The sequence below is a fragment of the Tenebrio molitor genome, chromosome 7 (genome assembly GCF_963966145.1).
Source record: "Tenebrio molitor chromosome 7, icTenMoli1.1, whole genome shotgun sequence".
Lineage (NCBI taxonomy): Eukaryota > Metazoa > Arthropoda > Insecta > Coleoptera > Tenebrionidae > Tenebrio > Tenebrio molitor.
The window spans coordinates 20,641,389-20,763,851 of NC_091052.1; the positions used below are offsets into that span (position 1 = coordinate 20,641,389).

A 122,463-nucleotide genomic window follows, 5' to 3' on the forward strand; every position below is an offset into this window, starting at 1 on the left:
ACACATGCTCTTTTTAAGTAGGGAGTTGACTATTGAGGCTGCAATGTAGTGAAGAATATTTTCATTTGCTAGAGAAGAATTATGTTCAGTGTAGGTGGAGGAACAAGTAGGGAGTGTAAGTGATGATGTTGAAGGTGCATTCAAATTTGGACGTTGTTTTTTTAAAAAATTAACTAAGAATTCATCACTGTCACTGCAATAATTTGTTGATTTGATTTCAGAAAGAAATTGTGAAATGGATGTACAAAGCTTTGTTAGCGTCATAACATTTCTGAAAATAAACATTACAGTGTTAAGCAATTCAAATTTTTTGTACAGTTACGAAAACATCAACTTTAGTGACCAAAAACGTTATTAAAAGTGACCACTTTTAAGACAGTTGGAGAAAAATATGACATACCCTTTCTTTAATCTGCATTTCATCAACACTGATAATGCAATCTCTTTCGTGTTGATTTTTCATAGACGCAATTTTGGCCATGGGTGGTTCAACTTAAGAATTTAAAAGACCAAATGTGATTTGTAAATTAGAAATTTTCTTGTTAAGGGTACTATAACCGGGAATTGGATATCCAGTAGAATGTAAAAATTGATAACCATTTCTATCCAACGCAAAACGAAATTTTAAACTTTTAATTATTGTTTTCTCGTCCCAAATATGTTTTTTTTTTTCAAAATGAAGTCCATTTGATTTTGAGAAAATGGCCCAGATAGTTTTTCATTAATAATATTTATGTATTAATTTTTTTCTTGTAACTGTAAATTTTCAATTTTTGCTTCCAAATTATCCTCTTGGAAATCAATTTGTAATGGAAATTTTAAGTCAAAATTTGCAGGTATCATCTGCAGCAAAATTAATTTATGGTATTTTGTGCATATAGGTAGGTACATAGTTGATCCTTTCGCAACTTACCTGTACTGTTTTTTCCCTTAAATTGATTTTATTGGGAACAGCAGTATTTCTTAAAACTTTGTCATTATTTGCCTTTAAATTAACTTGCTCATTGTTAAAATGTTTCAAGAGTGAAAATAAAATATAAATTTTATGTTAACTATTTAGATTTGCTTGCATTTACTTCACAAAGTCTGTGGCAACTAGGCTGCCAATTCAATGGTTTCCCAATATTTTGGATCCACAATTGCCTGACGCATCGTTTGGGAACCGAAACATTTTAATACCTCTTTCTGATCTGGCAGAACAATAAGGTGCCGTGCAACCAACCATTTAAAGAAATTTTTCTGTTTTGAATTTGGCGCTTGACCGAACTGACAGATATTTGAAGCTTGATAGTAAACAGTTGATGCTGCCAACAGAAAATGTAACTCTCAAAAACTCCCCTAGGAACCAGGATCGAGCCTACTTTCCCTTATATACCACTCTAGCATTATCGAGTCAAAAGTTGGGTTATAAGGTTTGTGTTCTGTGACTCTAGTCGGAGTCACGGGTCGGAGCACAGAACACAAACCTTCGGGTCGGAGTGACACTGCAGTCGTGCTGCAGTCACGTGATATTCCCCACACTCTTCCTTCGCCCATAATTTATGAACGCGCTCCTAAAATTCGTCTAACAGCGAAATTGACAACTGTCATTCATTTGTAAACAAAACGTAACCTATAAATGCGAATTAAAAGTATTTAAATTTTCGAAAAGTGATTCAAAACGATGGAGGAAATTTATCCTCCTGAAAGTTACGGTGCTTCAAATCGCTTCCCTTTGAAAGAATACTTTGATGAATTCGGTAGAGTTTTTGTAACTGATACTCCAATTTCTGCTCAAACTGACGACGACATCAATGAAACAGAATATTTACTTGAAATTAAGGAACTAATGGGAGTAGAAATGTCTTTTAATGATATAAAGCATTTGTCAGATTCATGCAGGTTGTAATATACATACATAGTTTTCTGTGAAGAAATATTTATTGGCATGTTTTTTAATTTTTAGTATAGATCTTTTAACATGTGAAGGAGAAAACACAAAAGTTTTTCCCATTGAAATACCTGAAAATATTAATTCCAGTTCAAAATTACCGTCCACTTATGTGACAAGTGATGAAAACAATTTAGCAGTAAATAAATGTCGCCAAGAATTAGAAATGCAAAAAAATCCCATGCAGTTATGTTTAGGCAACAAAAGAAGTTATCATAAAAGAATCGAGGTAATTTTCTGCTTCTATATTATAAATAGTTTTAACCCTAATTGTACAGTTTCCGATACCTGCCACACCACCAGACCTTGAACCAGGCTCAGATTTCTTAATTTCAATATTAATTCACAAACCAATTGCATTTAAATTTTTCAATGCAAAAAATGCTTCTGAAAAACTGAGATTCAACCATGAAATTGTAGCTTTAGGCCAAAACACTTTAGCTGAATTACGAGACACCATCATCTGTTCATCTGATTTTGGGTTGTGCAAAGAAGTTGAAAGTACATCTGATGATCTGAGGGAGTTGGCAGATGCCAGGGTAAAAGTTGTTCACATTTTTAATAAATACTAAATGTAATTTTAACAGAGCAAATATCCATCTGGTTTTATTTTTATTGACAATGTATTTTACAATGATTTTCGTGATCCCAATGCAATCGATTATTCTACTCCAATAATGAAATGGGCAAAAGAAAAGAAAGTAAAACACCTGTCCAGCAAAGATATACAAAATGTAAGTCAGATGTTTTTTTGATATCTATAAACTATTTTTTTTTGTGATAGGTACAAATTTCTAGTTTAATGCCAAGATTTGGATATCCATATCTGTACATGCATCAAGGTGATTGTGAGCACTTATTTGTTTTTGCTGATGCTAGATTATTGGACTCACGTGATTGTCTACATTCTCAATGTTATCCACATGTGTTGAAACTGAATCGCAGCGCTAACAGAATGTGTTTTTTGTGTACGGTTTCTTTCGCAAAGTGGATATGTGTAGGTAGTGATAGGTTGCCACAACACAAAGTATTTTTGTGTACTGACTGTTGCAACGCATACAATTATTTAGATGGTAAAAAAATGGGAAATTTTAAATTATACCCCTACTACGAAAAGCATGTTATGTTATAAATTCTTACAATAAAATGCAACTGTTTGTGTTACTTTTACTTCTTTTAAAATTTGCGCCAATAATAACATGGCGTCTGTTCGCTTGCAAAGCAGAGCAGCATTGATGATTCCAACACTTATAAGTCATTATAAAATGCAATGTTCTCTGTGATATAATGAAATTTGAATAAATTTTACATATTTCGTGTACGTAAATCTCTTTAAATTTGGTACTTCCAGAAGTGACATCTGATATTGTAGTGATATCGACTCTTAGAACCACAGAACAGGCAGAACACCTCTTAGAACCGAATAGTGTAAGGAACACACTATTTACAGGAGGTTTTAAAAAAGTGTGGGAAGTTCTCCAAGTTTGCCAAACTCTATCAAAAATGAGTTTTTTGCAAATAATTTACGAAGATGAATCGTCCGATGAAAAATCAAACCTAACCTCTATGCTCTTAGACGAGTCCGCTGGTAAATTAACAACAAACATTTAAATTGATATTTTATAAATCACTTTAAGTTATTGGAACAGGTGAAATGGATGCGGGATTAAACATACATTCTATCAGTGAAAGTAATAGTTTGGGAGAAACTGATAATAATAAAAATATTAGCACTCCGAAGTATGAGGATGCTTTGGCTACAAACAATAACATTATGGGAATCGAATGGAGTAATCGAGAAACAAATTATTTGTTGAAAAAGTATAACAAATATATTCTGGCGACAGGACCAAGGAAAAAATTTCGGACAAAGCGGGAATTATTTCAACGAATCGCACACGATATGAAAAATGATTTGAAAATAAATAGATCAGGGTGTCAGTGTGAAAACAGATATAAAACCGTTTTAAGAAAGTGGAGAAAACAATCTGAGAAAGAATTTCACCCAAAGAAACAGGCTGTTAATCCCATTAATATACCTTCAACTTCCACAAATAATTTTTTTTCACACAAACCAGAAGAATCAGAAGATATTACCAACCTGGAAGAACCAAATTCAGAACACAGAAAAAAAGATCTTGTTGATGTTCTGTGGGAGATTTTCAAGCGAAAAGAAGAAAGTAGGGAAAGAAGACACAGAGAAAAAATGAAGCTTATAAAGGATCTCATTGACTTGTATCGTTAGATTTTGTTATGCAAACAATTTCAACACAAATGTTCGCTCAATAAATAATTTATCTGTGATATATTTTTTTAACCAAAGGAGTAGAATACTTCATTTTAATTTCTAATTTATTGCATTGTTAAGTCTGTTCTTCTAATGAATGCGCCGATGTCATTCGGCGGCAATCGTAGCAAAAATAAATTGTGTTGATTTATTGCGGTGTAAATAATCTTTTAATACCCCAGTTTGAATTCAAATTGCCGCCGTCGAAACAAACGCAAGAGGAACTGTTTGGTTCTTTTGTTGTTCACTGTTGGTAGATTTGGATTGCGTACGGTTGGTACAAAAAAAAAAGAGACGTGTTACCACCATATATATATTACTACTATACAGGATGAATCAAAACGACCGCACCAACTACCGGGTGATCAAGAAGGACTGTTTAAGTTGGCAGTACAATTAAGAAAATTTTTTAATTCGGTTATTTATAACACTGCAACCGGATATGTTTTGTTGGTTTATTTGACAAATATCTGATGTAGGTATAGCATTAACAACGACAAGCCATCAACAACCGAAAGTTACTCCTGTTATACGATTTAAAATACAATTCAGTGTTACCAACTTAAACAGTCCTATTTGATCACCCCGTACTTGTAATCGTATCAAGTAGAGTGAGAGGAACGTGAAAAAAATAATACAAATGTTCTCTTGATGCTCTTTTGTTTTTTTTTTTATTTTTCCAAATTTTGATTTTTTTGTTGACATATACAAGCACATGATTAATTGACTAAGATTTACATATTCAAAAATTGTGTAACAAAAATTTTTGGTTTTTAAAAAAGCAAATGGACCAAAAGAAAAATAATTTAATTTTTCATTAATGAAAAGAAAACCAAATTTGAAAATAACTTACTAAATAATCCTAAGGCATTTTATGGACATCTGCGTAAACATCTTTCCTCCAGAGTCAGTGTCCCAATCGTTCGTAATCTTAGCGGAATTTTGTGTGGTAGCAGCCTCGAAACTGCAAACGTTCTGGCAGGGGTTTTTGCATCAATGTTTAACACCAGTTCAAACAATAACATACCCACATTTATTCATCCTTATGTCACACACTCCGACACTTTGTCCAATGTCTCATTTACAGAAGAAATAATTTTAAATGAAGTCAACAATTTACCTGTGAACTCTGCGCCTGGCCCTGATGGTCTCACTTCTAAAACTATTAAGTTATGCTCCCAAAATTTGATTGGCCCTCTATGCAAAATCTTTCAAACATCGTTAACAAGTGGCAAATTGCCCACACAATGGCTTGAAGCCGTTGTAACGCCAATATTCAAAAAGGGAGATAAGTGCAAGGCAGAAAACTACCGGCCCATTAGTCTAACATCTAGCACGTGCAAACTATTTGAGAAAGTGCTAGTTAGACAATTACTCGAATTTCTACGAAATAAAAACGTTGTACCAATAAACCAACACGGGTTTATTCCTGGCCGTTCTGCCATAACAAACTTGCTTACCTCGTGTAACCAGTGGACCAAACTGCTAGACACAGGAAAAACCGTTGACATTGTCTACTTAGACTTTAGCAAAGCATTTGACAGAGTGCCACACTCTTTACTCCTACATAAACTCGAAAGATGTGGCATCAATGGACATGTCTTAAACTGGATTGCGGCATTTCTGTCCTCTAGAACGTTTGCTGTTAAAGTGGGTTCTGTGCTCTCAGACAAGAAACTCGTTATAAGTGGCGTGCCGCAGGGCTCGGTGCTTGGTCCGCTATTGTTCACTCTCTACACATCTGACTTGCTTGCCAGATTACAATGTCCTTTTGCAGCTTACGCAGATGACGTAAAAATCTTTAGTTCATCCAATGAATGTAGACATATTAACAAGCTACAAATTGATTTAAATTTTGTGATTGAGTGGAGTGATCAGTGGTGTTTACCCTTGAATCCGGACAAATGTTCCGTCATGTATCTTGGTTTCAATAATAAAAAAAATATATATCAACTTGGAAACCGAGATATTACTGTAGTTGAAAATCAAAATGATCTGGGCGTTCTCGTTAATAACAAGTTGAATTGGGGCAACCAGAGCGCCAAAGCCGCTAGAAGGGCTTCTGGGGTTTTTCATTCAATCAAAAGAGCTTTCTTTAAACCAAGTCCTGAATTATGCTCAAGGTTATTTAAAATGTACATTAGGCCCCACTTAGAGTATGCAATATCGGTTTGGAGACCCTATCATGTGAAGGATATACATATGCTCAGTGTTGCCAGATTGGGGGTTTTTCCCCCAAAACTGGGGGCTTTTTAGAGAGATGGGGTAAATTTTGGGGGGTATAAATGTTTGGGGGTTTTTGTTGGGGGGAAATTATTTTTGGTGGTGAGGAAGAAACTAGCATATTATCCAATATTCAAGATAAAAATACTATTTAAAAAAATGTTTTCAAATTTATTTACATGTGTAGCAGAGCAGAAGATGTAGCAATTTTAGAACTTTTTTCAGGAATACCCTAAATTCATAGGTAGGTGAATAGTCGAATGCAAAACGTTTTGGTCGTCAATGTCACTAAAAAATTATTCGTTTATGTCAGAACTCAGAATTTTGTAATTTACACAGTGTAATCAAGCCTTATTGTCATCTAAAAATCAAAAATAATTTAAACGTCAACAGTATCGTGCGTTCATTTAAATTTATCCTCAAATTTGGCGTTGAAGAGTCGATTGTGAACGCACTATACGTATTACGGATCACCGATTAGCTGTTTAAATTTTACGTTTTTACACGAGTGGTGCGATCACAATCGACTCTTCAATGCCAACTTTGAGGATAAATTTAAGTGAACGCACGATAGCATCATGAGCCTGACATCGCCGCGCCAATGTCACAATTAACGCCAAAGTTTGTCAAAAAATAACATAGACGACCAAAATATTTTGAATTTAACTATACAACTTTCATCTGTCTTTAATCTGATGAATTAATTTAATTTGTATACCTATTTGATTTATATTTTTGGGACTTCCTGTGCGTGCCTGAAGGCGTTAAGTGCGTTAAGTATACATATTTGAATTTTTTTTTTGTTTTTTTTTTTAAGTTGAGTATAATAAATAAATGTTTTATTTATTGGAAATTTTGGGGGTTTTTCTGCAAAATACCATTATTTTTGGGGGATTTCGTGCTTCCAGTTGGGGGATTTTAAAAATATCATCTGGCAACACTGCATATGCTTAACCGAGTACAACATGCAGTGACAAGATGGCCGACAGGCTTTAAACATAAGCCCTACAGAGAGAGGTTAAATATTCTACAATTGCCTGAATTAGAAGTCAGATATGATAGAGCAGATATGATCCAGATATATAGATTAACCCACAATATATGGCCAGGTGACACCTCGGAGTTCATAGACATGCAAACGGACCCCCGACTACGAGGACACCAATACAAGCTTAAGAAAGAGAAATTTAGGACATCTTCTCGACAATATTTCCTAACAAACCGCGCATTTGAAACCTGGAACAAATTAGATAGCACAGTCGTTAACAGCGCTAATGTATGTGCTTTTAAGAAGCAATATGACAAAATGCAGTAATAAACACAATTGTCCAATATACGGAATTATACAACCATTAAGTTGCTAAATAGGTTTGCCTCAGCAACTATTTAAATGAATAATAATAATAATAATAATAATAATAATAATAATTAGTGAATGTTATTGCAATTGAATGAATACTCTGTTTAGTATAATTGGAACAAAAAACATTTTTTTTTCAAGAACATTTTTGGTTAAAATTTTCTAACTTTAACATGCTGTAACTTTTAATGGAAGTTGGGGAAATTGTTTTTTTCAATTTTTTTATGTTCTTCTCACTGTATTCTGTACAACTGCTAGTAGTTGGTGCATTCGTTTTGAATCACCTGTATTGCTGGATGCAAGAGAGAAGCACTCGCCAGCATTTAGAAAAGGATGCCATGTCAGGTAAATGGTCATAACTGCGCATGGCTACAAGATATTCAATTGGTTTTGCCGCTTTCGCATTCTTTAAACTATTATTTTTCAATGAAGTTGTATGGGCTATTATCATTACCTCAAGCTTGGTAAAAAAATGTACAAAGTGGTGGAAAAAAAAACGGTAAAACTCAGACGGTGTCTTTCATCTAGGGATCAGGGAAAATGTGTTGGCAATATATCGAGCCATCAAATTAATTTGTAATCGAGTCATCGATGGATTTGAATCCATATGTCTTTTGCGATTGATATGACGAGATCTGTGTTTAAAGCTGTGAGAGCGTTTTTAAATTCATCGATGGATCAATCGGTGGAATCAGTTTTTTACCAAAACGTTGTTATATTACTGTTAGATTTATGTTGAGCTTAAGAAAACACGTTTCTTTATTCACCAAAAATTTCATGTTGAGCTCAACCAAAATTCACCTTTCCCATCTAGTTGGAGTTGGTTGTTTGGTGGACGAATAGTGGGGGAAATGTCAAAATAGTTTGTCGAAGTCAAACTGACAATGTCAAAGCAAAGCGAGGGAAAAACTGGAAAAGTGCAACATTATTCACGTATCCTCTAATTTTTTCATGAGTCTTTCTTCTGTTTAAAATAATTTCTTCATCAGAGGAAGTTAATAAATCATCATCTGATGAATCTTCCAAAGGCATTGTAATCCGTTTTACCAATATTATGGTCCCAAGAAGACTAATGTCGCACATATTTATTCATATAATAATAATGAAAAAATGTTTAGGTTATGTTTACACTTCAGGTGTCATGACGTCAGCACAGTCATCAGTTTTCCACCAAATCCGTTTCCCTATTCATCACATTTTTGCACAACATAAATGTTCAACACAAAAAAAACTTATGATTGACAGTCCACCAATGTTGAAATTCACCGCAAAAAGTTGATGAATTTAAAAACGCTACCTGTGTTTATTGGAGCGTGGAGTTCAAGTAACGACATACGATTTCAGATTCATGGAATACTCGATTACAAATTAATTCGATCGCTTCATGTAGTAACAATGATTGAAATATACCGTTAAAAACTGCAGTTTTATGTTAGTCTTTTGTCTGATTGGACTGCCTCCACTCCCGTTCACTTGGTTTGGTTGTGTTTTCGTCAAATTGACGCATGCGTGTTTCGTATCATTTACCGCGGTAGTGTAAACTCTGTCTATCTCATTTCAAAATCACATAAGAGCATCTGCCTTAGTTGGCCAGCTCCGAGATAGGAGCTTTTGTTAGCATCACGCGATATAGTAGTAATATTTATATATATGGTTACCACGGACAATACGGGGGAAGGGGAACTTGATTCTCAGCGCGCGAGTTGAAAATGTAGTTATTGTGATTACGAATCTCGAGTCGTGTAATTTCTTGTGCATTGTCAAGTAATCAAGGCCGTGTGGCGTAACCATTCACCAATCGCGGAGGAGAACGTGTTGATTAATTACAGGTGCGTACCTCGTGCGTCGCCGAGAGTTTGCGCGTTGTAATTCAGGTAGGCTGATCTTACAGACAACAAGTAGTGTTTAGCAGGTATGTTATTTCGTTTTATTATTCCGATAAGCTCGGGTGAAGTAGGAATTGATAGAGTGGGTAAATTCTTGCGGGAACGTCGCGATAAAGTTGTCAGGTAGTTAAAATCCGTGGGACGAGTCCATTTTCAAGAGAGAGTAAGGGGTGAACCGTGGAAATCAGTTGGTCGCGTTCAGGCTTTAAAATCAGAGTTATTTAGGGGCGAACAGTTAGAAATACTTTGGGCGAGTCCATTTTCTGGATAGGGGTAGAAACGGTTAACAGACCATATTGCGTCAGCGATGCAATTAGGGAAAACGGGAGTCCATTTTGGGAACGGCCTTTCATTTGCCTCAAGGAAAAACGGGGTACGTGTTTGGCCGAAGTTAGGAGTGTAGCGCGGGGTCAGTTAATCCACGTTGCAATGAAAAACGAGAGCACATCAAAAGGGCCAACGTGAGATTGCCCACGTGGGATCCACGAGGCTTTTTCATGACGTGTGACCTTGGCCATGTAGTTTCTCGACGCCCTCGGTGGAAGGCCTCTGTTTCATCTGGTGTGGGATCCGCAAGGGCGATTCGGAGGACACAAACTGGGGCACTGTACCCAAATCAAATGAGTTAGGTGTCGCAGGGACTTGGACGATCCGACTAATAGGGTAGAAATTAGGAAACTGGGGGGCGAGACCTAGGTTAACTTCGCGATCGTAGGCCGCGTGCTATCTTGAAGAGCTGAGAGTCCGAGTTGCGTAATATTCAATTAAGGAATTAGAGTGTTTGTCGTTGTAATCTAGTCTTGTTGAGCAATCTTATGTAACATGTTGTGTAACTTTAAACATTGAAAAGATTATGGTGTGCCATCGTTTGTGGATGATTTTTGGGGGTTTTACTCATCCCATTTACAGTGTCTATTCGTAATAACGTAACTATCACTTGTTTCACGGTGCCGCTTTGTTCTTGTATTTCGAGTTCAGGTTCGGAGGAACCGTTGTTATTTTATTTATTGTATAGTTTCGTTCCGACAAAACAAACAAAAAGATGTAAGAGAATTTTAAAAACGCAACAGAAAAACTACCTCTTCCACCCCAAACACGTGGCTCATAAATTATGTTCTGAAAGGTCCTTGACTCGGGGGTGATTTTTAACAGTTCCACAGGAGAGAGAGTCAGTGTGGGCTTGGCAACTGAAACCGACGGGCTGTCCAAGGTACGAGTACGAGAGTGACGGCAGGTGAATAACTGTGACCCGGAAGTGGTGTAGTGAATAGAGATACAGTTACCAGGTGTGTTGGTAACTGGGTGATAGCAGGTTTGGGCAACCTGGGCTATAAATCAGTACCTTAATGCGTAAAAGCTCCCTATACCATGGTATGATTCCTGAGCACCGGATGTCCGGGTGGGGCACCTTTGGCTCATGACACGGCTAGGCCGTTGACCGGGCGCGTTTCGTAGAGACGGCTGGTGGTGGCAACCAAATGCATCGATCATACGTGCTTGATTAAAAGGTTATGAGGTCATCCCGGTCCCCAGGTACTGAGGGGGCATAGTAACGTATGGAAGTGGGTTGTAGGCTCATACTCTGGCCGTGGCGGTCTTCCTCTGTGGAGACTGCGGGCGGGCTGTGCACCCCAAACTGCACACGGGGCCGTTACAGGTGCTGCCAGACCATCCAACGCAACCCCGGAATGTAGCGCTCTGAAGACGACGCCAGTGGTTCGAGCCCCTCATCATGTTAGAAGCTAGGGGGAGGAATCCCCCGGGTGAGTCACTGTATGACCTTGATTCGCGACAGATGTGTCAGGTGTCTATCATTTACATGTTCGTACCGTCCCATTGAGCAAACCCGAGTCCGGACCTGTGCTTTACCCTTTGAATGACTGAATGAGGTGGAGGTGAGTCCGATTGTAGATTATCGTATGACTGTAGCTGAGATTGTCTAATTTAATGTGTACCGATGAGTCTGATCGATTAATTATCAAATATTGAGGGATAACGCCCTTGGGCAAAAATCAAGTCTTACAAAGAAAAGAAACTTACTTTTTCTACACTTCTGCAGAGGTAGATAGACAAATTTATTGTGTTATTATGTATTTGTCTTGTTATGTCATGTAAAGTCGCACCGCTGAATATTTTATGTATCATGTGATCGTGTGTGATATCAATCAGCACTGTAGATGAAAACAAGAATAAATACAGGCGTCCTCCCATCGATTTATGCATTTTTATTTCGAAGTTGTCCAACCTGCAGGTCCGCCATTTGCATCCCGAGCTAGTCTGCCGCCATTTTGTTCAAAATACACAACGTAGGAGTCCTACCGCTTCGATGACGATCACGACATGGCCAATTTGTTCAATTTCGCGGGTTTAATTTGAATTTTCAAATATTTAAATATTGGCGGAAGACTGGCGATATCTGGGTTATTACACTGTTTAAAATATTTTTTTTCAACGTGGGGTTTAGTGACACTATTTTTAATAGAAGGCGAAAAAAAACTTTCCAAAAATGTGGTTAATTGATATCTTTTTACAGCAAGGACTGAAAATTATTGAATGTTAATTTTTGTGTTAGCTGTGAAGTGGCAATAGAGATATGGCATTAGAAATTGAAATTCACATAATGTCACCCCAGAATAATATGAATTTAATTAATGAACCATCGATGTATAACAGCTTGTCACAAGACGAGTATCATTTCCATGATTTTGTTAATTTTGACCAAGATTACTCACACTTTACTCTGAGTCCGCACAATTACAATTGTCTAAATGGAGAATTCAAACTGGAAGTAACAAATATTTCATTCAATTTGATGGTTTCAACATTACATGAAAAAAGAATGAACTGTAATGATAACGTAACAATATAGTAGTTTATTTGACGAGTGCCAAAAAAGCCCAATTTAGACAAGAACGAGTTGAATACAACGTTTTTTTTGTTCGACGAGCCCCTTAAAGGCTCCAAATCGCTTAAAATCTTTAAAATTAGTTTGACGTTTCGTTTTGACAAGTGGTGACATTTATCAAAATCCGTTCACACAGGAGAAAATTCTCAAATTCTGACAGTGTCGAACAAAAAACAAGTTTTGAGCACCAAGAATATATGATATTTAGTGACAGCACAAATTCTCAGCATAAAAGTAGCATTTCATATTCATCTCGAAAATTTCCGACAATAAGGGTACCTACCTATGTTATTTTCCTGTCATATATTTAAGTTTTTTTTTTTCTTTTAAGGATCAAAATGTGATAATCCCGTAACACAAAAAATGCCTGCAAATGAACTTCACGACCAGTCTTGTGTGTTCCAGCCACTAAAATACACTCCAATAAAAACAGGTAGGTATTGATTTTGTTTAGAAGAAATAAATAAAATGTGTTATTACAGCAAATATTGTTTCCACTGTAGGTAGCTGCCCAGCTGAGTTTGCCAAAAATCCAGAAGAAGTTGAAAAAAAAGTTTATGGATTGATGAGAAGATTTCAGTCAAGAACTTACACAATAAGATTAATTCTAATCCACAAGTTATTTCAGGTGGGGTCCATTAAATACGGCAATATGGGATGTCTTCATTAATAAGACCCAAAAAGAAGAAACTTACATCAACAAACTGAACGTGTGGAAATCAATATTTTTATTTTTTAGGGTACAAATGCGTTTATTTTCAACTGTGTGTGAAAAAGGCATACTTTAACAAATTGCATATGATTATGTAGGTAAATAGATTTGTTTTGTTTAAAAAATATACAGTTGTCTCAAAAATGGAGCCCAATCTCCTAAGTCTGGTAAAGTATATCTCAATACAAAGTTTGATCGGAACAATAGATTTTGTACAACTTGTTCTTAAATATGCTGATTTCAAAGAGATTTATCTCCTTTATTAACAAATTTTACAGCTGAATTATAAATTACTTTACTGTTTTAATTTTTCCAAGATCCCTTTGGGTAGTGGAACAACACAGAAGTCCATCTTTTTAAAGTAATGACACACCAAAATACGCTAAAATAACAGCGGCAACAGTGACTTCAAAGAAGAATTGGTTTAGTTGAAGGTGCATACGTGCATACCAACCGATGTTGCCACATTTGCTTACTTTAAACTGTGTATAACTTGGAAACTAGCCAAAGGGAAAACATTTTCACAACTAAATTTAACTCAACTCTCCAAATATGTTAACCACTCAAGAGATTGGGCGCCATTTTTGAGATACCTGTATGTGATAAAATAAAATATCAGTTATTTTAACAGTAAAGCAGTTGAAACTAGGAAATTGAAGCAATATTCTTATTTTTAGACGTACCTACCTCAACAACTACGGATTATATGTATTTATTTTTCACTTTAGTATAATTGCATGATAACTCCAAGGATACGAAATACGTAAATATGTCCATAACAACCGCGGAATAATACAGGGCGTAATAAGAATAAGAGGGCGTAATGAATTCATAACGCCCTCATCAATTCAAAATTGCAGATGTCATTTTTTTTTTTTTTTGAAGAACACGTATAGTGAAAAATAAAATCTTGTATGCACCACGGCGTCACCGAATGATTACGCCCATCGAACGATATCCATCTCTCGGGCTAAAGCCCTCGAGCTGGATTCATCGTTCTCCGGGCGTAATCATCGTTGTAACGCCCTCGGTGTATAAATAGCTATTAGTTGGGTCAAAATGTCTGGATTCGATCTGGAAGGCAGCGACATTGACATTTGTCTTTTAATAAAACCCTCTTTTTAATGGTAAGTTTTTTCAATGATTCAAGATCATCTCCTTACAGCTCTGTCTACGTGTTTACTTAACTATAATCATATTGGTAATTGTCCAAATTCTGTAGTTTTCCAATTTCATTACAGTCAGCCAACTAGTTATAAAGATTCATATTTTTTTGACTCAGGCATTGCCATCGAAGCTGAACTAATAACAGCAAAGGTGCCGATTTTAAAATTTAAAAACAGGGAAACCGGCTTCGAGATTGATTTGAAGTGTAATAACGTAGTCGGCATTCAGAATACTCGTTTGTTGTACTGTTATACCTAGATACCCAGATGAACTAAGGTTCTCTATGATAAATAAGGTGTTCATTTTTAACACTCCAAATTAAAAGAGAGGATATTATCGATAGATGTTGTGAGTGTGCACTATTCTGAGGGATTTTTGTGACTTGAAATTTTATGTGTAAAGCATATTAACTTAACATTACGCCAAATTAAGCGAGACGGAAATATTCGTCGCAACCGTTGTCGTTACCTTATTTATTATCGAGAACCTTAAGATGGACTAGAGAGTACGTCCTCGGGTGGTCATCGTAAAACTTTAGACGCAAGCGAACAACATCAGTGATGCAAAGAACATGACGATTTCAAGTTATTCGTGGACATTGATGGTCATTCATTATTTGCAATGTAAGTTCAAAAGTTATTGTGCAGTTGCCAATGGCACATAATTCTGTCAATAGTGCCTTACGTTTTGAATTCTTTTTTTAATTAAAAAATGGATACCTACCTACACGGGAATATTAGATTATTAAAACATCTTTGTTTCACATATTCGTTGTATGATGCAGGGGCGGCTGGTGTATAAGTGCTGCAGAGCTGCAGAACTCCCAAAAATGTTGTTATACATTCTAATTTTAATTTCAGTAATAAAACAGTGACATAATTAATTATTTTACGTTAAAAAAAATTGAAAATGATTGCTATGCTCCATTGTGAGGCGCGAGACGAGTTCCATTAAGCCAAATGATTTTTGTGGTCGGTACCGCAGCTGGGCGGCTTTTATTGCATTGGGCCACTGGAGCTTAGCTGTGCACTTCTTCGCAGTTCCTTCCAACCTCCCTTCCACCCGCAAACGCGTCAACGCGTCTACAATTCATTAGTTGAATTGAACGAGAAACTGAGCTGCAAAGGCATCAGTTCATGGAGTAATTTCGTTTGGTTGTGATGTAGCGTGTATTCATTCGGTGTAAAAACGTGCTGATTGTGTTAAAATTTCCAGAAATAAATACAGTAGGGCGTCGATTATTATCTAAATGGCACTGAAGGTAGTGCCATACTTTACTGTAAACGGAGTGTGCCCTCCAATTCTACCCTGTCTTCACACTCTATATCCCGAAGAATTTAACTCGCACAAAAATGTCACTACGGATATCCAGGAAAAAGTACAAGGTTGAAAAGAATTTGAGTCCGAAAACGCGAGATGTCTTGGTGATTTAGTAATGGGTTTTTCTCATTATTACTCCTACTTTAACTAACTATCAACACTATGCCATTTCAGTGAGTAGCGGTTCATGTTTATCGATCGAAATATGCAAACAAGTACAAAGTTCCAAGAACGTTCCTCGCCATTGGACATTTTATGTAATCAAAGAACCTTTCAATCTGTCCAATACTGCAAAATCGGTCTTCTATTTAGAAGTTTTTAAAAGCACATAAAACGCGTCATAACGGCTTCACACAAAGAGTTAACGTGCAACAAAACTTTGAGACAGTCATACACTTCCAGTTACGCTTCCGAATGACCAAATATGATCCACATACTCGTATATTTCGATTGAAACCTTTTTGATGGAATTGCGCGGGAGTAGTGGTCTTCTTATGTAAATTCCATAATTTGGTAAGCAATCGTCTAGGATATTCTGTTTCTGTCACGATACGTTCTATGTAGCTCAAATAGGTACTTCGCGAGATTATTAATTAGTGATTTTTTTGATGTTATCGTACATTTTTCTGTGATTTTATTTAATTATAAAAAAAAACCTCATGGTCAAAAAAGTAGTTTTTTCTGCGACTGCTAGTGTAAATAGCGAAAATCGCACCAACAACCCCTCTAGTAAACGCTTCCTTATCCACGTGTAAAGTAAATTAACTCCGCCTACTACTTGTGGCGAATCTATGATGGCAGCACCTATGACCGTTGCTAACCAAACATTTAAGAATTGGAAAAGTATAACATTAAATCCTTTTCGGAACATGTACTGTTGGCATATTTCGAAGAAATTTCCAATACAATGAAGCCATCTTTTAAAATCATGCATCTATAATGGTCGTAGAAAAATATTTTTATTTATAGAAATTTTGTGGGGATCATTCCGTTCGTAGAAACAGTATAGTACATTACTCGAGTAGTAACGAGATTACGTACACGTGGATTTACATTACTCGCTCCTTCGTCGCTCGTATGCAGTTCATCCACTTGTACGTAATATGCTCTTTACAACTCTGGTAATGTAATATACTATTACAAAAATGTGTATTTTTATATAGTTTGTCCAGCGAGAGATTGATTGACATAAAAATCACTAAATTCTACGTAGAGAAAATAGTACCTAGCGCACGTAAAATTTTAAATACAGGGTGTGCCAAAATTGGCGTACAAACTACTTACTACCTTATCGAGAATGCTTAAATGTACTATGCCGGCCAAAAAATTTTGGCCGTCATTGTCTGACAATTCAAAAAAAAAAATTGTAATCCGTACTTTATTGTCATCATGATTACCATCTTGATTATGAACGTTATTTATTGGGTGGTAAATTTCAAAACTCAAAATTATTTTGTCATTTCTACTACACAGAACGTTTACCTCAGGTTACGATTGCTCTAATTTTGTTTATTCATGTCGGATTTTTGGAATATCTGAGCTTCAAACAGTTTAAATTGATTGTCAAAATGACAAGAATCGAAAGTGGGGTTACGATTCCTAAAGGTTTATTTACACTTTACTTGAATGTCAAGAAAGTGACGGCCAAATTTTTTTGGCCGCCATAGTACATCAAAAAAAATATGGAAAAAATGTTTCCGACAAAAAAATCAATTATTTTTATTATTATTATTAACGGTAATACAATGCAAACAAAGATATATTCGTACTACATGATTACCTTGCAATGTTACCGTAGTGGATTTAAAATATTTTTTTCGATTTCCAAAGCTTCTAAATTCTTTATTAAATATTAGTAGTAAGTGATCTTGTACTTTGTGATAATATGTACGATTAGACGTAGCTATCACGACAATTTCATACATATATTTCAAAATAATTGACGTGTTAAGTGCCACTTTCAAAGACCGCCAAATCAGCAAATAAGTCCAATAGAATTTTTTTAACATTTTTCTGACGTTTACGGTAATCTCTTCTACACCGTAGTGCACCGTTAGTACGCCATTTTTGGGACACCTGTATATCCTTCAAGCAGTAACATTTTTGCCTTGAAATTATGCTCTAATTAATGTATTCTAGTACATTTTGTAATGTTGGGTTAATTTAATACAATTTAAAATCTCCCAATCTTTCGCTGAACGAAGTTTAACTGTGTGTAATGGTCAAGAAAGTGAGTCTCACTACGCGTAATGTTAGGAGAGATTAACTTCATCGCACTCTTAATTTGGTACAATACATGTATTAAATAAGTCTAGACTTAACCCTAAAAAAAAACGATTACAACACAGACTTTGTTTAATTTTTCCATTCTGTAAAGTAAGTTACCAATTTATTAATTTTTATTCAATTTATTCGTCTATCATATTTTTAAATCACAAGGATCATGTATTTATTCTAAAAAACGACTTGTAATTATACAATATTTAACATCAGATACAATAGTTATTGCATACAATAATTTAGAAAGTTTATGTAAAAATTGTAGCTCATCTTTCATTATCTTCAAGAAGTGAGAAACATTATTCCACTAGTTACAGTCTTTGAAGTTATAAAAATTTTAAAATGTATGTACAAATAAATAAATCAATATAATTTTTTCGTGATAATTATCACGTTATTTATCGTTAAATGCCTGTTTAACAATTACCGAAATCAATTCAAGTCTGTCACCTTTTTATTCAGTAAGTAGATTAATATCACAAATACAGAACAGTTTAGCTTATGTTGTATGTACAGTATGACAACGTAAAATATTAAAATTATGACTAGTTCACTTACTTTAATTATGCGAATAACAAATAAATTCATAATAATAATAAAGGAATGCATTGCACAATTACATCTGACAACAACTAAAAACCGTCCTTGAAAACTATACATACAATATAAGTTTAATCTTATGTAATTCGAGTTTATTATGCCCTACGATAGTACGAGAATAAAATTAAACTATTGCCATAAACCTGCATAATTTCCCGTCAAAGTAGCTGGCAGAGGCCCTCCAGCAGTAAATAGTCTAGTTCCACTCGTATCATAACAATGTGTATAAATTGCAGGAACGTATTTTACATTTTGTATATTATCTACGAATTCGTCGTCTGGGAACTGCAAACAAAACACGTTGAGAAAGAAAACTTTTGAGAAATGTGAAAACGTACCACGTAGCCTTTACTGGCTTTAAGTACTACAGTTCTCGAAGAATTAATGCTGGAGTCTAAATATTTTCCAGCTTTCAAATCATAAAACATTAACATACCTAGTCCAGTACCGACTGTTAGTATATCGCCTTGAAAACTAGCCGACCTTATACCACAACCAGAATAACGAGACGACACTTTTTTAACAGCCTGAATATTACAAAATTACAAAACTTTTGTAAAATCGCAATCAACAAAGAACTCACCTGCAGCGTTCGACAATCTAAGAGTAAAGTATATGAACGGCAGCCAATTGCATATAGTCCTGATTCTTGCACTGCTAAACAGACATTTTCTTGAGAAGATGGCAACTTCCTTGATAATTTTTGTTTAAAAGTTTCGGCATTCCATATGTGGATGTATCCATTCAGACTCAATGCGGCAATTTCTTCATATGCTTTATTGAAAGTCAAAGCCCTAACCTACCCAAAAGTATAATATATGTATTTACTTAAAAGTGTGATTTATGTACCTACCCGTTGTGAATTGCGACAATCTTTAACTGAAATGGCGGATATGTGATGATACATTGGAACCTCAGTTTTATGTTCAAACATGTCAGGTGTGATCCGCCATAGTGCCATTTTTGTATCCCTAGATCCTGATACTAGGAATTCGTCATCTAACCAGCACATGTCAAAAACCCAATCTTTGTGAGCATTTTCACCTACACAAACTGGATCAAGTGTTGGCAATCTATAAACAGCTATATCACATGTATTTCGTGCCCCAGTTGCGAGGAGAGTCCTTGAGGGGTTTATTTGTACTGAATGAATACCACAATGTGCTTGTTCAGCCATTAAATTATCCTTTCGGCTCATCAATGAAGGAATTTGATCTAATTTATGAGTAACTACATTATACACCATCAACTGTAACAAATAAATTATGAAATATTTAGCGAATTATACTGCAGAACTTACCTTGTTACACTTTGTACCAAAGACGACTTGACGATCACTCAACCACTGGGAACAAAATACTTTATTCATGTTTCCTAACGTAATAGGTGTTTCTCGGAACATTTCATGCGTGAGAATGTGCCGCGAGCCATAATCACTTACTACTGAACTGGGATTTTTACTAAACATTTCTCTACTCTTAATATAATCAACGAAATTGTAAGAGGTATTTAAGATTTCTTTTTGCATTGCCGGTGTTTCTTCATCACTGTCACTGTCTTCATAAGTAATAAAGTCTTCTGGTTTATCAGTCCTACGGCTGTGTTCCATTCTTGTTGCTTTAGCCTTATTTTTACGTTCTTCTAATCGGGAAGAAACTGAACAAGATGGGTTCCTACCATAAATAGGATACATTCTAGTCTTAGACATGGTTAATGGGTCTTGTACTTAAAATGCTCAAATCAAACACGCAACTTTCAACGGAAAAACATAACACTATTTATTGATGGGCCTAAATTATTTTTGCAGGGGGAACGTCCGGAGATTCATTGGTACCGTATTGTCCTTTTGCAATAAACTATCAATGGAATGTTGACAACAAACAAGCTGTCAAAACTCAAATGGTACAAATCGTACAAATTGTCATTTTATAATGCCTGATAATGCAGACCTACCGTACTTTTGGTGACATGCGCACACCGCACTGTCTAAGTGTCTACCACAGACCTTTATCTAGGCCACAGACCACAAGTGTTGGATTCGAACTACTGCTTCAAAATTTTATTTTGTTAAATAAAATATGTATTATGCTCCCATTAAAAATACATGCACCTCGCTAAAAATTAAAATGACACATTTATTTGCAAAATTAATACCAAAGACGTTATACAATCAAATAAAAGTTAGGTAAAAAACCTCTACTTCTATCAAACAGTTTTTAGTTACTCTCGTCAGAGATAACGCTCTCGTGTCAAAAATAAATTACTCCCTAGGATTTAGGGATATTCATTACTAGGTTGCCATAAATTTGGTTAGGTTGGAGGCTATGTGGTTTCTGGTGACAAACAAAAGATATCCCAAAAATGTAAGGCAGCAAATTAATTGTAACAGTTGCAGTTACATTTCTCGCTAAGTGATAGACGATTTTTCCTTTTACAATCAATTTTGGTTACTGGCGGCATATTTATTTGGATTTAAGATATACTCAATTTCATATAAATGTGCAACTAAGCAAGCCATGAAAATCTGATTTTCTGTTGGTATTAAAGCTAAAGCTAGTGACTTTTGACTAATTTTTCAGTTTTTGTCCATTTTAACATTGCTGATTTCAAAATCTTATATATTATAAAAACGATTCCAATGATAATATCAAGGCCAAATTAAAAGCGAAGGTTACCAACAGCATCGAAACTGGGGTATTATTAGCAAGGGTCTTGCTGCCAACGTAAATTTGAATTTCCAAAGCCTACCGCGATGCCACTTATTCTGAATTATAATATATATTTGGAAATTCAAATTTACGTTGGCAGCAAGACCCTTGCTAATAATACCCTAGTTGTGATGCTGTTGGTAACCTTCGCTTTTAATTTGGCCTTGATATTATCATTGGAATCGTTTTCGTTTTGTGTTTATTTTCTTGTTATAAGTATTTGGAATTTCCTTGTTTCATTTATGAAAAGTGTATTATTTGTCTGGGGGTTATCTCTGCTGTGGGTGAAAACCATGTTAAAATTATGTAACGCATAACCTCAGAATAAAGTAATGACGGTTTCACATGTTTACTAAATTTTTTGACATAACATAAAGCTCACTTTAGAGAATCAACGCCTACCGCGATGCCACTTATTCTGAATTATACTATACGTCTTTTTACTGATTAAATTAAAGTAATTCTTATTTGTTTATGTCTTTGTATTTTTACCAAGTAAAGATTTATTGGACATGAACTTCATAAATGTGACTTTTGTAATGTAACTAAATTAAAGGTGCTTTTACAAATGCACAGCTCACTTGATGAACATTTATATGAAATCAATTATATATGGGATTTAATCTCTGAATTCAAAGTAACCAACCTTAGGCATTCAAAATAACTTTTGACAATTCTAGTTACTCACAACATGAAAAACGTTATTTCCCTAAAAGTTCGAATTCTAGGGAGTAATTTATTTTTGACACGAGAGTATAATAAATACAGCCTGGAGCCTGATCAACAATGACGAGTCTGTTGGCAATGAAACAATTGAAAAATATTGGTGGTTTTTTCGTCTCGTAATTGGCACTGACTGGTGACTGGATGTTTTTTGTTTTAATTTGACTATTTGAAATTGACATGACATTAAAAAAAAATTAGGTTATGTTGGTTGTTACTTATGTTCGTTTTCTGCGCTGATTTTCTACTTCAGAGATCAGCGCAGACAACGCTTATAGTTCATTTTTTAATCAAAGAACCACAACACCGCAATTTACACCCAAAATAGAGCTGACAACAGTGTACACTTTTGACATAGGGTGAAAAATCTCATCGTATAAAAATTGACGTTATTAGAGATATTAGTAGCGCAGTATGTTAATAAAGTTAATAACTAATTTGAGAGTTTAATAAATGTCTTACTTTGCGAGGCATTTTTAATAACATGTTCAAATTTTAGCTGCGAGTTTGCGTACTTTCAAGGACATTAAAAATGACAGACGTTGGCTGGTAGCTGGTATAGCCTCTAGTATAGCCAATAGATATCATTAAATTCCCTCAATTTAGTAAAATCTTAGATTTACAAACTTAAATCAACAGGTCGTGGTTCTTTGATTAAAAAATGGACCTATATGTTTATGCTATTACAAAAATGAACCCTTGATCTCTGCTTTGATGGCAAGATAACTCTATAGAATTATCTTGTTTGATGGTAAATTTCAAATTTGCCTGTCAAGTCAGCACTGTCAAAGCTGACAACCGGAAATGCGTTTAGATTACTCTCGTGTCAAAAATAAATTACTCCCTTTTAGGGAAATAACGCTTTTCATGTTGTGTGTAACTAGAATTTTCAAAAGTAATTTTGAATGCCTAAGGTTGGTTACTTTGAATTGAGAGATTAAATCCAAATAAACCCCGCCAGTAACCAAAATTGATTGTGAAACGAAACATCATTGATTCTATTCTGTGACGAGAGTACTTACAATGAGGGACATGGAATCCTGGGCAGTCTGCTATTGTCATTGTCATTGTGTCAATGTAAATGCACCTTTACTGTCATTATGATTGTTATTTTCAAAAAAACTGTCAAATTAACTTAAGCTTGGTTATGAGTACCTAAGGTATGGTTTAGAAATTTTGACAACTGAATGACACACCTGCCCAGTTTTCCGTGTCTCCAATAGAACAGTGGTACCAAAATCATTCAAATTTTCATTGTCCAACAGATTCAATGATTCTTGATCACTTCATAAAGAGAAAAATTAAAAGTGCAGAAACAACCGTAGATAAACTTTACTTTTAGTTCACAGTCTATTTGTTTTACTACAGGGTGAGCAACAATAACTGTTTCAGTTGGCAATAAACAATTTTACATACAATTTTCAAGACTGTGAATTGTACCTATTTCGGTTTGTTTTATTGACATTATTGACAGCTGGTATACATTTCAAATTTAAACGTCTTGGTTTTTGTAATCTTTTATTAATAAAATGGTTTTCTTGTTGGAACATGACATAAAAGTCACCAAAAATCACCAGAATTTATTGCCAACTCAATCAGTACTTCTGGTTCAGTTGGGTTCAGTCAGTTCACAATTAGTGGAGTAACGATAGACAAAAATACGGCGTTATTTCGGAACCGGTAGCAAGAGTTCCGATTGTAATAATTTTTTTTTTTTTTATGTCATGAATACAAAATACTAAAACCTTTATAGGTTAAAAATTGACGCTCATAGTGGGAAATACACTCACCGGCACAAAAAGCGACTCATTATGATTTCTTTAATAAATAATCTTGAAATTATATTTGTGCTTATTTTTTTTATAAATCAGATATAATATTAAGTATAACATAATTACATAAACATTTTTGTTTTATAATACAAAAATTTCCGATAATATTGCGGAATCTGGAAAAGTGCCCCGAATGCTTGCAGCGTTTCCACGTTGAATGGCAAGGGAAATCCTCTCGAAAAGGAATTTCTTTGATTTTGAATCGCCTGATTCCGCGATAAGTCGGTTTCCGATGACATTAATGAAATCGATGGCTTCTTTGCACCAAGGGCCTAAGGTTTCAAATGCTAAACCTTTAAACACGTAGTTTGACGAAATGATTGAACTATATTTGCTATGTTTGCGTTTGCAAGCCATTTCAGCGGCAAAACCTGAGACTTCAGATGATTTCAATACGTAACTGTCTGCAAGTGTATCTACAACAGTAACGTCCCAAACCAAAGGTTGACCTTTAATCCACGGTACTAAAGTCATCCCATCTGGGCGTTTTCCGTCATCCCGAGACAGTCCGTTTGGTTCTAAAGTTGAATTCACATGAATTGAAGTTAAAGACCGATTGATAATGGAATTAATTTCAGTGTGTCTTGAAAATCTACCACTGCTTTTGAAACAACTTAGACCGTGGGTGCCAATTTCGTCAACTTTCGCATTGCATTTGCAAATATGAGGTGTACAAAGATTACAACCCAATCTTAAACCAATACAAACTTGGAAGGAAGTGTTATCTAAAAGAGTACCAATATTAGGAGAAGGTATTGCATGTAACCAAGATCCTGATTCTCTGCATTGCAAAGCTTTAAAACGAGCCAAGTCTCTAGGTGAATTAAAGATTAAGTCATTGGCAATTATTCCTTTGATATTAATATTATCCCAATTCTTCTGAAATTGTGGAATTGTTGGTATTTCGTTCTCATTTGCTACACCCCAGGCTGCTAAAGCTTCATCATAATGGTGAATATTAAGCTCATTATCCTTTGAGTTTAGTAATAAAGAAACAAGCTTTTTAACCCCATTAATTGAAGATAGGAAAGCAGGGAGGCAAATATCGGAAATGCGACGAATTCCCAGACCACCAAATCTAATCGGTAAAGTGGACTGACGCCATTGTAAATCAGTTAAACGTAAATTAAGTATTCTCTCTAAACAAGACTTTAAAGAAGAATCAATTGAATTAACATAATTAGAAAATTTCCAAAATGGAGTTGTTCTTAATAAAAAATTAAATTTTGGTATGAAAAGACAGTTTTTGATTAAAGTATAAGCCACGTGTCTGTTAAGGAGTTCAGCTTTGTTTAAAAGATTTTCAACTGTAATTATAGTTTTTTCGACGGTGTTTTTGAAACCTTGGTCAAAGATTGGAGAGCCTAAAAGAGATAAACTTTCTCGGTCACAGATTTTAATGCCTGATGCTAAATTTTGAAATTCCTTTATGACTTTTAAATCTGTGTCTCCAGAACAGCAAAAGATCTCGCCTTTGTTAAAGTTTAATTCAAGGCCAATTTCCTGAGATAAATTTATAACTTTCTTAAAGTCGGATAAAACTACTTCTGGGTAATCAGCTAAGGTTCCATCATCTAAATACCATATATTCATTTGAGAATCCAAAGATAAAATAATTGGTTGAATGGCAAGACTAAAAATCATGGGACCGCAGGGATCTCCTTGCTGAGCTCCAACAGAAGAAGAAATTAAATAATTATTTTTATAATAGTTAAATTGGAATATTTTCAAAGATCGGGAGTGCTATGGTCACCATGGCAACCGAATTGTTTTGTTTAAATAAATTATTGAAAAGTTTGCGCTACATCCATGTTGTGTTTTTGTCGGTTGTTTTACGTGTTAAAATTTTCAATTTGAAAATACGAGATACTAATTCAAAATACTGTTCAAATTTTGACAATTTTTTATAACATACAATTTTTTTCTGAAAAATAACTTATCATTTTTCATTCAAATCTTATTTCCTGTGTTTAATGTTTTGTTTGTCGGATATTCTTTGGCAAAGAATAACTTAAATAGCACCTACCAATACAACATGATACCAAAAAAAAAATCTAAGACAATGAATTACTTAAAATTCAAAGTGAGTAGAACTCGTCAAACGATCATTGTGATTATTAAGAGTGTATTATAAAAATTAAATATTTTCCCCGGTTTCATCCTCTTCTATGTCATTTTCATCTAAAATTGTTGATGGTGGGCAATTACAGTGGCCTATTTTTGAACACGTTGTTTTTCAGGAATGGAAAAACAAAATAATCAAGGCAAGTTGTTGGTACAGTTGGGATTAAAAAAAACGAACATCAAAAATGTGACATTTTCAAAAATTCAATATAACCCATTCTTTATTGTCAATGTGACAGTTTATGACAACTGGAACATTTGAAGAATTGATCAGACGTACCAACTACCTTGTCAAAAATAAATTACTCCCTATATTTCGAACTTTTAGAGAAATAACGTTTTTCATGTTGTGTAACTAGAATTTTCAGAAGTAATTTTGAATGCCTAAAGTTGGTTACTATGAATTGAGGGATTAAGTCAATTAAATATGCCGACAGGAACCAAAATTGATTGTGAAACGAAAAATCATCTATCACTTAGCGAGGCATTAGTCATTAATTTGCAACTGTGACAAGGAATTAGCCACAGCCTTATATTTTTGACATATCTTTTGTCTGCCACCAGAAACCACATAGCCCCCAACCTAACCAAATTTATGACAACCTAGTATCGAATATCCCTAAATCCTAGAGAGTAATTTATTTTTGACACGATTGTAGCACAGTTATTAACTAAACTGTCACAATCAGTCTAAATAAGTTTAAATGTAGGAAGGGCGGTTTCACACTTATGACTGTTATGTCAAAAATTATGTCTGGTTTTTTTTACTCTCCAAATTTTAATAGTCAATAATTAATAATGACAGTTCTCCATTGTAATGACATCTGATGACATTTGAATTACATTTTTACGTGTTGCCAACTGAAGTGTATTACTCACGGACCTCTGAATTTTTTTTATTTTCGATCGCATGGTATTACTAAACACTTTTTTGTCAAAAACTATTAAAAATAATTATATATTTTCTTCAAAAAATGCTAACTATGCGACTCTAGAAGTCTAGAAGACAAACTGAACGTGTTTCTATCTGAGCCGGCCAACACCGGGCTACTAATCGAGTCAATAAAGCCGAAAAATCGCCGAAACTTCTTAATCCTCAGAAACAGCTCCGATTTTGATGATTTTTTTTTAAAATGTGTGTATTTATATTATTTGAAATCAGAAACATTTTGGTTGGGGCACGTAAATATTTATATTGTTTAAACAATAATTTGCTATTTATGGAAAAAATTCCGTTTTCCACGATATTTATTTTAAAGATTTTTTTTATATAGAAACTGAAGTATAAAGAGTAGTTGTTAGGTTAAAATTTCTAGTAAAAAAAAAACAATTTTTACAACAAAAAACATAATAGCCTGTTAGCCGTCAACAATAATAATAATATATATAGCCTAAGGGAGTTCGTTTCGGCTCAGGGACGCGAGGGTCCCGGGTTCAATTCCGACCCAGGGAGAAATTTAAAAAAAAAAAAAAGGCTATATTCTGTCTCGTGATTCGGAAGTCACGTTAAGCCATTGGTCCCGGTCTATTGAGTTGGTCATCATGCCCCTCCTAGATTTGTAAAACCAGTCCTAGACTGTGTAACAATTTTTTTTTTTTTTTTATTTTATAATAATAAAAATGCAACATAAAACCAAATGCAGAGAACATTTTTTACCCATTCGTGTCTTTCTGAACAGCTTAAACAATGACATTGTTGAATCAAACAGTGTAGTTGTTTTTAAAAATAAATTACAAAAATATCCTCTGGAAATTCATAGCCATAATTACAATTAAGTAGTGCTTATAGGCGGCCCGGCCGCGACTCGAACGGAGCAAACAGTGAAATACATTTGTTGGAAATCCTAAACTAAAGCTTGCTAAGTTAATTTCTGGGAATAAAACAGGTTAATGCCTCTTTTCCTACAATTAATAATAATAATTATTATTATTATTAAAAAAAAAGGCTATATTCTATCTCGTGATTCGGAAGTCACGTTAAGCCATTGGTCCCGGTCTATTGAGTTGGTCATTATGCCCCTCATAGATTTGTAAACCAGTCCTAGACTGTGTAACAACATTTTCAACCCGTATCCCACCTCCACCCGGCGGCACGGCAATTTTGCCGGAGTACATACACTATTACGGATAATACTATCAAGTAATAGTGCAGTGCTTATCAACATAATTACCGGCGTCTCGCCTCCGCATTTTGACTTTTTTGTGTTTTATGTTCTGTGTCAATGTTAAGGAATTTCCTCACGATGTGACATGAGTATAATAATATACCTTTTTGAATTTCAACCACCAATGTGTTCTCTAAGTCCAAAATTTTTAAATTTTTAAAAAGAGATTGGGGTACTATTCCTGTTGCTGAAATTATAAATGGTAAAATCGAAATTTTTTCTAAACACCAAAGATTTCTCATAGCAACGGAAAGTTCTAAATATTTATTAATTTTTGTGTTATATGTCTGTGTTATATTATGTGAATTTGAAACAGCTATATCTAAAAGATATGCTTGCTTTTGTTGTTTATTTAAAATTATAATGTCTGGTCTGTTATGCTTAATATGAATGTCAGTTAAAATTGTTCTATCAAAATATAACTTGTAACTGTCATTTTCCAAACAACTTTCTGGTGTATAACTATAATGTGGTTGTGTATTCTTTAATAAATTGAATTTAACAGCTAAATTCATATGTATAATTTTAGCGAATATATCGTGACGTTTTTTATATTCGCTTTGAGCCAAAACGGTGCAAGAAGAAATGATGTGTTCAATTGTTTCCCCTTCAGTTCCGCAAATCCTACATTTATCAATTATCGATTGTAAACCGCATATGTGTTTTTTATAATTTCTTGTATTTATAACACGATCTTGTATTGCAAATATAAAACCCTCCGTCTCAGGGTGAATATTTGATTTGTTAAGCCATGCATGAGAAGCCTGAATATTAACTTCTGGTTGTTCCAGTTCTTTAAAGTATCTCCCATGTAAAGACTTCTGTTTTATATTTGCTATTGTGTCAGGTATATTTGGCTTAACAATGTCTGAAATTATATTATCACTTAAATTTAAAGGTGTGTAGCCTTTATCGGCTGAAACCAAAGCATTGAAAAAGGTGTTATCACGAGCTCTATTGAGGAAATAATTTTTTAGTGAAGCAATTTGCTTTTTTAGCAGTATTTCTAGATTTGAAGAAGAAGAAGAAGAACTTTATTATTATTGTCTCGATACAATATACTTTTTACAATATTTAGTTACCATTATTCATCTACAACTATGCTCTAAAATTGCATGTATCTGGATAATTGTCTTTTAAACTCACCTACATTGCCTAAAATTTTCAAATTCATCGGCAATTCATTGTATTCTTTCATTCCTTTGTAGAAAATTGAGTTCATTGTTCGGCTCAACATGACTTTAGTTATGTTTAAATCAAGCTTGTCTCTAGTTGAGTACCGATGAACTTGACAATTGAATTTAATAAGACATTTAAAATATGCCGGTAACATGTTATGTACCATCTTAAACATAAAAGTCATTGACATATAATATAATCTTTGTTCCACTGACATCCACTGTAGAGTGCTGAGCATGAGTCGAATAGGTGTATATTTATTACATTTAAGTATTATTCTCATGCCTCTATTCTGTAATTTTTGTAATACACCAACTTTTGTTTTATCCATTAGATACAAAACAGAGGCACAAAAATCAAAGTGTGGTAAAATTATTGATTTATATATCACTAAACAAATATCTATATTTACAAAATTTGAGATTCTAGAGAAAAAATAAAGTTTTTTAGAAATTTTATCAACTATATATCTAAAATGACTATTAAACGATATCGTATTATCTATGACAAAACCCAGGTATTTGAATTCCTTAACAATTTCAATTTGTTGCTTATCAATAATAATATTAATTTGATTTATATTGATTTTTTTGTACCTGTTGTCTGTAGTTAAAATCATGGCTTTAGTTTTACTTACATTAAGTTTTAATTTATTAATTTCTAAGTATATTTTTACCTTTTCTAATATTTCGTTTATTCTTTTTATTCCCTGATCAATATTGTCACATATACACGCAATTAATGTATCATCTGCGAACAGATTTAGAAAATCACAAACTACATTTAAATGCATATCATTAATATATAATAGAAATAACAGCGGTCCCAAAACACTTCCTTGTGGAACACCAAGATTATTTGTTATGTTGGTTGACGTTGTCTCCCTTACTTTAACATTTTGTGTCCTACCACTAAGATATGACTTAAACCAACTCAACACACTACCCCCCAATCCTACGTCTTCTAATTTTTTTAGGAGTAAGTTTCTATCTATAGTTTCAAACGCTCGTTTTAGATCGAGAAGCACAGCTATCACAATTTTATTGTCATCTATTGCTTTTTTAAATTTTGATAATGTTATCTGTAATGCCGTTTCACACGAATGATTTTTACGAAAACCAGATTGGTATATATAGAGCAAATTGTTATCATTAATATATTTACTTAGCTGGTGATAAACCACTTTCTCCAATATCTTTTCAATGATAGGTAGTGTATTAATCGGTCTAAACTCAGCTGCCAAAATTGTATTATTAACTTTTGCAATGGGAATGATAGAACTTCTTTTTAAATCATTGGGAAAATCTCCGTATCTGAGAGAGGTATTTATTAGATTAAGAATAACATGCCCTATCACCTTATAACTACTTTTAATAATTTTAGCATTAAGTATTTCATTTAAATTACTGTTATTATTTAATCCTTTGATTATGTTACCAAGGTCCTGCAAACTAATGAGGGAAAATTCATGAAAATGACATTGAGCTCGGACCGTTTTTAATGAAGAAATATCTTGTTTACATTTTATACTCCGATTCAACTCTAAAATACTCGTTACAAAATATGTATTAAAATTATTAGCTATTGCTATGTCATCGGTGTACGTTTCAATCTTGTCATTCCTTTCAAATCTAACATTATTTGGGAGATAATCATTATCTTTATTAATTATTTTCTTTAATGTTTTCCACATCATCCTGGAATCGTTTCTATGTTTATTTATATTGGACGTATAATAATGTCGTTTCTTAATTTTTAGCAGGTTTACAACTTTGTTTCGATACTGTTTATATTGTTTCCAATATTGACTAGCCTCATCACCTACAGTAATCTTAAATTTTTTATAAGCAACATCTCTAGCTTTAGATAAATTTTTAACCTCCCCATCGTACCATGGTACTGCTCTGTTTTTTATTTTTATTTTTTGTAAAGGTGCTACGTTGTTTATAATTCTCTTACATGTATAGACTAATTCTTCCAAAATCTCATTTACATTACTAGAATCAAGATTCCAAAACTGACTGCTTAACTGGTTATTCATTTTCGTCAAATTAAAAGTGTTTAATTTTCTATATATCCTGTATTCACTCCAATTATTATCATATTGACTTTGATTACATATGTTTACAGTAATAATATTATGATCAGTGATTTTTGGTATGTCATGTACTTCTACTTTTAACATTTTTTCGACATTTGTCAACACAAAATCAATTAAATTGGATGAAGTTATCGTAGTGCGTGTACATTTATCAACCAGCTGTTTTATACCATATATCCTAACAATACTTTTAAATTTATTACAGTAGAAGCTATTCTTTAAAAAACTTATATTAAAATCTCCTATTAAAATAAATCTTTGATTTTCTCCACTTAATTGATCACACCAACCCTCAAAATCTTCCAAAAATTTAGCATCCGACCCACTTGGAGAGTGGTACAAGCAACCAATTAGCCACTTTCCCGACGGTAGAAATACCATAACAATTTTGCACCAGTAATTATTATCTAATACCAAAGTTTTATAATGCGAGAAAGATATTGTTCTCTTTATATAAAGCCCAACTCCACCGCTCCATTTGCTATTGGAGTCACATCGCACTGCACAATAATTTTGAATAAAGAGTTCACTGTTGCGGACATCTACTGTATTTCTTGTTTCACTAAATAGTAAAATAGCTGGGTTGTAATGAATTAGCTGTTCATTTATTTGATCCATATGACCTTGGAGACTTTGAATATTAAATATGCTATAGTATATAGCATATCGGTGTTGTAAAGTATATTAGGTGACGTTTCTAGTTTTTTATTGGCTGGTGGTCTTTGGTGGATACTATGGTGGGTCTACCATTTATGTACTTGATACCTTTATTCATATCACCGTTGTCTTGCATGGCCTGTAGTTTCCCTTTTAGTTTTTTATAATAATCAATTTGCATTTTAGTTTGATCATTAAATATCCGTAGCCTGGGAACCTTAATTTTGTTCTTATTTTTTAGTATCGTGATGGCATCGTCCTCCGTTTCAAAGATAATTTTTATAAGACGGTTATTCTCTTTGTTAAATTTTCCTAGACGAAAAACCTTGATCCTGTCCATTGTAATCCCTATAGGTGAAAGTATTTTTATTACCGTGTTTTTATCATCAATTTTTCTTTCATGTCCATTCACTTTTTCCGACTCTTTAATGTTGGCTATGATAACGTTTTTACGTCGCTTGCTTCTTTCCTCAATCTCGTTTATAATATCATGATTATTTTCCATATCCTTGCTCGGATTATTCTGACGTGTCAATGATGATCCTTGCAACTTCAACACTTCTTTCTTTATTTCCGAGACTGCTTTTATTAATACAGGTACTTCACCAAGGCCATTTTTACATGCTTCACACAAAAACAGCAGTTTTCTAATTTTTAGTTGCATACATCTCATTTCCGTTGCTGATAATTCAGAACATCCTTCACACAGGAAGCGTTTACAACTATCACAGTGTAACATTTCATCTTTACTAGATTTAGAGCACTTTGAACAATCACTCATCTTAACGCCGTCACTCGCCGAGCGCGTGACGTGAACTGAAAAACCCCTACCACCGTTTTCGCGTGGTAAATTAAATCTTTCAATAGCAGATTTAGGATGGTGTTTACTAAATTTGGTAAAAAGAACTCTAGTTTTAATGTTTATGTTCTGTAAATTAGTTTTGGACCATTTTACGGGGTGATCAATAAGGACTGTTTAAGTTGGTAACACTGAATCGTATTTTAAATCGTATAACAGGAGTAATTTCCGGTTGTTGGTGGCTTGTCGTTGTTAATGCTATTCCTATATCAGATATTTGTCAAATAAACCAACAAAACATATCCAGTTACAGTGTTATAAATAAAAATTTTCTTAATTGTATTGCCAACTTAAACAGTCCTTCTTGATCACCGGTATAACACCGATAGAATAGGTCAGTAACACAGCGTATGTATTATTATTATTAATAATAATAATAATAATAATTATTATTATTATTAATTGGAGGAATAGAGGCATTAGCCTGTTTTATTCCCAGAAATTAACTTAGCAAGCTTTAGTGTAGGATTTCCAACAGATGTATTTCACTGTTTGCTTCGTTCGAGTCGCGGCCGGGCCGCCTATAAGCACTACTTAATTGTAATTATGGCTATGAATTTCCAGAGGATATTTTTGTAATTTATTTTTAAAAACAACTACACTGTTTGATTCAACTATGTCATTGTTTAAGCTGTTCAGAAAGACAGGAATGGGTAAAAAATGTTTTCTGAATTTGGTTTTATGTCGCATTTTTATTATGTTTTTTGTTGTAAAAATTGTTTTTTTACTAGAAATTTTAACTTAACAACTACTCTTCATACTTCAGTTTCCATATAAAAAAAATATTTGAAATAAATATCGTGGAAAACGGAATTTTTTCCATAAATATCAAATTATTGTTTAAACAATATAAATACAACGTGATCAAGAATGACTGAGTCTGTTGGTAACAATGAAAATTTGAATGATTTTGGTACCACTGTAATCTAAACGCATTTCCGGTTGTCAGCTTTGACAGAGTTGACAGGCAAATTTGACGTTTACCATCAAAGGGTCATTTTTGTATTAGCATAAACATACCCGACATAACCTATTTTTTTTTTTTAATGTCGTGTCAAGTTAAAACATCCGGTCACTGCCAATTACGAAACAGAAAAACACTAATATTTTTCAGTTGTTTCATTGCCAACAGACTCAGTCTTTGTTGATCACGCTGTATTTACGTGCCCCAAACAAAATGTTTCTGATTTCAAATAATATATAAATACACACATTTAAAAAAAAAATCATCAAAATCGGAGCTGTTTCTGAGGATTAAGAAGTAAAAACCTTCATTGACTCGACTATACCGAAATTCTGCCTATTGTTCTTCTTTTTCCACATATAATTAATTCCAAACAAGTTTCAATATAACAATATACTCTTCCCAAAGTCATTCTACAGGGTGAGCAACAATAACTGTTACAGTTGGCAAAAAAAAAATTTACATAAAATTTTCAAGACTGTGAATTGTACCTATTTCGGTTTGTTTTATTGACAATATTGACACCTGGTATACATTTCAAATTTAAACTTCTTGGTTTTTGTAATCTTTTATTAATAAAATGGTTTTCTCGTTGGAACATGACATAAAAGTCACCAAAAATCACCAGAATTTATTGCCAACTCAATCAGTACTTGTTGCTCACTAGTATTTTTCTTGCGAAAATAACGATTTCTAACTGGAAAATTTCAGTTCTTATAGATAAACAATAAATTAATGAAACAAACAATGAGCGGCAATTTTTAACTTATAAAGGTTTTAATATGTTTTATTTATAACACATTAAAAAAATTTCGTTCAAATCCGAGCTCTTGCTATTCCGAAATAAAAACCTAACGTTACTCCACTAAATTCACATTCTGTGGTTCACATTTTGACGATTTGACGAATGACAGAGTTGTCAAAGTCATTCAACATTGTTTTAACCACGTGTTTGAACATTCAAAAATGACTTCGTTTAAGAAGTTAAATACAAAAATCTATGAAAAAACCGCGCCTGCGATAACTCCTGATTTTACTTACTGGAAACAGCTAAGCGTAAGTATAATTATAAGTAACACATTTTTGTAATCAACTATTTCATGGTTAGGCTCCAGTATACCTGAAAGAGTTTGGTCCCATTGACTACATTGATTTTTCCCCTGTTGAACCCTACTTATTTGCTGTAACATGCTCAGTACGTGTACAAGTGTATAATCCAGTCACAAAATTAGTAGTAAAAAATTTGTCAAGATTTAGGGAAAATGCATATGGAGCTGTATTTCGGTCAGATGGTAGGCTTTTATGCACTGGCAGTGAAGAAACAAATGTTAAATTATTTGACATTTCAAGTAAAAACCTCTTAAGGTAATTATTGATTGTTATGCTCGTAACTTTTTACCTTGTAAGTTTTAGATTGTTTAAAGGACATAGTGCAGCTGTACATAGAACATTTTTTCTTGAAGGAAAGCCTTATATCGCATCATTCTCTGATGACAAAAGTGTAAAAATATGGGACATGCCAACTGAAAAAAATATTATTTCATATTCAGAACATACTGATTATGTGAGAGCAGGAGCTACCAATCCAGCTATTCCAGATGTTGTTTTGTCAGGAGGTTATGATAATTCTGTTAAAATGTATGACACCAGAATAAACGAAATGATTCTAAATGTGGATCATGGAAGCCCTGTAGAATCTCTATTGTTTTTACCAGCAGGAAGTATTTTTATATCAGCAGGAGGAACAGAAATAAAAATTTGGGACACTAGAGCTGGTAATAAATTATTGACAAGTGTTTCACACCACCACAAGACTATTACTTGTTTGGCACTAGCTTCTGATAACAGCAGATTAATGTCTGGAAGTCTAGACATGCATGTTAAAATATATGACCTCAATAACTTTGAGGTTGTACACAATTTTGAATATTCAAACTCGGTTATAAGCTTGGCAGTTTCTAAAAATGATGAAACTGTCGCTGCTGGGCTTGTTGATGGTTTAGTTGTAATCAATCGGAGAGGACAAAAAGAAAAAAAATCTGAAGAAAAAGAAAGTTCTTTTAAACACACTATAAATTTATGCCAATCAACTATTGATATGGTTGTGCCACAATATGTTCATGATAAAGAAACAAAATATGATAAATGTCTGAGGAAGTTTGAGTATTCTAAAGCTTTAAACTGCGTTTTGGTCAACTATATTGCAAACAGAACTCCCCAAGTCACAGTAAGTGTGATACAAGAACTAATAAGAAGGCGGGCATTACAAAAAGCATTTGATCAAAGGGATTTAAGATCGATAAAACAAATTTTACAGTTTTTCATCAGAAATATTACAGAGGCTCCTTTCACAAAAGTATTGATTGATGCTGCCAATGTTTTTATTGATGTATATGAAAACAATCCAATTATGATGAATCCAGAAGTTACAAAATTATTGATAAGTTTGACAAAGTTATTAAGAGAAGAGGCTGAACTAGCAAATAAGTTAACTGAATTACAAGGTATTATGCATATGTTATTAACAGCTGCTACAGCACATACGAAACCAACATTAAAGTGTGGTGCATCTCATAACTTAACACCTAGTGCAAATGCACAAGAGAATTTTACTGTTAACATTACATAATTTTGATTAATAAAATATTTTATTTAACTTATATACTGTCTAATTTATTTTGAATGTTTTCCAAGATATTATATAAATTTGTCAATTCTTGTTCATCTAGTTCTAAAACAACATTTTCCTTGTCTTTCCCATCAACACTGATTAATGCCATTTGCAGATGTGTATTTACATGACATTCTTTACTGCAAATACTGGAAGAACTTTGAACATTCAATTCCCAAGAAATGTTCTCTAAATTTTTAGAATGTTCTACATCAAAATTTTTTTTTGTTTCTTGTGTCCATAATTTCACAAAGTCCTCAGCTTTGTCATCGTTCAATTTTAATTCTTCAACTAGCTGTTCTTGCAAGGCAGTTGGTTTTAAAATAACTTTTGATGATTGCTTAAAAATGTGGGCAATGCTTTGAATTAAAAGTTGAAGGTTTGGACCATCTAATTTCAGTGACTCTGCAAGTTTTGCTAACTCGCTCTGCGTGAATATTTCTTCGTTTTCAGACTGAATGATATGCTGCAGAAGTAAATTAAATTTGTTCCTATTCAGGGAATTAATCAAGGCTACACCCCCTTGTAACCTAGAAATATTTTTATATCCATTTATTCTACAATATTATTTAAGATGTACCTAGGACTGATTGAAATCCAGGGTAGAGACATGAATATCTATATTTATATTACATGCACAAATTTCACTAAACCAAGACTATAACGCATAACCTTACTTTTTGACATTAGCAGAGATAACGACATTTAGTATAAAAGTAAAACATCACCAGTAATTAGAAAAATCTTTCCAACTTGTAAGAATAAGAAAGGTTATTTAAAAAAAAAGATTGCTATGAGTCTAAAATATACAATCTAATTTTGCTTTGCTTTTTGCTAAATCTAAATTAGGTAACGTGGTGGAATATTAATTTTAATGAAGCGTTTATTACACATTACTAAAGTTAATATAAAAGATATAATAAACACAATCATAATAATTTCAATAAAAACGCAAATTAGGAAAACTTTTTCCTAGTTGTGTCTTTAGCCTTATAATAACGTCCTAAAAAGGATAACAAAGAACTAAACTGCACTTGATATTCACTATCATAGACATTTGTAGGCACAATTCCACTTTCTAATGCTTCATGTGATGGAAAAAGATAAGGAAATTGTAATTTAGACTCAAATGGCATTTTACTTTCAATGACTTCTGGTTTCTCATGAAAGTATCTAGCATGTTTAAGTGCTATTAATATTTCATGAATTGGAATGATAGACAAGTCATTTCTTTCACCAATATGTACTTCTAAAACTTGTGATTCATTATCAACGTTGATGATAATTCCTATTAAAATTTTATCATTAGCTAAATTATAAAATTCCAAAGCATCTTCACTAGTCCATTGTGGTCCCTTTCGAGGGCATATTCCTGCCAATGTAGATCTCACAGCAAACTGAGGCACTGCATGACATTCCTTTTTCATATAATAAACATTATTTTTTTCAACCACTTTTATAAATCCATAATCAACACACCAAACTTGAATTTTTTGCTCAGTTTGTAAGGTACTAGGTATGCCAACTATTACACCTCTATAATAGCCATTATCAAGAAGGATTACACAATAAAGATCTTTTATAATTTTATCTGCTGGTACTCTGTATTTATTGCCATTCCAATAATAGAACCTAAAAAGGTATTTCTGAAAGACTTCCAATTCCCAAAATTTAAGGACCATCCAGAATTTTGAAGGATCGTAAATATGTGTAATTCGTGCTTCAAATGATTGTCCAGGCTTAAAACTGCACTTATTGAAACATCTGGGAATGCAGTCCAAGTTCTTGCTTCGAAATTTTTCCAAGTGACAGAAATCAGGCGTATCACTTGTAGAATTTGTATTGGAAGTAATGTCTTCTGACATTTTGTCAAATTAAATTATTTGTACAAAAAAAAAATGAAGGATTCACATAATAACACGTAACCTCAAACAACTATTAATCTTCGGCACCGTTTTTAATTTAAATTTGTCAAAAATCGACTCTCGTGAACATGTTTCACTTAAATGACTTTGAATGTAACATTGTAACGTACAAATTGTTTTTACTGTTTTAAATTCATTTTCAAATTTATGAATTCTTCACGTTTCAGTGTTTTCGAGCAGTACATTTACGTGTTTTGTGTGGTACTACTGATGACTGATGGTGATATATTTTTGACAGTTGTATGACTTCCAAGTTTTATTTCGAATCTCTGATTGGATTAAGTGTTTTAAACAAATTTTTAAAATGAGTGTACCATTGTTTCCCAATTTAAAACCAAAATTAATTGATTCATCATGGTTTGACGTTGATCAACCATGTGATGATGAAGAAGAAGTCTCGCAACTTGAAGCACAACATCAAACTTGGGTATCATCATAATTAAATAGCAAAATAGGCAGTTTTCAGTTTGCATTTTTTTTAGTTACAATCCATTTCCCAACGAGATAGTGACCTGACGCCTATTGGTAAGACCATTTGTGAGGTATATCAATGCTGTGGTTGGATATTTTAGAAAACTAATTTTGTGATAATAGGCTCTTGATGATGATGATGATGAAGAAGATGAAGATGATAATGATGATGATGATGAATCAGAAAGCCACGACGAAGAAGAAGAAGATGAAATTGAAATGGATGTATCACAAGAACGAAATTCACCAGTAGATGTAATTAATGTCAATGTGACAATGTAAATTAACTCTTTAACTAACTTTAGATTCTTAATTTTTTAATGTAATGTACTGTATAATCTGTTGTAAATCATGATTTTTGTGTAATTAAATTTGTAAGGTAACAGAAAATCATGTTGGTATTTCTGTAAAAGCTGTCAAATTCGTCTGAAGTTAAACAAATGTCAAAATCTAACATTGCATTGTGATTGCATTCTTAATTTGATATTTAAGTAGCTCGTAAGACATTAAAATGTTTATATATTGTAAACAATTAAATATTTGTTAATGATTATTGGTTAAATATCATTTTTCACTTCATTGAAATTTAGTTTTATTATATAACCTAAAAGTGATTTGAATTTTAAGCTCAAAGTGAAAGGTGCATGTCCTGATATTTATTTGTAATTGGAGCGATCTAAGGAACTTTCTCCAGGAATTTGTAATACTGAATAAACTGAACGGATCAGAGTTTGGTGAACAAGGACAAGTTTTAAGGTTAGTACTTTTACCGTGTTTTAAATTCCGTATTGTGTGCATGTTTTTTCTAAATTACGTAAGTGTAAATGTGGAAGTCAGAGCTTCAGGCACTGTAAATATTCTCAGATAGTTGTACAAAGAAACAACGTCGAAGGTCCGCGTAATAGGGGTATGTTATTAGTTAAACATATGTTAATTATTTGCCATGATTTTATTATTTATTTTACATTATTTTTACTTGAAAAAACAATAAAACAATGCAAAGAAAACGATGTTACTAAAGTAAAAAGTTCCCGTTTCAGTTAATCGACTAGTCATAGTCACATTCTCAAATGTTCAGTTGTACAAAGAGACTACGTGGAAGGTGCGCGTAATATGGGTGCCTATGTCATTAGTTAAACCAAGGCGATCTTCGTTAAACATGTTACTTCATTTGCTATGGTTTTATTATTTATTTTACATTATTTTTACTTGAACGAAACAACAAAACAAAGCAAATAAAACACTGTTACTTTAGTAAAAAGTAAATCCCGTTTCAGTTAATGGACTAGTAGTTATATCTAGTTGAAGCGGCTATCATACCACCATAGTAGATTCCTTATTTATTATCATTTTCATTCTAAATGTACAGTTCGAGACACGGAATTTCGGGCATCACTGTCAAGTGTCAATATACCGTCAAAAAATGTAAAATAGGCTTTGCAATACATCATTAACCTCAATTTGACCGTTTGCGACGATTTTGATTGACATGCGATTGACGTGAACAGAAAATAGGAAATTCCGTGTCCCTAACTGTTTTGTGCAGGGACAAGAATACGAGTATCTTTTCAGTACCTAAAGGACGCATATGGGCATATGTATACATTTACTTTAAAATGTATCCGGTGTTTTTTTAAAATTTCACCTCATAGACCGTGCCAAACCCAAATAACCACCACCTGTTGAATTAAGTTGGTGAAAACAAAATTACAGTAAGTGTATAATGGCAATTTTGACATTACTAAAATGCTAGACTAATCAAATCAAAGTACACAACGTTGCCGGTTGATTTTCTGGGTAGAATCCAGAGTTGGTGGTTATTTGGCTTTGGCAAAGATTATAGTAGACGTTGAAGAGTCGATTGTGAACGCACTATACAGGTTACAGGTTACGGATCAACTGTTTAAAATCTTACGTTTTATACGAGGGGTGCGTTCACAATCGACTGTTCAACGCGTACTACGAGGTGAAATTTAAAAAAACACCCCATATAAAAAGAGAAACATTTACACGAGAATGCACGTGGCCCATTTTATTTACACTCCTATTTTATTCACGTGGTCGTTCCACATTAATAATATTCAGTCTTATTATCGCTGTATCATCAACCAATTAGATAACATATGGTTCGAATAGTCCTTAATTTATATTAAACAAAGTTGACAACAGAGTTAACACAATGAAAGTGTACAATATGTACGTATTTAGGTATAAAGGAACCACAGAATTAATTATATTATTAGAATGAATTTTTGACCCCTCTTTAAATAATAATAGTATATTTGAATAAGTTATTTATTTGATAAATGGCAGTTGGTATAATTACTTAATTATTGTAAAAGTATTATTTCATTTTATAACATTTTATCAGCAATCACATCACTGACAATAATTGAAAACAAATACACAGCAACTGATAACACCTGTGACTGTTGCCAAACACAAAGGCAAGTTACGTGATTACCCTCAGTCCTTTTGCACACGGTACCAATTTGTTGCTATTCGATTTGGTATCGTGTGCAAAGTGGAAAAAATTAGGTACCAAAAGAGACTCTTTCTTTAATGTACTTAAAGACGAATTTCGTTAAAAAGATAAGTTTGTGGTGCCGTGTGCACAATTAAAAGTCAGTCGTGTGCAACGAGTTCCTTAATAAAACGATGGCAAGAAGATTCCGGTGTACATTTTTTCTCAGTAACCAACGAGAATTTGAAATAATTCTCATTTTATTCAAAGTTTGGAAGAGACTGAAATGAGTTTTACTGAAATGCGTTTATTTATTCATTCATTTTCATTGTTTTAATTATTTAATTATTTTCAAGTAAAAGAACAACATGAAGTAAAGTAACACTTAAGGTATAAGATTATATGGCAGCACTAAAATTATCCCAATAATGGAAACCAATATTGGCGTTAAGATGGTTGTCTGGGGTCGTGCAGCTGCATCCCTTTTCCTTCGTTCAGGGCAGGGATTAAAAATTTGTGAAAGAACATGATTTTGATGTTTATTGTAAATTTTGTTATTGAAACGAAATTCCCTTTAGCACTTTGTGTCTTAAAAACAGTAAAGATGATTTGTAATAGTATTGTATATTTAATAAATAAATATAATTTCGTGGGTACGCATTTGTTTTGAGACCGGCTTTGGAATTCACAACACAGAATTGCTTGAAGCATGATTTATGGTTGGGCTGACCGCCTACTGCAATTGCGACAAAAGGAACGTTTATCTCCGGCCAAATACTTTTAAAGGGCCATATAATCTTATACCTTAAGCGTTACTTTAACTCGTTACTTTACTGTTTGTAACCAACACGTTTCGTGTTTTGGAATACTACCCAATTCCAAACGAAGAAAATACCGCAAAAAGATTACAACGTCGTAAATCCAGCCGCATTAGGAAATCCACAAGGTGCTATCACTTGTATCTGTGGCAGATAAATAAACTTGTTTTTAAAAATATATTTTATACAGAGATAAAATTTTTGGAAACAAAGTCGTGCAAAGATCAGATATACGTTGTTTTTCATATTATGCAAGATGTTTACTTTAGAAAGGCATTAATTGTGACAACCGTCCACGTTTATTACATATAGCCTAAATTTTTTAATTTTATTAAACTAAATTTATCAGAGTCCGAAAGAAGCGTCATTGAAGCAATTAAAACTTTTATTTTTTGTAATCAATATACGATATAATGTACACAGAAAATAGATCAAATACAGGGTCATTATAAATGATTGTCCCATCGCAGTTGGCGTTGAAAACCCACACAAATTTGGGATGTGCCGCTAGCTTCGCAATGTTAGACAAACTAGTAGACAAATTTACGCTACTGCCAGCAGCGCTACCTATCGGCGATGCTAGTCTCACTCATGTTATAAAGCTTGCGGCACATTCAACTAACTCACCAACGCCTACTGCGATGAGACAATCATTTATAATGACCCCGTATAAGTTATTGTTCTAAAAATACTGTAGTAATGAGGCCGTGGTAATAATGAAAAATTGAAAAGTATTTTGGCCTATGTTATCTACGATATCTTGATGAAATTTTGGGAAATGAATTAAGTACAGCATCCCTTATATCCATTCCTATAAGACCGTATTAAATCGGTACAGACCATGTGAAGTTATGAGTGAAAGTAAAGGGTTATCCCAATCTTAAATTAGAGTAAAAACTCAAGTTTTTGTTCGTACTTTTTAAAATGTTTGTATTGAGCGACAGATGAAACAAAGTAAACATTTTTTTCTAACTAGTTTAAATAACGCAAAGAACCAGGTAAAGAGAAATTTTCAAATGTTATAATTTCTTTGTTGAACAAAACCATGATCACCTCCAGTTTTTTTTTAATTTTTGATATCAAAGTGTTGAGACTTAAGGCATCAAAAGTATTACTTGTCGCATTTTACATCTTGCTTGCATTTCCTGTTTTTTCCAGGAACTGATTTACTCTTTGTCTTTATAGTGGTATAGTTCTGACTACAGTGGTAAGCAGTTTTCAGATATAAAATAATTATAGGATAAAAACTATTAATACAAGAAGAATTTTCACATCAAAAATAAGAATGGAATTGAAAAAAACTTCTTAATTTCATTATTACACGTTAAACTAGGTAAATAAACTAAATAAATCTTAAAATGGGATTGAAATTATGTATTCAAGACAACGCATTCCTTTTGCCAATTTTTGCAAGCCCCAAATTGACACAAGTTTCGTTCATATAAAAAAAAAATTAAAACAGTTTCAGCACGTCATCAAATCCACGGACCTAAAGTGACCGGAAATTTCACTTCATGTTTTATCTTGTAGTTAAACTTTAGACTTTACACTTAAAACTTCCTCAACAAGAATTTCTTTGAAATATTCTCTACAACGAAAAGTATCTAATGCATAATTCAATAAATTGAGCGTTCTGCTGAATTCGTATCAATTTTTTGTGTCAGCTGAACAAAAAATATCTTACGGTCGTTGACACTGTGAAATGAAGTGTACAATTTTTGTCGATTGTACAACTATCTATTGGCAGCAAATAATATTTACTTCAGAAATAGATGATTTCAAAGATACTCAATTGAATGAAGCGGACGACTAAGATTATTAACTATTTCAACATCAACAATGACACGGACAATATTTTCTTATTACTGTGTGTAACAGGTATGAAATATTACACCATTGGAAAAATGACGCACGTACAGATATTGGTGAATCTTTTTTTTAATTAAAGTTGATATTCGAATGCTTTTATGTTTAATTAAAATGATCTATGTACAAATAAGAAACAGAAAATATAAGGATATAATTTGATTCTATGCAGTTTTTTCATGGTAAACTTCGCCCAGTGAGAGATTGGGAGATTTTAAATTTTATTAAATTAACCCAATACTACAAAATGCATTAGAATACATTAATTAGAGCATAATTTCAACGCAAAAATGTTACTGCTGGAATGATATATTTCAAATTTTACGTGCGTTAGGTACTACTTTCTTTACGTAGAATTTAGTCATTTTTATGTCAACCAATCTCTCGCCGGACAAACTATAACAATAAATTGAACACTCAGCTAGAATGAATTTTATCCAGTTTTGTGGCAGTGACAATGATAACTTCCCCCACGGACCACAAATGTTTCGGTAGACGATAATAATCGTAGAATACTTTTTATTTGACTAACTGTAGCTGTATTAATGAAAGTTAGACCAGTTCTGTTCCTTGGTGGAAGCGGACAACAACAATTTGTTCCACTGGTACTGATTTCATTTGTCGGTACCAAACTACATGGGCATTATAGGTCAGTTTTTTTACACTTTTATATTTCTTTCCATTAATAAATCTAAAACGAAAGATACAATTTATGTATTAATTATTGTCTTAGTACGCGTGGTTGTTTTTTTTTTTTAAGTTCTTATTTCCATGTACATGCATTCTTTTCTTATTTGAAATAATGTGGCTTATAAACAACGTTGTGATTAAAAAAAGGAAATACCTAATTCATTTGTAACGCTTGTTATCGACTAACACGAATTATTTCTCATTTATGGTTCATTCCTGTGCAGGAGAAGAAATGGATCACCATCAGCACATGAACCACGACATGCACCAGGGGATGAACCATGACATGATGCGTCACGGTGATATGACTACAACCATGCCTGATCATGGGGATGGTTCCGGTAGCGGTCATATGATGATGTCTATGTCTATGGCGGTAATGTTAAAAAAAAAATGTTGGTGAAAATTAACAGAGGTTTTATTTTACAGTTTCACGCTGGTTACAGCGAAACAGTTCTTTTCGATCAATGGAAGTTCACAACAGTGGGAGGTTTGATTGGTTCCATGATTGGAATTTTCTTTATGGCCGCTCTTTACGAAGGCCTTAAGTATTACAGGTGAGAATTACAAAAACAAAATGTTTGTTGTATGAAGAAGGGTCAAATTTATAAATCTGAACTATCTTCGTAGGGAATATTTATTTTGGAAAACTTACAATGCTCTGCAGTACAGAGCCGTTACTCTTCCTGAAAAAGGTGTCGTATCCGAAGATAATCAGATAGTCCAGTAAGTATTTTAATAAGTATAGAATGTATAGTGGCCTTTCAATCAATCAGATTTAATACAGATACACATTTTCAAGGAGGAAATATTTTTTCTGAATTTGTTTATTTAACCTAAAAATTCTAGATAAGCAGGAAATTGTTTTCATTCTTCCGAGCTCTTAAATTTATCAGTATATAATGATAAAAAATGAAGATAATCACTGCATCTCCTTAAATGTCTTTGTCAAAAAGTAAAATTGTTGATACTATCTACCTATATAATAAATTTCCCTGTATTTATGGTTATGAAAAATATTGAAAAGCGGGTAAATTAGGAAGACTTAAAGTGACAACAATAAAAAAAGAACTAGGTACTATCGCGGCCATCCAAAAGTGAACGTTTTTTTTTAATAGTTTGATTTTTACTTTAAATCATAGGCGTCCTAAAATGTCAAAGTTTGACACTAGCGTCCAAAAAATTATTGAAACTATTTTTTTTAATGCTACATCTCACTCCGATTCAGACAGCTAGGGCTATTGCAAAGCTAGAATAAAATTGGTCGTTGGCTGCTGTGGCGAGAGAATTACATTGCAGTAAGACTTGCATCTTCAACATAAAGAGGTGTTGGCAAGAAAACAGGCTTGAGAGGCAAATACGAATAGGTAGGTGTTGGAAAGGTTTCTTTATAAAAGTTTACTTTCATTTTAATAATGTATTAATTGCTTCTCAGCCTCATTTTTATTAATAATTATTTATTACAACTTTTTATTATTAAAATAGTAACGCCTGCTGCACGAACGCCAATGAATACAGCCTGATTTAATCTAACGAAAAATACGGAAATTTTCGCAAGCTATCGTTCACTTTTGGATGGCCGCGATTGTACATACCTTCAAACATTTTTTTTTCAAATTTGCTGATTTTTCAAACTAAAACTTGTATAGATAAATAATTACCACTTGGCATTTTATTAATATACAGGGGTTATTCACACAAAAGTACGAGTCTAACATGCAACCCAAACTACATTTAACAGGAAAAGAATGTGAAATGTAATTTGGGTTGCATGCTAGGCTCGTACCCTTATGTGAATAACTCTGTATAACGTGTATTTAAAAAAAGTGGTCAAGCGGCCCGGAGCTTACTTTTGTTTTCGTTAATGTATTGTGTAGCATCATCCTGTCATGAAAGGAAGTATAGGACGAAAAAGTGGAAGTGGACGACCATCAATATAATAAGTACGGGGTGATCAGGGAGGACTGTTTGAGTTGGCAATACAATTATGAACATTTTTTTATTCGGCTATTTGCAACACTGCAACCGGATATGTTTTGTTGATTTAACAGATATCTGACGTAATATTAATAGCGACAAAATGGTAGCGGTAATTATACAGTTTAGATCGACAAATCCCACGCATTCGCAAATGAAACTCCGAAATTCCGAAACTCGGTGAATCTAAAACTGGATTCAATATACCGAGTGACTATAAATGATTGAAAATTATTTTGTTATGTTGGTAACAGATTTGAAATTTTTAGTTGGCAACATCGTTGGCATGACACACGCAATTTTTAAAATTGAAACAAACGTCAAAAAAATCTAAATCGACAATGTACTTCGTGACTTAACCTAACCTAAATAGGATGATTGACAGATGATGCACGACAAGACTTGCACTACCAACTGCATCAATGTTGCCAATCCACTATTTTCCTTCAATCATTTATAGTCACTCGGTACAAGGTGTAACAGAAATAAGTACATTAATTTTAACCATTAACAGAACACGTCATGATGAACAATTTTTCTATGTACCATTTTTTCCAAATCGGCAATTTTGTTTATTATTTCCCCCCATAAATTAACAAGGCGTTTGTGTAAACCTTCTAAGCACAGGTTCTAATAATGGGCAGTATTTTGATTTCGTAAAAATGCTTAGAAACGGTCGTCACATTTATAGTCACTTCTGGTCTCCAGTGGCGGGTAGCGAAATTTTTGGAAAATTTTAAACAATTTTAACTCATTAACGAGAACGTTTACGAAAAAAAAAAATATAAACAAGTTGTTACACTTGAGTTTTATTACCAGTTAAAATTAATGTACTATGGCGGACAATAAATTTAGGTCGGCAAATTTCTGACATTTCAAAAAAGTCAATGCAAGCGACCATTTATTGTCATTATGACTGATGTGTCAGTTCGTCAAACTGAAGGTTTTCAAGCTGTTTGGCATTTCCTTCGCCCTTTTCGTAACTTACAGCTTACAGATCATGACGCACTAGCATAACTGATTTATAGTAGCACTTGTCTCTGGTGCACGCTTCTTTTCCCAATTTTAATTTTGATTATCGCTGTCACGATGACAAGAATGACAAAAATCGAAAATGGGGTTAGTTGAACATAATGCCAGCTTCACATTTTGATGCCAAGCCAATGACAGGCCGGCCTAAATTTATTGTCCGCCATAGTACTTACTTATTTCTGTTACACGCTGTATACGGGTCCAGCACCAGCATAAAACATAGTCTGTTTTTAGGTACTATGGCGGCCAAAAAATTTTGGCCGTCACTTTCTTGATATTCAAGTAAAGTGTACCTAAATAAACCTTTAGGGATCGTAACCCCACTTTCGATTCTTGTCATTTTGACAATCAATTTAAACTGTTTGAAGCTCAGATATTCAAAAAATCCGACATGAATAAACAAAATTAGGGCAATCGTACATAGATAACCTGAGGTAAACGTTCTGTGTAGTAGAAATGACAAAATAATTTTGAGTTTTGAAATTTACCACCCAAAAAATAACGTTCATAATCAAGACGGTAATCATGATGACAATAAAGTACGGATTACAATTTTTTTGAATTGACAGACAATGACGGCCAAAATTTTTTGGCCGGCATAGTACTTTAAATATTTCAAATAAATTGTTATTAAACTTATCTGGTAACGTCGCTAAAGTGACCCCCATTTGGCTCTAAACATGAATTAACACCTCTTTTTAGATTTTCGAACAGATTCACCAGCATGTTTAATTTCACTTGAAATGTCAAACATTACTTGTCAATGATGCGGCTGTCAGTGTCAAGCCGTCAACAACCGGAAGTTACTCCACTTGTACTTACCATTTAAAAATTAAATTCAGTATTACCAACTCGAACAGTTCTTCTTATACTAAGGACAACGTAACATTTTATCTGCCCCGCCCATTTCATTTTCTTAGTTACCAATCAAATAGGTTGTTAAGACGATCTGATTTACACAGTAAACATTTCTGACATTCGAATTGTCTTAATGACATTTTATTTTTTAGAACCTAAAACAATAATTGTGGACTTGACAGCAAAATTCTAACCTTAACTTTTTTACGTGGCAAATGTGATGCAAAGTTGTACAGATTGAATCTGGTTTTGATTCTGATTGGTCAATTTTAGTGGGCGGAGCAGATAAAAAGTTATAACGGCAATACTACCGAGCGATCATTTAAAAAATAAATCGAGTTTGCTTTGGAGCCTATGCTATAGCATGGGTTGCCATAGGTAACACGCCGTCTCGATTTATTCTTTAATTGATCGCACCGTATAATCACCTCGTATTTCAGAAACCATTAAAAAATAAATAAACCGAAAATTGCAATTTCTCATTTACCGCAAATTAAGATATGATCAAAATAAGGTACGTACAGTTAGGGACACGGAATTTCGGGCATCATTTTTCTGTCACTTCAAAAAATTACGATGTAAATCACTCTTTATTGTCAACGTGACATTCAAAAGTCAAATTTTGAAATTTATTTTCTGTTCACGTCAATCGTATGTCAATCAAAAAGGTCGCAAATGGTAAAATTTAGGTTAAGAATGTAAAGCCTGTTTTACATTTTTTGACAGTGTGGACAGTGATGCCCGAAATTCCGTGTCTCGAACTGTATCTGAAGGATTTGTCAACTAAAAATCTGACTTTCGTTTGGAAAAGAAAGAGCACAAGACCACACATTTATTTGAACACTCGTTATGACATAAGTAAGTTTTGAATTTAAAAATTCATTAACAGTTGAATTATTACGTGTCATTTTTATGCAAATAATAAAAAATTCAAAAACACAGTTGTAGTTATAAAAAAAAAATAGGCACTTCGGGACTAGACAAAACTAAATAAGAGTGTTCCACGTAGACCAACATGTCACCAGAAATATTCTACGACTTCTTTCATAATCTATCAGCAAATACGAAATTGTCACACATCCAGTGTTATGTTTTTGTATGTATTTGTAATAATTATATTACATATAATAAATATAATGCATGGCGGCTTCATCACTGTGAAAGCATTATCATCATTTATTTGATCGGTGAAGTTAAGAACCCCGTTCCGTTATAATTTTTAAATAATTCATAGCTTCATTACTTGATTTTAGTGTTATTTGTAAACCCTAACTAAGGTGAATGTCGTGTAAAAAGTGGACGGTATGATTTCAAGGGAATAATCATTAGGTACTTGATAGAAATAAGCGTAAAGATAAATAAATCCGGCCTCAATGCCGTGCTCCCGTTCAATTTATGTTACAAGTAGTAAAACTCATTTTAATAGTAATGTATATTTTTATTAACCTCTTCAATTAATTATAGTGTGGTTGGAGAAGTCATCCATAAACAGCCGTAAGTTAAAAATAAATGGCAATCTAATGCACTAACATACTGTAAATGGCACGTTAGCTTTTTTAATTTTTATACAGTTGCATGCAATTGTAGTCGGTGTTATTACAAACTATCTGGCGCTTAAAAATAATGTTCAACAAATTTAAATCGACCATGTTTAGAATTTTGACATTATTTTTTAACGTCGGTTTTAATTTCTAATTTTTGCTTTTAGTAAATTTAACAACTGAAATGATATTATAAATAATCTTTAAAAATTAACACGACTAAAATATCGATTAAGTTAAGAACTTGATTCCTTTCCTTTAGATTTTGGGGATTTATTAAAAAAAATACAAAGTTCCGTTTCAATGGTTCAGATTCAAAAAATTATTACTTACTAAAGATTACATAAGTACATTATTTCCGAATTCAACTTCATTGAATTACACACGTTTTTCAATCCTGTAAGTTGTAATTTTTAGCTGGTGTACATAGTAACAAATCTATCCCAACCAAAATTTATCTAAAAGATTTTTCATGTTTTAAAGTTTTATACTTATATGAGATTTAAAATTAAAGGAATCATGTGCGTAACTTATTCGATGATTTTACAAATATGTTTTAGCTTGCTTATATTTTTTTTTCATTTACAGGCCAACGATGTTGAGTGTTATGCATTTCTATCAGACTGGCTTACACATGATCCAAATGGTCCTCTCGTATTTCCTCATGTTAATTTTCATGACGTACAACGTATGGTTGTGTTTAGCTGTTGTTGTGGGAGCTGGAGTGGGGTACTTTTTATTCGGATGGAAAAAATCTGTCATCGTCGACGTTACGGAACATTGTCATTAATATAGTGTTAGACAATAAGCAAATTGACTTAGTGCTAAGAACTACATTTCATTTGCACAAGGTCTTGCCAGTGCATTGTTTAAAACTTATTGCTGAACGTAAAATTAGTTAAAAAAATCTCATTTTATTTCAATGCAAGACTGACATTGGTTTAAGTGCCTACCTTTTGGTTTTTGGTAATACGTAACATTTTTTTTAGGTCGAATTATTGGACGTAAAATCACCCACATATCATTGCTCAAATTTATTTTAAACATAGAATTTTTATTATTATACTTTTGCATAAATAGAAAAATTACACAAATAACAGCCATATTTTTGTAATTTCGTAGTTGTTTTTTTTTTGCGTGAAGTTACATGAGATTACTAAGTTAGTTATGAAGTTTTTGTTAACTGTTTTAAAATTTTGAACAGTAACTTTAGTTAGTATTAAAAACAGTGTACATACTGTGATGTAGCAAAAAATAAACTTCCATAAGGTGAACTTCTTTTAGTACTGATTTAGTTGGAGAAAAATCATGAGACTTAAAATTGTATCAAAATCGTGTATCAACTTTGAATAATCTTTATTCCATAGAACATATACAAAAAAGAAGTAACAGATGATATACTGAATACGCACTCGATGCTGTATTACTAAAGAAAATTAATAAACATAAATGCAATACATATGAAATCTACGGCACAGGTCTAGCATAAGAAAATGAAATGGATCGTTTAAATTACGATGTCTTATGATTCTTATTGAATTCCTGATCTCCTTCGGAGACAAATCGTTTACGCCCTCTATTGGGCATTTTTTCCACAACTTTTTCAGTCAAAAATCCCTCCTTATGGCAACGATCAACAAATCTATCCAAAATTATGTAAGCCAGAGGCACATCCGTATGAATATCGGGTAAATCATCAAAAACACGCAAAAATCCTCTCTCCATTTGCTCTGGTGTAATCAAAATAGCTGCGTCGAACGCCTTGAGAAGACTACATAACGCTTCCTCGGTTGGAACGTTGTTGGCCTCTAAAGCCATCACTATAGCCTCGTACACCAACTCGTGATGGAAATGAGGCACTTCTAAGTTGCGTAAACATCTGCTAGCTTCCTCTACGTCTCTGGAAGAGACAAATTCTTGCAGAGTTAAGTTCATCTGGCGAGTTAAGGCCTTGACAGGTCTCAACGCCCCGCCAACTCCCCACACGTTATGCAATCTGTGAAACACAAATATAGTAAGAGAAAAAAATGTGCCAATAAAAGACAAACCTAACTAGGCCGTGCTTCATGGACAGCAAAGTATCAGCTCGTCCTAAAGCTTCCTGGAACACTTCGTTATCGCTCTTTTCCTTGGTCGTAGTAATGAATTTAGGGGGGATGCAGTCATCTGCTATGGCCCTGGCAATAAAATTACCAAGAACAGTGGAAGCATCCGGAATATCCAAAATCAAATCGTTGAGGTTGGCCAATAGGCTTTGAAAAGCTTTGGTTATATCCGCTTCGGAAATCACATGACCAAAAAGGTCAGAAATTAGCACCGACGTCATTTCCCTGTGAGAAGGCTTGTGGTCCATTGCCACCTCGATTACTTGTTCGACTAGCATATCTCTCTGATGTTTAGGAACGGCTTCCACAATAGCTATAGCGGCTTCATGAGTATCTCCGTTTTCGAAATATTCCAAAATAATCGGATCCACTTTTTTCTTTATCTCTTCGTAGGACACATCAGGAACTACAACAGTTTACGAATTAATATCTATTAAAACAGCACAGTTTTTATTACTCACCTATTGCTTTTAGCTCGATGTCTCCGTTGCTCAGATTCTCATTGTCAAAATTCGGATCGTTGACATCCTCGTAGGTTTCCAGTAGCTCTGAACCTGGCAAACCCCAAACTCCTTTGCCGCCAGCACCACCCTTCTTTGGAAGACCTCGACCGTAACCGTTTCTAGAACGGCGGCTGTTCTTCCACGACCTGGGACCGTGGATGAAACCGGAAGCCACGACGTTATCTTTACTCAGCTGCCTCTGAACCTTCTTCGCCCTCCTCTGCTTAATGTTGGAACCATCTCCACCGGCAACAGTCTCTTTGGTAGCGAGTTCTTCGTCAACCACTTTGTCGATGTCGATGTCGTTGTCGAGATCAACGTCGACGTGGCCTTGTTCTAAAGCCATTCCGCACCAAATAAATAAAAATACTGATCGAGGATCGAGTGTGACTGATGCACGGACACAGTTGTATTTTTTGTTCCTGAAAAGAAAATGTTATGTAGATCAAGGTCTACTACACATCTAAAAATTTGTGGAAAAATGCCAATTTAACTACAAAAAAAAAAATAAAATAATCCAATTGCTTGTTTTTTGTTTTGATTATTAAAACCGTAAACATTTTATCGTGACCTTCATCGTGGCTTTCAGATTTGTAATGCTTTTCGGTACAGACAAAACTTATTATCATTTGAATCAGCATCGATGTGGTTTATTATCAGCTAAAAAGCACATCCAGTGCTATCCACTTCAATACTAGTTTATGCCTTTCATCCAAACTTTCATGTAAGACATGGCAAATAGGGTGGCATAATTATTTTTTTTGTTCGACACTGTCAGAATTTGAGAATTTTCTCCTATGTGAACGGATTTTGATAAAATTGACAACTTGTCAAAACGAAACGTCAAGCTAATTTTAAAGATTTTCAGCAATTTGGAGCCTTTGGGGGACTCGTCGAACAAAAAAACGTTGTATTCAACTCGTTCTTGTATAATTTGGGCTTTTTTTGGCACTCGTGGACCTTTAAAACTCTCGTTTCACTCGAGTTTTAAACTGGCCCACTCATGCCAAAAAAGCCCAAATTACAGGCGAACTCGTTAAATAAACTACTATTTTCTATTTTGCACCTATAACACAGTGTAACACTCAAACGGATTTCGAAAAGGAGCTCTTTTCGATACGCGTTTCAAGAACATTTACTTAAATTTTTAATGTTGGCAGTGACTCATAGTAAGTTTTTACTACGTGATCACTGCATTTCACGACACTTTAAATTCAAAACTTACAATTAATTGTTCGTCTATTTACCAGCGTTACCAACCCTTATATTTGTCAAATATAATTTTCCTAGCATTATGTTTTGAACTTTTTTTTAATTTAAGGGGCAAAATAGAAAAAATATTGTATTATACTCGTTTTATAAGCCATTTTGTCGCACTTGTTTGCTTTATAGCACTCGTCGCTGCGCTCCTCGTGCTCTAAAAAACGCGTGCGACAAAATGGTGTCTTATAAAACTCGTATAATAAATTTCTATTTTGCACCTTTAGCACAGTCAGTATAACACTGAAACGGGTTTCGAAAAAGATTTCTTTTCGATACCGGTTTCAGGAACATTTACTTAAATTTTTAATATTGGTAGCGAATTACAGTAAGTAAAATTAGTGCCGTGAGATGATTTAAATTTATAATTAGAGGAGGCTATGTCTTTAAAATTATACTGGCAGCACCGCTGACATCTTGATTTGAATTGTCAAAATGACGCTTTAAAATTCAAATACAAAATATGAAATGGCGAGTTAACAGTTCTATCCAGGCCAGGTGTTTGATACAACTGTTAACTCGCAGTTTCATATTCAGTATTGAATTTAAAGCGCCACTTTTACAAACCAAATCAAGATGTCAATGGTGTTGCCAATCTAATTTTAAAATCATAGCCAACTTTAATAATAAATTTAAATGATCTCACGGTATATTAAATAGAGTTGGCTCCATCTTGGTTCCTAGGGACGTTTGTCCCATGGTAAATTGGCTACACTGTTATTATCAAAATTGTTATTATCTGCGTTTAAATAAAACTGCTCCTTAACAAAATGTCTCTAGAGTGAAAATAAAATCTAAATACACTGACCGGCACAAAAAACGACTCACTTCGCGACTCACTTTGAATTTTAAGTAATTCATTGTCTTAGAATTTTTTTTTTGGTATCATGTTGTATTGGTAGGTGCTATTTAAGTTATTCTTTGCCAAAGAATATCCGACAAACAAAACATTAAACACAGCAAATAAAATTTTAATGAGAAAAAAAATAAAAGTAATTTTCCAGAAAAAATTTTATGTTATGAAAAATTGCCAAAATTTGAACAGCATTTTAAATTAGTATCTCGTATTGTCAAATCTTTTAACACGTAAATCAACCGACAAAAACACCGTGGAAAAACGCAAATTTTCTAATTATTTATTTAAACAAAACAATTCGGTTGCCATGGTGACCATAGCACTCCCGATCATTGAAAATATCCCAATTTAACTATAATAAAGAAAAATAAGCACAAATATAATTTAATAAGCACAAATATAATTTCAAGATCATTTATTTAAGAAATCATAATGAGTCGTTTTTTGTGCCGGTGAGTGTATTATGTTAACTGTTTAGATTTGCTTGCATTTACTTCACAAAGTCTGTGGCAACCAGATTACCAACTCAAATTTAACTCTTAAAAATTCCCCTAGGAACCAGGATCGAGCCTACTTTTCAAAAATTCCCCTAGGAACCAGGATCGAGCCTACTTATGACTTTATCTTATATACCACTCTAACAATAAGTAGTCCAGTGTGACCAACCCTTTATATTTGCCAAATATATTTTTTTTTATTTAAAATAGTGGCAAAATAGAAAAAATATTGTATTACACTCGTTTTATAAGCCGTTTTGTGGCACTTATTTGCTTTATAGCACGCCTCGCTGCGGTCCTCGTGCTATAAAAAAATTTGTGCGATAAAATGGTGTCTTATAAAACTCGTATAATAAATTACTAGACAAATTCTTAAAAAAAAAACACTTTTAGAGACGGTTAGCGAAACCAAAAAGCCAATAAAAATGTCTATTTAAAAATGCATTTCTAATGACAAAAGAAAAATTTATTACTGATCTTTAAAATTTACTTCTCCAAAAAAATAGTATTGTTATTATTTGTTATTGGTATATCTGCTTTTAAGGTATATTTTAAACTTTTACTGTGTTGAAAGAATCCATAATACTTAATAATAATAATGTCGTAACAAAACCTTCTCTGATATGGATCTGTATTTAACTTATCAATTATACAATCTAGTCCCAACTCTATGCGATAATATTCACCAAAAAATAAATACTGAAAAAGATTTGGTACTGTTCTTTAGCTACACCATCATGGAGCCACCTTCACTATTATATGTATCAAGTACAAGAACTAGGTACCAATTTGACGACGACGAGTTGTTCGGCCAGTTAGTTCTGCATGATTATCTCCAAATATTTCTTTTCTCATATCCCACTATAATCATATGCTGTGAACACAATTTCCTTTTTATTGTACAGTCGCGAGCAATAAATTTTGGTCGTCAAGGTCATTCTTTGACGCAATCGAAAATGCTCCATTGTAAAACAGTCCTAAATGTCATAACCTATCATCATGTTGTATGACATTAATTGTCATTTTGTTCTCATTTTTTTGACATTTTGTTGACATGGGCATAATCAGGCAGGGAAATTTTTTAAATTTGTGACAATCTAACCAAATTTTGAAATGACAGTGACGACCAGAATTTTTTGCTCGCGACAGTACATAGATAGTGAGTTTAGGATTGAATTAGGCTGGAACATATGCCTTCAGTGAACATGTAAATAACGTTACGAAATCATACTATAAATTACGAGTACAACTGCTTTAGTAATTGAGCAATATTTATTTGGTTATACTGTTATAGAAATCTGATTACCGGTTCGCATGATTCTGTTATGTTCCTTTGCCAAAAATTTCTGACGCACAAAGATTGCACAAATTTCATAATTAATTAAAGTGTGACAATAACAAGTAGGTATGTATACTTTTTTGTGCAAAACAGTTTCAATAATAAAACAATTCACATGCTACATTAAACCTTGTGCATTTTAAAAATACAATTGTCCTAATTTGTAGTACCTATATTATTGGTTTTCCTTATTTTTTTTTTACATTAATCTCATATCTAATACAATGTGTAAGTTGGCTCTAGTTTTAACAACTCTTCCTACCACTGATTTCGCATTTTTCCTTTCTTTACAGTGGCGAGAAATAAATTTTGGTCGTCAGTCATTCTTTGGGATATGTAAATGCTCATCAAGTGAGCCGTGCATGTGTAAAAGCACCTTTAATTTAGTTACATTACAAAAGTCACATTTATGACAGATCCATTATTATGTTGGTAAAAATACAAAGACAAAAATAAGAATTACTTTAATTTAATCAGTAAAAAAATGTAACATTGCTTTTGAAATCAACAGTGTTAAAAACGGACAACAAAATTAAAAAAAATATAATCAAAGTAAATAAGGTTCATGCAGGGCAAGCAACTTTAAAAGTCAAAGTTACTTGTTTTAGCTTTAATACCAACAGAAAATCAGACTTTTATGGATTGCTTCGATGCACATTTATATGAAATTGATTATGTGACATTATATGCAGTACAAAAATTTAACATTGCTTTTGAAATCAGCAATTTTAAAAACGGACAACAAAACTAAAAAAAATATAATCAAAGTAAATAAGGTTCATGCAGGGCAAGCAACTTTAAAAGTCAAAGTTACTTGTGTTAGCTTTAATACCAATAGAAAATCAGACTTTTATGGATTATATTGTTTTTTTCAAAACAGTAATCTGTCTAACATAATTACAAATATTCATTAGCTGCAAACATCCATCTTCTTTTGTTTTTAGGCAATTTTAATGCAATTTAAAAATGATTTAAACAATAATTATGTAACGGCATCTATCTTGGTTGTGTGTTATCTCATTACCTCAAGGTCGTGTGTTTAACGTGTTGCATAAACTAACGTTTGGTATTTTACCAAACATTTTGTGCTTTTGATCAAAATTAGTTAACATTTGGCAATCTTTTTGTTAACGCCGTTAATAATAAACAACCGATAACAACAGCAGTTAATAACGGAAAAATTATCAAATAAAAATGTTAACTTAAACTTTATCAATTGACGATATCAATATATAGTTGTATCACATCGAAATGCATAACGTTACAACAAAACATCGGCGATGGGGCCCGCTGTTGTGAAATGTTACGTCAACAAGAGATGGAACGGGCAAACAAAACGTCTACGTGACCGATCAACAGGAACTATTTATTCGTTTGCGGATTCGAGACGTTGAAGACCCCAAAATAACAACATTCACACATCAATCGAACTGAAAACCGTGAAGGGTGAGATTGACAAAACCCCCTGCTTCTTTTTGAAGAGCTGCGTTTTCTAGAACGCCGCCGACTACGAGGTAAACAAAAACAAACCATCTGGGTCTGGGTGGGTATTACATGACATTCAAACTGACTCAAAAACCCGTTGAAATGGGGTAATTTCCACTTACCAATGTTCCTATTGGTCTTTTTAATTCACAATAATTTATACCAGCGAAAAAATCTCCGAAAATCAAGAAAGTTTTTGAGAAATCGGTTTTTGCGCAACACGCCACTACAAGACAGCCATAAACAATATAGACTGGGGAAAAGTTACCATGCGCCGGCAGATTTTACCGGCATTCGCACTCTTTTCAACGCATTGAGTGAAGGGCGAGGAGAGGGAGAACACGAATACCGTGGAACGTAGAGACATAACCTGTCTCTATTTGTAACAGAAACAGACGTTTTGAAATATGCAAGGAGGATGGAGTTGTGGAGGTGAGGTGCAGATTAATGTGATCGAAATTTTAAATCCATTCGAAAGATAAGTGGAAACATCGATTATTTTGTCTCTAAAAGGTGACAATTCCACCAAACTTTCCACTAAGTAATTTTTATTTTATTACCGGAGACCATTCTGACTCAGTTGTTTAGATAGGTACGTCCCAGTACTTATAGTAATAATAGTAATATCTGTGTATAGCAAAACGATAATAAAAAACTAACAGTACATAGAAAAATTATTGCTTTAATTTAATATTTTCAACATAATTTTGAGGTAGTCAAAGTCGCAGTTGCTTTTAAATAAAATTGACCTTGAAACAGCTTTCACCAACAATCGTTGATGTGTTAAGCAGATAATAAATAAATTTAAAAAATAACGTTTTTATTGAAACTGCGTCGCCATTAATTCTTGTTTGTCTAAAATTTTTGACATCGCGTTAAAAAATTAATTTGACGATTACGCCCCTTAAGGCGGCCTTACACGAAGGCATCAAGGCAACAATTGGCAACATGTTGCCTGCAACATTTTTTAGTAATCTTGTCGATCATTAAGGCGGCCTTACACCAAGGCAACAATTTTTTATTAATGTTGCGGGTCATTACTAAAAAATGTTGCAGGCAACATGTTGCCAATTGTTGCCTTGGTGTAAAGGCGCCGTTACACCAAGGCAACTATTGGCAACATGTTGCTTGCAACATTTTTTAAAAATGACCGGCAATATTACTAAAAAATGTTGATGGCAACATGTTGCCAATTGTTGCCTTGGTGTAAGGCTGCCTTTACATCTTTCCATTTACCGAAATGCACACCCATTCGCCGCCCTGTGCCAGGCCGAGTGTGTCAAATACCGCTTAACCTGGGGCCTATATTTTCTTGGATAAGAAAATTCAAACCACACCTAAAACCTGAGCAAACCTCCGCAAGACAGCCGCATTTAGCGACGTTCGAGGCTTCAGCAAACCCCATCCGGTAGGAACGTCATTTCCTTGGACGAGGAATTTGTAACACGCTGAAATTCCTGAACTACGCAATCTATGACACTCGCACTCAGTAAGGTGAGACTACCACAAACGTGTCTCAACCAGGAAGTGATTTCCTTAGCTGAAAGAACTCATCACACCTGGGACCTGAATGCTTTGCCACCTGGAAGTGATTTCCTTGGATGAAGAAATCCAACAACCTTCTCATCTTGCCACCATCAATCTGATGTGACGTGATGCCTTTCTGAGAATCTGAGACTTTGGGTCAGTCAGATGGATCGACCGGACCAGCAGGGTAAACCACGGTCCATTTTTGCAGTCCCCATAATGACTTGTCACCTGGACGCCGCTATTCGACCAGCCCGAATTTACAATCACCCCTACTACTCACCGTCCATGGACCACATCTTCTGGAGTAGGGTAACACTTCCATGCACTCCACGAGATCGTGTGTATCACTATCTGGCGAAGAGAACGATGGACGAACGATTATTATCAAAGTCATTATTTTTTATTTGATACGTGGCTTCGCATTTTATTTTTTGTTAGAAATTCGTTTTAAGCCTCCCAGGTGGTAGACTTCTTTGGTGATGGTTAGATTGTCATTTTGAAAACTCATATTCCACTATCGTAACACCAGAATCTTGTTTTGACTGTTGCGCATAATTTCATTAAGGGCCACATAAGTAAATCGTATAACGGATGAATAAAGAATAGAATTGAAGGTTATTATCATTTATTTTGCATTAAGTACGTCCACTTTTTACATGAAATTCACGTCGGAGTGTATTCTACAAAATTACGAATTACAGACAGCACTGAAATCGAAATGAAATATTAAGGTTTCAACAGAATGTCATGTGCCCCGGCGATCACCCTTCTATTATACACTGACCGCACTGAACTTCGCCAAATCTATTAAGCTCAATCAACAAAATTCAACTGATATGATCCAAAACTAAATTCACAAGTGTACTTTTATTAGTAGACAACCTGTCCCTCCCACACATTCTTCACTTATTTAAGGAAAATAGATTTTGTAATATGCACCTATCGGGAAACAACAAAAATCATTCCAAGTTGCTCGGTTTATCATGTCTATACACGTAGGTACTAAGTGAGTCTAAAGTAGGAAATAAAATTCCTTAAATTTACTTATATTGTTGATTTCTATCAAAAATCCTTGGAAGGATCAATTTGTATTTATATAAATTGTCATCGTTTGGCATATAATTCCATTTCATCCAGTGGCGGCGCAAAGGGAAGCAACTCAAAATTTTTAATTTTGATCCTCTACCACATAGTGAAAGAATTTTTTGATCGCCCCATCAAAAGAAAAAAAAAACATTATCTTTTCAAATTAAATTCTCGCAATGGACTCTACCAACTTGTTGACTAATAGTATTAAAATTGATTGAGAACATTACGAAAAACCAATGACCACATTTACTGAAATTGAATCTAATTCTCGCCCTTAATTACAATTTTTTTTTGCTTAAGATTGTTTGAAAAATATAACATTTGATTCCTGTTGCAATTAAAAATTCTTGAGTTGCCCGCTCCCCCTTATATTGCCAAGAACAGAAAAATGTAATGTAGGTATATAAAGTACCAAAGTACGGGGTCATTATAAATGATTGTACCATCGTAGGTGGCTGTGCGCTATGCTTTAGGTGCGCCGCTACGCCCACTAGTTGTTACAAACATTTATAATGACCCTATATAAGTATGTACCAAAATATGATAATTTAGATAATATATCGGGTGTTTTTTTAAATTTCACCTTAAAGTAGGCGTTGAAGAGTCGACCGTGAACGCACCACTCGTGTAAAAAACACCCGATATAAATCCTGTCCATGGATTTTTGGCAACAGTCTTAATTTTATTTATTTCATTTGTTTTCCGATACTTCTGTAAATAAGTGCAATAATCAAATAGTAACATTTTCGGAACATTCTTTTATTAACATATTATAGGATAAAAACGTGTAGATACCATAATACAGGGTCCTTATATAAATAATTGTCCCATTCCATCGTAGTTGGCGTTGAAAACCCACACATAGTTTGGATGGGCCGCCAACCTCGCAACGTTAGAGAAACTAGTAGACCAAGGAGGTTGAACCCACGGAGTAGACAGATTTCCACTACAGCTAGTAGCGCCACCTATCTGCGATACTAGTCTCACTCATGTTATGAAGCTTGCAGCACATTCAACTATGTCACCAACGCCTAGATGCGATGAGACAATCATTTATAATGACCCCGTATATTCTTATTCGTCCAATAAATTCTATTTTACGTCCAGGTAACAGAAATATAATTTTATCGATATTGTTAATTAGGTACCTATAGTTTATAGGAAGTTAAGTATAACTAAGTTTATATTTAAGTCTCGCCTTATAAATGAGATAGGATAGTTTGTTGCCCTAAAAGGGAGAAGGTGCAATCTACTAAATGTGTTAATTCTGTTGGCGTCTAATAATCATCTTCAAATAAAAATATATAGATGGGCACTTTCTTCATGTTTTAAAATATTCCGTTTTGTTTCATTACACGTCTCTTAACCTTGAACTAAAATTATTAATATACTGGCTGTAAAGGTGAGTCATTATTTTTTAAACAATATTTGATTGTCGAAGTTTTACTAGTATGACTGGGTTGCTTAAGAATACACATACTTCTCCGAGAGTGTATATTGTTTGCTTAGAAATCGGATAAATATACAATAAAAAATAGAGATAGAAAATGTGCAACATATTTTTACAAAGTATAGATAAACAGTAAACAGTAATTGAGAAGTACACTTGAGGTTTTAAGATATATTTAGTCCGTCTGTAACGACTTAATCATAAATATATTATCTATAAATAACTATAAATTAACAATAAATAATAACAGTACTTAACTAAGTTATCTGTACATATAAGCGCATTGTTATCCACTGACATAAAAAAACGAACTCAACTTTTCCATTCTGATGTGTAAGACACCTAAGTATTGGGCGATTCAAAATGATTGTGGCCAAGTATGGCAACTATGTACGAAAATTTATGTGGCAACTGTGTGGGTAGGGCAGAGGTGATATTTCTTTGACAGTTCATAGGCGTGCAATTTTGAAAGTTGTCAAATCAATGTGTAATGGAATTAAAAAAATCAAATGCACGTTTATGAAATGTCATACAAATATTAACTCTACCCCGTTCACACAGTTGCCACATAAATTTTCGTACATAGTTGCCATACTTGGCCACAATCATTTTGAATCACCCAATATCTTTACAATTTAATTTTTTTTTTTCAAAATAAACTCACATTCGCTTAGAGTCATTTAATAAACTCCAGTAATAAAAGTTAACTAAACAGAAGTATTCTGTAAAATGATCAGTGCTATTTTCGCACACCCATAATAAATGACTATGTTTAAAAAAAAAAAAAAACACCCAATAAACCAACTACACATTAGTCGTTTTTAAACGCAAACATTTATCTCCTATACCTGTTAAAGTGTACATTTTTACAATAACTTAGCAAGAATAAATGTGGAATATCCAAGAGTAGGTAACTGATTTATATCATTTTATTGCTCTTGTAAGCAAGTATCGACACTCGCAAAATATACTCTGGGACTAATTTGCGAGGTCAACTGTTATTTTACGCAACTTAATTAAACCTTGGTGTTTTGTTTTTTTACAAACAATAAAAAGAGCATAGTTAAAAATGTTTTAAAACAAAAAATAACACAAGCAAGATTGCCACTGAATTCGTCTCTAATCTTCCTAAGGTGATCACAACAATGACAAGTCACAAATCTACATGTTAAAAATACTATCAATACGCTAGTTATCAGACAAAAATAAGTTTGGCCCCAAAATACTTTTACAGAATATTGTTTCAGAAGGTTAGAGACTTGAACTACTACATTTATTATTGTTTCATAATTCACATCACAATTTATAATAAAAAGACGTTGACCTAATACACAAAACACTTACACTGATTGTCTTTTATTTTACAATGCTCATGCACAACAAATATTAATTGCAAAGTATTAAAAAAAATGAATTCGCATAAAGTGTTGCCACAAAATCTGTATATATTACTTTGGATAAATTTTACATGCTGGAAAATTGGAGGGAATATTTTGTAATGGTAATAGGATGAACAAGTTATAAATAAGTTTCACAACCATCATATCATGATAAGCTTGTTAAAATCGTATTAAAACATCTTTTTTTTGACTGCAGTAAATCGTTCCATATAAGCTTCGTACCCTGGCACATCTGCTAATTGTTTTAATTCGAATAAATTACCATCCACAGCTAAATTAGAAATTTTTGAATCAGTCAAGATTTTGGAATGTATAGCAGAAAGCTGTAAACAATTCTCCTCTAAACGTAATGTTTTCAATCTAGGACAATTAGCAATTTGAGGGGAAATGTCTGTAATCTGATTTTGATTTAAATTCAGCTCTACCACATTTAAACCTGAAACATCTGCAGAAACTGTGGTAATTTCATTCTTAGATAAATCTAATATATCCAAATGTTTTAAACTGCAGAACATCAACGGCAACTCCTTTAAATGGTTGTCACACAAATATACCTGCTTTAAATTTATCAAATTTGATAATGTTCTGGGTAACGTCGAGAAATTATTATGACAAAGATTGAGCGTTTCTAGTTTTGTAAGTGCTCCGATGCAGTCAGGAATTTTTCCCAACTTATTCTTGTTTAAATTGAGGTGTTTTAATTGTAAAAACCTACTAATTTCATTAGGTAAAACTACAAACTTGTTATCTGATAGATCCAGAGTTCTCAAATTTCCTTCCAATTGTTTAAATTCAGGAGGAAATCCATTGAGGTGGCCTTGTGATAATTTCAAAACTCCTGTCTTTTGAGCAGTTACAATGTGTTGCTTTAGTCCTGAATTACCCATTGTTTTCCGATATTCTTATTTGGTGCTACTATGCCATTAGCTAAGAACATTATATTATATCAATTGACATTTTATCAGAACTGGATTAACAACTTACCGCTTTAATTGAAATGTGAGATATGTGAAGTTGTGACGATTGATTTACAAACTGAAAGATTCACGAGGAACATATTGCATGCTTTTTAAATAATTAATATGTCCTAGACTCGACATAAATAATCGAAAACCTATGAAGAAAATGAAAATTGACACTTACAGTCCAGACAGTGGTGTCAGTGGTACCATTTGTTTTTAAATGTCACCAATTAAATCTTCAAAAAATAAGTAAATGTGAAAAAATGAAATGAAATATTTTCCGTGGACACTGTCTTTTTTAACGTGTACTAATTCTTTATAACTTCCTTTTGAGGTAAATTCTGTAATCTGTACTGACTACTGATATGAAATCATATGAAATTATCGATGGCAACAATATACTACCTACTTTGCCGACTGCATTATCGATTGTTTTCAGCTAATGACAGTTGACGTAGCAGATGGCGGTACTCGTAACATTTATCTTGATCTATTTTTTTTACCTTACACGAATTTAATTTTGTTACAATGAAATAAAACGTGAATGTTTAAAAAAAATACAGTGATAACAATGTGACGGAAATGTGAAAATGCAGGCAGGTGTATTTGTTCCCTTATTTATTAGTGGGTGTTTTTAAATATGACATCTACATCAACACCAAAATCTGCAAAACATGTACCAGGTAAGTTTCTTGTTTTTAATTAAAATTCCAACGAAAATCTGAATGTAATTAACAGAAATGAAATGTATTTTATACATCTCACGAAGGTCTAAGATTTTTTTTATAGATCTCATCTTCACTTTTTTTTCATTATTTATTAAAATTTCACTGTACCTTAAATTTATATGGATTTGTGTATTCGAGAAAAACCAAGGTACCTACTTATTGATTTTATTTTCGTTATCGTTTATTGATTGATTGATTCCTTATCTTTAAACTTTCATTCCAAATTATAGGTATATCAGAATCCTGCTAAAATACTTACCTACTATTTTATCTTCTGTAAGTTGTACATATTTCTGAATAAAATTTAAAGGTATAGTCCCATACATACCCATAGGACACCATAAATTATATAAAATCTTGCATAATTCTGTTAATTTGCATGTATTTATTGAATAACGCCCAGAAATTTAACATTTAGTTTGTTTAATTAAAAGTCCTCATTTGCAAATAAAAAAAAGATACCTACATTGATCAGTTATTATGCTGATGTACTTATTAGGTATCTATCTTGTGTGATTCTTAATAATTAATCACTTATCAAGATAATATATTTTGCGATTCAACGAAACCTAATGCCACTAGATATTATATCTTATCGATTTTTGTAATAAATTATCAAATTGTATGAACATTTTAATTGTTAGTTAAACAATCTTAATCGCGATTGTAGTAAAAGCACAAAAAATCAAAATAGCGTTCAGACAGAGTGAATGAACTCAGTAAACTGAGTCTAATTGGTATCAAAAATTACCTACGAACAGGCTTTTCTAAAAATAAGCCCAAGTAAATCCTACAGTGCTGGACAAAGGCCAGAAATTTGGTCAAGTTACGCGACAAAATCAACCAACTCGTCTTGAAAAAATTACAAATCGATTCGACAGATGTTCGATTTTAATTGTTAATCGCGTATATGATTGTATTCGATGCAGCATTACATCAACTAGCACTAATGTAATTGACAATGAGAGATAAAAATAGGATTTATTTATCCCGAATTGTTTGGATGCTGTGCGGAATTAATTTTAGTTTAGGAGTCGTTCGTAATTTTTAGTACAAAAAAATCCGCGAGTTAGAAACATCGATTTTTGAGTTGTTCTTAGTGCGATGCTGTACTATGATGATTTACTTTATGAACCAAGAGGTGGAAGACGTAAATATAAACTGTATAACAACACAAAGAAATGGCCAAGACGACACTGGACTGTTTTATTATCAGTTTCGCCTTTAAACGAAAATGAAGGTGAGACGTCTTATTTGCTAAATCATTAAAATTTTGTCGATGCCACTACTAATTTGTGAGTTGTGTCGGTTTTGGTTCACCATAAACCTTTCGAATAACCACCAGGTGGGATTCTTTGGGATGTTGGTGCATTGAAAAATTCTTCGTCATCCTTGTAACCAACTCCAAGCAGCGGGTTCCCATCTGAAAAACCAATTATTCATATAAAATTTGTTTACGCAAGTACTCGCTCGTGCCAAAATTAGGTAAAGTGAGCATTTGTAATAACGATTATAGGATTAAATAAATCCTAAGATTAGAATTTTTTAAAAATTCAAATGTGATTTAGAAGACAATTAACGTCAAATTTGTGTTAAAACTGTTTCAATATTGCATTTACCTTTTCTTTTTGAAGGTTTATTTTTAAATTCATCATTTGAACTGACACCTATGCCAGTGACGGGATTTCTAAATTGATTCTGCTTGGAGCCAGCTAATCCAATTGTGTCATTAGAAGACGACGTTTTACTTGAGTTGGTATTCGTTGTCATGTGGATGGTCTTCGAAGGAGCACCTCCAACCGAAAATATAGTCGATGGCAGATTTTTGTTTTCGTTCAGAGAAAAAATATCGCTTCTGTTCTTTAGCGATGCTTTTTCCTTCTGCTTTATGGCATCGTCGATTTCGTCTTTGACGCTTTGAGCAATCGGTTTATTATCATTTTTAAGTTCATCGATTGTCTTCGGAAGGATGTCGCATAATTTATCTTTCGGGAGTTCCTCAACGTTTTTAGGCGAATCTTTTTGTACAGCGGTGTCGTCTACTGTTGATGCTTTAACAGTGGTCTCAACATTTATGAGTGGCGTATTTTCAGTTTTCTCGATTGGATCGGTAATTGCGATATTTTCACTTGGTTTGGCCTCCTTTAAAATATCAATCGAAGGTTTGGTAATATCGCAAGTGGCGTTTTCTTGAGATTCGGGAGGGTTTTCGGTCGTCGGTGCGTCGGTATCACCCATAACTGCAATCGGATAACGTTTTCTTGAATTGATTTAAGCGTGAGCAACGACGACCACTAACAAAAATGCCGTGGGTGAGGAACAAAAAATAGAAATGACAGTATTAACACCCAAAGTTAATAAACATATGCTACCCATCAAATCATACACGACTGCTTTAATCTAAATTCAAGGATATGTTGCACTACATGTTTGAGATCGAAATACGATCTTGTTAAAATATCAATGGCAACGATGAACACTGAACAAAGAATCAAAGTTTTTTTGCTTCCACTTGGGCGTTCAGTGAATAAAAGAACTATTTCCACTAATTTCATTATGTCATTGTAAGTTAATTTGTCATGTTATTAGGAAAATGTTATTGTTTTCTAGTTTTTCAATTGTAATTATGTGAATTTTATACTAGGAATTTTTAAATGGCTTACCTTCACTCTGGTTTTTCAACACTTTCACTCACACTGTTATAATTTTCGAATTTTACGAATTTTCATTTGTATTACGCCAAAAAAACGTTGAAAAAAATAACGCCGCTAACGTCAAAATTTTGTTTTCAAAGCTGGGTATGTTAATATGAGAGTGATAATTGGTGCGATTCTGTTTTAAAATTTACCAATATTGCTATTATAACAAGGTTGCAGTTGCTATGATATGAAGCTGTTGATTGGTTTGATCTATGCAAAATCAATGTTGTTCAATAACAATGTTGCTAAATTTTGAATCAGAATCGCACTAAATAAAAGTTTTGTATAACTTCGGACGTTTTATGATAGGCAATACTAATAACGAGGAGATTAGTATTTGACACCTCCTAATGAGAAGAGGAGTAATGAGAAGACGAGCACTAGTCCAAGAGAGACTACCTGGTACCGTCTGCCCTCTTTCTAAATCCAGAGCCCCCAGGCTAAAGACCAACCCTTTACTACGTTTATTTACGTCCATTACCTGCGCCTATCATAAAACGTTGGAGTTTTGGGATCACTATACATCCACAGTCAAGAAATTCTAGTGCTTGCCCCTTATGCCTGTTTGCACCGTCGTACTAAGCAATGCATTGCAGCATTGATTAGTACGACGGTGCAAACGGGCATTAGTGATATTAAAGTAGGGTTTCCGTATATTCATATTGCATGTTCAAAATGTGCAATGATAGATAAGTTTTATGATTTTTCTTTTAAATCACCCTCACCCGTTACAACGTTATTTTTTAATATTCGCCCTTAACAATAAAATTATTTCGTTTTCTATAAATACTTGGTTCAGAAATTGTGTTTAAAGACTACCCAGTTCACATATCAAAGATCCACCAACACCGCAATTTACTTACATAAAAAATACAGTGGCAGCACTGTTGAATTTTGATCTAGGGCAAAATGAAAAACTAAGCTAACATGATTTAATTTAACCACACTCACCGTATTAACTTTTTGTAAAGCAAATTTCGTTATTTTCGTGTCATCGTATTAAATTTGTCGTTTCGGTTGTGCCGACTTGAATTTCCTTTGGTTACCATACAAGTGTCCTAAAATTACCGAAGGAATTCGTAATGGCTGATTCTTTAAGTTGTGGTATACAGGGTGAGTCGGGAGGAACGGCCGAAACTCCATGAGTGTATTCACACGTGAAAATAATGTAAAACAAACTCATATGTTCTTATCCGATTTTCATTTGTTATCAAGTTATAGCGTAATAAGAAATAAACAAAATTGCAAACATTAACATTGTCTTAATAAGCACGTTCTTTTATTAAATCTTTGCCGAAATTGCTAGGCATAAAATAGTCGAGTTCGACCCTGACAGGGTAAGTATATACTCGTACACCTGCAGTTTGGCGATGGGGTACCTATTGTAAATCTTACTTCTGGTTTGGTTTGTGATTAGGCAGTTAATGTAACTACGTCATAAATTCCTGTCAGTTGTGCGGCACCTTCATTGATTGCAAATAATCGGCAGTGTGATGCGTTTTAATTTTTTTTATTTTCAGATTTCTGTTTTCTGTATTAGTTTGAACCTATTTAGATTTAAAAAAAAATCGAATTTTGATTAATTTCACTTGATCGCCTCCTGACGCGAAACCCAATTGATAATAAATAAAATAATGAGACAGGCTTATAGCTCCAACACCTGTTTATTATGAGTCGTAATGCCGATTTTGATTATATTATGAAGTCTATAAAACACTACTGGACTTATTAACCCATAATTAAACTGTTTTTATAATTAACGAGTTTAGAGAGAATTGAACAGTTTATTGAACATCAAAAAGAATAAGAACTGTTACAGAAGGAGGTGTTGGATAAAACTGTGTATTACACTCGTGCCTTAACAGCTAATAAGTCACTCAAGAAGCATACCCAACTCGAGCAAGCTCTCGTGGCTAAACATTTCTTTCGTGACTTATTTGCCTTATAAGACACTTGTATAATAAATAGCTATATTTTAAGATTAAAATTGGTTCAAAACATAATATGTATGTACAGGGTTTTGGGAAATCTTCAAAACCGTTGTACCTTTGTTGAGTTAATAAACTTCTTACATTAAACAAAATTAACTTCTACAAAGTGATCAAAAAGAAAACAAACCAGAGCAGGCGTTGCAAATTATCGGTCATGTCGTAGCGGAATCCTATGCAAATAAGCGTTCAGTGCTTGGGCGTAGACAATTTGTGGTCTCAAACGCTACATTTTACATTCGTAAGAACGGGTAATTTACCAGCTTTATTGCCAAACGCGACGCCACTGGTATACAAATTTTTCTGTGAAATGTCAAAGAAACGTCAGTTTTAAAGCAGGGGTGTTGATGTTAACCTTGAAAAAAAGTTTTCGATTTCGGCAAAGTTTACGGATGTTTCCTGTAATTGTAAGCAACAATTATCCCAGAAAAAATAGGTTATTTACATTAAACTTTGAAGTTGTTAAAATAAAATGGGTCGCGGAAAAAGATTAACTGCCGAAGAGATTGGCAATATTAATTGTTTAAGAGAAGAAGGGTACTCCAATCGAGAAATTGCCAGAAGAATCCATCGTAGTGCTAAAGTCGTCAATAATTTTGTTCAAGATATTGAAAATTATGGAAAAAATTATAGAGGTAGCATTAAAAGTGCCACAACAGCGAGGGAGTACCTGTAACATTTTAAATTTATCTAGTGTTTAAGAATACGTGGGAGGATTGGGGCAATTATTTTGCTTTCTAAGAAAAAATGTGGAATTCCCTATTCATTTTTGCCTAGTTTATAACAAAACAAATCGAACTCACTTCATAACATGCAAAGAAGCGTAATTTTGGAGTGAGGCTGATCAGTTGTCGCGGAGTGTATACATATGAATATGACACATACACCTATTTATTTATTGTGTATTTTTGTTACATCTAGAGATAACTTTATTTTTATTTGATTTTAACTCTTTCCTTACATGGAATATGTGGTAACTTATGATGTGTTTTTTCTCTCTGATATGATAACTTTGATACGGTTGCACGATTTCTTCAAGTCATAAAAGGCTTTTATGATTTAAATGAAGTTCTGTTAACAACATTAGGTACGCAGAAATTTTGCTGGAATGTATGTAAAGACACTTCGAATTCAATTTTGCATTAATGTTAACGCCGTTGATGATTACTTAATTCCATTAGAAATGACGACATTACATTCGTAATTTTACTAATGAACAATCATACAAAAATAAAACAAGGATAGAGTGGGAAAATAAAGTCTACTCGCATATGATTGTTATTTAATAGACTAACTGTAAATTTACAAGGTTTTCTTATCAAGGTAAATTGTTTCTTAACACATCATATACATCATTATATGTACATACAAATTGCGGCACGCTCTTGGGACTATAGAACATTAGATTAATAATTTATCTGGGAATATTCAGGCGGACGGACAAACGAGATGCGAGGATATCACCGTGTTCAAATCTAGTAGCGAATCGATTGATATATTATTTTCATTTGACTTTGAAGTTTTGAGCCTTAAGAGCCACACGAAAACGTTATAGTGTGATGATCATTCGCAGCCTAGGGGTGTTAACGAAGATACTGTTGAATTAAAATTGTGTGACTACATATTACTGGACATGTAAGTAAATTATTGGGTACCTATTTTGAAATTGTAAAAGTGTCGGTTTTGAGAAGAAAAGAGATAGTTCTCTTACATAAAATACAATTTTCAAAAATCAAAATTAAAAGGAATTTTAGAAAGTAAAGCCAAAAAATGTTAAAATTGTCGTCTCCCCTCATGAATTGTCCTCAACAATATGCTAAACGATTATAAGAAAAATAGTAAAGCAAATACAAAACGATAAAACTTATCAGTAACGCATGTAGATCATAAAAGTAGGTATAACATTTTAAATTTATACACTGTATGTTGAATATTATGTTATAAGTAAAATTTACGTCTAGTAAGACTGTAAAAGTCTTAAGTTGCTTTGTCATGTCTGTCGTTTTTTTTTCTCGTTTAAAAATTCCACAAAAACCATTGCTCCATTTTATAACCTACATAATTAAAAATTACATAAGACCATCACTTAACTTGAAGGTGGTGTAATACAGGAAGTGTGACGTTAGTGAGACATTGTGAAGGAACTTGTGAATGTTTGCATGATTAATAACTTTTTAACACTTTTTTTAATCTTATATGAAAATGGTTTGAACAATTAATAAAATAAAAAAACGAAAAAGACAATTTTTTGGAGACATTTTCAGATAAACATTTGGGCGAGTAATCTCATCCAAATAAATTCTTTCAGAAATGAAAACCTATATAAATTGTTATTCGATGGCTGCTTTTACATATCGTTATGGATAGTGAAAGTATGAATTAATTTTAAGAGTTCATGGTTACTGTGAGTTAATTTGTTTGTGATTTTTCTTTTTTTATGATGATAAAGTTTATTTGGAAATTTGGTATAAAAATATTATTATTTCAGTCATTTTTGAAAATAATATTGTTAAACATTACGTTAGGGCATATATTTTTATTTGAAACCCACTTAATAATCGGGTTCTGTTTTCATCTCCGGCTTCGTTGTTGTTTACGGATTACCAAACAGACGCCTTATCGCAACATTTAACTTCTTCATTAAATATATTTTGTGATTGTGTTGAAAACCAGCTTTAAATACCAAGAGTACAATCATACCTCTGTTCCTTTAACATCCAAATATTTACATGAACCGAAAATAAACACGAAAATATTTCATTAATTTAAAGTGTTTAAATAAAAACGCGCTGAAATTCTAATATCATTGAAAAAATTCACAATTCACACAAAAAGTTTATAATTTTTAAGAATACAAAAGTCTTAAATCTAAGTGTTTCGTTTTTACTCTTATTGTAAAATATTAAAATACAATGGGGTCTTTCCCATACAAGGCTGAAAAAGAGAGTGGGATAGGTTATGTTTTTCAACACATCATGCGTGTTGTTTCAGTAAATAACTCCCCTACTCGTCGTCTGTTTCTTGAATCGGTAGCATCGCTTAAGTCAGTCAAGCTTAGCAGTCATGTTACCATGTTTATCAGTGATTGCTTCGTGTTTTGTGGTGTGTTGTTTTGACTCATTTGTATGATAAAAAAAACACGAAAATAGTTTTTCCTCGTTAGTCATTTTTGTGCATTCGGTTATTGCACTAGTTTGATCGTTAAACTTTTATAGTTTTGGTTTAATACAGATGTGTGGAATGCATTGCTACGGAATAATATTATAATCGTACAAAATTCAAATACAGGTATAGTTGTATATAGTAATGTTATTTTTATGTATATTTATAAGACTTGTGTGAGATTCATGAAACCTTAGTAACAATGAAAAAGCATGCGTGGTGTCTGCATTAGTAAGTTCTTAAAACAGAATTGTGCCGGAAAATTACGTCTATGTGTGTGTTTCTTATTTTATTAAAACGATATGTAACTTATTAATCACGTATGTTATGACACATGTCGACGTCATTATTGGTAAACTTTATCAGTCTTAAATATGGTTAGGTACATCCTTTTATAGTAAAGGATGCATGCAAATTTGTTTTGTAACATTGTATGTAAATTGTACGTAAAGAGAGACATCCTAAGGAGACCATCTCAAAAATTTTATTTCATTACTTATTTATACAGCGTACGCCGCTGAAGCATTTTTTATGGGATTAGGTGCTTATGTTGAATTTTAAAGTGGCCGGAAATACACCGATATAGACACAAGGGAGATTCTCTCAAAAATTTTATTTTATTTTCATGTATAATGTACCCGAAACACTACTTCAAATAATGACGAGAGCGTAAAATGAAGAAATTATTTTAAAAGACAATATCAGTTTGAAATAGGACGTCTTTCTCACATTAAACAATTCTCACATATTTAATTCCATATTCCATAGTTGGTAGTAGGTTTTTGTGAAAATTGTTCTTACCTTAAATGTCAAACTTGTTTTACCAAGTTCATATGTCGCAAGGCGTGTTTCTTTTACACGGTATTGCATATACGACGTGTTGGATTTATCACATTTTTGGTTTCTTGTTACATGCTCTGCTACAATTGTTAAAGGCTCTACATATTATCAAATTAAGATTTTTAAACTTTCTTTTATGCGATTATTTTTTAACTTTAAATATGATACCAGATAAATTGTGTGAACCACGTAAAAAAAAATTGAAGACAGTTTTTTAGAAAATAATGACTTTCCAAATTATAATCGATGTCAACGACGAATCATCTGACAGCGAAGATGATGATGTGGAATAATACCCATTCAAATAATTTTGTTATATTTTTTATTTACTTTTTTCTGTTAGATTTTATGAAATACATATGTATCCTGTTATTTTCTATTTTTATAAATATTTTTAAAAATTCTGCCCAACCGATTTCTTTTAAAGCTAGTTTGACACGATGCTAAATTTTGTAGAAAATTTGTTAGAAAATGAGAGAGACCCTCGATCAGGACCAATGAGCGATCAGGATTATAGTCTGTCTTTGTCATTTTTACAGAATTTTCTGTGAAATTTAGTATCGTGTCACACTAGCTTAATAGGGTTTCGTTTGCAAGTGCTGGCAGGCAAAAATTTGGCCCTGCCGTAAACTGAATAATGATAACCATTACAGTTTTATTTAAATACAGCCCAGAGTGATTTAAGTCATTCTCATTTTCTCCGCCCGCCACTAAAAATTAAAAAAAAAAAAATTCATTCCAATACGTATTTGGTTTCTCAGTGTGGAATTTTTATTGTTTTGTCATTTTCGCTTTTATTTCATTGGATGTATTCAAATTAAATCGTTCGTGAAAATTGTCGGATAAAGTGGTTACAGAAATTCAAATTTTGAAAAAAATTCTAACACATGATTTTGTTGTGTTTTATTATTTTTTAAATAAATGCGAATATTAACACCAGCTTTTTATGATATACAGTGCGGTCGTTGGCATAGCAGTTCACCTTACCAATTATATAGAAAAATCTGTGTCATATTTCACATAGCTGAATTTTTTTTACAACAGTCTATTACAGTAAAGGAATATGTACATAAATACATAAATTTTAGTCTAAAATATTTATTAATGTCTTCTAATTTTAGAGATAAAGAATTTGGATGGAATCTTTTTTTATTTCCCAGATTGGCTCCCCAATTTCATTTTTTATAAATTAACGAAAACAACAACGTTATGATCTAGTTTTGTCTGAATTAATAAAACACGGATTAATTTGTTGCTTGTAATTTTATAATTACATACACAAAAAAAAATTAAGGTGCAAACAAATCCACTACATACATATAAATTTACAGGTTGGTTCAGTGAAAGCCCTCTCCCGGATTGTCTTGAAAACTAAAGTCCGGCCAACGAACAGATATACAGGGTGCGTCCTAGAAAACGCCGCAAGCCCTATCTCCGTTATTTATGGCTTGATTGACATTACTGACATCTTCCATTAACAAAAACTGTTTTAAATTTGCATTTGGCAACATCGACTTACCTTACAATTTGCAATGTATAAGTCGTTACTATGACTGTATACTATAACAAAATGGTTACTGTGATTACTGCTGCTAATTATTATTATCATATTCAGAACATCTTCTGTACAATGTTGCCATTTTTATAGTAATTTAAACCTCTGTAAAACCAGACAGACGCATAAAAAGAACGTTTGATTACGATTTCGCGTTAATACAGGGTTATTCACCGTAGAGTTCCCGCGAAAATTTAATGTTATGCATCACAACATACTAAAAGCTCAGATCGCTAGATGCTGTGTTTAAGGTTTTACAAATAAAGGATCAAAATAGTTTAAGGATTTTTCGGTCTACGCCCAGGCCGCTATAGACACTCTGACTATCTAGCAGGTCGTGGATATGGGAAATTGCTCTATAACATGTTTTGGCGATAGTTTTGGAACACGCTGTATAACATTACATTACAACTCAAATGGATTTCTCACATTTTGAAGTACTGTGGAAATTATTCCACGACACTCGTCTACAATTCTTTGACGAAATTCTGCAATTGTGGCACGTTGTATGGCATAATCGACACTTTTGAAGTGTCGCCATGGGAAATAATTTAAATATTTTAAGTATTTCAATCGAATAATCTGGCCGTCTACTCAGTTGGTCCGCTTCTGCCAGTCCACTGACCAAAAAAAATTTCAAAATATTGAAAATGGGTTTGAGAATCGGATGTACGACCGCAATTTTTTATGTAATCTACCTAGCCATGAAAGAAAACACATAGGAGAACCAAATAACTTTATTTTTCTACATAATTACCTTTAACGCTTATACACTTAATACAACGTTTCTCGAGTTTCCGCATTCCTTACGACGCTCTGCAAAATAAGCATCAACAGCTGTCTTTAGCTCATTTATCGGTGGTAAATTTTGGGCCCCTAGTTTTTTTTTTAGTTTTTTGAATAAAAAGAAGCCGCAGGGTGCTAAGTCGGGGCTGTACGATGGATGACGCAGTTCAGTTAATCCACATTCCTGCATTGCAGCCTGAATATTGCATGCCTTATGGACCTTGCAATTTTCAGAAAGAAGCAGATTCTTTTGACGCCACGATGAAGGCCGTTTCAATTTCAATGCTCCTTTTAACCTTCAAATTGTCTTCAAATAAACCTCTCCATTGATTATAGTACCTTTTACCATCTTTCAATAAGCAGAATCCCTTCCTCGGCCCAAAAAATGGTTGCCATGCGCTTTCCGCCCGAAGAATGTGTTTTGGCTTTTTTTGGGGGGAAGCGAACTTTGTGAACCCAACTGCATTGATTCTTGTTTGGTAGGAGAGTTCCAGTGATACACCCCGGTACCAATTTGCGGAAAAAAATAATAATAGGGGCTTGTAAAACTTTTTCAATTTTCATGGGAAATTTCTTTCCTGACAAGTTTTGGTCTGGCGTAAGGAAGCTTGGAATCAAAGTCCAAACACTTTGTTCATGCCGAATCATCGTGCAAAACTTTCCAAACAATATTTTCGGATACTGCATTTCCCCTGGCAATAAAAGTCAACTTCATCCGCCGATCTGACAGCACCAAATCTTCAATTTTTAAAAATCATGTCCAGTTCTTGCCTCAACTGGTCGACCTGATTTTGACCTGACCTGACCTGACCTGACCTGACCTGACCCGACCCCAGCAAAACTGCTCAGACCAAAATCTTATTTGAAATAAAGATGGGCCTTCATGCCCATACACGATGATCATCCTTTGATGAATCACTTTTGGCCCATTGGCCTCTTTTGTAAGAAATTTTATTCCAGTTTGATACTCGAGTTGAATTTCACTCATTTTAGTTTATAAAAAAATGCACAGAAGTCTTCAGACATAACATATTTTGCTAAAATTGTCTATTCAGGTTCAGCTATTTAACAGAATGACAATTTTCATTTTAACTTTTCATATTCATTGCTAGGTAGATTACATAAAAAATTGCCCTCGTACTCATACTACTGTTTATTATAATAAACCGTGACCATTAGAACCATTAGACCATTGATTAAAATTAAGATATTTGTTACCTCATTCTTTTGATTGTAACAAAATGTTTCTTTTTTGTTTATAAGACCGAATACACTTTATTACTAAACTGCTGATACGCGTTTCTACAGTAAAGCTGTCATCATCAGAGCGACAATATAGAAATTTCTTTTGTAGTTTTGTTGGTTGAGAGCGGAAAATGTGGAAGTGTGTAAACCTGAACTTTAAACATCTTAAACTCGCAGTATTTTGAACCAATTTTCGATATATCGTACTAGATAAGTCGAAAACATGGGTATAAAACTAACTTTATCTATGTTTAACACAAGTCACCTTTTCTATTCCATCCAGCAACCGAATAACTCAAAGATCTTAAATGCCAATAGGGTTCAACTTCTATCCAATAGCCAAAAATCAACGATATAAATTTCAGAAATTTTAGTCCTTTACACTTACACTGTATACAGGGTGCCCCAGAACTGCCTCCCCAGAGAAAATGGGAGTGTTTGGGTGAATGTAATTAATTATGTATCTGAATTTTTAAGAAAAAAAGTGTTATTTCAAGTGATAATCGAGAAAAGACATTCTAAACTTGACCAATCAGAGTTGAGCACCATTAAGTGGTGACTGCAATTTTTCGTTGCCGGGATTTCGAATTTTGTTGCGATATCAATAATTAGTTTTGCTGTCTAGCAATCTGTGCAATTTTTTAGTAATAACTGAGGACGAATTTCTGGGATTGGTAAATTGCAAACTTGATAACTGGGTTATGTGAGCTACAGGAAAATTTATTTTACACAACTTGGAGTCTCTTTTGCTGTCGCCACATCCCTGTTTTTTATGGGGAGGCAGTTCTGAGACAAACTGTATTAAATTAAAAAAGTGATTATTAATTTTTTATAATTTTTCTTCGTTCCAAACACAAATATCCCAGAAAAATTACCTAATTTTACAAACTATATAAATGTCAGAATAGTTATTTGTACAACTACATAGTTATGAAAGTCATACTTTTTTTCACGAATTTGCAGATTTATTAACCAGGGCGTAGCCCGAGTTAATCAAGCAAATAAGTGAAAAAAAGAGACTTTCATAACGTGGTGTACACACTATTTTTTTGCATATCGATGTAAGTTGAGAAATTTGGTCTAAAAGGATTTATATGAAATTACAAAAAAAAAATTGGCGTGCTTTGACAATCATCTCCAAGGAAGTGGAATAAAATGTTGCAAAAAAGTACTACTTTCCACCACGATTTTTCGTGTAAACAAGTGCTACTTTCATTACGATATGCAAAAAACAAAATTGCTTTGTTATTGGAAATAGAATGGGGTTTGGTTATGTGCGATACCGATTAGTTTTACTTTGGAATCTCGTTATACCGAAAAAATGACACACAGTGCTAAAAAGTATCCACAGTTAACAAATCGCGTTATATGAAATCACAACAAGGATTATACGGGGTGATCAAGAAGGACTGTTTAAGTTGGTAACACTGGATCGTATTTTAAATCGTATAACAGGAGTAAGTTCCGGTTGTTGGTGGCTTGTCGTTGTTAATGCTATACCTATATCAGATATTTGTCAAATAAACCAACAAAACATATCCAGTTGCAGTGTTATAAATAAACGAATTAAAAATTTTTCTTAATTGTACTGCCAACTTAAACAGTCCTTCTTGATCACCCGGTATTACAATGTTTTTGATGAGAATACATGATAGTGTTATCCATTACGATCTCAATCGGATAATTAAAGTTCGCTGTGGGTTGCATTTTTTAAAAACAAATGGATAACTGATTGTTGAGATAAAAATAACTATTCCTAGGCTGCTCTATAAATTATAGAATTGATTTTTTTTACTTACTTTGCTTTCTGATTCCCTTGTTGACTCATATTCAAATGCTTACATGAACAATCTGGCAACGTGTCATTCTACACATCTTTTGTTTTTCATAAGGTATTTTTCTGTGTTACATTAAGAGTTTAGAAACATTTTCCATGTTATCAGATAACATAATAACAAAATAAACTGAACTATTCTTTTTTATTTATTCATTTCTTATTTCATATTTGTGTTGCTTCAACAATCTTATCCGACACAATGAAGACATTTATTTTACTGTGTTTTTATCTGTCTGATATACCTGCATATAATGTATTCAAAATTAACAATTAAATTTTTTAAATGTTGCAGTGTTGCTCCCAACAGAACCAGTAAGTTAATTGTATACATTATATATGACCCATAAAATTTAGGTGAAAATAGATAATAGATTTTCTAAGTAAATAATTTCCGTTCTACTTGGAAGTGATACGAAGGGATTTCGATCAAGTTGATTTGAAATACGTAGCTATCTGAGATTAAATATTGCTTAAATGTTTAAGAAATACGCAGCGTTTTTAACTTGATGTCATTTAATATATTTTCGCACAATCGTGTTCTTACATTACTAGTTAGGTACTTACTATTGTTGTTGACACAATCTGTAAGTTGAACTTACCGGCCTAATGCGGTAAGTAATTAATGACACCAATATCGAATGCGGTAAATAATTAATGACATTAATGCCTTCAAAATACTCTTTTCAAAAAAATTACTTTAAAGTCAATTCATTTCGTATAAGCGATTGTGCGAAAAACGTTATGGACTATACGATTATTAAGTGCCATCATAACAGAATCTCGGAAGTTGAAAAATCGAAACGAAGTCGAAGTCTTCCTCGATTCTGTTATAACGCACTTATGTATACTAACCTTATATCCCAATATACTATTAAAAAATGTATCATTATTATTCATTGCTGGATTAAAAGACAATTTATTACATTCATTTCCTGGCATATGGCGTTTCATTTGTTACGTAATACAAGAATTTCACATCAAATTGTGACCGAATTGTTTATATCGTGTTATATGTATATCACATTATGTCTCGGTTAAAGCAAATATTTGTAAATTCCTGACGTCGACGCTATTTTCATGAGAATTTTTATACGTTAAATGCATTTTTTGCTTCAGATAAGAGCGTAATAGAAGTAGTACAAAATCATAAGTGGCTTTAGCTGGTTTTGAATTATATAATAAATGCATTCAATATAAATATTTTTGATGACAAAATAATTTACGTACTGTCCCGGGCAATAAATTTTGGTCGTCAATGTCATTTCAGAATTTGGTTAGATTGTCACAAATTTAAAAAATTTCCCTGCCTGATTATGCCCATGTCAACAAAGTGTCAAAAAAATGAGAACAAAATGACAATTAATGTCATACAACATGATGATAGGTTATGACATTTACGACTGTTTTACAATGGAGCATCTTCTATTGCGTCAAACAATGACCTTCACGACCAAAATTTATTGCTCGCGACTGTACCTATTGATATTACAATAAGATTCCAATTTGAATCATTTTTACCTCACCTTGAAGCTGTTTTTAACGTGTCATTTACCAAGTTTAAAATTTTACTAAATTCTTTTGATTTATATTAGTGTCTTTTTACAATCATATAATTAGCATTAAAAAGTGCAATGTTTTTTTTGAAGGTATTTAACTTGCACTATAATTACTCCTCCGGAAATGTAACATTTAATTTATAACAATACAACTCGTTTATTATATTAAATGTGTTTATATTTTCAATAGTGTCTAAGTTCTCTTTCAAACATATTTCAGAATTTATACGAAGGGGGTAATTTTACTTTGTTTATGATAAAACAAAAAAATGTGTCTTAATTTTTTCATAAAAGAAAGATTTTTGCAAGGAAAAGTTTAAACAAAATTTTCAGAAAAATACAGGCTGTTTGATGAAAACGCCTCAACCCATAACTTTTTTATTTATTACCCGATTTCAATGAACAAAAAAATCAAAGATATGGTTTTTCAAGCGCTACAAAACAGCTATAAAATATTTTTTTTTTTGCGTTATCTTCAATAGCTAACGATAGTCAACTTTTTTTTTTTTAATGCATATATGTAGTTTTTTAGGCTTGGTCTGGTAAGGTATTTTTTTCTGAATCTAATGATGTATTGAAAGTTATCATTTGGTTCATAGCTAACTGAAAAAAAAATAAAACAATTTTTTGTGGTTCAGCTTATTATAAAATTTTTAAGGGTGCCGTGAAAAACAATCGGAATTCAAAGTACGATAAATGTCATCTAAACGTCAACTTAGAAATTTTCATCTGATTTTTTAAACTTTTTTTATTTAAGTATAAAATAACAACGTTGTCAGTCATGCAGGATAGCAGTCATTTGACTATTATTTTATGTTCGAGTGTAATAAAAATCGTAATTAGTCAAAAACAAAAACTTAATTATTTAAATTATTATTATTATTCATGTTTTCCAAGAAAATAATAATAAAACTCTTCAAGATTGCACCTGAAATTTTTCAAACTCACACTTGACATTTGTTGCTATTTGTATTCCAATTGTTTTTCACGGCACACCCGAAAATTTCATAATAAGCTGAACCACAATTACAAATTGTTTTATTTTTTTTTCAGTCAGCTATGGACCAAATGATAACTTTTAATACATCATTAGATTCAGAAAAAAATACTTTACTAGACTAAGCCTAAAAAACTACATGTGTTCATTTAAAAAAAAAAGTTGACTATCGTTAGCTATTAAAAATAACGCCAAAAAAAAAAAAATTTTATGGCTGCTTCGTAGCGCATGAAAAACCATATCTTTGGTTTTTTTGTTCATTGAAATCGGATAATAAATAAAAAAGTTATGGGTTGGGGCGTTTTTTATCAAACAACCTGTATATAAAAATGTGTGGAATAATTTAAATTAGGTATACATACTCGTAGAATACAGGTACAGTTAATTTCAAAATTATCGAGTACACCTAAAAAATCAAGAAGTCGATTTATTACAGTTTTTTCCACATGTAAAGACGCCTTTTTGAAATTTGAGCGTCATAGGTTAGGTAAGTTTGACAACATAAAATGTCGCTGATATTTTAGAACACCATAATAGTGTGTGTTTTATTCTCTGCACGGTGCTCTTAGCGATGTTATAATACTGTGCTACCCTCCGGATCGACCGCCCTTCTAATTTAGAAAAAATGAGCACTTTCGCGTTTTCAGTTAGATCAGGCATTTTGTTTATCAAAATTGACATTGATCATTGACAAAAAATGTAAGTTACACTGTAGAAAATTAGGTGTACTCTATAATTTTGAAATTAACTGTACATACTTGATAGCAAACATTTTTATTCTGAGTAAAATTTTGTGTATTAGTTATTTACAAATCATTTACTTTCTATTAATGATTTCTGACTTGACTCACTAAATTTCCCTCTGGCATTTTATTTATTGGTTTATAATCGGAGATATTGTTTTTTTTCTTGATACTATTGTTCTGAAATAATACATTTTCAATAAAAATTTGTACCAATATTTTTTCGAAACGCCTTTTTCTTAAAATACTAATTTTTTCAGATAGCGAGAGTCCGATTGCTTCACCATTGGCCGGGTCAGGCCCTGGCGGCCACAAACCATCTTTCAAAAGCACAAAACTCGCAAGACGCGCCCGTTCTTTCAAAGACGACTTTTTGGGAAAAATATCTCAAATGCGGAGTCCAACAGGACCCGGTTTACGATCTCACAGTCCTAAAGATCGACCGTCCAAAGCGGAGATGGTCGATCGCTCATATCCAACGACCAAAGGGCCTATGCAAGAACTGGACCATTTGTGGAAGCAGACGCAAGCAACGTTGAAACATTTCAGAGATGTCGTTGCTAAACATAAGCTGGAGATGTTGCCTGGGAATGGTACCATAGTTTTGGACACGGTGTGGCAGATCAATTTGGCCGTTAGATCGTCGGTATCGTCAGACTCGAGTAGTGCAATTTTTTCAGCCACCAATCGCATGTATCAGAGTGTGGCAAGGTTGATAAAACTTTGCGACGACGCTTTGATAGACGATAAAAGCACCGAGTTGACTAAAGATAATGTTAATGAGATCGTTGCTCAAGTGGAAATAGCTGTGCAAGATCTTATAAAGTTGGCTCAAGAAAAGATATCTCAACAACATATTTCTTATAAGACAACACCAAGATCGTCATACGTTAACACCAGTTTAGAAATGCCAGCACAACGAAACTCTTTACCTGATATTCCACTGACACCAAGAGAACGACAACTTTTAGAACAGAATTCTTGTAGCCCACCGATGGTGAGGAGCAGTCACAGTTCGGAATCAATATTGAGAGATTCGAGTCCTCCACCGAAACCACCGTTACCAGACGGGTTAGTATTACTACCGAAGTGCAGACACAGACAGGATTTTCAAAACGTATTTGAGTGAAATTTAAATCGTAAAATGATGGTTCTTCATCGCAAGCATGCGGTCAGATGTCTATCTACAATTTATTCATATTGAATTCCTGAATTACTATGTTGTTATTGTAACTAAATCAAATTGAGTTAAGCATGCCTTCAAATCTTCCAAGAGAAAAGTGACATCACTCAGACTTCATCTTAAATTGTGTCTGTTACTGTACATGCATGTGTTTTGTGAGACTAGATTTAAAGTAACCAAGCCAATTCCAGTGTTTTGTTTAATATAAGCCAATCGGAACCGAACAGCTGCATAACACCGCCGCCTCTGCCCCCAAAGAAAAAAAATTACAAGTCACATCGTTTGATGGACGAATGTTACAGTATGGATAATTCTCCCATTGCTTCTAGTCTAGAAAGGTAAATTATTTCTAATATTTTCTAGTCGCAAATTCCAAATTTTGAATAGTGACAGCAATTGATTAACATTTTATACCGTGCGATCAACAATTACTTGGATAAGGGGCGGCTATGACTTTGACAGTGTCAGATTTTTCGTATCTTTGCTAACTCAAAACAACTGTCATTATTAAAATCAAATTTTAAAGCAAAAATGGTTTTTACTTCAGAACATAAAAGATTCATTATTGAATCTTACTTTCGTAATGATGTTTTCAATAACGGAGAATGGACATACAGCGCTGTTACTTGTTTGGCCGAATTATGGCAAACATTTTCAAATTTAAATCGAAACAGGTATATGCAACCAAAAATACTTCCATGCATTCCAGAGCATCTGAAGGTCTGAACGTCAAGAAGATTTGGACGTCCAAAATCTCAAAGGGTTCTTTGATCTAAATAATTGTTGATCCTACGGTACATTAATGGACTATACAGCTCAATTCAAAATCATTTAGTAAAGTGGTACTTTAAAGTATACAGAGTGATCAACAAGAAAACAAATCAAGAGTGGTAAACTACGTCCAGCGAGAGGTGGGGAGATTTTTAATTGTAGACTTGTAACCCAATACTAGAAAATGCACTAGAATAAATTAATTTCAGCATAATTTCAGGGCAAAAATGTTACTGCTTGAAGAATATATTTTAAATTTTATGTGCGCTAGGTTCTACAGCGTGATCAACAATGACTGAGTTTGTTGGCAATGAAACAATTGAAAAATATTAGTGTTTTTCTGTTTCGTAATTGGCACTGACCGGATGTTTTAACTTGACACGACATTAAAAAAAAAATAGGTTATGTCGGGTATGTTCATGCTAGTTCATGCTATTACAAAAATGACCCTTTGATGGTAAACGTCAAATTCGCCTGTCAACTCTATCAAAGCTGACAACCGGAAATACGTTTAGATTACAGTGGTACCAAAATCATTCAAATTTTCATTGTTACCAACAGATACAGTCATTCTTGATCACGTTGTACTTAGTTGTACTTTCTCTACGTAGAATTTAGTGATTTTTATGTCGACCAATCTCTCGCTGGACAAACTATACTTCATCTTTTGTTTTATCAGGCAGCCCAATATACACTTTCAATAGTTCACAAGAATTTTGTAGATTACTTTAATCCACGATGCCATGTGCCACAATAAATGCATTAATATCAATTCGTGTTACTGTCAATTAAGTATTAATTTAAGGGCTAGTTTGGTCAAGGGTTTTTAAAAAGTGATTATCGATGGCACACACAGAACAAATTATGTTCAACGAAAAATAAATCGCCCTTATGCGTATTCGAAAAAAACATGATTGTGCACATTTACAAACATGTCTGTTATGAACATGCGGAACTTAAGGTTGGGGATACGGTTAAACTAAAGAAGTGCAGATGTGGGAATTGGATGTGTGTATTGAAGTGACTGTGGAACCACTGATTAAGTGATTATACACCTTGGAGAATCTGATGACGATTCGGATTAACCGGAAGAATTCGAAGATGAAAGTTGATTTTTTAAATCCATAACATGTCTGAGTTATCGTTAATTATTGTTTCTATTTACTAACTTACTGTTTTTTTATTCATTAATTCTACATTAAACACGTTTTCTCATTTTAATTAAAATTTATTATCAAATGTCAAAACCTTGTCAGACTGACGGAGATTTTGACAAAGAGAAATTTTAGCAGCATCGTGGATCCACATCAATTTTAAATGAATCTAAGGGATCTAGACAGCATTGATAACTGTATATTGGGCTGCCTGACTTTTTCTATGGGATTAAAAATGAACTATAGTACAGGGTTATTCACGAGAGGGGTACTTCTGAATTTTTATTTTGTCGCAACCAACAATACAATGGCAGTGACTACTAAATCAAATGTGTTGTTTCTTTTAAATTAGAAATCAAAGTACGCTGAATAGATTTGTCAGAAATGTCAGATTCGCAGATAACCTATATTTAATCAAAATTCAACAAATAAATTCACAAATTAAGTTAATGTAAAAGGTGTTCGAAGTGTCTACCATCGGCTTGGAAACATCCGCAGGGGCGACAGAATTCCTTCCACGCTCTCCAACATGAGGATCATATCAGTCTTTTCGTCGTTATTGTAAAAACATTTTTTTCGAATTGACAAAGATTTTTTGCTTTAACGTCAAAGAGACAGGACTAAGAGCCGTCGTGGATTCAGTTATAATTATTTTCAAAATTTGAAATCAAGATGTTGCAATGTGTATAATGGGTTGCGGCAAAAAGAAATTCAGAAATACCCCTCTCGTGAATAACCCTGTATAATTCCGAATAAGTGGCATCGCGGTAGGCGTTGATTCTCTAAAGTGAGCTTTATGTTATGTCAAAAAATTTAGTAAACATGTGAAACCGTCATTACTTTATTCTGAGGTTATGCGTTACATAATTTTGACATGGTTTTCACCCACAGCAGAGATAACCCCCAGACAAATAATACACTTTTCATAAATTAAACAAGGAAATTCCAAATACTTATAACAAGAAAATAAACACAAAACGATTCCAATGATAATATCAAGGCCAAATTAAAAGCGAAGGTTACCAACAGCATCGAAACTAGGGTATTATTAGCAAAGGTCTTGCTGCCAACGTAAATTTGAATTTCCAACGCCTACCGCGATGCCACTTATTCTGAATTATAATATATAATGCTTTATTTTCATTGGAAAACTCATTTTACCGCATTCTGGGATAATAATTGTTGATTACAATTACAGGAAACGTTCGTTAACTTTTTTTCAAAGTAAACATCAACACCGTTGATGCTGGAATGCACACTTATAATTCCAACGTCTAAAATTCATGACGCATGATTTATTATAAAGTAGCGTATGAGACCACAAATTGTCTGCGCCCATGTGTTGAACGCTTATTTGCATAGAATTTCGCTACGACATGACCGATAATTTGCAACGCCTGCTCTGCTTTGTTTTCTTTTTGCTCACTTTGTAGTAACCATTATTGTGTAGCAACGAATTTTGCATATAATAGTACATATATTATTTAACGAGTTCGTCTGTAAATTGGGCTCTTTATGGCATGAATGCATCGTTTCACTCGCTTTTTATAGGCCCACGAGTGCCATAAAGAGTCCAATTTACACACGAACGAGTTGAATACAACGTTTTTTTGTTCGACGAGCCCCTTAAAGGCTCCAAATAGCTTAAAATCTTTAAAATTAGCGTGACGTTTCGTTTTGACAGGTTGTGACATTTATCAAAATCCGTTCACACAGGAGAAAATTCTCAAATTCTGACAGTGTCGAACAAAAAAATATTTTCAACATGGAAATTGTTTATTTTCATCGGTATAAATATTGAAAACACAATTGCCTAAATTTGAAATAGTGCTTTGCTTCTCTAAGGGCCGGTTGTACCAAATTACACTGAACTTCGGTTCAATTGAACTACAGTTTATTACTGAACCGGGTTTATTTAATAGACGCGTTGTACATCTCTTGTTCACAGTAAGATCACTTGATCGACCGTTTTCGTCAAAATTAGTTATGTTGGTAGAATCAGACCCAGGTAAATTTGTCTACGAATGTGTTTTATGTGAATTTTCTCAATGAATAGTAATAAAAAGTGCATGAATTTTTCTACAATTGAAGAAAAACATTTACTGGGCTTAGTTTTTGAATTCAAAGATAAAGTAGAAAAAAAAAAACAGATACAGATGTAAATCGATTAAAAAATGATGCATGGAAAGCAATTCAACAGGAATTTAATATTGTTGGATTTCAAAATTATCGAACTGCATTAATTCTTAAAAGAAAATACGAAAATCAAAACAAAAAAAAACGATTTCTACCATTTATTTCGGCATCATTGCCTCTTGTTTGTTTAATTTTATTTGTCGCTTCTTCGTTATTCGGCATATTTATAAATTCTGGACGGCGCCGGCGGCGGGGTCTTGCTATTGCATTAATCATTTTGGGAATCGCTCGGCTTACTGTGGTCTCCGATTAGTTGTCCCTTTGCTACAATTGCCAAATATCGAAGTGTTATAAACACCATGTCTGGCGGTGAAAGGGCGTAATTTTTATTTGTTACTGATGAAATTTCCTCATGAATTTCCTCAATGATAAATCTTACCACGTCTTTGGGTAATCTAAATGATTTCTAAAATCGCAGTAATTCCATTTTTCAAAATTATTTGCGCATTCCCTGAAAGTGTGAGTCAATCTTGGATTTCTAATCTAAAATGTTGATAGCAAATATGTATGTCAAAATGATACTGATCCATCCTTGAACGATATCACTGAAAACCACGTTCAAGGCTTACAGACAACCCTCGATCACCGTTCGCACAACAAAATAATCTAACTTTAATCTAGACTGGGAGATAAACGGAAGCTAAACTGATTTGGTACAACCGGCCCTAAATCATAATACATATTCAAATTTTCCGGCAGAACACCTTTGGAAAATGTTTTTGTTTGTTTATTTATGTTACTGACTCAACTCGCCTACTATTGCTTTATTTGTAATTTTTATATATTCTGTCATTTTGTGTCACTTTTACGCAAGGCGTTAAAAAAGTGGTTTTACTCAACCCATATGTCTATTAAGTATTCGCTGATGTCGTAGTCAAACCAGCGATATCAGATCAATACATAATACAACATTACTTTTCTAAACTCATTGCGAAATATGTACTGTTTAATAATTTAATAGTATATTTGTATTTTTTCATAACTCAGTTCGATCAATTTTCTTTATTTATTAGATCAATAATTATGAAAATATCTAAGCAACGAAATAAACAATAAAACATGATCTAATTAAACCGAGAATTGAATTAGCACAGAACAAACCATTTATAAATCCTTTTTTGAATGATTAAACTAGAACTGGAATTTATGCGCAAAATGTATCTTATTGTTATCTTCTACGAGGTTGTTGGTTTCCGGATAATGCTGCCCTCGTATGTGTCAAAATGCTGACGTTTCATTTTCACATTACTAACATCGTGAAGACGATACTGAAACAGCAACCGCATAGATAACGGCTGCGAAAATCGTTGCAGTATTACTAAGGTCTAGAAATGTCTAGTCCAGTTACTTGTTGCGCTTTTACGTCCTGTATTAGAAATTTTATTCGGAATCGTATTGTAATATGCACATTCCTAACCTTATACGAGGGCGGAAAGTTAACCATTCCTTTTCATCTTTACTTCCCTCTCTTGGTCAGTAATAGGCCACTTTCCGCCCTATTATAAGGTTTTTCCAGTGGCGTACTTACTATAAGTCGAAAAACAGTAGAAATGAAACAGCACCAAATTAATTGTTTATTTGCTAAAAATGTAATGGTTCCAAATAAAATAGTATACAAACCTCGGTGGGAATGTGTTTCATTCCTGTCTCGAGCATTAGTTCACCTCGGCTACGCCTTGGTAAACTATCTTAGCTCTCGACAGGAATGAAATACTTCCCACCTCGGTATGTAAGCTACTATTAATTGGTCACAGAAAGATTCTGTTCACATGGCGTTACCTATTCCTTAAATGATGTTGACCCGAAACTAGAGTTATTCAGCTTCCGAAGCTCAGTACTCATGACCAAAACCTGTAGGTGAAAATAAATTTGTTTTACAAACCTTATCTTAAGTAAACAAGAGATTATTGTAGTTTATGGACCAATAGGTTTTTAACTTTATCAACATCAAATTAGTGTAAATACAACTTTACAAGAATTAGTTACATTTTACAAGCAATTTAATTGTAGTAGTATCTCACAAACCGAATATGTAGTATTTTTCAATTAACTATGATATGTGGACATTATTAAATCAACTAACAATAAGCTTATCATTTAGTGAAGGATGTTTTATAATTTTTTCGTATTAGCTATTTACAAGGTGATTCACGAGTTGTAATGAGCCTAACAAAATTTATGATGCAAGCAACAATACATATCCCCCATAGTTTGTTTGTGATTTTATTGCTTATTCCACATACTGATTTTGATTAAATTTGACAAATGTAATGTCGGGCATATTGACTATATTTTATAAAATTAAAATGAATTTTTTTAAATCCACATAATCGGTGCAAGTGTAATGTTGGCTGCATCACAAATTTCGTTAGGCTAATTATTACTGGTGAATCACCATGTATAAGGCATTCACGATCTTTTTGGGACCGAGTTGGCTATGACCATATAGTGATTTTGTTGGCAGTACCTCGGTAATAACTAAATTCCCTAAAGGAAATTGACACTTTTTGTGTTAGGTTAGGTTGTTTTCAGTTTAGGGTTATATTTTCTGAATAGGTACATTGTTGCCGGATCTCTTAAATCTGATCTGACCTTTTTAAATTAAATTAAATCGTTTAATGGAATTTTTTTATCGTATAAAATTATTTTGGCAATTTTGAATGTTCCTTTGACGGAAATTTAAATTATTTTTACATAGTTCATTTAGTTTCTTACGAATATTAAAATAATAAATCTGGCAATCCGGTGGCAAGAAAATGTCGAACAGACACTGACAGAAAAAAAAAATGCATCCGTTGCATCACTGAGTCAGTTAGTCCAACATGAAAAGAAAAAATCACAGCCAACTCGGTCCCAAAAAGGTCGTGAATGCCTAATATGTATAACAATCTGGAAGCCTATTTTCATCTTATACATTTTACAAACGTAAATACTTCAGTTCTTCCTATGTACAGTTGTTTGCAAAAAAAAAACGGGAACTGTCAGAATAAAATTGACACATTTTTACAATTCCATAGTGTAAAACCTTCGAGAGATAGGTTAGAATTAACGTCAAAATTAAATGACATTATTAAAAATTAAGTATTATCAAGTAGACTGTTGGCATATTTGTGTTGTATCTATAAGTAATGGTCGTAGAAAAATATTTTTGTAAAAATTTTGTGGGGATCATTTCGGACGTAGAAATAGTAATTTATTATACGAGTTTTATAAGACACCATTTTGTCGCACGCGTTTTTTAGAGCCCGAGGAGCGCAGCGACGAGTGCTATAAAGCAAACAAGTGCGACAAAATGGCTTATAAAACGAGTATAATACAATTTTTTTTCTATTTTGCCCCTTAAATTTAAAAAAAAGTTCAAAACATAATGCTAGGAAAATTATATTTGGCAAATATAAGGGTTGGTAACGCTGGTAAATAGACGAACAATTGTTTTGAATTTAAAGTGTCATGAAGTGCAGCGATCACGTAGTAACAACTCACTATCAGTCACTACCAACAATAAAAATTGAAGTAAATGTTCCTGAAACGCGTATCGAAAAGACTTCCTTTTCGAAACCCGTTTGAGTGTTATACTGACTGTTTTATATGTGCAAAATAGAAAAAAGTATAGTATATTACTCGAATAATAATGGTCGTAGAAAAATATTTTTATTTATAGAAATTTTGTGGATCATTCCGTTCGTAGAAACAGTATAGTACATTACTCGAGTAGTAACGAGATTACGTACACGTGGATTTACATTACCGCTCGTATGTAATTCATCCACTTGTACGTAATGTGCTGTTTACTACTCTCGTAATGTAATATACTATTTTGGCTACAAACGTCAAAATGACAATGTAGGAAATTTAAATAGCAAATAGTAAATAGAAAACTAAGGTAAAAATTGTTCAACATGCATTCAATTTTGGAGTAAACACGCGTCAATCCTGTTTAGAAAAAGACCTTTGAACGTTGTGTAATGTCTCTGGCATAATGGCCATACACCCATTACGAATTTTTTGACTCATCAATCGTAAGTACAGATGTTTAACGCCCCACAAGAAAAAATCTAAAGGCGTTGCTAGAACCACATACGTTGTTGTCGTGTTCATGTATTCAGATGCAACTCTTCCAACAATAAAAGCTAACTCATTTTGTAGAAACTTTAAATAAATAAAAAATAAAAATATGCCTGCGATTTGGATGCCTCTGTAGATACAGATCCGCAGCGACCATAGCATTTTTACGGCATAGGTAGCCCATACATGAGAAACATGCCTACTTTCTCATCGTTTGAGTCATAATAGTTCATAACCAAGTTTTAGCAAAACTGTCAAGACAAAGTTGACAATTCTCAGAGCAATGCAATCGTGGATTAATGTTTTAATTTTGTTTAAATTACAGATCTAGTGAATGCTGGAATTAGTATTTTTGGTTGCATCAAAAACCATTTCAGAAATAAGCCACAATTGACTCATATTGTATTTCCATGGATTTTTTGCTGCCAGAAAAAATAGCAAATTTTATTTATTTCTCAAAGTTGACATCTGATTATACTTTTCACTTATAATATCCCGATACATAGATTCTATCCGAAAATTTGTTTGAGTGATTTTGTTGACAAAGTTATTACTTTGTATAGTTATTTTCATGCGGCCGACCGTTATCGACGGTTTTGCATGATTCAAAATCCGGCGGGAACGTTAAATTCCCGGCCTACTATAGTTGACTCAAGTTGCAAAAAACCAATGGTCATTTGCAACAGCATTTTTTCAATATTTTTGAACCAAATAAAGGCACAAAGGGGCCACAAAATCGTAGTTTGGATTGAATATTTTCCATAAAAGTACAGTTTTAAAGTAAATTCAAATAACTAATGCCATAAAAGTGCTGTTGCAAATGACAAGTGGTTTTTTGCAACTTGAGTCAACTTTACTTACAGTAGGTTGCAAAAAAACGGGAAATGAAAATTTTCCTAATGTAAATTTGATTTTGTCCATTTGTCAATTAACTGTCTACTTGACAATACCCATCGAATAATTTTTAAAAATGTTATTGAATTTTGACGTTAATTCTAACCTAATTCTTGTAAGAAGGTTTCACACTATGAAAAAATTGTAAAAATGTCTCAGTTTTATTCTGACAGTTTCCGTTTTTTTTTTTGCAACCAACTGTACAAAAGTGACCTTGGTTAAAAATTCGCTAGAGGATGGGCTGGCAGCATTGATTCTTAAATGTCAACAAAGTTTGACATAGAAGTTACTTTGGTTGAATTAATTAATAATAATTTTTTACTTTTTAAAAATGATTTAAATTTGTCGGCATTTGTGCTCGTTGGCTACGCAATACCACTAACACTCGCAAAATATCATTTTCTGGACTAGTGATCCAAATAAAATAACAACCATTGAATTGTTAATTTTAGCCAAAATATATTTTTTAATAAAATGTTAATTAATTAACTGTTTGAAGTCACATTTAAACCCAAAAAAGAAGTTGTCCCAGATTTATATGAACAACTGAAATTGAGAGTTTCGTTACAACAGTTGTCCCAGATTTATTTGAACATGACATCATTACCTAAAAAATAAAGAAAAATTTAGTGATTTTATGGAAAAATTATCAATGTAAATTGATCCTATGCCTCTACCAACGCAAAACAGTAGAATTTCTGCACTGGACCACCGCACAAAAACGTGCTAGCAATATCCCACAGTACAGAGCGGCCGCTTCCGATAATACGGTGGCGTACTTTCACGAAGCGGTAGGGCCTAACGCTCTGAAGGAAAACACTGGCATTTAGACTCCAGCCGTTTAGTGAAGGGACTTTAGGTGTTGATGCGCAGCAACGCTATTTCGTTCGACCGTTCTGTGGTTCAACCAGGTCCATTTGTTAGTAAATAAGAGTGGTTGCTGTTGGTTGGATATTTGGACCGCGCAAGTTTCCCCCACCAAATGTCTCTTCACTAAACGACTGGAGTCTACAAGCACGCCCCCGTTTTTTTGTGACGTCATTTTACGGTACCGTTTTGTAGGAAATCGAAGTCAGTCAGTAAAACTTTCTTGTTCGTTGCTCGTACTCATCAAATGCTCATTCTTTTCGAACGTACGAGTAAACTCATACACTGATCGTGATTTTTCCGGCAAAATTTGAAGAACTAACATTTTCGGCTATTTGTTCTATACCAAAATTAAAAGCTGAATGGCAAAAAATATACTTTGGAACGTTTGTTGTCTGTAAATAAGTTATTAGTTACTAAAAGAACGGTTAAAAGAGTTCAAAACCAAATAATTTATTTTTAATTTCTTCATTCATAGATTCTAGCAGAATTTTGTGTACAATTCAGGGTCATTATAAATGACTATCCCATCGCAGTTGGCGTTGAAAACCCACACAAATTTTGGATGTGCCGCCAGCCTCGCAACGTTAGACAAACTAGTAGACAGATTTCCACTACCGCCGGTAGCGCCACCTATCGATGATACTAGTCTCAGTCTCACTCATGTTATGAGGCTTACGGCACAGTCAACTACGTCACCAACGCCTACTGCGATGGGACAATCATTTATAATGACTCTGTATAACCAATCATTATGGTACTAGACGCGCCCATAATGATTGGTGTTAGAATCCTCATTCATAACATAAGTAACTGTTATGTTACCGACCGAGTTCTGGCCATTTTAACAGTTAACAAAGCACAAAATTTCATGACAAATATATTGCTGTCTATTCTGTTGTGATATATTCAATAGAGTTCAGACGACATTTTATAAACTTAATTTTCATTTCAAAATTAAAAATATAATTGGATGTTTAAAAGCTTCTTAAACAAAATACGTAGGTTGTTAACTTTAAGTTATCTGTTAGTTTACCTAATGTACGTTAATATTTAATACTTTTATTATTGCGGATAAATGTCTATATGCTTAACCGATTTTAGGGTCTCCGTTAGATCAAAATCACCAGAAGATTCTATTTCTCTGTTATCGGCAAGTGCGGGCAGCTTGGACTCCATGTTAAACCATTCTCGAGGGGAAGAGGATGAAGAAATAAAGGTCATAATGGATACCACGTACGACGGTGACATTAGTGGAGAAAATCATTCGTCAGATGTGTTCGGTAAGTGCTGTGATAATTTGTGAACCAACTTTACGAGAAATCTTAGGAGGCAACGGGTCTCATAGTTCGTGGGAAGAATCATCATTAAGCTCAAACATATCTAGTGCGATCACCGATCAGCATTACGACTACAACAGGTTATCAAATACCGACTCAGGATTCATGTCGGTGCAGTCATATACGTCATATTCGAAAAGAAGTTCGCAGCAGAGTTCTGTCAGTTCTCAGTGGGCCTCACATCAGCAGCACATGTCCAAACAGTCATCTACCGAAGCAACGAAAACTGAAAGTGTAGTGCATAATGTTCATAAAGATAATGATGCTCATTTGACGATCAAAAATTTTAATCAAAAATCGAGTAGCAGCAGCAGCAGTAGTTCTTTGGTGTCCGCAATAGTGAGTGCGGGACAACATATGAGCATCAGTGAAGTTGATTCGGTTGTTGACGATTCACTACCCCCTGCCATTCCGCAGAAGACTAGAAGAAAACAAGAAAGACAGCCCTCACCTTACGATAATGTACCTGATAGTAATTTAGGTAAGCAAGCTAGACACAAAATATTTGAACTCATCCTTATAGTGGGAAACAATAACATGACACACTTAATGGAAAAAAGGTAATTAACTAATTGTTTTTGATAGGAGGAGAGGTCTTAGTTACTTGCCAAATGCACCAGTCTCATCAAAGCTTATCAAGTAGTACCAGTATGTCAAGTACAATAGCACAGGATAGCAATAAACCGCCGCCGCTTCCTCCCAAGAAAAAACACAGTAAGTAAATCTTGTACCGTTTCTCTTGTTGACAGTTTTTAGTCATAGCTAGATTTAAACATATAGAAATTAGATACATTCAATTTAGAATTTTTTTAATGCGATTAAATTTGTTCATAGTGTTCCAGTCTGTGGCTTACTCTGGTAAGTAAGCCGCTAGCAAGGACATCTTTCCGTTTTCCTTTTAAAAATGTTTGATGAGCTTGGTCATATTTTTTTTTCTTTGCAAACTAATTCTAGATGTTGTTGCCATTATGCGACACAGCATTTGTTTTGTTAACTGTAACCATTTTTGTATTTCTGAAATTTGTGTGTTAGTGTTTTTCTTTGTCTCTTTCGAATGTGTAGCAGCTTTGCATTTTCAAAACCTTAAATCATAAAATCGCCAACGGACACTAATCAAATTAAAAGTGCTGACTGATTCACACAACTTTCCAACTCTAACGAAAGTTAAATGTAGCCAGTAATACGTTATTCAGTGATAACTTGATACCTTTATTTACTATGAAATCTGGACACTCCCGCATTATTGATAATAATCACTTGACAATTCATTTTTGTATAATTCTGAAATAATTTTTGTTCATTAAATGTGCTTCAATGACTAAAGTATCGATATGATATTGATATATGATGAGTCAGTTTCTTAAATAAAAAGAAATATGTATTGTCAATACTGCCATTTTAAATTTTTTGTAATTGAGAGTTTTGTGAGGGATGCTGTTCGTAAAAATGAACTCTTAAGTTTCTTACAAGGGAACAGCACGAATCGAGACCAGATGGATTCGGACGGAATGTTTAAAATTTGATTGTACACAGACAGACAATTATTATCACAATGGGATTTGTCTCAGAAATTCCGGCTATAGCCACTAGGGGGCTTAAAAATTCTGGGAACATTTACCGCAGCGATCTCTAGAAACGTGCTAGAAACCAACTGCCTACTTTTCTGGAATAAATGTGCCCAATATGGTTATTTCAACGATTATGATGCTTATGAATGATTGTTTAGTAAATTGCATTCTATAGTCACAATATGATCTGTGCTATGGTATTTCCGATGATATATGTATTCAAGATTTTTAAATAACATAAGAACAAAAAATATCGATAGACAGCATAATAATATGTAATGACTGACAGTGGCGGCTTGTCAGGGGAGACAATGGAGGCAGTGCCTCCCCCAAAAAAAAAACAGTACAAACATTTCCTTAAACATAATAATTTATTATATTAAATTATTTACTTGATTCGTACGTATATTTCACGAACTTGATGTTGTAAACACTGCAACGTCTAAAACAATTTTTAATTTCTGATGTAGGTAGGTATAAACGCGTCCAATTGTATCGTTCTACATTGCGTGTAAACACTGCAAACGTGGCCGGAGGCAGGCCGTGTCTTTAGCTCCCCCAGCTGACCAAGATCCATTGGATTTATCCACACGAGATTGACCTTGAAGTTTGCAAATAGCAAGCGTTAAATGCAGGGCAAGGGAAGTATACCTCCGGATATCAAATTCGGGAGGTTCGAGGTTCAAATCCCTGGCCAGACTGTAGGTAAATAGGGTTTTTTTCAGAGGTTTTCCTCGTCTAGTCGTGTAGAATTAGAATACTTGTTCACCAGGTACGCTTTTAATTTATTGAATAATTATCAAGACAAATTATTTATAAAAAAGAATTGGGGAGACCACGTCCCGATCTTCCAAATTTGCAAACCGTTGCAGGTAGGTCAAAATGGTGTTTTAATGCTTCGTGAGATAATACTCGTATTTGTAAGTGGCTCACAGGAAGTAATGTACGTAATAAATTGTATTCCTGGCAGCGTATACTTTTTAATCAGCAATCAGAAAATTCAGTATGGTGCAAATTAGGATACAGTGATTTAAAAAATGTATTCCCTTCAAGTGAAAAGCATGGAAAGTCTAAAGATTAAAGAACACATTAAACCAAGTGTGCAAGTTTCAGTTACCAGGCAAATTAAATGTAACAACAGCATTAGATGATGCGAGAAAAATTCAGATTGAGTCCCATAATCTTTACGTTAAACATAATCGCGATAGAATTAAAAGATTAATCATTGATTGTACAATTTTTTAATCTTATAAAAACCTGCCTCCCCCATTTACGGATTCACGAGCCGCCACTGCTGACGGAGAACTTTGACATGAAATCCCTCTACGCGTATTAAACCACATTAATGTTGGCGAAGTTCTCCCCCTTATATTCCTATGCTGATTCTGCATGTACCGCCCTGTTAGTCCACATGTTTATTAACCTCTGTAACCGTGTTTGGAAAAATTACAATGTGTATTTGTTTTATTGTTTACCAATGACAGTGTTTAATTGTGCCAAAAATGTTTTAACAATAAATATTTGTACTAATTATTATGTAAGTAATTATGCATTTTAATTTTTGTCACAGATAATAGAATCTCGTCTGTAATAATTTCCGCTTTAAATCGCACGAATTTTTGTTCTATTTAATTTAGTAACATTATTTGGTGTTTCAATTTTCGCGCGGTACTATTTTTTTGCCTGGTCAGGAGCATCTGAAATAGTAAGTTTGTCTGTCAACAATCTATCGCCGTATGAATTATAGCTGACCATGAGTGCGCACGTGTATTTACTCAGATTTTATTGGCTTATCTTTTTTATAGGTAATTTGAATAGAGAAGAACGTGTCGAGACGAAATTGGTTGGAGTATTCCATTTCTTTCTGCAGTGGCGTCATTTAATTTCAATTAACAGGTTCAAGCTTTGCCACCTTAATTTGAATGAGTATTGTTATGTCTAATAAAGTCTGTTAAAGTGAAGTATGTATGTAAACTTTCAAAATTTATTCAACTGTTTTTAGTATCAATAAATCTTATGAGATGACATAAATAAAATTATGTCGAACGTCAAACAGCTAGGAAAAAACAATTTGCTACGCCACTGCGCTCGGTGTCCCTTCCATTTCGTCGCGCAGTAAAGGTCACGTGACAGGTTCTTCTCTATTCAAATTCTGGTTTAAACATTACTGCATATGCACATTGCGCGCCCTTCTTGGGATTTCCGAGACAAATCCCATTATCCTAATAATTATGGTCTGTTTAATTGTTTATGTACTATCAATTTGTCAATATTCGACACAAATGCGTGTGGTGTGAATTTGTACTGTTTCCTTGTTAGTGGGATTTTGTTACATTCTCAGATTTTATCGCCATTATGGCATTATATAGGGTAGGGTATCGTATACGCGCACGCGAGAAATCGCGACTTCTAATTAAATAAAATTGTCGAAATTTTTCACACTTACTGTCGCGAGCTATAATTTGCCAACAAAAGGACCATTCACTAGTAGCCGGCCGCTTTGAGCCTCTTTGCCATAAAAATGACAGTTCCCATTGTCACCTAAATTTACGACAGCACAAGTAGCAGGTCATAAATAAAAATGATTTTGAAAGTTGAAATGTAAAACTCACGGCTTCCTAGATTAATAAGAGTCGAAGCCTCTAATACGGCTGGTCGAGTTCCTTGAACTGTCTGTTCCTTCAAAAGCCAAAAGTATAGTAGCGCCCTCTACCAAAAAACGAATATTTTTTTAATTAAATGAATGAAAAATTGTATTAATGTTTTTTTTTTCAATCAATAATCTACTTTTTGAAGTAGTGTATGTAACATACAAATTACGATTCTTTTTAAAATGAGATTTGTACGCGGTTAAGCAGCCAAATATACAAATGTATAGTGGCGCCCTCTCAGGAACAGAAAAAATGCCTGCAACTGATGAACTCGACCAGCCGTATTAGAGGCTTCGACTCTTATTAATCTAGGAAGCCGTGGTAAAACTGCGTTTAATTCAAAATCTAATCGTAAATAATTATAGGAAGTGAATCTGGGTAGGTCAGTATAAAAATCTGAATTTGACTTTTTTGAGTTGAAATTTACATTTATTTTTTTATTCTATTTTGGTCAATAATCGTCTTTATACGCCCCCAAATGAGGGCATAAATTGGCCGTTATGGCCCAGATTTGTCAAAAATCTGCCAAGCAACGGTTGGTTTAATTATTCAAACAATGGTATCAAACATTGTTTGATTAAAGAAAATCATACATTATATACACAGTAACCCTAACAACATCAAAATAGCTAACTAAATTTGCATGGACACAACTTTTAGTTGATTTCTTTTAAGGAATACTAAATATTTGTTTGAATCTTTTAGAAATTATAAAATAGAATAAAACGTTGTATGTACCACGGGCATAATTGTCGATTATGGCCCTCGGGACTTTAAAAGCCCTCGTTCCTCGGGCTTTAAACATTCCCTCGTGCCATAATCTCCTGATTATGCCCTTAATACATAAATAACTATTTTGGCTTTGTAAGTGAAAAATTATCAAAAAATTATGAAATGTGCGGTCGGTGGACAAATAAAACTGGGACACTTAAAATTTAATCTACACTCAGCCGCAAAATTAACCGGACACGAGTACAAAATAAAGCTACGCCATACGTTAGTTACCCCACTGACCACAATTTTTTTTCAACACCTGATATTTTCTTAACAAATGAATTAATTCATTTATTCCTCATTATCTTCCAAATTACATGTTGGTTTGTGAAATAATCATTAAAAATTAAAAGTAGTCATCATCGACAGTAGTTTTCAAAGAAACCACCAGTTAATAAAGACAGAGCAATGTGTGTTATGGACATGTATCTGTAAAAAATAAAGCAAGAACATTACAATCAGAAGGTAGACTTTGTCCAAAGAAAGAACATCATGCTGAGTCATCAAAAATCTGTGCAGAATATCAGTGGCGGCGCAACAACATAACTGAGTGACCTTTATTGCACCACCGACTCCGACCGAAGTTACCTCATCGTCGTAGATATGTAACGAAAGTCTTTGATAATTATATAATTCTAAAAAGAACTGTTTTCTTAATATAGCAAGTATACACAATAGTATGAAAAAAAACCCGTGACAAACAATAATCTTGTTATCGGCCTCACTCTCACTGTCGATTTACGGATACTCTGCCGTTTTTCTTTGGGGCCAGTCTACCATCTAATAATTTATCAATTAAATTTTTAAATACCACCAGAAGATGCATTCTATATGTTTAGCTTGTTTTTCTTTAGGCAACACGTTTGATTCTAAAAATATTTCAATTTTGTTTTATGCATGTTGAATAATAACACTGCTGGCAGTTTAAAAACAAATTTATATCCAGACGCACAGAGATATCAATCTACACTTGTAAATGATATTATTAAATAAAATTTGATTTTGCAGTAATGGCGTACATGGAGATGTTCGGCAACTGCTCCCACGCCAACGAACAGGAATTCATGAGGCACTCGGTGCACATGGTGCAAACGCATTGGGGCCAACCGTCGACCCCCGGTCTACCGACGACCCAGTCATGTTCATTCAGTCACAGTTCACACAGTTCTAGTCGATCATCACATACTCAAATCCAAATTCTAAACGTACCGCCACATTCCACTATGGACCAAAGGTACGACAAGACAATCATCTTTCATGATTACTCCTGTAGCAGAACGTTGCTAACGCCATCTCATTGTGTGTAGATTATCATCGCCCATGCATTCCCCGAACACCATCATAATGGAATCCAATTCTACTCCTCCAGCTTTGCCGCCCAAACAACGGTCTAGGACCAGTTCGGTTAAACCGTCGCCGCCTCCTACACCGACAGTAAACGAAGTCAAACCACAATCTCCGGTTAAGGCATTACCTGATTTGTTGGAACACACTACGAATAATGTAACGAAGCCGGATGACGACAAGAGCGAAAACGAAGTCGGTCGCTGTGATATAGATTTAATGGAAGAACCCGAGGTGGAGCAATATTTAGTAATGAAGAAACAAGAAGAAGAAGGCCCTGATATCAGAGGAGGGCCTATAGATGCCTTAATTATTCAGGCTACTAAGGCCACCAAAAATGGAGGTAGGGCCTTTATGTGAATTTGGTTATAGTGGCGCGTAGAGTAGTGATCGCATAATTTCGTTTTTTTACTGGAGGAACTTTCAGGTTTCAATATTGAATTTCTGATGAAAATTAGCGGAAATTAATTGGATAAAGTCAAGTAAACAATTAGACATATTTGCGGGTTTTTTTTTGTCTTCGTTTTCTTAGCTGTGAACTGGAGTAAAGTTATGAACTGTTCAGCTTGTTCCAGTAGAGAGAAAAATTGACAGTAATTTAAAAAAGAAAAATGTTATCAGTAAAACGTAACAAGTCAGAACCAGTTCAAAATAATAGTTTTCGTTTAATATTAGTCAAATGCAAAAGCTACAAATAGTGTACTAAATACAATAGTATGTATATTATGTCTGTTTTAATTATTGATAAAAAATAATTTTAATAACATTATTTTTACTTTAAATTGCAGAAGAAAAGGAAAATGGTATGTAGGAGTCAAAACAGATAACAGAAGCCACTTTCCTTCACTATCTTCCTTTGCCTGATAGACCCTGTGTAGCTAATTTCATTAAATACACTGTAGAAATTATACTTACATGAAATTTTGTGAATGCTATTAATGAACAGTGGTGAAACAGCTAACTATTTTTTTCTCCGTAATTTATATGTGTTGTTGCGCCATTGTTCTGATTTATGTGTATTACTTTCGTTTTTAGAACGTTTTCCATTTTGTGATTGGTACACTAATGAAAAAATACCTACTCGATAAAACCAGCAGTGAATTTGCATAACTCAACCACAAAATGGTACACACATTTTTTAATTTCTCTTCCAATTTTAAAGAAAAACAATCTGGTGGTATCGACATTCATATTTTTTAAAAATTCATATTTTTTTAAATAAACGCCGTCATTACCACCAGACAATTTCAAAATATTTTTATACTCTTTACGTCATCTTATTGTGTATTATGACTGCTTTTATTCCTTTTCTAATACATTTTTCTTGCAGTTTTCATGTATCAAGAAGCCTTTTTAACAACCTACCGTACGTTCATCACACCTTTCGACTTGATCAACAAACTTGTAAGAAGATACGAACATTTTACTTTTCAACCTCATAAGAAATTACGATCAGAAGCTTTTGCCTTGATTGTCCGAGTGGTAAATGATCTGACGTAAGTTTTATTATAATCAGATACACTTAATAACAATTATCAAAACATTCTCCCATTTTTGCTCATCGAATCAGTAGTAGTAGTAGTAGTAGCAAACTACTGTTTTCTCAATGTTGTAGATCGTAAAATTTTATGGTACTTTAAGTTAAAACTAGCAGGTAGTATTTTAAGGAGGGTTGTACATTTGCACTGTACCGCAAATGGCACGCGCCGCTTCCCAACCTTTTCAAACACCCAACCATTGTACCCGTTAATCGCTTATAATACGCAATAAAACTTTACGACGTACAACGAAATTGAGAAAACAGTACTTTAGCGTATGCTCTTTTTTAGGGTCTCTGATCTGGATGATCAGCTCCAGTGCAAGTTGATGAATTTCGTACAACAATTGATCGCATCAGGTGAAATAACGTTAGCCAAGGCGCTGAGAGTAAAACATCTGGAAAGATACGAGGCGAAACAAATGAGTTTGAAATACACTAGCGTTGTGACAAGTCTATCTCTTAGTGCGAGAACATGGACTCTTTTGGATTTCAAATCTGAGCAAATCGCCGAACAGATGACACTTCTCGATGCGGAATTGTTCATGAAGATCGAAATACCGGAAGTGTTGATTTGGGCCCAAGAGCAGAATGAAGAGCGAAGTCCGAACTTGACGAGGTTTACTGAGCATTTCAATAAAATGTCGTATTGGGCTAGGACCAGGATATTGACGGCAGAAAAAGATATTAGGGAGAAGTACTTTTTGAAATTTATCAAGATCATGAAACATTTGAGAAAGATCAATAATTTCAATTCGTATCTCGCGTTACTTTCGGCATTAGATTCAGCACCAATTCGACGTCTGGAATGGCAGAAACATGTTCAAGAAGGGTTGAAAGAGTATTGCGCCCTGATAGACAGTTCATCGAGTTTCAGAGCGTACAGACAAGCATTAGCAGAAACGCAACCTCCTTGCATCCCTTACATGTAATTAATGTAGTTTTACAAATGGAACAGTATTTTATTTTACTTTGTTTCAGAGGGTTGGTTTTGCAAGATTTGACGTTCGTTCATATAGGGAACAGCAATTTATTAAACGACGGTACGATAAATTTTTCAAAAAGGTGGCAACAGTTCAACATTGTTGAAAACATGAAGAAATTTAAAAAAGGGTGAGTTCTCTCGGACGTCGTAGAAGGTTGAATTGGTTTATCAAAACTTTTTTTAGCACTCATACGTTTAAAAGACACGAACGGATCATCCAGTTTTTCCAAAACTTCGACGATTTCATCGGAGAAGATGCGATGTGGCAGCTATCTGAGTCCATAAAACCCCGCGGTGGCAAAAAAGCTACTTAGTAAGTAGACGTCATCCTAGTTAAACAGCAATACTTGTCGATTTTAATGCAATTTTGAACTCTGTTTAAATAAAACTTTATTTATGATGCGTATAATTAAAATATCAGTATTTTACGAAATGAGCTAGGAAGATGTTTGTAAGACTTCTTCGTCCTTTGCAACCTGAATTTCGTGGCGATTAAATGTAAAATGCGGTGCTTTAAATTTTTTCTAAGCTCTTAAAAATTCTCTTTTAAGAAATCTCATGAAAACAAGGAAGTTTTGTGCAACGAATTTTTTTAGCATTCCGTCTTTATTGCAAAGCAAATTGAATTAATTCGCTTGATCGTTTTTAAGAAAACGTAAACCAATGATTGGTATTATTGGTTGCAGAATAATTACAAAAAAAAAATTGTTTTAATTAATTTTAATGTGAATAGAGGGAAGTTTGCAATTTAATGATTAAAATGTTTTTCGTATAAGACTGAGCTTTCTTAACGTACCTATTTTCTAAACTTTAAATGTCTTAAGATATGATTTTTTATCGTATTTTACAAGTTTGGATTACTACAATTTAACTTAATTGATGGACTGAAAAACTGTAAATTCAACGACATAAAGACGATGTTATAGCACTTCTTCCATCTATTGCAACCGCAAATTGTATGTTAGATTAATTAAGAATATAGTTATATGTGTATGAGCATTATTGTTAGAGAAAAAGTTAACTATTAGAAGGCCTAACTAAATTTAAGCTAAATAAATTTAAAACAGCTGAGTAGACTGCTCTACCGAAAAGTAAATCATTAAAAAAAATATGCTCACTTCGGTGAGCGACTTTATGTTGCAATATTTTTTAGACCAATGTTATACATCTGTGTTTTAGAACTGCAAAAGTATCGAACTGTATTTTTTCAAAATGTATCATTTTAGCTCAATTGTATAATAGCGAAATTATAAATGTTTATTCTGTTGTAAATTCTTTTGACAGAAATGTGCTTATGTGCGATAGGCGGAAACATCATCACCGCTATGCATATTTTTTAAAAATACAATCGTACATATCATTGGTGTCAAAAATATGCAGTGATAAGCATGTATTACTTACTTTTGATTGTGATTCACTCTTAGAGAAGAAAAATCGCATCGTGACATTGTTTCAAAGCGTTCAATTGCACATTTCTGTATACACACTGTGATGTAAACTTATTTTTATTTCTTATATTTGTATTTTTTTTTACTTAATTCCGTTATTTAGTTTGTTAGGAAAAGGTGATAAGTGAGTGTTATTTTCATGATTGTGTGCCATTTAACACATAAACCTGTTTTCATGATATTAAAAATATGGGAATGAGTTATCTTAACACTGTGTTTATATTATTGTGATTTTTCTATGCTGATTGTAAAATGTACATAAATTGTGTATATTTGTTTATAATTTTTTTAGTTTGTTTTTTCGTGAAATGTTTGTGTAATTGCTTTTAAAGTATGTATGTTAGTGTGATATTGTACTTCAAAGTACTCAAATAAAATGTGTGATTAAGTGGCTGTTGATTTATTAAAGAGAACACGAAAATGAATATACCCCTATCTTAACCTTGACATTACTCATATTTTGACCAGACGTCCTTGAAGTGTTTTGTGTAGGTCATTCAGTTAGCATTGCAAATTGCTTTTGAAAGTTTCAAGCTCAAGAAAATGTTTGTTTTTCACGACACACTTGAAAATTTCATAATGAGCTGAACCACAATTAAAAATTGTTTTTTTTTTTTCAGTCAGCTATGGACCAAACGATAACTTTTAATACATCATTAGATTAGGAAAAAAAAACTTTACCAGACAGCCTAAAAAACTACATGTGTCTATTTAAAAAAAAAGTTGACTATCGTTAGCTACTGAAAATAACGCCAAAAAAAATTATTTTATGGCTGCTTCGTAGCGCATGAAAAACCATATCTTTGGTTTTTTTGTTTATTGAAATCGGATAATAAATAAAAAAGTTATGGGTTGAGGCGTTTTTTATCAAACAGCCTGTACTTTTAGTTTCTAATTTATTGCAGCTAATTTTATGGATTAGATGCTAAATTATCTTACGTAAAATATGCTACTTTAAGGGGGTCTTCTACCTTCGCCGGTTTAAAAAAAATCGATTTTTTTTGCATATTTCTAATCTAGAGGTACGTAAAATTCATCCTATTGAAGGATGTTTCGCGATTAATTTATTTTCGGTACTTTTGAAGGGTCCGAAGTTACCTCTGTCAGCGTAAGTGGAAGCTTGCGAGCGGCTTGCTCTGCATCGGTGTTTTATTATAGTTCTAGGTACGGTGCCATCAACTTTTTTGCGTTCCACAATATTTTGCTACGGTTCACACCCACATTGATATTTTAACGAATCTTTTGCTTTACTTCGCCCTTTGAAGCGAAAACATCGTGTACTCGCAAGTATTGTGTTTTCGCACTTTTTTTAATTCTTATTGAAAGTAGCACGTGGTGCCGAAGAATGGACCGAAAAGGTAGATACTAGATATATATAACCATGCACGTCTTGGTAGTAAAAACATTGTCATCTCAGTGTAAATTGCCATGATATGGAGAAAAATACGAATACTTACTATGCGTGCATGGAAAATATTGCGACAGCGACGAAAGCTGTATACGATAATGTTCTCGAAAAAGCTGTGGAGGAAGAGAAGAAAGCTAACGTTGCGAATTGACAAGAAGACACATTTATCGTTTCGGGGGACGGTCCTGGAAGAAAAGAGGATTTACGTCTCTTTACGGCATGGCACAAAGAATATGATAGGCACAGTGGTAAAATCAAAATTTTGAGTTCCAGCACATGGGAGACGAAAAAACACAGAGACGTTTGAGTATGAAGCATAAGGAAACTTTAGCTCTGGACGGGATTACGGAAATGTTTGCACGATCGGAGGAGCTTGTGAAGTAGGGCACTTACGTTGGGGACGGAATTAGTAAAACTTTTAAGGGGATCCTAGCAGTGGCGGCTCGTTAGGGGAGGCAAATATATAATTTATTATTTTAAATTATTTATTTGGTTCGTTTTCATACGCATATTTTACCAACTTTGAAACACTCCATCGTTTAAAACAATTCGTAATTTCTGACGTAGGTACGTATTGTAAGCGTCGAGAGCGTCATCTCCAGTTCTGGGGTTCCCCGACTGTCGAGTACCAGAACCGAGGAGAACCGAACGGGAGTCATGACAGTCGAACGATCTTGGAATGAGGGGGGACACGCGACCTGACGGCAGGAGCGGATTATTGAAGCTGAAATATTGCCCGTGCCATGTAGCAGCTTTTAAATATACTTTGTAATGATCTGAATACATTACTTTTTCCGCCAAATATTTGAACCTGCGCAAAACGGTAACAAATGTGGTCGTGATCGTCATCGAATCGGAGGAGCCCTACGTTGTGATTTTCTTTTGGCGGAAAAAGGTTCGGAATGCAACGATGAGGGTTCCAGTTGGAAGAGTGCCGCAAATAAAAAAAACATGTGAGGGACGCAACATACCTTTTATTTAAAAATGTCTGTATAACTTTGATGAAAAAAAATAAAAATGAAACGAATCCAAAAAGACAGAAACTAAGTTTAACGAAGTACAAGAAATTAACTAGTTGAGTACATCACAAAGATAAACGACAAGATGAATGCAACAATATTTAAAATAACAGAAAACGGGTACATAACAAACAAAATGACAGGTTAAAGCCTGCAAAACAAGTAAACAAATTATAAGGCAGTTATTACAGACAGGGACGGATGAAAAACCCTCTTCAAAAACCGTATCCCAGGTATTACTCATATTTTACAATTCGATTAATGACAAAAACAATGTTTAATTCGGAACTACACGGTCAAGGTACGCCAACGGGAGCTTAGAGCTGCAGGTAACAAACTTTCGGCTGCGAGGGGACTCAGAAGAATAATCTGAATCATCTTGAAATCAAGCGACGTTTATAGATATTCGGGGTATTAATGAACGTCAGACTATTTCACCGACCAAGCAAGAGTGACAGAGCGTTTCGGGGTCGTACGATTAGCATTCCTAGACCGCAGCCGCAAAGACCTAGGTCCGCCGTCCCCAACCAACCGTTTCCGGAACCAACCGTCGACGGAACGAAAACATCCCGACGCCGCTCCCGCAAAGACTAAGGTCCGCCCCCGCTAACGGCTCTAAATAACCGTAGCTTCCACAGAAATTTACTAAACAACCCCACGACTTCCTGATTGTCACCTAGCTCCCACAGGGGCGCACTTACAACATTACGCAAAACGCAACATTAAACAATGAGGAAATAAAAGAGAACAAAACGCGAAGTTAGATAATGATAAAATAAAAACGCTCTAAAAAAGGAATACAATAGTCGCTGGCAATACTAAACAAAAATATGGCGTGTCGAGTGCCGTTAGATAAATCTAGTGAAAGAAAAACAAAATGGACGCACGCGGTCCGGATGACGGCTACTAATTTTCGAAATTAACAGATTGCCAAAAATGAACCTCCCGGGAGAAACTTAGGGATAACGCTTAAAATTAATAAATGGGCGCTTCTTAAAGAAACAGCATGCAACAAAATGAAATCTACAACATACCCTTATAGTGCTTGTATTTTCCTAAGGAATTCTGACTTAAGCCCTAAATAAACCGAACAAAAACCCTACTTAAAGAAATTTATTGTCATATTGTGCCTGTCAATCACTAGAGGGTCTCCGACAAATATTTTGAGTACTACCTCAGGTAATTTTTTTCTCCGAGACCGGCTAGTGATTGACAGGTACAAGATCACAATAAATTTCTTTAAGTAGGGTCTTTGTTCGGTTTATTTATGACTTAAGCCAAAATTCCTTAGGAAGATAAAAATACTATACCACGTGGTTCTGGTCCCAAAAACAAAAACAAAAAGCCAACGAACGTGGAATAAATTACCCAGGTGAATGAAAAACGTCGAATTCCTCACGGGGACACAAATATCTACTCGGGACGGTAGTGAAATTGATTCAGATTTAACTTACAAATTTGAGAAACTGGATCGCTCTTCGCAAGGTGTGTTCGTTTCGAAAAACCAGACAAAACTGACCTACCCCCTTCAACTACCCGCGCGAGAGACCGCTTTACCCCCGCTATATTTCCGCTCTCCGCGTTGCCAATTCCCCAGGATTACCAACCCCATCCCTTAGTACCTCGTCTAGCCGCTAGTACCTTCACATTTGGGGCGCGCTCTCGTGGCGGTACCGGTAATTAAAATTTAAATTTTAAACTGGGTCACTATAACTTCTTTAATTACGTAAAACTGTGGTGTAATGATTTGAATACATTACTTTTTCCGCCAAATATTTGAACCTGCGCAAAACGGTAACAAATGTGGTCGTGATCGTCATCGAATCGGAGGAGCCCTACGTTGTGATTTTCTTTTGGCGGAAAAGGTTCGGAATGCAAACGGTGAGGGTTCCAGTTGGAAGAGTGCCGCAAATAAAACACACATGTGAGGGACGCAAAATACCTTTTATTAAAAATGTCTGTAATAACTTTGATGAAAAAGAAATTGGAACGAATACAAAGGACAGAAATTAAGTTTAACGAAGTACAAGAAATTAACTAGTTGAGTACATCACAAAGATAAACGACAAGATGAATGCAACAATATTTAAAATAACAGAAAAACGGGCACATGACAGACAAAATGACAGTTTAAAGCTTGCAAAACAAGTAAACAAATTATAGTGCAGTTATTACAGACAGGGACGGATGAAAAACCCTCTTCAAAAACCGTATCCCAGGTATTACTCATATTTTACAATTCGATTAATTACAAAAACAATGTTTAACTCGGAACTACGCGGTCAAGGTACGCCTTCGGGAGCTTAGAGCTGGAGGTAACAAACTTTCGGCCGCGAGGGGACTCAGAAGAATAATCTGAATCATCTTGAGAGCAGGCGACGTTTATAGATATTCGTGGTAGGTATTAATGAACGTCAGACTATTTCGCCGACCAAGTAAGAGTGACAGAGCGTCTCGGGGTTGTACGATTAGCATCACTAAACAGCATCAGCGAATATTTAGCTCCACCGTCCCCAACCAACCGTTTCCGGACAAAACCCCGAAATCTCTATAACCTCGACGGAAGCTTCACGAAAACATCCCGCCGCCGCAGATGCGAAGACCTAGGTCCGTCTCCGCTAACGGCTTTAAATAACCGTAGCTTCCACAGAAATTTACTAAACAAACCCCACGACTTCCTGATTGTCACCTAGCTCCCACAGGGGCGCACTTACAACATTTTACTTTAACCTTTCCGAAATCTAGCAACAACACAAAGAAAAAAAACCGAGTTTAATTCAATCGAACAAGCGTAACATTTAAACGATGAGAAAATTCAGCAAAACAAAGCGCAACATTAAACAATGATAAATAAACAAAACAAAACGCAACATTAAACCATGCGCAAATAAAAGGGGACAAAACGCGAAGTAAAATAACGATAAAATAAAAAAAACACTTTAACTGGCACAAATATCGGTAAGCAGCATAAATAACGAATACAATAATCGTTGGTAATGTTAAACAAAAAGAAAATGGCGGGTCGAGTGCCGTTAGAAAATGCTAGAAAAAAAAAACAAAATGGACGCTCGCGGTTCGGACGACGACTCCTAATTTCCGAAATTACCTGATTACCAAAAAAAAAATGAACCTCCCGGGAGAAACTTAGGGATAACGCTTAAAATTAACAAATGGGCGCTTCTTAAAGAAACAGCATGCAACAAAATGAAATCTACAACATACCCTTACCACGTGGTCCTGGTCCCAAAAACAAAAAAAAAACAAAGGACAACGAACGTGAGATAAATAATTACCCGTGTGGATAAAAAAAGAAACTGCCGGATTCTTCACGGGGACACAAAATATTTACTCGGGACGGTAGAGTAATTGGTTCGGATTTAACTTACAAATTTGAGAAACTTGGATCGCTCTTCGCAAGGTGTGTTCGTTTCGAAAAACTAAACAAAAGTGCTCTACCCCCTTCAACCACCCGCGCGAGCGAGCTTCAACCCCCGCTATATTTCCGCTCGTAGTTCCTAGTCTAGCCGCTAGTACCTTCACATTTGGCGCGCTGTTGTGGCGGTACCGGAAATGTAAATTTAAATTTTAAACTGGGTCACTACAGTGGTTTTGTTCATTAAGAAAGAGTTTTAGTTTTACAGTACAAACGTCCAATTTTATTGCGTGTAAAGTGTAAACACTGCAAACGTGACCGGAGGCAGACTGTGTCTTTACCTCCCCCAGCTAACCAAGATCTTTGATTTTTTATATTCATTAATATAAAATCAAAGCCAAGATACATAGGATTTATCCACACGAGATTGACCTTGAAATTTGCAAATAGCAAGCGTTAAATAGACGACAAAGAATAGGAACTTTGCGACAAAGGCGGCACACCTCCGGCATCAAATGCGCCTGCGTCAGAACCGAGCACCGTGACTGCCAAGGTGGCTGCCTGGATATCGCGTCCGGTTAAAATTCAGGAGGTTCAAGGACTGTATTGTAATTTCAATTTGGTTGTAGGTCGTAAAATTTTATTGGATATTATGAGCGATTAACGGGCACAATGGTTGGGTTTGAAAAGGTTGGACAGCGGCGCGTGCCGTTTGCCGTACAATGCAAATATACCAAATATACAATACAACCCTGCTTAAAATATTACCTGCTAGTGGTAAACTAGGATTTATAAGCCCCGCAAGATCTTTAACTTAAAGTACCATAAAATTTTACGACCTACAACCAAATTGAAACTAGTATAGTTGAATACCTTTTTTTTTAGAGGTTTTCCCCGACTAGTCCTGTGCTGTGTCCGTCTACGCCTGTGTCAGATTAAATCAAATACCCCAAGATAATTAAAAAACTCGGTGATGTCGGTGGTATTAACAATTTCAAACATTTAAATTTAACATAATTATTAAAAAGAAAATGAATATAAATGAAATTCAAAATTATCAAGATCTTGTAGAATACTTGCTCACCAGGTACGCTTTTAATTTATTGAATTATCAAGACAAATTATTTATGAAAGAATAGGGGAGACCACGTCCCGATTTTCAAATTAGCAAACCGTTGCAGGTAGGTCAAAATGGTGTTTTAATGTTTCGTGAGATAATACTCGTATTTGTAAGTAGCTCACAGGAAGTAATGTACGTAAAAAAATCTTGGCAGTGTACCTATACTTTTTAATCAGCGATCAGAAGATAAGCGATAGAACAAACGAGGCGGAAAAGCGACGTTTGGACGGTGACCGCGAAGCGGGCCACCCGTGCCACCCCACAGTGGGGCGAATGGCCTATTTCGCTGGCCAAAACTCGAAAAGTGAGTGTATCACTCTGAAAATATGTACTGTAAGATTTTCGGGGTCTGTGATTACGAATTTGATATCAGATTTATCAAATTCAAAATGGCGGACCTAAAATGACGGATGATTTTTGAAAAAAATTAAGTTATTGTCCTGAAAGTATGTACTATAAGCTTTTCGGGGTCGCTGATTACAAATCTGATATCACATTTATCAAATTCAAGATGGCAGACCCAAAATGGCGGACGTATTTTGAAAAAAAAATAGTTATTGCTCTGAAAGTATGTAGTGTTAAATGAAATTTCAAATGTCCCGCCAGACGGCGAGGCCAGTGGTCCGGAGGCATCGGGGGAAACACTGCTCTGCTCGGATCAAGATCGGGGAGTAGTCTATGGTAGTAATCAAGCTCACATGCAGTTATGTTGGTCATCTACCCAAAATAAATTCGTTTTAATTTGTCAGAGCCTTTCATTTAACAGTAGATACTAAATACATCGTGATCAAAAATGACTAAATCTCGTAGCTAAATTTGTTGATATATAACAATGAAAATTTGAATGATTTTGGTACTATCGCGGCCAAAATACATTGGTCGTCAATGTGACATAAATGATATTCAATTGTAAAGAAAATTTTTAGGATGGATAACCTTATTTTTTACTGTTGTCAAAAATATTTTAATCTGTCAGTGTTAAGGGCCCCACAGACTGCGTTTTTGTTCGACGGTTTTGTTCGACGAACAAGTCTGTTCGAACAAAAACGATGCAAATCTGAAGTGTGTGTTTGAAAAACCGTCGTTTTTGCTCGCGAACAAAAATGAGGAAAATTATCGGGTTTACCCTGATTATGTCCGTCGAACTTGTTCGACAGACTTGTCAATTCGAGCAAATCTGAAGTGTGTGCGGTGAACGGTTTTAAAAAACGTTGGTTTTTGCAGTGGTGTAGTACCAAATAATAAAACCAGATTTTGGCGATTTGTATTTCGCGACAAATTATTGTTTGAAAATGACGGATTTTCGCCAGATTAACAGAAAGTTCTTACTGGAATTTATAGAACTCTTCGCAGTCTTTCGTATTTATGGAAAATATATGCTTTTATAGCTAATGCGGCCGCCACTGCATACAAATATCTATAACTTGATATTTATTTACTCATTATAGTTATTTTTTTATTAAGTGCGCGAAGAGAGTGTTTTTTGTGCATGAAAAGGTCTTTTACGCCGAGACGAAGGTCGAGGCAGTATAAGCCTTTGAATGCACAAAAACATCTTCGCGCACGAAATATAAACAATATTTTTTCTATAATTGATTCAAAAAATTGAAATTAAAAATTCAAATTTTTGAAGGAACTCTGAAGTTTCAATGCAGTGACCATGTTGCTAGGTAACCGTAGGTAACTAATAAAAAACAGTGCGTGAAATGAAAAACAGAAATAGTCGTATGCGTGAAATTGCATTTCACACACTGTTTTGTATGGTTTCTATGGTTTCGATCTTACTAACAATGCAAAAAAAAATACACGTCAGAAAATGACCCACTTCAGGCACAGATAACTATGCGTGAATTTCAATTTTTTGAATCAATTATAGAAAAAAACATTTAAATAAAGCTGAAGTGTGTGTGCAACTCGTGTTCGTTGTTTTTGTTCGAACTGACTTGTTCGTCGAACAAAAACGCAGTATGTGGGGCCCTTTATACGGGTGGGGTAAATCCCAGCTGCGGAGGCAGCGTTGAAAAGCAAAATGCCCAATCTAACTGAATTCCAAAAACACCTAATTAGACAATGCCCTGGGGAGGGTATTACCATACGAGCAATTGCTAAAGAGCTAAATGTTAGCAAACATACTGTTTTGCCCGCCAAACAAATGTTTTGTAATGTAATATCCCAGTGTGAATTTGAATTGTCGCCCAGTTTGAATTTAAATTGCCGCCGCCAGAGGAGACCAGGAGAAGTTTGGGAGAAGTAGAGGGACGTCCGAAGATGACCGAGAAGATTCGACCGCGGGGAAGTGGGGTCACTTTTTGTTTTTTTGTTTTTTTACAGGAAACGCTCACTCTCGACTCTTAAATAGAACGGTTGTGTTTTGTTTTTGCCCTGTTAGTTTCTTTAACCTAGTGTCTTCAGTTTGTATAATTTCTTCAGGTAGCCATTTTGTTTTTATTTCAAACGCCACGAATCGCACACATCATACACGTGCGACGTTCGCAAGGTGCGCAGTTTAATAGAGGTAGGATCGTTTAAATTACCATACGTGGCTCCAGGTATGTTTTGTTTCATTGTTTATTCCGATGATGTACGGCCGAATGAAGTAATAATCAGGGGGTTTCATATGAGCGGGTGAGATCTTGGGGCGTTGTGTAACACGTGGTCGGAGCGCGTGGGGTGGTAAACGGTAGTCCATTTCGAGAACGGCCTCAAATTTGCCGCAAGGAAAACCGAGGGACGTGTTTGGCCGGAATCAGGCTGTAGACCGGGGGCAGATTGACCAGATTACAATGAAAAACGAGGGCCCACCAAGGGGGGCTTCTGGGGTTGCTGGTGTGGCGTTCCACAGGGCTTTCTCCATGAAGTGTGGCCCTGGCTGTGGAGCTCCTCACACCCGTGGCGGAAGCCTTTGTTTCACCATGTGTGACGTCCACAGTGGAGTTTCGGAGGACACAAATCGGGGCACTGCACCCATACCGAGTTAGGTGTCGCAGGGACGAATGCGCAGCGCTAGTTTGTGAAATAATAGATCGGGGGGCGAGAACTAGGTTAACTTCGCGACCGTAAACCACGTGTTACGCGAGGAGGTGAGAGAGCGAGACCGTAGTATTCAGTTAGGGCCTTATTATTGTTAAGTTGAGTTTTGTTTATTAAGATTATGGTGTGCCATCGTTTGTGAATGAGTTTTGGAGGTTTCACTCATCCCATTTACAGTGGTTGTTATTATTTTTATGTTTTTTTGTCTCTCGATGTCGTGTTCATTTATTTGTTGTGGTTTGTTCAATCTTATGGCTAGTGTTCATAAATTGAAAGCAATAATTCTCCAGTTTTCAATGTACCTAATTTTTTTTTTTATTTTGGTACGCGCTTCAGCCACAACCATACAGAGCGCCCAGAAATGTGGTAGCAAGTTTTTCGATAGGTCCCGCAAGATGACACTTTTTACAGAGACCTTTTTTATGCATAGCAACGCCGCTATCTAAATTGAGATAAATAAATGAATTGTCAAACGTAAAACATTCAAATTTAAATTTTATTGAAAATGTTCAAATAGACTACCATTATGCTCAATGCATAACTGAACCCTTCGAGCAACATCTCGACAAATTTTAGTGCACAAATTGGGGGTAAAAATTGTTTGGAAAACCTCCTTAACATATTCTGTTGAAAAAATTCAAAAATTGAATGTTGCAAGATTGAACAAATTTGGCTTTTCGAAAGTGCCATCTTGTGACACTTTGTGTAAAAGTTGCTACCACATTTCTGAGCGCACTGTATCGAGTAAGAAACGTATTCGTTTATTTTTTAAGCTATCACGTCAGTCATACCTTGACACATGACCGAACGCACGAAGTATAGCGTGCCAATGGCAATGATTTGTTGCTTGCAACAAACTTTGAGTCTAATAAAAAGTCGAGTTATATTTGTCGAGACAAATTCCCGAATGAACATCACAAAACGGATTAAAGGTTAGTATTCATCGTGGCACTTTTCTTTTCCTGCAACAATTTACCTGTTGTATTCCAAATTGTTTTCACACTGTAGTCAATATCACTGCTGGAGTCGTTTCTAAAACGATTTTTTAAATCCATTTCGGAAAACGTCAAAATAATTTTCTGACATTTTGTTCATTAATTTGTGTTGCCAACAAAAACAAAAGCCTTGTCAACGTGGTTTTTCACCGGAAGAGAGATTTTTGTCGGCGGAAGACGCATTTTCTGACCATGACTATAGTATTGCCGTTATAACTTTTTATCTGCTCCGCCCACTAAAATTGACCAATCAGAATCAAAGCCAGATTCAATCTGTACAACTTCTCTCACATTTGCCACGTAAAAAAGTTAAGGTTAGAATTTTGCTGTCAAGTCCACAATTATTGTTTTAGGTTCTAAAAAATAAAATGTCATTAAGACAATTCGAATGTCAGAAATTTTTACTGTGTAAATCAGATCATCTTAACAACCTATTTGATTGGTAACTAAGAAAATGAAATGGGCGGGGCAGATTAGCTATTTATGCACCAAGGGCGTTACAACGATGATTACGCCCGGAGAACCATGAATCCAGCTCGAGGGCTTTAGCCCGAGAGATGGATATCGTTCGATGGGCGTAATCATTCGGTGACGCCGTGGTGCATACAAGATTTTATTTTTCACTATACGTGTTCTTAAAAAAAAAAAATTGGCATCTTTGCAATTTTGAATTGATGAGGGCGTTATGAATTCATTACGCCCGCTTATCCTGATTACGCCCGCTTATCCTGATTACGCCCGCTTATTCTTATTACGCCCTGTGTTATTCCCCGGTTGTTATGGACATGTTTACGTATTTCGTATCCTAGGAGTTGTCATGCAATTATACCTAAAGTCCATTCACGTTGGATTTTCTCTGCCAAATTGTTTCACGTTGCAAGCCTGCGCCTCCTTTCCTAGTAATTTTTACATTATCGTGTTTAATTTGTGATAGAGTGATTGAGAGCGATTTGACGTCTTTAATTTTGAATGTTAGTTTGACGTGTGAAATAAAGTCACAGATTTTTTAATAAAATTCTATTCCTGGGTGATTTTACCATGGCGAAAAGAAAAAAGGTTAATTTTAAAATTGGGTTAACCTTCCACAACTGACGTAATGTGACGAAACCCGCAAGCTAATACGGACTCAAGAAAAAATAGCTTCAGTTCGAAAATTAATTAGTCAGAATTCTTTAATATTTAATGTATTGTATGTATTAACATGATTATAATCTATTTACGACCTTTATTGAGCAGTTTTAACAATACAACGTTATTTTAAAGGTAATGTGTACATCGAAAAAACTTAAATTAGAAAAAAATCATTAAAAATCAAAATACATCTTTCTTTTGTGGTATGCAATTGTAACAATATATTCTTGAAACGTCACAACCACAATCAAAACGTATAAGTGTCTCTGAATAACTGAAATTTTATTGCCAAATTTGTTCCATCATTTAGATGCATTCCTTACTTCCATCGCTTCCAATGAAAGAAACTTCACACAATTTCCTATTGGGTTCTATAACTTATTCTGGTTCCTCATCAGTCATCACTGTAGTCATTAAGAGTTTTTTCACTTAATCAACAACGCAAGCAGAAAAATACAACACCAGTAGGTAGGAGTTAGGTACCTATTGTATGTTCCTAATCCTATCATACCGATTAACAACTGACACTATTTTTAGTGCAAATGATAACAAAATGGATGTATTATTACCTATTGTTATCCTCTAAAAACAATATTTGAAAAATGACTGTTTCTTTGCTGACAGAGAATAACATAACCTCTACAGTCTACGAATGACTTGGTTACTTTATCAGCCCGTATTGGTGACATACACAGCTAAAGCATTTTTGAAGTAAAAATCACACCGCCACAATATTGAATTATTTGACCTTGACTAGGAAAATCCAACGTGAATGGACTTTACTAAAGTGAAAAATAAAAAATGTTACGTTGTACTTAGTATAGATTTTTTCACGATATTCGGCACACTATTGGTCAATATCAACTGTTTTCATAACATGAGGGAATTTGTCATGTTTACATTTGAACTTTTGTGTTATCTCCGTTTGTGTAGGTAGACATTTTTTCCATCTGCACTATGTCAGTAATGGAAAGAAAACACGCTCGTGTAGGATGTATATGTGTTAATGATCCAAAAATGTTACAAACAAATTTCAGAAAGTCAGACCAGCTACGTTGATGGTATTGAATATTTTCTCAATGCAATTCATGTAAGCTGCAGCTCTAATGTCTAGCCCCAATTTATGTTCTTCCACTATACGTTTAATAGCTTTGGCCGCCTTTTCCATCGAGAACTGCAATCCTGAGTGAACTATGTCCTTCTCTGACGCACCGGCCATTCGTCGTTTGAACGCTTCAGTAGGGGTTATGGAAATTTTGCTACCAGCTCCTCCCAATGATCGTTTCAACGATTCTTCAACAGAATTCAGCAGATGTTTGTTTGAGTCTTCCTCATATTTAAAAGTAAGTCGTCCGTAAGACACGTGATTGATATTCTTCAACCATTCGAAGTAGGACACCGTTACACCACCTGCGTTCAAGAACAGATCAGGAAGGACTAAAATGTTTTTCTTTATGAGAATTTTATCGGCCGCAGGTGTTGTCGGTCCGTTGGCGCCTTCGGCGATGATTTTGGCTTTGATTTTATCCGCGTTATCTTTTCGGATGGCCTTCTCGGCAGCAGCAGGGACCAATATGTCGCACGGTTCAAACATGAGAGTCTCACGGTCGAATGGCTTAGCGCCAGGGAATCCCACGATGGTACCGTGGTTTAAACGATAGTCTTCTAAATCTTTTGGACTGATACCGTCTGGGTTATACAAACCGCCGTCAATTTCGATGACACCAATACATTTGGCACCCATTCGATGGAAGTACCTATTACAAAACGATCATTCAAAAAAATCTATGTAAACAGAGTATAGTACCTCATTGAATGCAAGCCGACGTTCCCGAATCCTTGAAGAATGAAAGTTTTCCCTTCCCATCCCGGTGTTAAGCCGATTTTGCTCATGTAGTTCGCATCATTAATGAATACGTGCAGTCCGTTGTAAACACCGCGACCAGTCGCCGAAATTCGCCCGTGTATACCGCCCTGATTGATGGGTTTTCCCGTAACACAAGCCTTACTGTTTATGTCTTTGAAACCCAAAGCCTTGGCGTAAGTGTCGGCAATCCAAGCCATTTCTCTTTCTCCGGTAGCCATGTCGGGAGCAGGAACATCAATGCTAGGACTCAGAAATCCCTTTTTACCCAATTCCAGCGCAAACCGTCGAGTGATCTTCTCCAGCTCGTTCTCAGAATATTTTTTTGCATTTATTTTGATTCCTGCCTTGGCACCGCCGAAAGGAACGTCAACACAAGCGCATTTAAAAGTCATCAGGGCAGCTAAAGCTTTCACTTCGTCCATGTTAACGTCGAGCGAATAACGAATGCCGCCCTTCATAGGCATACGATGGGCGCTGTGCTGAGCTCTGTAGCCTTGGATAATTTCGTAAGTGCCGTCGTCTCTTTTGACAGGGAAGGACACATCCAAAATGTAATCACACTGTTCCATTAACGTCAAAATACCTCGTACCCGGGCTTTGCGTTTCTCTAATGGTATTTTAGCGCCTTTTATTTTACCCAAGTCGTCTACTAATTTGTCCTCCATGAGAATGCACGCTTTGTGGAAGAAGTACTCAACCATGTCGAAAAATTTTGGATTCGCTTCGTTTTCCATATTTTTCAGTCGATCTGGTATTTTATGATCTGCATAATTGCGACTTTGGGCAGTAATCAGTAAAGCTGGTTTTAAATAATTGTTTGAATTTAACGCAAAATTTGATCGAAACGGACGTACACTTCTTGACACCGTTTTTAGAAGAGCCATTTTGCAATTAAAATAAATAGCTTCTACCCTTCAAATAATTAAATTACAACTTTTGACGTGTTGACATAGCTTACTATTAAAATTGAATGCTCTAGTGCTATAAATACATATTTAAATATCACCTAATGCTCTGATTTATTTAAAATCAATTCTTCCTTATCCTTTGGTCTTCATGTTGTTTGCCTAGCTTGGATGGGTCTGCGAATGAGCGGGCTATGAGCCCCTCGCGAACCTCTTCAACTGATCCGTTCACTGTCGGTTTTCTGACGAACACAAAGGGATTTGTCGCTCTGGTTTGGACGTCTGTTAAGGGTGCTTGGTTCCACTTCTCACCTATATGGTAAAATAACGGTTGGGCAATTGCATTTTGTAGTTCGAAGGAATGCTAGGTCGAGCTTGTCATCCACGAATGACAACAAATCGCGAAGATCGTTACCAGGGTTCAGAGCTCAACCAACAGCATCTATGGGTGTGGAGTGGAGAAGAGCTTTAGAACGCGGGATCTCAACACATACTATTTATCGCAAAATAAACTCCTCTGAACTATGTACATGTTTATCGCGTTTGTCGGAGAATTCCGTTAACACCTCCACAGAGAAATTCCGTTGACACTTCAAGAGAGAGCTGCTATAGAGCAGTGGTGCTAAGAAAGACAACAGTGGATGGATGAATGGAAGCAATGTGTTTAGCAACAAATCAAGATTTTGTTTGTGGCACAATGATGACAGGATTTGCATACGTCGATATCGTGGTAAAAGACCAAATTTGCAATTTGCCTAAAGAGACATCTAAGGTTGTTATGATTCATAACATCTGTGGTTCAGGTATCTGGCTCGTATTGGGTCTCCACTTTAAACTCCAGGAAGCACGGCGCCAACGCCAACCAACTCCAAAAATGCCTTACAAAATAAAATAACAACAACGGTTGCTCAGAACCTAAACCGGTAATAGGTAGGTACAAGAACAAAGCGGCACCGTGAAACAAATGATTTATTTAACATAGACACTGTAAATGGGATGAGTAAAACCCCCAAAAATCATCCACAAACGATGGCGCACCATAATCTTTCAATTGCCAAAGTTACACAACATGTTACATAAGATTGCGCAACAAGACTCTAGATTACAATGAATATCGTCCTAACCGACAATAACGCTCCTCTAACCCTCGGCTCCTTCCGATAACAAGCAGTTTTTGATCGCGGAGTTAAACTAGCTTTCGCCCCCGGATTCCGAGTTCCTACCCTATCGTCGTGGTCGTCCAAGTCCCTGCAACACCTAACTCGTTATGGGTGCAGTGCCCTCAGCTTGTGTCCTCCGAATCGCCCCTATTGAAACAACAGTAGATGCAACAGAGGCCTTCCCCCGAGGGCGGTCGAGAAGCTACACGGCCGGGGTCACACGTCATGGCAAAGCCCCGCGAAATCAATGATGTGCTCTCGTTTTTCTTTGCAACATGATAACTCTGCCCTCGCCTCGACAACCTAATTTCGGCCAAACACGTGCACACGTTTTTCCTTGTGGCAAATGAATGGCCGTTCCCCGTTTTCCCAATTCAACCCAAAGTATGATTTTCTGGTCCCTTTGTGCCTTTATTTGGTTCAAAAATATGAAAAAAATGCTGTTGCAAATGACAAGTGGTTTTTTGCAACTTTATAGTTGACCAAGGGACCAGAAAATCATAGTTTGGATTGAATATTTTCCATATAAGTACAGTTTTAAAGTAATTTCAAATGACTAATGTCATAAAAACGCCGTTGCAAATACAAAATGGTTTTTTGCAACTTGAGTCAACTTTATAGTATAATTCAGAATAGGTGGCATCGCGGTAGGCGTTGATTCTATAAAGTGAGCTTTATGTTATGTCAAAAAATTTTGTAAACATGTGAAACCGTCATTACTTTATTCTGAGGTTATGCGTTACATAATTTTGACATGATTTTCACCCACAG

At 34.2% G+C, this 122,463-nt stretch overlaps 11 protein-coding genes, 2 long non-coding RNA genes and 1 pseudogene across 25 annotated transcripts; 8 read left to right on the top strand and 6 right to left on the bottom strand.

Annotated features, from left to right (window-relative positions):
• The first annotated feature begins 1,455 nt into the window (after window positions 1–1,455).
• Window positions 1,456–4,234, top strand: Pbp49 (proximal sequence element A Pbp49). 2 transcript variants are annotated; one of them, XM_069053553.1, is made up of 7 exons: window positions 1,456–1,881; window positions 1,946–2,159; window positions 2,209–2,469; window positions 2,518–2,664; window positions 2,715–3,248; window positions 3,303–3,518; window positions 3,568–4,234. In XM_069053553.1, the coding sequence occupies exons 1-5, from the start codon at window positions 1,664–1,666 to the stop codon at window positions 3,060–3,062; spliced, it is 1,188 nt and encodes a 395-aa protein (XP_068909654.1). In that variant the 5' UTR covers window positions 1,456–1,663; the 3' UTR covers window positions 3,063–3,248; window positions 3,303–3,518; window positions 3,568–4,234. The 2 variants fall into 2 exon arrangements, with proteins under 2 accessions (XP_068909654.1, XP_068909655.1); XM_069053554.1 differs by having other exon boundaries at window positions 3,580–4,234.
• A 5,093-nt stretch (window positions 4,235–9,327) lies between these two features.
• Window positions 9,328–18,256, top strand: LOC138135115 (poly(A) RNA polymerase gld-2 homolog B-like; annotated as a pseudogene).
• A 250-nt stretch (window positions 18,257–18,506) lies between these two features.
• DCAF12 (DDB1 and CUL4 associated factor 12-like protein) lies at window positions 18,507–20,655 on the bottom strand. 2 transcript variants are annotated; one of them, XM_069053653.1, is made up of 6 exons: window positions 20,624–20,655; window positions 19,971–20,343; window positions 19,524–19,919; window positions 19,254–19,469; window positions 19,009–19,197; window positions 18,507–18,955 (listed from the first exon to the last, which is right to left on the bottom strand). In XM_069053653.1, the coding sequence occupies exons 1-6, from the start codon at window positions 20,638–20,640 to the stop codon at window positions 18,800–18,802; spliced, it is 1,347 nt and encodes a 448-aa protein (XP_068909754.1). In that variant the 5' UTR covers window positions 20,641–20,655; the 3' UTR covers window positions 18,507–18,799. The 2 variants fall into 2 exon arrangements, with proteins under 2 accessions (XP_068909754.1, XP_068909753.1); XM_069053652.1 differs by lacking the exon at window positions 20,624–20,655 and having other exon boundaries at window positions 19,971–20,598.
• An 11,584-nt stretch (window positions 20,656–32,239) lies between these two features.
• Window positions 32,240–36,642, top strand: LOC138135642 (U3 small nucleolar RNA-associated protein 15 homolog). The gene is made up of 3 exons (XM_069054436.1): window positions 32,240–35,038; window positions 35,091–35,347; window positions 35,396–36,642. The coding sequence occupies exons 1-3, from the start codon at window positions 34,949–34,951 to the stop codon at window positions 36,609–36,611; spliced, it is 1,563 nt and encodes a 520-aa protein (XP_068910537.1). The 5' UTR covers window positions 32,240–34,948; the 3' UTR covers window positions 36,612–36,642.
• On the bottom strand, window positions 36,346–37,411 carry Vlet (Valette). The gene is made up of 2 exons (XM_069054454.1): window positions 37,234–37,411; window positions 36,346–37,183 (listed from the first exon to the last, which is right to left on the bottom strand). Exons 1-2 carry the CDS (start codon window positions 37,263–37,265, stop codon window positions 36,640–36,642), a joined length of 576 nt encoding a protein of 191 aa, XP_068910555.1. The 5' UTR covers window positions 37,266–37,411; the 3' UTR covers window positions 36,346–36,639.
• A 1,327-nt stretch (window positions 37,412–38,738) lies between these two features.
• Window positions 38,739–39,634, top strand: LOC138135655 (anaphase-promoting complex subunit 15). The gene is made up of 3 exons (XM_069054456.1): window positions 38,739–39,005; window positions 39,061–39,120; window positions 39,173–39,634. Exons 1-3 carry the CDS (start codon window positions 38,883–38,885, stop codon window positions 39,329–39,331), a joined length of 342 nt encoding a protein of 113 aa, XP_068910557.1. The 5' UTR covers window positions 38,739–38,882; the 3' UTR covers window positions 39,332–39,634.
• On the top strand, window positions 39,582–51,569 carry Ctr1A (Copper transporter 1A). 4 transcript variants are annotated; one of them, XM_069054451.1, is made up of 6 exons: window positions 39,582–39,805; window positions 45,112–45,263; window positions 45,317–45,444; window positions 45,518–45,613; window positions 50,219–50,248; window positions 50,884–51,569. In XM_069054451.1, exons 2-6 carry the CDS (start codon window positions 45,120–45,122, stop codon window positions 51,083–51,085), a joined length of 600 nt encoding a protein of 199 aa, XP_068910552.1. In that variant the 5' UTR covers window positions 39,582–39,805; window positions 45,112–45,119; the 3' UTR covers window positions 51,086–51,569. The 4 variants fall into 4 exon arrangements, with proteins under 4 accessions (XP_068910552.1, XP_068910553.1, XP_068910554.1 ...); XM_069054452.1 differs by lacking the exon at window positions 39,582–39,805 and adding an exon at window positions 39,812–39,956; XM_069054450.1 differs by lacking the exon at window positions 39,582–39,805 and adding an exon at window positions 44,653–44,846.
• On the top strand, window positions 45,620–49,374 carry LOC138135661 (uncharacterized). The gene is made up of 2 exons (XR_011161049.1): window positions 45,620–47,074; window positions 47,339–49,374. It is a non-coding gene; the product is annotated as an uncharacterized lncRNA (long non-coding RNA).
• A 65-nt stretch (window positions 51,570–51,634) lies between the features above and the next one.
• Pdcd4 (Programmed cell death 4) lies at window positions 51,635–58,600 on the bottom strand. Its single transcript, XM_069054438.1, has 4 exons — window positions 58,463–58,600; window positions 52,862–53,325; window positions 52,344–52,806; window positions 51,635–52,291 (listed from the first exon to the last, which is right to left on the bottom strand). The coding sequence occupies exons 2-4, from the start codon at window positions 53,247–53,249 to the stop codon at window positions 51,808–51,810; spliced, it is 1,335 nt and encodes a 444-aa protein (XP_068910539.1). The 5' UTR covers window positions 53,250–53,325; window positions 58,463–58,600; the 3' UTR covers window positions 51,635–51,807.
• On the top strand, window positions 57,877–60,488 carry LOC138135660 (uncharacterized). The gene is made up of 3 exons (XR_011161048.1): window positions 57,877–58,301; window positions 58,352–58,932; window positions 59,610–60,488. It is a non-coding gene; the product is annotated as an uncharacterized lncRNA (long non-coding RNA).
• A 1,951-nt stretch (window positions 60,489–62,439) lies between these two features.
• On the bottom strand, window positions 62,440–65,140 carry LOC138135650 (leucine-rich repeat-containing protein 57-like). Its single transcript, XM_069054445.1, has 2 exons — window positions 64,794–65,140; window positions 62,440–64,736 (listed from the first exon to the last, which is right to left on the bottom strand). The coding sequence occupies exon 2, from the start codon at window positions 64,694–64,696 to the stop codon at window positions 63,980–63,982; it is 717 nt and encodes a 238-aa protein (XP_068910546.1). The 5' UTR covers window positions 64,697–64,736; window positions 64,794–65,140; the 3' UTR covers window positions 62,440–63,979.
• A 104-nt stretch (window positions 65,141–65,244) lies between these two features.
• On the top strand, window positions 65,245–106,075 carry C3G (C3G guanyl-nucleotide exchange factor). Of its 8 annotated transcripts, none has more exons than XM_069054431.1 (13): window positions 65,245–65,454; window positions 83,168–83,978; window positions 84,282–84,428; window positions 95,142–95,320; window positions 95,367–95,858; window positions 95,963–96,091; window positions 96,212–96,235; window positions 101,379–101,604; window positions 101,678–102,057; window positions 103,045–103,210; window positions 103,544–104,179; window positions 104,233–104,364; window positions 104,421–106,075. In XM_069054431.1, exons 1-13 carry the CDS (start codon window positions 65,412–65,414, stop codon window positions 104,548–104,550), a joined length of 3,495 nt encoding a protein of 1,164 aa, XP_068910532.1. In that variant the 5' UTR covers window positions 65,245–65,411; the 3' UTR covers window positions 104,551–106,075. The 8 variants fall into 8 exon arrangements, with proteins under 8 accessions (XP_068910532.1, XP_068910527.1, XP_068910529.1 ...); XM_069054426.1 differs by lacking the exon at window positions 65,245–65,454 and adding an exon at window positions 66,583–66,739; XM_069054428.1 differs by lacking the exon at window positions 65,245–65,454 and adding an exon at window positions 66,583–66,739 and having other exon boundaries at window positions 84,300–84,428.
• LOC138135648 (microtubule-associated protein Jupiter-like) lies at window positions 66,692–79,596 on the bottom strand. Its single transcript, XM_069054444.1, has 3 exons — window positions 79,574–79,596; window positions 67,119–67,739; window positions 66,692–66,922 (listed from the first exon to the last, which is right to left on the bottom strand). The coding sequence occupies exons 2-3, from the start codon at window positions 67,735–67,737 to the stop codon at window positions 66,816–66,818; spliced, it is 726 nt and encodes a 241-aa protein (XP_068910545.1). The 5' UTR covers window positions 67,738–67,739; window positions 79,574–79,596; the 3' UTR covers window positions 66,692–66,815.
• A 12,671-nt stretch (window positions 106,076–118,746) lies between the features above and the next one.
• Window positions 118,747–120,921, bottom strand: LOC138135641 (glutamate dehydrogenase, mitochondrial-like). Its single transcript, XM_069054435.1, has 2 exons — window positions 119,568–120,921; window positions 118,747–119,517 (listed from the first exon to the last, which is right to left on the bottom strand). The coding sequence occupies exons 1-2, from the start codon at window positions 120,509–120,511 to the stop codon at window positions 118,794–118,796; spliced, it is 1,668 nt and encodes a 555-aa protein (XP_068910536.1). The 5' UTR covers window positions 120,512–120,921; the 3' UTR covers window positions 118,747–118,793.
• Between the last annotated feature and the right edge of the window lie 1,542 nt (window positions 120,922–122,463).

Excerpts from the sequence above, each read along its gene's own strand:
- Pbp49 (XM_069053553.1), top strand. The coding sequence starts at position 1,664 with ATGGAGGAAATTTATCCTCCTGAAAGTTACGGTGCTTCAAATCGCTTC. Across the intron at positions 1,882-1,945 it reads CATTTGTCAGATTCATGCAG|TATAGATCTTTTAACATGTG; the intron begins GTTGTAATATAC and ends TTTAATTTTTAG. Across the intron at positions 2,665-2,714 it reads CCAGCAAAGATATACAAAAT|GTACAAATTTCTAGTTTAAT; the intron begins GTAAGTCAGATG and ends TTTTTGTGATAG.
- DCAF12 (XM_069053652.1), bottom strand. The coding sequence starts at position 20,378 with ATGTCTAAGACTAGAATGTATCCTATTTATGGTAGGAACCCATCTTGT. Across the intron at positions 19,920-19,970 it reads TTGGTACAAAGTGTAACAAG|TTGATGGTGTATAATGTAGT; the intron begins GTAAGTTCTGCA and ends TATTTGTTACAG. Across the intron at positions 19,198-19,253 it reads TAGATTGTCGAACGCTGCAG|GCTGTTAAAAAAGTGTCGTC; the intron begins GTGAGTTCTTTG and ends TGTAATATTCAG.
- LOC138135642 (XM_069054436.1), top strand. The coding sequence starts at position 34,949 with ATGACTTCGTTTAAGAAGTTAAATACAAAAATCTATGAAAAAACCGCG. Across the intron at positions 35,039-35,090 it reads CTTACTGGAAACAGCTAAGC|GCTCCAGTATACCTGAAAGA; the intron begins GTAAGTATAATT and ends TTTCATGGTTAG. Across the intron at positions 35,348-35,395 it reads TCAAGTAAAAACCTCTTAAG|ATTGTTTAAAGGACATAGTG; the intron begins GTAATTATTGAT and ends TGTAAGTTTTAG.
- Vlet (XM_069054454.1), bottom strand. The coding sequence starts at position 37,265 with ATGTCTCTACCCTGGATTTCAATCAGTCCTAG. Across the intron at positions 37,184-37,233 it reads TGGATTTCAATCAGTCCTAG|GTTACAAGGGGGTGTAGCCT; the intron begins GTACATCTTAAA and ends AAATATTTCTAG.
- LOC138135655 (XM_069054456.1), top strand. The coding sequence starts at position 38,883 with ATGAGTGTACCATTGTTTCCCAATTTAAAACCAAAATTAATTGATTCA. Across the intron at positions 39,006-39,060 it reads AAGCACAACATCAAACTTGG|TTACAATCCATTTCCCAACG; the intron begins GTATCATCATAA and ends CATTTTTTTTAG. Across the intron at positions 39,121-39,172 it reads TTGGTAAGACCATTTGTGAG|GCTCTTGATGATGATGATGA; the intron begins GTATATCAATGC and ends TTGTGATAATAG.
- Ctr1A (XM_069054450.1), top strand. Across the intron at positions 45,264-45,316 it reads TGATGTCTATGTCTATGGCG|TTTCACGCTGGTTACAGCGA; the intron begins GTAATGTTAAAA and ends TTTATTTTACAG. Across the intron at positions 50,249-50,883 it reads GAAGTCATCCATAAACAGCC|GCCAACGATGTTGAGTGTTA; the intron begins GTAAGTTAAAAA and ends TTTCATTTACAG.
- Pdcd4 (XM_069054438.1), bottom strand. The coding sequence starts at position 53,249 with ATGGCTTTAGAACAAGGCCACGTCGACGTTGATCTCGACAACGACATC. Across the intron at positions 52,807-52,861 it reads CATCGAGCTAAAAGCAATAG|TTCCTGATGTGTCCTACGAA; the intron begins GTGAGTAATAAA and ends AAACTGTTGTAG. Across the intron at positions 52,292-52,343 it reads ATGAAGCACGGCCTAGTTAG|ATTGCATAACGTGTGGGGAG; the intron begins GTTTGTCTTTTA and ends TGTGTTTCACAG.
- LOC138135650 (XM_069054445.1), bottom strand. The coding sequence starts at position 64,696 with ATGGGTAATTCAGGACTAAAGCAACACATTGTAACTGCTCAAAAGACA.
- C3G (XM_069054426.1), top strand. The coding sequence starts at position 66,604 with ATGCTGTACTATGATGATTTACTTTATGAACCAAGAGGTGGAAGACGT. Across the intron at positions 101,605-101,677 it reads CATTCCACTATGGACCAAAG|ATTATCATCGCCCATGCATT; the intron begins GTACGACAAGAC and ends CATTGTGTGTAG. Across the intron at positions 102,058-103,044 it reads TAAGGCCACCAAAAATGGAG|TTTTCATGTATCAAGAAGCC; the intron begins GTAGGGCCTTTA and ends TTTTTCTTGCAG.
- LOC138135648 (XM_069054444.1), bottom strand. The coding sequence starts at position 67,737 with ATGGGTGATACCGACGCACCGACGACCGAAAACCCTCCCGAATCTCAA. Across the intron at positions 66,923-67,118 it reads TAAACCTTCAAAAAGAAAAG|ATGGGAACCCGCTGCTTGGA; the intron begins GTAAATGCAATA and ends TTGGTTTTTCAG.
- LOC138135641 (XM_069054435.1), bottom strand. The coding sequence starts at position 120,511 with ATGGCTCTTCTAAAAACGGTGTCAAGAAGTGTACGTCCGTTTCGATCA. Across the intron at positions 119,518-119,567 it reads GTCGGCTTGCATTCAATGAG|GTACTTCCATCGAATGGGTG; the intron begins GTACTATACTCT and ends GTTTTGTAATAG.